The sequence below is a fragment of the Centrocercus urophasianus genome, unplaced genomic scaffold, assembly GCF_019232065.1.
Source record: "Centrocercus urophasianus isolate 14NV4802_14NV808 unplaced genomic scaffold, USGS_Curo_1.0 seq_12, whole genome shotgun sequence".
NCBI classification, from domain to species: domain Eukaryota; kingdom Metazoa; phylum Chordata; class Aves; order Galliformes; family Phasianidae; genus Centrocercus; species Centrocercus urophasianus.
Genome location: NW_024884364.1, coordinates 32,971,921 through 33,111,426, shown reverse-complemented (window position 1 = coordinate 33,111,426; position 139,506 = coordinate 32,971,921). Strand labels below are relative to the sequence as shown.

The 139,506-nt window shown below is 41.5% G+C and overlaps 6 protein-coding genes across 14 annotated transcripts in view; 3 read left to right on the top strand and 3 right to left on the bottom strand.

Annotated features, from left to right (window-relative positions):
• The window catches only part of LOC122155641 (high affinity cGMP-specific 3',5'-cyclic phosphodiesterase 9A-like), a 13,657-nt gene extending 7,800 nt beyond the window's left edge, over positions 1 to 5,857 (bottom strand). The window contains exon 1 of the mRNA XM_042809671.1: positions 5,763 to 5,857. Within this exon, the coding sequence (XP_042665605.1) occupies positions 5,763 to 5,831 (69 nt within the window). The 5' untranslated portion in view covers positions 5,832 to 5,857. The remainder of the gene's footprint in view (positions 1 to 5,762) is intronic.
• Positions 5,858 to 18,978: 13,121 nt separating this feature from the next.
• Positions 18,979 to 58,107, bottom strand: SLC37A1 (solute carrier family 37 member 1). 4 transcript variants are annotated; one of them, XM_042810347.1, is made up of 21 exons: positions 58,028 to 58,107; positions 53,752 to 54,005; positions 52,129 to 52,210; positions 51,163 to 51,289; positions 48,693 to 48,771; positions 47,772 to 47,907; positions 46,254 to 46,330; positions 44,514 to 44,680; positions 43,706 to 43,743; positions 38,495 to 38,533; positions 36,399 to 36,482; positions 33,284 to 33,415; positions 31,471 to 31,561; positions 30,031 to 30,093; positions 27,142 to 27,227; positions 26,381 to 26,429; positions 25,776 to 25,849; positions 25,029 to 25,107; positions 24,407 to 24,504; positions 22,292 to 22,344; positions 18,979 to 21,670 (listed from the first exon to the last, which is right to left on the bottom strand). In XM_042810347.1, exons 2-21 carry the CDS (start codon positions 53,805 to 53,807, stop codon positions 21,655 to 21,657), a joined length of 1,626 nt encoding a protein of 541 aa, XP_042666281.1. In that variant the 5' UTR covers positions 53,808 to 54,005; positions 58,028 to 58,107; the 3' UTR covers positions 18,979 to 21,654. The 4 variants fall into 4 exon arrangements, with proteins under 4 accessions (XP_042666281.1, XP_042666283.1, XP_042666282.1 ...); XM_042810349.1 differs by lacking the exon at positions 58,028 to 58,107 and adding an exon at positions 57,810 to 57,870; XM_042810348.1 differs by lacking the exon at positions 58,028 to 58,107 and adding an exon at positions 54,582 to 54,678.
• A 7,108-nt stretch (positions 58,108 to 65,215) lies between these two features.
• On the top strand, positions 65,216 to 72,909 carry RSPH1 (radial spoke head component 1). Its single transcript, XM_042810592.1, has 9 exons — positions 65,216 to 65,269; positions 65,654 to 65,767; positions 65,886 to 65,991; positions 68,069 to 68,159; positions 68,394 to 68,529; positions 69,314 to 69,385; positions 70,602 to 70,821; positions 71,234 to 71,377; positions 72,837 to 72,909. Exons 1-9 carry the CDS (start codon positions 65,216 to 65,218, stop codon positions 72,881 to 72,883), a joined length of 984 nt encoding a protein of 327 aa, XP_042666526.1. The 3' UTR covers positions 72,884 to 72,909.
• Positions 72,910 to 75,562: 2,653 nt separating this feature from the next.
• Positions 75,563 to 100,657, bottom strand: UBASH3A (ubiquitin associated and SH3 domain containing A). 6 transcript variants are annotated; one of them, XM_042810560.1, is made up of 16 exons: positions 100,507 to 100,657; positions 96,634 to 96,687; positions 95,877 to 96,063; positions 94,563 to 94,761; positions 92,881 to 93,050; positions 91,778 to 91,986; positions 90,761 to 90,887; positions 89,431 to 89,539; positions 88,553 to 88,675; positions 87,826 to 87,918; positions 86,470 to 86,614; positions 84,410 to 84,516; positions 83,865 to 83,971; positions 82,866 to 82,998; positions 80,982 to 81,031; positions 75,563 to 76,350 (listed from the first exon to the last, which is right to left on the bottom strand). In XM_042810560.1, exons 1-15 carry the CDS (start codon positions 100,617 to 100,619, stop codon positions 80,997 to 80,999), a joined length of 1,911 nt encoding a protein of 636 aa, XP_042666494.1. In that variant the 5' UTR covers positions 100,620 to 100,657; the 3' UTR covers positions 75,563 to 76,350; positions 80,982 to 80,996. The 6 variants fall into 6 exon arrangements, with proteins under 6 accessions (XP_042666494.1, XP_042666495.1, XP_042666496.1 ...); XM_042810561.1 differs by having other exon boundaries at positions 75,563 to 76,294; XM_042810562.1 differs by having other exon boundaries at positions 80,982 to 81,028.
• Positions 100,658 to 102,552: 1,895 nt separating this feature from the next.
• TMPRSS3 (transmembrane serine protease 3) lies at positions 102,553 to 115,240 on the top strand. Its single transcript, XM_042810502.1, has 13 exons — positions 102,553 to 102,570; positions 103,660 to 103,801; positions 105,217 to 105,327; positions 106,154 to 106,270; positions 106,957 to 107,080; positions 108,020 to 108,145; positions 108,697 to 108,740; positions 109,269 to 109,434; positions 109,979 to 110,148; positions 112,178 to 112,273; positions 113,377 to 113,519; positions 114,177 to 114,329; positions 115,130 to 115,240. Exons 1-13 carry the CDS (start codon positions 102,553 to 102,555, stop codon positions 115,238 to 115,240), a joined length of 1,521 nt encoding a protein of 506 aa, XP_042666436.1.
• A 21,979-nt stretch (positions 115,241 to 137,219) lies between these two features.
• Positions 137,220 to 139,506, top strand: part of LOC122156242 (trefoil factor 2-like) — a 4,224-nt gene continuing 1,937 nt past the window's right edge. Inside the window, exons 1-2 of the mRNA XM_042810865.1 lie at positions 137,220 to 137,303; positions 138,598 to 138,744. Of these exons, the coding sequence (XP_042666799.1) occupies positions 137,225 to 137,303; positions 138,598 to 138,744 (226 nt within the window). The 5' untranslated portion in view covers positions 137,220 to 137,224. The remainder of the gene's footprint in view (positions 137,304 to 138,597; positions 138,745 to 139,506) is intronic.

The window sequence follows — 139,506 nt, the reverse complement described above, 5'->3', positions numbered from 1 at the left end:
GGAAGGAAGGAAGGAAGGAAGGAAGGAAGGAAGGAAGGAAGGAAGGAGGGAAGGAAGGAAGGAGGGAAGGAAGGAAGGAAGAGCCCTTGGCCAAGAATCCAAACAAAAATAAAAACTCCCTCTGAACTCTTCAGACTCTGTATTAGGCAGTGAGGAATGTGGCAGACATCTTACTTTCACTGCCAAGAGCTCATCATAGAATCATAGAACTTTTATGTGTAGGAAAGGACCTTTAAAGGCCATCTAGTCCAACTTCCTTGCAATGAACACCTATATATGACACCTATAACTAGACCAGGTTGCTCGGAGCCCCATACAGCCTGAATGTCTCAAGGTAAGGCTGCTCCACAGCCCCACTGCTTTGTACCTAACTTTCAGCTGAGCAGTGTCTGGACTTCATTCATTTCACCACGGTACCTAAATGAAATGTACAATAGGATTCATCTAACATAACTGTCTACAGGCGAGGTGTCTCATCTATGTTGCCTGGCTAGACACTGAGTCTAAAGAATATTGTCAGTAGAGGAAGAGGACCACATAATTCCAATGGGAAAATCAGCCCACGTGTCTCCAAAATCCAGTTTAAGACTGGATGAATCATCCTCTGGAGATACCACCCTCCTCCCCAGTGCCTGTGGGGGAACTCACATGACTAACTTGGAGTAGTCACTACTGACTTTTAGATGACTATGGTTTAGGTTTAGGTAGGGTGATTCCTATCGATTTTCTGCTTATGTACATTGCTCTGAAATGTGAAATAGGACTCAGGCAGAACTGAGGCATGTGGGTATGTGGTAAGTCATGGTTCCCATCCTTTATAACATTCCTGAACAGAACACTATGGGAAAGGAGGTCTTTCTTTTTAGGAAAGAGATTTTTTTTCTTTTTAGGAAGGAGAAAATGTTCATGATGCAATGGCATGATGCAGTCTTGGAAGTTCGTTGAAAGGGACAGCATGGCAAAGGTGGGCTCTGTCACTACGAGGAAGGATCTCATTAATTTTTTGAGAGTACATAGAGAAAGGAAGTTACGTTAAGAACTTTTTGCAATCTATTGACTATACTGAGACATATTGTCAATATTCAGTCTTTCTGACATATTGTCAATATTCAGTCTTTCTGTACTAATGACAGAATGCAACCAGGAACTAGCAAGGCTGATTTTGAGAAGCTGAGCTGAAGTTTCTTAGCATTTATAGCAGACATAGAAATATTTCAACCTTTGACAAGTAACTGAAATGTTCATACTCTAGCTTCCATTAACACAGAAAGGGCACACAATTGCTTCTAATGGAGTACTAATCACAATTAACCTTGTAGCACTCTAATGCATTAGGCTCAAAATATTTTGTAAACTAGGTAATAAGGCTGCTTTGGCATCAAATGTCCTCACTAAATGTGAATGAAGCTAGGCTGCTTGTTTCAAAATTATTCACAAAAATAACAATATATTAATATATTAATATTAATATTAGTATTCCATCATGTTTAATAATATAAGGCTTTTAAACATGTGATATTAGTCATTACAGCAAGGAAAAGCAATGAGAGGTGAAAGGCCAGTTGGTAGCTGTTGAGTTTAATGGCAAAGGTGCTAGAAACAAAATGGTTTCTTCTTGTTTGTACTACCCTGAGCATGTGAGGAACATATGTTGGTATGGTTTGCTTGTCCAAAACCTTGGGTATCACTAGCAGTTAAACTTTTGCATGAGGATGGACTGCACTACCACTAGATGGGGAGGACAGAAAGGAGAGGAAAGAGAAAATGGCCTCTAGTATTACATTTTATGCCATTTTTAAAAAGCCTGTTTGAAGCCGTTTTTATTTTTTCAAATGTTTACGTACTCCTCACACTCTGTAACATGCTGGAGTCTGAGAGACACTGCTGTTCATTCTTGCTGCTTTACAAGAACATCCAGCAGCTGCCTTGGGCTCACCAGGGCCGGCTTCAGTTGCAGAGCCAGCATTGGTCAAGAGTGCTGGCCAGGCTCTGGATGCACTACCTCACAGCCTCCATTGCCCACAGAGACCTGCCAGTCATAGGAAAATGGCCTCGGTCCCACAAGTACATACTGAAGCCTCACTGAAGAGGCTACAAAGGGTTTTGGCATTGGAGGAACCCATGAATGACTTGCCAAGAGAATCACGGGGACTGTCTTGCAGCAATTAGGGATGCAAAGATATTTAATGGCCTTGAACTGATCATCAAGCCAGTATTTTTCTGCTGTGTTTTGTTTTTAATCTGAATTCAGTTTGGTGCGTTAAAAATAGTGCAGCAAGCTTTGGAAAAATCTGTTGGGTTTGCTGGAGTCTAGGCATTTATAACATAGTGGCTGTTGCTCTAATTAAAAAGCAAAGCTCAGATGACAGAAACTATTCCCATGCGCTGACATTTCAATGCAACTACCGCAACCCAAAACACAATCTTCGCTTTGTTCCCCTCTTTGTGTGTCTCAGGCCAAGAGGAGCAAGAGCTGTGGATATGTGCGTGTGCTGCTCAACGGGTTCGCATGGTAGACACAGGGAAAAGTACATTTTTCTGAGGAGGAGAGAGCTAATTACTCTGCTCGGCATCCAGAATGACTCAGTAAGCCAGTAAAATGGCTCCAAAATTCTTTACTTGCTTTGTGAAGGGGAAGAAATACCAGAGTGATTTCCTTAGCTCTGACAAAGTCGGCGGTCCTCATTTTTCCAGTTCATTCAGGCTCTGTACCCATTTGACTTTCCATCCTCGTTTCAAATATGATGTTGATTAAGGCACTGGAAACAGAAATCCTCTCAAGTCAAGCTCAATCCTCTCAATTTTCTCAGAGCAACTCCTCACAACCAGGCGAGTAAAGCCACCACCCTTTGACATTTGGAAATGAGAGCCATGAAGCCACCCACATGGGAATGTGGCCATTGGCTGGCTCTGCTCTCACCCCTGTAATCTCAATGCTCAAAACCAAGTACTCCCCAGTAGTTTCTGCGTGGAAAAGAAGAAATATATATATATGTGTGTATGGGTGTGATTTTCGTGCTAATAGACTTCTAATACAAAACAGTCAATAGGAATTTTTCTTTTAAAAGCAGCCAAAGGGTTAATGATGTGAAGGAAAATAAGACTGCAGAGCCACAGCTGGTGGCTTGCTCGAGTTTTTCAGGCTTCTCAGCTGGTAGACTGGGGGTTGGCTGCTCAACCCCATCCAGTGGCACTCTGGGATTGAGGAGAAATCTTTGCCACGGTGCTGTGAGATCTCCTTATCTTCCATGAAACATGGGCACCATTCCTCACTCTGCTGTCTTCCCTGGCTGGAGTATGCCTGGCTATCATGAGGGGGACATGGACGTGTTTCTTTGAGATGTGCATGCACAGCACAGAGGAATGTGAGTGACCAGGGAAGTGGCTTAGGAACTTTTGTAATATCTCTGGGAAAGAGTATCCTTTAGAAACAGATAAATCCTGTAGTGCTGATTCCCCCAGGTGTGCATCCACATTGCGTAGGCAATGGCGAGATACTGATGAATTACACTGCAATTCCATTTTTGATTCAGCCCTGAGAACAAATGGCCTCTTTGAAGCTGTCCTGTGCAGGGCACCTTCTCTGTAGCACTGCAAAGCCTTTGATCTCCCTCCTAAGCGGCCTGACAGGTCTCTTCCCTACGCACTGTTCTGCCTCCACCACAGGGCTCATCCCACATCCCTTGGCCAGGACACAGCCACCATCATCCTGAATCATAGAATCATAGAATGGCCTGGGTTGAAAAGAACCACAATGATCATCTAGTTTCAACCCCCCTGCTATGTGCAGGATTGCCAACCAGCAGACCGGGTTGCCCAGAGCCGCATCCAGAAGCCCTCTCCTGGTGGATGCAGAAGTCACCCCTTGTGTTGTAGGCTCTGACATTAAAAAATCCTGCCCTGTTTGTCCCATGGATTGCATCTATTCAGTGCTACCAAACTCTCCTCCAGCTCTGACCATTGCAGCAAAGCACTAAAACACATCCCTTTGCCCTCCCCGCTGTGCCTCTCTGGACCTGATGACACACAAACCTACTTAGCTCAGCTCAGCGCTTGCTGCAGAGCATTTCCCAGTGCTCATCTGCAAACTGTAGGCTCCCAGGGGTAGCGGCCACCCTCTGAGCCTGGGGCATCGCTTCCTTTCCTCCAGTGCAGAGGGCAAACAACGACCTCTGAAGTCAGCAGTGTGACCTGAGGACACACGATGTGGTGGAAACACGAAATTCACTCGTAATAATGGCTGCCACACTCCTGTAGCACGGGCAGCCCTTTTACAGGGTTCTGCCAGACCCAGCAAGCCAGCTGCGAGTTGGAGCTGAGCCCTTTCAAACTCAGCAAGCCCTGCTCTAATGAAGCTCATACCTCATTACCGGCTCAGCATTGATTTAATGAGTTCCCTTTAGAAGTCTCCAATACCGCATTCCTCAGAAGATTAAGGTCTGCTTTTTGTCCTAGCTGATGTTGTTACTGAGGAGGCATGAGGATCAGCGCTATGCCCTGCTTACCCCTGGGTGAACCCCATTTAAGCAGTATGTTTACAGCAGGAATCCTTCCAAACACTGCACAGATGGAATTTCACATCTGACAAAAGAAACAGACGATGTTTATCAGGCCAGAAAAAAAATAATGCTTAACACTGGCTGGGTTTGCATTTGCTTGCCCATGTGCTTTGGTCTCTCCTGTGTTTTCAGTGACAAAAGTACTCTCCAGAGAAAGGCTCTGAGAAACACTCTTGTTTATAAACTCACCCCAGTGGAAATGACAGCCAATGTGATTGACTGACACCTCTGGAAGGCACTCTCACAGCACCAGCCTCCCCAGGGCCCTCTTTCCGATGGTGGTTCCATGCAGTGAGGCTGAGGGGGTCCCCCAGGCAGTGAAAGGGGACTGCAGGGGCTGCTAGCTCTGCCATTGCCTGATACAGGAGAGAGAAGGGATGGGGAAGGGCATCTTTGCTGCTTTTTCTTTTTAAAGGAGCAACAAACAGCACAGACGTGTGAAAGGAACTCCAAGCAGGAGCACCAGGGATCAAGACTGGAATTCTGCAAGTCAGAGCTGAGTTGCTCGTGAGCCTCTTGGTAGCTTTTGCTTTGTTGCATGAAAGGCATTCGCTTTGTGGCCAAGGAACTGCCAACAGAAAGAAGAAGAAGAGGACGGACTTACAGGAATGCCAAAGCATTTTTTTGTCGAAAAGCTGTGGGCTCTCTGCTGAATGGCGTGAGCTCTCTCCTTCAGCCAGAACACACTTCCCCCACAACTTCCCCTGTGCCGTGACCTTTGGCTAAGCCAGGTGGGGAACGGGAGCTCAAGATCCTATTAACATCTACCGATATCGACGAACGGCTTCGCAAGTGCGGCGGGGGCTCCCACACCGCTACCGCACGGCATCACCCGGCACCTGCCTGCCCTGTAACTTCTCCCTAGGAAAACTCAACCCCCGGGTAGGCAGTCCCACACATCTCCGTGCCCTCCAGCATTTCTCTGCAGGCAAAACTTTGCAAACTGTCGGGAGGCTGCCCTCGGAGAGGGGTCCCGCACCTCTGCCAAGATCCTGCCAGCCGCACCGGGTGTTCACGGGCTGCCGGGTGCCCCTTCCCCTTTAAATAAAAATCAGAAGCCTCTCCAGACCCCCCTCCCTTTCAGCAGAGGCTGAATGCATCACGCGTCCGACTCTCCGTGCAGGAATAGGGCGAGCGGCGCACACACCGCCTGCACCACCGCTGCGTCCGTAGACGCCGCTCTGCGAAAAACAGCGAAAGTACCTTTTGAATTCTTCCATCAATATCCAAATAAATACACTTGGGCCGGTAAGTTGAGGAGGCAGATCCCATCCTGCTACTGTTGGGCTTTTACTGGGCTTCCCACCAGAGCAGAAAACAAGGCTTATCCCACCAGGCTGAGCCACCGCTGCCTGGCAGCTCGGTGTCCCCGCTCCGCTGTGTCCCACGGCACTCTCATTCTGGGAAGGTCCCTCCTCTAACGTGCACGCGTTGTTTGTGCCCGTCTCCCCGCCACCTCCTTCCCGTGCTGCTCCCCTCCGCATCCAGCTGCCGTGGGCAGGAGGGGGGACGCGGCTCCAGATGCGTCCATTCCCATGGCAACAGTCCTTTTTGGCATTCCCGTGACACATGCCAAGCCGAATGGCACTTACTGATGGGGGGGAGACCTCCTCCACCAGAATGCTGAGAGGTGTCATTCATTTGTGTGTTGAAACAGGACCATAATTGCTAATTAGTGCTGACACTTCCAGTGAGCTCCTTGCAGGCTGCAAGCAGGCTGGAGGTACCCTTAACCATCCGCTGGGGCTGCCTCCACCAAAACCATGCAGTTTGATTTCCACATCCCTCCTGTCATTGTTAGATGGAAAGAGAAAGATGGAAAGGGGAAGCTGTGGCCGTAGAGTTGTGAGTTCCAAAAGCACAAAGGAGACACAAAGCCCGTACTCTCTCATGAAGGAATGGGGGAGTGCAAAGCACCCTGGGAAGCACATCCAAGGTGTAGCCAAAAAGCCAGAGGGGAGCAAAGCACATGATGGCCAACCCTCTGAGAGGACACCAAGTGCTGTGTGTCCACACCATTCTGCTGTGCCCGTGCTCACTGGCAGCTGGAAGATCAGCAGTGATAATGCTGGGTCGCAGAGGGGAGAGGACTTGGAGACAGCCTCTCCTCTGCCTTTGCATGGCACAGGTTGTGAGCACAGTGTGGCTGAGTTGTTTTTTCTGGGGCCATCACCATTTTTTTCTGAAGCTTTCGAGAAAGAGCCCTGTAGGGCTGTTGAGAATCCCATCGGCTATCCCAATGGCTATCCCATCAGTTATCCCACTTGCTATCCCATTGGCTATCCTATTGGTCATTCTATCAGATATCCCATTAAAAATCCCACAAACTATGTCACTGATTATCCCATTGGCTGTTCCATTGGATGTTTTATCAGCCACTCTCTCCTTTCCTGTTTTTTTTCTGTTTTGCTTCTCTTGGGATATTTTTTTGCCACCATGAGTCAGGGCTGCTAATGACTGAACTGCTGGTTACAGCAGTACGAGCTCCTCCATTCCTCCATCATGTCTATGGCAGAAGCTTCTTCAGTTCAGCTTTAACTCTTTTCCGTATGCCTATGGAAAGTGTAGGACTTTCTGGGTATGGAAATTTTTACTCACTTCTTTTACTCGCACATTTCTTTCATATGCTGTCAGGTTTCTACAGGTCCAGGTCTGGAAATGATCGTATTTGATGCTAATTACAGATTGCTAACACTGAGACTGAGACTTTCATATAATCTTTCTATCTGGACCTCGAAATCCTGTATTTGAGCCCTCACCATGTAGCAGTTCAGTTCCTCACCTTGCTCTCGGCTCCAGCTGCATTTCTTGGTCATCTCAGCAGCCATGATCACACACATAGCCCACTTTTCACATCAAAGCCCAGAGACATGGGCTGACAGGCAACTGCAGCATTTTTTGACATGTCTGGTCTGGAGTCCAGGGTGTGAAATACACACTCTAATGGACAGCTTTTTTCACTTTAACACAACAATGCTGGCCACCACAGCGATAATGCGCTCTTTACTATGTTTACAATCATTGTTAAAATTCTGGTACCAATGGTTTTTGCTTTTACAATTATAGAATAAAATGATAGAATCACCTGGATTGGAATGGACTCTTCAGGATCATGTGGTCCATCTTGCCTGCAGTGACAGGGACACTTACAGCTACACCACGTTGCTCAGAGCCCCATCCAGCCTGACCCTGAGTGTCTCCAGGAATGGGGCATCCACCACCTCTCTGGGCAACCTGTGCCAGCACCTCATTGGCTTGAAACTTTCATATGCCACTTCAAATCATGGGAAAGATACACACTTGTCCACATGTGAAGTACTGGTCTGGGAAAGACAAGAGGCCATGGGCACGAACTAGAACATAGGAGGCTCTATCTAAACATTTAGAAACAATTACTCACTGTGCAGGTGATGGAGTCCTGGCTCAGACTGCCCAGAGGCTGTGGGGTCTCCTCCTCAGAGACCTTCAAAACCCAACTGGATGTGGGCCTGGGCAACCTGCTCTGGGTGTCCCTGCTGGAGCTGGGGTTGGCCCAGATGGACCCAGAGGCTCTTCCAACCCCAAGTTATCTGTGGTTGTATTAAGAGCAGTCCCAGGCCATGGGTGATTCTTTCACTTCATGAAAGCTCTCTGCTTTCCACTTCCCCCTCTTCATTTCCCAGTCTCATCTTCGTAATCCAGTCCTCTGTTCCAAGACCTTCATTTGAAGTATTTTCATACATTGAAGAGTCCCCAAGTGCCTTGCAATCTCGCTTTTGACCCAGCTGTATACTGTGTGAAGGATGAGATGCATACACGCAAGCACAAACCGTAGCCAAACACTAATGGCAGATTCATCCAGCATACTGGAGCCCTGATGCAGAGCTTCTGGGAAAGCCCAGCTATAAAATCTGTGTTTTTATAAGGTTGTGGAAGAAATCAGCAGATCCGACTGGAACCTTCAATAGCTGATGGGGAAAATGTAAATGAAATTAACTGTGTCTGGAGTCACTTGTTACATCATTTAGAGGGCTGAGAGCCAAGAAGTGGAAAAGTAAATTCCCTCTACTGGACAAGGTTGGCTCATGTTCTTGGCAAGAAAGTCTGAATGGGGGATCACAATTTGTGCTCCCAAACAGGAGGTAAGCAACCCATGGCTATACTGGATGAAAACTGCCTGGGGTTTTACACAGCATGGGAAAGTAAAGTATCCTCAGATGCATATTCTGGGTTACTGCCATCTGAAAGCTCAGTGCTACTCAGCACTCAGCACATATCAACACTCATATATCCTGAAGTTTTGTGACAACCCCAGGATTAACAAAAGGCTACTGACATTGGCACCAGTCTCATGCATGCATGGGATGGGGCCTGGGGAAAGAAGGTCTGCAGGCTTCTAGGTGAAAGAGGTGACATGGGCAGAGAGAGGACGAGCATCCACCTGTACAAGAAGGGATATGATGGCTGGGAAACGCTGCACTGCACGGGGAGGAGGGGGGGGGGGGGGGGCGGAGAGAGCTGCTCAGCAGGCTGGACGTGTTGGCAAACTGAGGGCACTGGGTGGGAGATGGTTCCTCAGCTGTGGCACACAAGCATCCCATGAAAAATGCCTGGATGCCTACCTGTGCTACCTATTGTAGGCTACCGGCTTTAGCAGAGGGATTGGACTCAGTGATCTCTTGAGGCCTCTTCCAACCCCCGCGATTCCATGATTCCATGAGAGGCACAGCCATGTAAACCTTTGGTGAGTCAGTTTTAAGGGACTTTGAACAACTCTTTGCAGTAAACACTCTATTTCAATGCAATTTTTAAAATATACATCTTCACAGGTAGCAAGATAATATCTCAGATACACACATAACACTTTCCCACATATTTTTTCATACTTTTTTCTTTTTGCATAGAGCTTTCAGTGCAGTTTCCTCTAATGGGCAGAAGTCCATTGTATTTTCTCCATACAAGAGATTAAATGTTGTATCTTTTAGTGTGGGAGGCCAGAACAGAGCCACAGATTCAGTGTGAAAAAAATAACAAAGACTTCGTGGGCCCAGGCAGCGCTGAAAATTTTCTGACCTGCTATAGCAGAAAGCTGAAAGCTGTATGAAATAAGGACATTTTAAACACTTTTGCAGTTTCTGAAACTAGATTGAGTTCAGTGACGCCGTTCCCTGGGAGCGTTACCTAGACAATCACCTATTATACATCCCTCCATTAGCATCGTCAACATTTCTGAAAGCTACAGGTCATGACCAAAGCAAGACAGAAGATTAGATAAGAAATCATTAGTATCTACTTTCAAATAACACATTTCTGATCTTTCTTTTCACTCGTCTCTGTTTTTTTGGATTTGCTTGTTCACCCGGGTCATGTACGTGAGCTTTCCTCTACAAGTTTGAAAGCCAGAGATGTTCACCAAGGAACAAAATTGAACTGGGATTTTCACGCCATAATAAGGCTTCGGTTCATGAGGAAAACAGTAAATAGCATACAATTGATGATATGGTCAGGAGAAAGGGCAGCACTGACGTATTATAGAAAATGAAGTGGAAGCATTTTATGGAGTGGGTGGCGGGCCTCACACAAAAACAGTTGTATTTTGGTCTGTGTATTTCACCATCCTTTCACCCTATTTCATTTGGTTCTATCCCATGCAGCTTCCTCCTCGGTTTGCACCACAGTGCTGTGTCTCATCCCACACTCCCTCCTCTTCCTGAGCCCCTGCTCGTACAGATGGTCCCAGGAAAGCCCCGAGACCAGCAACATTTGTGTTGAGATGTGAATGCTGAAGTTCAAGATATCACAAGAGGTAAGGGAAAACAGCTCAAGGCAGTGTTTCCCTTTCTACATTGTGCACAGACAAGGACTTAGTATGCGTGGTATCCAAGGAGCCCATCCAGCCTCCAGGCACAAGGGCAGGATATCCAAGGCCATTTGTCCAACAGCCAAGAACCATGGAGACTATATCCAGGTTTTAGGTTCAGGAACAGTTGCAGTGACACAGGGGATGAGGGACACCACCTTCCAAGCCCTCCTCCTGTCTCCTGGATTAATCCTAGGTTGATGACCACATGCAGGGTTTGAGTGTGCCTTCTGCACCCTCCTGAGGCAGGCAGTGGTCAGCCTCTCCATTGCCAGTCCTGCCTCTGGGAGTCATCAGGGCTCATTGCTGCTTTTCACCTCCAGGCCTGTGTGCTACCCACGCCCTTGTGTAACAGTAAATAGATGTCCTGAGGTCCTGACATGTGTGCCATAAAGATGGCTTCCTCAACTGTGTCAGAGTGACAAGGCTCCCTTAGCAGCACCATTCTTGTTGGAGGGGCAGCCCTGCTCAGACTGGGGCTCAGAGGCCAAGGCAACAGTCACTCTGTCTTTTCACAACTGTGTGGCCAGTGTCCCTAGAAACAGACCATGGGCACTGCAAATTGCACAACCCTGGACTGATCAGGAGCCACGTGAGGGAAATCAGGTTTTGCCAAGGGTTACCGCTGAACGACAAGAGCTACTTTCCCTTTTCTGCACAGGGGCACTGGTTATTGGTACGCTGCCAGGAGAGCAGCTCAGGGATCATCAGCAGTTTACTGCCGTCCCTAACAGCTCGGAGAGGCTGGCTTTTATTGGGAAACTTCTCCCAGAGAGGACTCATTAGTGGCTGGATCTTCTGCAACACAGATATGGTTCTGTCCTATTTTTTCACTCTTTCTCCTTTCCCTCCTCTCTTTATCCTTCTCTTTTGAGTTTTTTTCACTGAATTCACTTTGGATTGTTTAATCTTTGTTTTTAAATTCTTATCCTTTCAGCCACTTCCACACAATCTGGACATTGAATGGGAAGGTTTCTTCCTCTCTGATTCTCTCCCTCTGCCCAAGTGTTTGATGAAAATGCACTGTTAGCTATCGGTCACTGTCTCAAAAGAGAGGCATGAACCTCTCACAGGCAGCAAATAAGTTTTCTGACAAGAAACTGAGAAGAAACTTTCTGGGCATACAGAAAAAAACAGAAGCCCAGCAGCCCTCCATTAAAAAGTGAAAAAAGTTGTGGCTGGCTCTGCTTTTCAGCTCCACTCCTTCTACTTGCCCTTCTGTTTTTTGCACTTTCTCTTGCTGCTCATTCCCTCACTGTATTCCCTGATCAGTGCTCCCTGCTACATGCCCTGTACCTTCACCATGGCCAGGAGTGCTCCATGCTCTTTCCTCTGCCCCATTTCATCTCAGGGGCTCATTTTCCACGCTGTTTCCCATTTGCCTCTCCTGCCAGCAGTACAACCCTGCTCTCCTTCATCCCTCTGCCCAAGGAATGGTGTTAGTGAGCAGAAGAAAAGCTACGGAGACAGAATTACTTACATGATTTCTGCAGAGAAGCCAAGTCTTGCTTGCTTTGGAGCCTATGAGAATTTATCCTTCGCATTTGCTAGGGGAAAAGCCAAAGGCAACGTGTCACTTAATAAAGTGGTGCATTTGGTCTGCTTTTATTTATCTTCTATACATCCCCTCCCCTCATCCAACCCCAAACCATCATGTTCTTGGAGCAAGCAACCAAGATTGGAGCTGCATTTGGCAAAGCGTGCCTGTGTCTAAAGAGCTGCTTCTCAGAAGCCAGCTTGGTTTGCTTGAACACTGCTGTGTAGAGGTGCACCTGGGTGTCTCACATGGCTGGGTGAGATGTGGGCCGGTTACCATAAATTAACCATTGCTACAGTCATCCAGCACAAGTTGTCCCATTTTTCAAGAAGTGTAAGAAAGAAAACCCTGGATATTATAATAGGCCTGTCAGTCCCCCTTCAGTGCCTGGTAAAATTATGGAGAAGATTATTCAGGGAGTTATTGAAAAACACTTGAAAGACAATGCAGCCATTAGTCATAGCCAACACAGGTTCACAAGGGGAAAGTCCTGTTTAATGAACTTAATTTCCTTTTACGACAGGGTTACTCACCTACCTGAACAATGGAAATCAGTTGATGTAATCTTTTGGTATTTAAGCAGAGCTCTCGATATTGTTTCTCAAAGTATTCTTCTGGACAGAAACATAATGCGATGGGTGAGCTGATGGGTCAGGCTCAAAAGGTTACGTTCAATGGGGCTACACCAAGCTGGCAGTCAGACACTAGTGGGGTTCCACAGGACTCCATTTTAGGGCCAGTTCTCTTCAACACATTCATCAATGATCTGGATAAAGATCTTGAAGGTGTGCTAAGCAAATCTGCAGGAGGAGCTGTTGACTCCATTGAGGATGGAGAGACCTGAACAAACTGGAGGGCTGGGAAATCATCAGTCACACACAGCTCAACAAGAGTAAGTGCTGCACCTAGGACCAAGGGCAACCCTACACATATGTACTGACTGGGGGCTAGAGGCTGTAGAGCAGTCCCAGGGAAAGGAACCTGGGGGTTCTGGCTGATGGCAAGCTGTACCTGAGCCAACAGTGTGCCCTGGAGCCAAAGGGACAACTGCGCCTAGGGGGCACCAGGCCCAGCACTGCTGCCCTCTGGTGCTAGCAACGAGGCCCGAGGGAACGGCATGGAGCTGCGTCAGGGGAGGGCTGCTAGGGGTCAGGGAAAAGGTCTGCACCGCAGGGCTGTGGGCACGCTCCCTGCTGCTGGAGCTCAAGAAGCATCTGGACAGTGCTCTCAGAGCTAGGGTTTGATTTTGGGTGTTTGTGTGGAGCCAGGAGATCCTTATGAATCAAAGATCCTTATGGATCCCTTCCAACACAGGATATTCTGTGATTCAATAGCCTGCTGTAGTATCATACTGCAACATGCAGAACAGCCACCTATTTCTAGCTGTTCCAGCATTTTTGAGCATTATTCAGAGCAGTTTTCATTGAGATGTCCATGAGGACATCTGAACCTCTTACAGGGTTAGGAAATTTCACTACCACCTCAACAGAACTTCCCACTCTTCTCACAGCTCTGTGTGCATCTGCGCTGTGCTTCATTTGGCATCGTTACTCGAGAGTTGGCCAGCTTCAGCCACTGGCTCATTTCATGCTGTAACTGTTGTTGAATGTAAGCTCAGCTGAGCCCTCCAGAGACACAAAACCCATCACCATGGATCGCTATGTGAAAACTTTCTGCCTCTGGCATCCATGCCCAGCCACAGCTATCCAGCGCCTCCCCACAGAAGGCATCACCTGCTGGAGGAAGCTGAGATACCTGAAGGGCAGAGGCAGAAAAGGCTGCACACTCCAAACAGACCTAGAATTTGATTCTCAGAGAACTGAATGTTCATGAGAGAATTTTGGGGGCAAGCTTGCTTGAAAACAGCCTCATGTCACAGAATAAGAAAATTGCTAGAAAATCATGCAGAGCTGGAGTGCTTATTGGATCCTTTTTTTGGCAGAAAAAATAAGAGTAGTGATACAGTTGATCATAGAGTTGTTTATTGTTGTTGTTCTCAGCAGAACACATTTACATGGGCAATTTCAACTATGCCTGGAAAACAGAGACAGCAGAAACAACACAGAAGGGATGCGTAGGTGAACGTACTGGGGCTGCTAGTCATTCATTTTATCTGCTTTCATGGGTCTGGCTATTCTGAAAAAACAGTGTATAGGAATCAGCCTGTGCTGAGGAATAACATTTCCTTTCTAGTGACACAATGGGAATGAGATTTAGACCTTGATTCGACAGATGCATTATTCTATTAGCGGATTTCAAGCAGGCAAATGCAGGAGATCTCTTTTCCCTGCTACTGACCAGCTTACATCAACTGTCCTACTGAGAGGTCTTACTTCAAACGACAGTGCTGGGAAAATCATCCTGAGAATGAGACGTGTTAGCTTTGCTCCAAGTGGTCAAGGAGTTTAATGGATTCACCACTGTTAGGTGCTTTGCTAGAGAGGGATTTCATTCCCCTCAAGTAATTATTTACTGAAATTTGGAGCCTGGGTCAGAGTCCCCTGACAATGGAGCATATGAGAAGTCAGACTGTGAAACAGCTCTAGCACAGATATCAGTCAGTAAAGCACACATCCTTAGGCATCACGTTGATCACACAGCCCCATCTCACATTTCTGTGCTGGTGGCCCCACTTTTGAGACCTGCCAATGTAAATACCAGAGCAAGGAAAGCAGGTGGCTTCTCGCTGTATTTCGCTGCTTTATGCAACTACATCTTGCATGCAGACACGCTGACCAGCTGTGCTAATATGTTCTCCTCAGTGCAAAGCAAACAGGCAAACTTCCTTAACCCCGAAGAGAGAAAAGAGGATGCTGGCACCGAGATGTATGCACCCACGCTTCGATGGAGCAATCGCCACAGCACAGAGGACCCTGATTTCACTTTCTTCTATTGGGGACAGAGAACATGCACACGATAAGATTTTGAGAGCTCTTCTATTCTCTTGCTAGATGCTTTGTTCCTTTCAGATAACTTGAAAACTGCAGCCAGAGGAGAAGGGGAAGAAGCTTTACCAAGACTCCCAACAGCAACAGCTAAGCTGTACCCCTCCATTACACGGTTATTAGCCCCATGTACCAGTGGAAAACCAAATATGCAGATTCTGTCATGGAATGACACGATGTTCAGCTGTTTCCTACCAGATGATAGGAGTGATTTAATAATAGCTTCAGAACCTGCTGTACTTATTAAGCTGAAGTCTCACGTGGCCTGCAGCAAATTGAATGACTCAGACTCAAATATAATATGCCGTCCCCTGCAGCAGAAATAACAGCATTGTGTTTGGCAGAGGAGGCAGAAGAAACCCACTTCTTTAAGTTTAGCCTGGATGTTATTGGCTGCTCTGTGCAGTACGTGCCAACTACCCTTCCTATCACAGAAACGAAATCATGAAAATTCAGTAGTTATTGAACACTTCATCTTTTTTTTTTTTTTGAGCCAGAATCTCCATATCCCCTGAGAAGTGAAGTCCAGCTCTCTTTCTGCTTGATCCCTATTTATGCTGCAACTCATGTATATATGTACACAAACGTAGCTGTGACCCTCTTGATTTAGCATATGAACTCAGGCTGCTGCTTTGAGTTCTGACCTCAATGAGCTGCTGCTACTTTCTGAATAACCTGAGAAATTCAGGCCACCTGTTAAGGATTTGGGTATCAGATAAACTTAAATGGCGAGGACATAAATAAAATTATTGGATTCTTCAAATGTTTTCTCCTCAGTTCCACAAGTAAAAGGAGAATAACATCCTAGAAACAATGTCTGAAGGTTTTAGATATTCACTAGATATTCACTGCAGCCTGTGGGTACAATTGCTAAAGCACTAAGATAGAAAAGGTGGTCGACTTAACTGTACCTCAACTCTGCCATACTTCATCTGTCCAATATAACCTTTCTAAGGCTCTGCCTTCTGTGAATCTTTCTTAGAAACAAACAAAGAAAAATTGTCACAGATCTCAGACCACAAAACAAACAAATAAACAAACAACAACAACAAAAAAACCCAACACAATTTCCTAACAAATATGAAATCTGCACCCCACAACCTTGGGAGAAACCCTACGAACTCGGAGCCAGGCTTATGCAAGAAATTGATCTCTGGGGGTAAGGAAAAATGAGACATACGTTTTAATTCATTTTCTTTTAAAGACACACTAGGCACGTGATTAGAACTGGAGAAATCAGCTAGTGTGTTGATAAGTAAACAAATAACAGAGTACGAAGGATTCTTTGACATCTGTTTTTGAAGCAAGGCTCGCATAACCACGGCAACCTAAAGATGATGGAAGAAATTCAGGCTGGGCTCCATGGGGACATGCCCACACCTTATCCAAAACGGACTTCCAAGATTCTGTGTTTGCATTTTCTTTTTTTCTATCTGTAGGTAGCATTTCATAGCCAAAGGACATTGCTCTCTTTCAGATGACATCTGGACAAGCTCTTGGCTGCAGTCTTCTGTGGAGGCAGTGGAACACAATCTCCATGTCTCGCTTGTTCTCTCCTTGGCTTCTTTTATCCATGCACACAATCTGCAATTGCAGTGGGGACACAGTGATTCCTAGAGATGCAGAATGACCAACCACTCTATGGTTCCCTGCTCCCACAGCAACATTTCACCCACAACACGCTTTATCTGTGTGGTTTGGAGTTTTCTTACTATTAACAGAAGCACAGGAAACAACTATTTTTAGGCAATAGGTATTCAGTGTTTCTGATGCCAGCTTTCTGCTTTTCTCAATGATTTCTAGCAACTGTCATTTTTTCCTCATCCTTTGTCTCTATTTACACTAATGCATACTTGATTACCCCCTTTTTTCCCCCCTTAAATACTGTGACATGCAGATATATTTATTTCTTTACTATGAGAGTGGTGAGGTGCTGGCACAGGCTGCCCAGAGAGGTTGTGGATGCCCTGTCCCTGGAAATGTTCAGAGCCAGGTTGGATGGTGCCCTGGGCAGCCTGGTCTAGCATTAAATGTGGAAGTTGGTAGCCCTGCATGTGATGGGAGGGTTGGAGATTCATGATCTTTGAGTTCCCTTCCAACCCAGGCCATTCTGTGATAGCTCTCCAGGAAAATAAATAAATAGAGACTTATTTACATCTGGATAATTATCTAACAGCCACAAAGAAAGATATTCTGCAGATGTACATGTATGTACCCTTAAACATGGCACAGAATAGGTCCACTTACACTCAAAGAGTCCTTTACAACACGAAGTTGCAGTGGGAGTTCCACTTAAAAGAGATCTTAAACATTTTCCATTTCTCACTGGATTAAAAAATTCGCAGTGAATGCTGCACTCAAGCACAGAACCTTCTAGTTCAGTGCACCATCGAGGGCGACCTTCAACACTTATCCGTCCAGTACACTCCTGGGTAAGGATGGCAGTCACATTTTTAAGATTGCATGAGAGAGAATGTAGTTCAAGGTTACCAGTGCCCCACAGCACTGAGGTGCAAAGCTCTCAGGAAAAGAAATGGAGCCCTGTGCCTGCAGTCACCTTGCAGGCACAGAAGTCTGTGAGTGGAGGAACAGTCCATAACTACGGCACTGTTACTTTAGCAGAGAATATAAAAAAATCAAAATGGATTTGCTGGGAGCACAAAACAGCAGCAATAAGGACAGCCTATCAGAGAAACTTCAAGCCCAGGAGAAATCATTGCATGATCTAATCCAAACCCCCATATAATATGCAGGCTGTAAAATTTCAGTCCAACCAGAGATTACCACCATCACCAAATCAAGGCCTAATAATTTCATCAGACTGTGAACAATCTTTCTCAACTGAATTCTGTGTGAAGAACAGTCAGCCTCCAACTGCTCTAAATGTACTCTGATTTCTTTTATACCCCATTACGCCTACATAACCTAGAGCAGCACTTTTCATGCAAACAACTCCACACATCCATCACTGGAGAAACCCAGCAGCAGCAACTGAATGGATTCCCAAGCATAAACGCTGCCTAAGTCTGAGGTAGTGTAACAGTGGCATGAACACAGATGAAGGATTCTCATTGCTGTTCCAGGGATACTATTAAGGAACACATGCAGTAACTTCCAGAACTGGATGGCAAAATCCCTTTTGGAATTTTGTAACTGGCAGAATATATGGGAAGAAATGAATCATCTTAGCACATGGAGTAGGCTAGCAATTTAACTTAAAGGCAAAAAAAATCTTAAAGTACTCTGTGAATATACCACACCTTTCTCACCAGCTATTTATAAAGTCTCAAATTGATCTGTGAATGTCACTTTGTGACTAGCTATTTTATCAGTTTCCCACCCTAAAAACTCTTCCTATGCACAATGAGACAAACCTCCAATGCCACATCTCTACCAACAGCTGGCTCATGAGGGTGCAGCTACACTGGTGGAGGCTTCTGCTCCAGATCAGGCAGAAGAGAAACTTCCCCTGAGTCTCCCTTTTTATACAAAAAAGCCCAAGCTACTATTTGCCTATTCCTAAAAGCACTTTGGGCACATTCTGATGATAAATTTTGTCCAAGACCCAGACACTTTTTTCCAACTAGAATTGTTTTCCTTTCTAAGCAGTTTTATCCCAGTATACCTGTGGGTATGGATATTATATCACTGCACTAAATGGATTAAAGACCATAGATGTTCAAGATGATTAGAGATAAAAAGCTTTTCCATTTAAATTCCATATAAATTGAGGATAACAAAAAAGGCACCTTCAAGCTACGCTGTAGGAGCTGGGTTCGGTCTCTGACTCAGTTGAGTGCCCTCCTTCCCTATGAGACAAAAAGGAGAAGGCAGAATATCTAATGCAGCTGATTACAAATATGATGTTGTATAACCCACAATCCCATTATGAAAAAAAAGTAATTACCTGTTTGAGTTGAACAGGGTATTGTTTTCAAAACAAAAGGTTCTAGTTTGTTCTCTTAATGAATCCCTTCCATTGCCCACACAAGAGACAGAAGTGCTGTCTCAGCAGAGATACCTGTCCTCCAAAGCAATAAATGAAGTATTTCTTCATGGAGATGTAAAAGATGAAGTAATGACCATATCACATTTTAAAGCAGAACACGTTTTTATTTCACACGGAAGTTATATAGATAAAAATCGAGAATAACCAGCATTAAAAAAAAAACAACCCACAAAATCCAAACCTTGTAGTCTTACTCAAATTCAGTTCTACCTATCAGTCACTCATGTTTCTACATACAACATTTTGTCAGTTTTGTTCATTTCCAGATTAATGAATATTAACACCCCGTACTAACAAAACAGCTTGCTCACTTTTTGGGGACCCATGGGGTTGTTACAAAAGAGCAGGCATCTTCATCTTATCGTCCAACACGTTCACTGCTGGAGGGATCTGAAACACTGCTCGTTAAGCAAGGAAAGAGCCACCAGTGCAGCGAGTCCCAATTACCTCCTGTGATCAATGGAAGGAAGGACTCAGCCAGCACCTCCAATATTGTCATAATCCCATGTCCAAGTCACTTCGGTACAAAAGCTATTCAAATAAATAAATAAATAACAGCAGCAGCCCCATCAAGTAAAACAGAAAATCCACACTTTCACATCTTTACAGTGTACAACTGTTCATTACAACTGAAAGCATTTTAACTTAAGACTTCAGCCCATGGGGAACAACCCCTCAAAGTCTGAGTGCAGCAGAGTTTAAGAGTATAAATCATTTTGACAAAGTAGCAACACAGCTCTGCAGTCCTTCTGGGGGAAAGGATGGGCATCTTCAGCTAGAGAAGTCCTCCATCCCTCCCTTCTCACACAGGTCTTGGAAGTCGCGCCAGCGCAGCTCTTTTGGGGTTGCAATGTTATTTTTCCTCACAAATCATTCCTCAGATCTGTAGCAGAATTCCGCTACATTTAACTAGCAGCCTAGGGCCCAACTGCAGCATGTGTTTGTGAGGGCAGGCTGAGCGTTCCCGCTGGTCTCAACAGCTTTACACAAAAGGCGTGCAACTAACCATTCAGCTAGGGAACTACAGCTTCTGAGACTGTAGAGCATTCACCTGCAAGGATTCTGGCACCTGCTATGAGCCTCTGTGGGGCCAAAATCTTCTCTGTGCCTCTGTTCAGCAAAACAGTTTAAAATGAACACAACATTCAAGTTAAGCAGAGAACATATGCTGAACCAAACCAGGGAAGTAACTCATCAGAGACTCAAAAATTACAAAACTGCCCTGGAAATCAAGGATTGTGCCAACACATGGAACAGCATATCAGCAGCTGATGAGATATTTCTTTACACTTTGCAGAGCTATTTTAGAGTGCTGTTTTGTTAATCAAGTATAAAGATCACTGCATTGTTTCGCAAAACTTAGAGCACAGTTCAGAATGAGACACATCCCTACAGATTTAATAAATATAGTTATGAACAATACACAGCTTAAATTACCTAACCTTCACAATCTAAGTAGAAACACCCCATACAAAAACAAATTCCTTTATACTTTGTACATCTCTAAAAAAAAAGATCACAGAAACACCTGTTTTGCTAAGGAGATACCTGTATGAAGAAATGATATGTTTAGAAGACATTGAATTGTCTGTTTGCTGGGTAACACATGTTACTGAAATGTTCTCTTACAACCTACCACCTTTTCTTACAGACACATATTCTGGCTCTGAATCTGAAATTCAAAGCCACTTTAAATTAGCCATGTGAAAGAGATTTCTGGCTATTAAGGCCTTGAGCTGTCAAAGACTTCCAAATATAAATGACACCACTGAAATAAGCAAGCACCCAACAGAGATCACTGTGGCACTGAGCACTACAGCAGCTCATCTTTTCAATCCAGTAATTCAAAGGTATGGCAGCATACAGTTCTCTGCCACCTCAAAAGGAACAATCTCTCATTTCAACCCAGCCTAGAGGAGCAGCACAATAATGATGTGACATTTCCACAATCATTTTACTACAATGCCCTGAAAATTATTTGAGTCCTGCACCGGAAATTCTGACTCATAATCTACTTTTTGATGCTTAGGACTAATTTTTACACAATCCTAACTGTAGAATAGCACACACCCAAATAGTTTGTGAAAACTTCTAACTACGATACACTGCGACTATAAATTCTATTTCATCACTTACCACAAGGTTGGGTGTTATCCTTGGGATTAGAATTTGTGCTGTAGTTAAAAACTAATAATATGATGAGGTTATCATTGTCTGAGCAGCTTCAAAATACTAACAGCAGTGCATATTAATAACCAGATGGTATTATTCTCTACAAAGTGATGCCCTCAGTCACAGTGATGCACAAGATGACGTACAGGATACTTTGCTCACCAACAAGGGGACATTTCACTGCTAGGCTGTCTGTTATGATTTCAACCTCCTTCTGCTCCACTTTTGACTTGTTTTTAGAAAATACACAGTATAGCATTTTCATTAAAAACATCCTATCAAAAGAAATAAAAAAGGCACTTGGTATTTCTCTTTGGCTCAGTTGAGGCGGTCTGCTCAAAGCTTCCCAAAGTTCCTGTCCCTTCATCTGATGAATAGTTGCCATCCTGAGGTACTTATTCATGTGCAAAAATAAGAGCTTCAGGGATTTATCAGTTGCATTTCTCAAATTGCTTCCAGTAAACGTGCAAAATTCTTCACCGAACAGAACCTCTTATGTATAGCACATACGTATAGCACATTCCATTAAGGTTTCTTTCAGGGAAGAGCTCTGGTCACTTGCGCAGTCCTTGTTCCAAATCTGGTCTCTCAACTCAGTGTTCCTTAAACCTGGGAAAGAACAGCAACCAGGCAGGAAAAGTTTAGGTGTGAGATATAAACAGCCAAAATGCAGGGTCCATATTCCTTGCTATGTATTTTTTTTCCTCATTTATTTCACTGCTGCAAAACAGCCAATGGCTGAATTAAAATTTTGCTTAGACAAGTGTAACCCCATTAATTCACTGGATTTTCTTTCCCAATTCACAACACTCTGATTCCAGTCACTTTTTCCTTCAAGGAGACTTTTTAGAAAAAGCTACATTTGAAACTACCAACAACACAGACCAAGAAGCTACCTGACTGCTCATTCCCCACCTGCATACTCCATGATGAAAAGCAGAGAGATTACATATTTGGGGAAAAAAAAACAAAACAACAAACCATAACTAAGAAACTTTGCAAAAAGAAATCAGGTTTTCAGGCACTTTTCAAAACAAGATGTCCTAAAGAAGAAAGTTCATGATTAAAAACATTAAGACAAGATTATTCTTTTGAAGCAAAACTGAAAACAACAAATGGAAATGGACATACAGAAAACCTTTATATGTTTTGTCTACACTTAGGGGGCAATATCTTTGTAATCTGTTTTTAAATTGTTACTTAAGAGCAACAGCTGTATGTTACACTTACAGGGTATGATCTGCATTACACCTTAGTTCCTTCTGAATTAGATGGAGTAAGAACTGTAAAAAGAGACACAACATCTATGTTACTATCCATACAGATATGCCAACAAAGTTTCACAACAAGCTGCACGCTGTTATTCAGAGTTCTCTATTTGAAACATTACTCTGTAAATGCTGAAACCATTAAAAAAAATACAGATGCTTAATCAATGTTTGGAAAATGAGTTTTCACACTGAACATGAAACAAAAAATAATTTCTTTTTCACAGTTGTGAGATCAATTTCTGTGTAAAAAACAGAACAGCTTTCCAGTTACTTTACCAGCAGACATAAAAGAATCCAGCAGAGGGAACCCAAGACTCAAAAAGAAAATGCAAATGGCAATGTTGGAGCTTAAAATTATTTTAGCTGTTAATCTGAAAACAAGCTTGTGTGAAAAACTTTAATCACACAGTGATGAGCAACGTCAGCCACATTTACTTGCATACATAGCATCAGGCCTTCCAAATGCATTTTAAAAGGCTTACTAACTGAGGCAGCCTCCAGGAAAGTGATTCTACAAACAAAATTTGAGGATTCCCACATTTATTAAAGATAGGATGAGAAGTTCTAGGGTTCCTCACTCTTACAGATTTCCTTATCTTCAGTCTCACTGTTACAAAAGGAATTTTCTTCAATACTATAAGTAGTGGTGCTTTAAGATGCTAGATCTAATATTTCAGAGGTATGAGTGGCCGATCATGATGGAACTGAATATCATACATGAGATCAACCCCTCTCCAGGTATCTTTGAAGAAACAGAAGTTGAATGCAGGCATCTATACGCTGTACAGCAAATAACAGTGGATGCAGGAGTTACCAAAAAAAGTATTACAAGAGCAGAGGGAACATACTTAAACTATTAGTATATCTAATTTAATTAATTTCCAGACATTTGACATCTTACATGTAGAAAAAAAATAGTTCAACATTTTGGGCTTAACTTCAGTTTAGAAAGAAAGCTTCTATCCCAACTCCAAACAGTGCTACCTGCTTTTCTTGTCTGAGGAAAGAGTGATGCACTCAACTGGCCTTTCTGCAGAAGTACAGAGCTCAGTGAAATAACCAGGCAGACAAGGGGTTTTGTCTGGGCACAGCCAGTACAGAGGAAAGTGCAGTTCTGAAGTGTTTCACAGTCATTCCACCCTTTCATGAGCACTTCCATTCAGGACTTCAAAAGGACAGCAAAAGCAAGCGATACTTCAGGATATCTCAGTACACAGTGATGAGAACATGACTGGCAGCATTCTATGAGAACAGACCAAATTGGTACAAATGCCTGCTAGGGAAGTCTGTGGCAAACACAGAAACATAACCTATAGGTTAACCTATAGGTGGCTACAGCAAGGCTGACTTCAAAGCCTCTTCTCGCCTCATCTTCTCTCTTCTTTGGTCTTTAAAGCAAAGTAGTGCAAGTTAAGGAAAAAAGACACCTTATCAGATCTTCCTATCCAGCACACAGAATCTCAAACAAGAGAAGAGGAGAAAAACATAAAAAATAGAAAAGGATATACTCTGTTTCAAGTAACCATGCATGTCACGCTCCTTTTGCCTAACATCTACTCCTGATAACTGTCAAAACCAAGAAAGTCATTTTTTGTTTAACCCAGCACAGCAATTTTAGGGCCAACCTGGAGAATGTAACGTATTAACTTTCAACATCATGATCGTGGTGATTTTGGTGACACAGCAACATAGCCAAACAGCTGTTACTGCTCCAGTAAACCAGTTTTAAGGAAAATAGAAGTAATTCTTCTGTGAGTGGAATCTAGGGCATCTTCTAGCTTTAAATGTGAAGGTTCACTTACAATTTTGCCTGCTGTAATCTGCTCAGCCAGCAATTAACAGATGTGTAATTGTTCACAAATTGAAGTGCATCAAAACTAATTTGCACTTCTGATTACAATTAAATGAAAATTTCAAAACAAGCTACTTTGCTCTTTTATTGAAAATCTCCTATACAATGGGATGTTCCTTAGACAACAAAGCACTGCATTTGCAAAAGGAAAACATGCATTTTAAGACAAACAGTTTAGCATAAAGAAAATACACAGCAGGCAAGAAGTACTTTTAGACTTACCAGCAAAGCACACCCATCTGCTACCATGAGCATGTAAAACACATTGTTCCAACCAGATGGTGAAATGAGACCAGCCAAGAGAGGCCCCAAAGCTGCACCTAAAATATAGTACTGATAGTGTCACAATGATGCAATGCAGGTTTTATTATGCTGAAATATAGCTGTTCTGAGACAGATTATCAATTTCTCAACTTAGTTAACTCAGTATGAGCTGATGTTCCAAAACATCCCAGAAAGCTCAAAATGTAACTGATATACCTACAAGCCAATAGGGAACCTAACACAGGGGAAGCTGGAAGACTAGAAGTTAGAGAAATGTCATTCTTTGGCTAAAAATATGCCTATTCCACATCAAGACAAATCCCACTCAATTCTCCCTTCTACATACCAGTGCAGAAGTCACAAGTAATCACTGATCTCAGAAAGAGCCCTACCACATCTACTTTTTTTTTTTTTTTTCCACTTCACCCTCCCTCAAACATGGGAACACTAGTGCTGCTAAACACTAAGTTTGCTCTTGCTCTCAATTTCAAAACTGTACCTAGCCTTGACAAAACCTGGACAGAGCGCAGTTTCTCAAAAATCTTTTGTTTTTACCTACCACAGCCAAGCTCTCGCTTACCTACAGATCCTGTTCCATCGATGATTGCTGTTACTGTGGACAAGGCTCTTGCATTCCCTTTCAGGCTTTTATGGGTACCCTAAAGTGACAAATACTGCTTAGAATCCTGAGTCGAACTCAGAAAAAGTTTCTACAGTAGTATCTAGTCTACACCTCTCCATGTTAGATGTACATTGTGAAGCTGGACTCTCATTTGGTACCTTCAGAAACCAGTGCCTTTGAAAGCAACCTTCAAACTCTTAGCCAATGAAAGGTATTAGGGTACCTTTGGTCTCAGGTGGCATTCATGACCAACAGGCCTCATCCAACTGAAAGTTCAAATGGCAGCATGGACAAGTACCAGACATAGCTTTCTACACTGATGAGAATTAAGTCTCCAGCTTCTCTCTCACACAAATATAGCCCTTTCCTTCATTCAAAGATGCAAAGTATAAAGGAGGGTAGAGAGAAGTCTGTACAGAGTCTTGGCCTTGCATGTAACTTTTACGTCCACTTTGGACTGTCACCTACAAGACTTGGTTAATCTTGTTACTATGGAAGAATAATTTAGAAGTGTCTCACAGGCAGGAGACTATTCTTTACTAATGTATGAACAATCTCAGTGTCTGAGCTCAACACAGCTTAAGCATCTCCTTATCACCTTGCTTTAGGACAGTGCAGCCCCTTCTGATAATCCTTCAGAAGTCAAATGGCTCTCTCTGGAGGTCAAAGCTGCAAAGGTGGAAACAGAGGGGAAGCCAAACTCACCAAGTCAGCAGAGACAGCGGTGGTAATCAGTGCATAAGGGCCATTCACCAGGGCACCACTGATAAGCAGCATCACTGTTGCAAGTTGGACAAAAAACAGAAAACATGAGTTGCCCGAAAGACTTAACTGTAACAACAAATAGAAAGACATGAACATAATCAGCCTGTATGAGTGAAATTGCTTTCAAAAGCACTACAAGTAGACTTAAAACATTTCTGATATTTGCATAATACATATAATATACACATAATACAATATACAGGCATTATTTGTATAATAATGCCTATGCTGAAATAAAACCTCATAACAAAGACCAATGATGCTACCTAAGTCACTGTTAGCTCAACCAACAGTTAGTTACAATTAATTGACACGAACTAACGATTTGTTTACAGAATCCCCATAACTCATACCACCAATTATTTAGTTTGTATTCCTTCTCCTTATTGCACAAAAAGCAAGGCATAATCTAAGGAGTTTCATCCCATACTTCCTCCTCTCAAGGAAAAAAATAAAAAGGAAAATAAAGAGCTAAGCAGAGCAAAGGATTGTAAATGAAAAGTTCATGTGAAGTGAGAGGCATACAATAATTTAGAAATACTCACCTACAGTAGCCTCAAGGCCCATTTTACTGACTGTACTGAACATGTACAACTGCAAAAATGAAAAAACACACATGCTGTAATACCAACATCTGCAGTGATGCCCACTTCCCCCATGCTAACTAAAAATATCTGAGGCATCAGGTGAAAAATAGTTCTGGAATCTGAGGTTTAAAGTAACCCTTTTAGATCATAGCAGGATGGTTGCTTGATGGAACGGATGAGGGAGATGATAAGGGCTATGCTCCTATTTCCTCATGTGTCTTGTCAGAAGAAAGGGCTATGTGACGAGATCACTCAACTTTAAACTCTCAAATTGTCAGCTTCAGTGCAGCACAGAAGAATTCACAAAAGAATCAAAACATACATCAAAAAAGTGCTCTTGACATGTCCAGCTGCCAGTATTCAGTTAGAGCACAGTAATTTCAGTCTTCCAGCAACTAAAATTCTGGCTAAGAACTGCACATCAATTTTAAAAGAGTGATAAACTACGCAAGATTTTCAGTGTCCAACTTAGCTCTCTGCTTATTACTTCTGCTTTTCTTCACAAGATATAAGGCACAAGAAATAACAAGCAGTGGATTACACTGGTATGATTGCTTAAGTAAAGGTGGTCCAAATCTATACTTCCTCATATGCTCAACTTCTTTCACTTTTAGCCTGGTCTGAATTCCATGTCCAACTTAGAAGATGCTGTTGTACAACTTCCTAAGGAGTGCTGTAAAAGTCCCAGCCACAGCTGCAAAAGAAGGGCAAATTCTTACTGTGGGTGCTGCAAGCAATAACATCATTCCACAGGTCGATGCCCTCTTCTCTAGCCTGTCTGAAATCAGGCCTGCCAAAATTCCACCTGAAAGAAGAGACAGGTATGTAGCACTGTGTACATTTTACACAAAAGGCATCAGTTACACTTAATGAAACTCAACTAAAGTTAAAACAATATATGACTTTTAATGCAGTTACACACAGCAACACAGATTATAGAACTGATGAGATAACTGGCACTTGGTGATATCCTATAACTCAGCCAGGTTTGACTCGGAAGGTAACTGATTCATTGGTTATTCCAACTGAATTTTCAAGATGGCAGGAATGAGGGTGGAACAGAGACTGAAGAAAAACTTAGAAATTATAGTTCTGCTGCTTTTGAACAGAAAATGCCTTTGCAACAGTGTCTCGTGCTCTCACTCTGCTTGCACCCCAGCTAGTTACTGGTCTCTGAACTCCTCACATGCAATAGTACTCAGCTGTAGTGTGCCCTGTCCATGTCATGTTTGTAGAGGAAATGAGATAGTTTAGATCCTGGGACAAATGAAATACTTGTTTTTCACTTCATGCAGTCACTCCATGCTCTTTAGTTTTCTCTTTTTCTTGTATGTCCCAATGATCACACATAGAAGTACTAATTGGAGTATGTAGCAGATGCAAGTTTGAAGGCCCAAGGGAAAGAGCTGTCAAAATGATGTACAGAGAACTTGGTGCAGGGAGAAAGAAAGGAAGTTTTTCGGATTCTCCACATTCCTGCCTCTCCCCTCCCAGCTGCCCATCTTCCAAGTATCTACATCATACTTGAATTTAAATGTAAATGCCAGTTTGAAATAGCACAGGGCACCTTGTTAACCTTGCATTCACGGTGGAATGAGACAAAGCTGAAAGAAGTCGTTTGTATCCCCAGGGTACCACTAGCTCTTGCTTCAGCTGTCTAGGATGTAATAAGCAGAGGTAATATTTAGCACAAGCGTGAAACAGTAACTGCAACACACCTCAATACTCCTACAGTCAACTACCAAGGCCTACACAGCTCTTGACACAGTGAAACTTCCCCTACTACAAGTATTGTTTTCCAACAGACTGATACAAAGCTAATTTTCATAAGGGCGCTGCAGGGTGTGTAAGAGGGTACACATAAAACAGATGGAAATTGAGATAGTGCTTATTTATTTGGGAACTATACGGTCTGACTGCAGTAAATAATTAATCATTCAATGGTGTCCTCACAAGTGACAAAGGAATAATCTCACCCCTATGATCAGTATAATTTCCCAACTTCATTTTATATGAGACATCATGAAAAAAAATGTGGCCATTCACTGTTGCGTCCACAAAAAATACACAAGTGTACAGCAGGGATAGTTCAGCTACATTAAAACAAATAGATTTTGACAAGGAAAGTGACAAAGATTCACAGTCAAGAGCATTTGGTATTCTTTTTTTTAAAGTTTCTGAAATACATTTGAAAGAACAGTGGTGTCAGTGGCACTACTATGATCTCACCAACAAGGAGCACTGTGTAGAAGACACTAAGGAACCATAAAATCTTAGAAGCTATCATGCAGTATTCTAAACACTTGAACTGAGTTGGTAGACAGGATGCAGGATTTATGGGAGACCCTGCTCCTGCATGAAGCAGAAGAACAGAAAAAATATCACGTGAAATCTAGCTTAGCACTGTAAAATTATCTTATGGCACATTAGTTATTCCAGCAGCAGCACCATTTATCTTCTGAATTACTGGAACAATTTCAGAACTTGAACTATTTTAACAGTAGCAATGCAAACTACCAGCTATTAATATTAAAAATAATAATTTTTAAAAATTAATGGAAGATGTATCTTAAGTAGTGTCTTACGGGACGTCTCTTGCACAAATCCCCCAGCAAACCTGACCAGGGCTGTCTGAGGTAAAACACTGCTCATTTCTGACATATTGCTCTGAGCTTTTTTTTTTAAAGTAAGAGTGATGAAACACTGGCACAGGTTGCCCAGGTGGGTGGTGGATGCCTCATCTCTGGGAACATTCAAGATCATGCTCAAGGGGGCTCTGAGCCACCTGATGTAGCTGTCGGTGTCCCTACCCGTAGCACAGAGTTGAAACAGACAACTTCTAAAGGTTCCTTCCAATGATCCAATGATTCTATCATTCTACGAAGCTTATTTAAAATAGAGTGTTAAATGTGGCAGTGAAAGTGACTGAAAGCAGTAACTCAGTGATACCAACTCAGGATAATCACTCAGACTTGGAATTTTATCAACAAAATGGAATATCTGCATTGCTGAATAATTAATGAAAATATCAATTTGTGCTTAGCAGAGATACCATAGTTCAGCCTTGTCAGTTTGTCACAGAGTGTGATTTACACACTCTTGATCTTTGGGGAAGGACTGATGCATCATTCCTTCATTTTGTACTATATTTAAGAAATCAATCTGACAGAAGTAGTAACAAACACATGGAGATATCCAGGTCACATGGCCTACACCACAATCGCTGCATATCCTGAGAATCTGCTTTTTACAGTAGTTGAAGAGGTTATTAAAAAAAAAAAAAACAGAATCAGTCAAGGTTGCCAGTACTCCAGTGTCTGAAGCAGATCAGCCCATAGAAGCAGAACATCTATTATGCACAATGTAGCTAAAAAATTCCATAGTATTTGGCTCAGTCTGTGATGAACAAATCAGGGAGACTGTAGTGTTGTCCAAGTGAAAATGCTTAACAAGGATTTCAATGTCTGATCTATCTCTATTTAGTACCTTACTGCAACTCTACTTCAGGCAATATAAGGCAGAAGACTACTAATATACATTAGCTGTGTACACTACTGCTTCTGCTAAACTGGTCTGATTGAAGATGTAATACTGATGTTTAAACTCACCAAAGATTCCACCCACATCAAACAGTGTAGAAAGATCCCCAGCTCTTTTGGCATCAAGGTGCTCTGGTGACAATTACAAAACAAAAACAAAAATAATCAAAACCATTTTCTTCATTTCCGGACTACGAAAAGCAGATCTCAGTACAGTCATGTGATGGGTATCATAATCAGTCACTCAGCAATACAGTCCTTTGAATACAATTACACCCAAGGGAGGACATTTTAATGCTTCAGTTATAAAGTCTACTGAGTAGAGCTGTTGATTGTTAAAATTTGGCTTAACAATATTCCAATTTGTGAACAGCCACAGTCTTATGATCTAATGAGTGCTCCTAAGTGAGGCTCTTGGCTCTAAAATAATGATTAGCATACACTTGGATCACTTACAGAGCCTCATCCTGGGGGCTTCCATCACATGTCAAGTAATATTCATCATTAGATGGCTGGACACGTGCTCAGCACAGCACTTGCAGTGCAGTTTCTGTAGACTATGAAGAGACAAATGATTTCCTCAAGTCCACTCTCTGTTATTGACAGCAAGGACCAGTGTTGGCATATATTTACATTTAGACTAATGTAGTCACTCAAGTACTACCAAGTCAGATTTCCAGAAGCTTCTCAGGAAGCCTGGCAACTTAAGTTCCATTGTGTTAAATATGGCATTTCAAAAGCAGCTAAATTTCTAAACTCCTTTGGTATGTATTGTTTAAAAGCTTCTGCAATACACTTGAAAGAGCAGCAGAGGTGTCAATGGTGCTACCATAACCTCACCAACAATAAATCTGCTACAGCACAGATTGGAGGACTGTTGATAAATATCTTCTATTACCAGGCAGCTGCTTTCAAGGTAGCACTGGTTACTTGGGAGTCCACACAACAGCCGTTAGCTATAGTATTTCCAGCCGAGTGTGTTTTCATGGGTTGTTAAACTTGTCTCGCTCCACTGTCTGCTACTGCTAGACTCAGCCAACAATGCATTTTTGTTAGCTGGGGATTTAAAGGTCACATCATCACTCACAAGAACTCTCTGTATAGGGAGAACTCCTTCCTCTGCACTCTTCAGTGAAAAACAGCACTAGTGAACAGATAAAGAAGTTTGTCTGCATTTTAGTAGTTTTGCACTTTGGTAATTCAAAGCACCTTTAAAGAATGGGTTTGCAAGAGCCACAGCATTACAGGTTGGAATTGTTGAAGACGATCCACTTTCTTTCTTTCTTTTTTTTTTTTTTTTTTTTTTTTTTAAATTTAATTTTTTTTTAATGTCTTCTCATCATACTGAATTTAATGAGAAACATCTCAGTTGGTGCCTTACAGCCCTCCTGCTACTCTAGCAAAGACAGCCTATTTCAGAAGCAGTAACGTTTACTCTCTTATTTATTAAGCCCATATTTCTAGACACTTCATAGTCATAATTCTGTTTCCCCTTACTGTGATACTTACCTACATTTGTGATATAGAGGGGAAGCCAGAAGAGAAAAGTATAGCTCACAAGCTTTGCAAACAAAAGACATAGGGAAAACTCTATGACTCCCTAAGAAAACAAAGGAAATAGGAAGTCAGTATCTTGATAATGGTTATTATCTACTTTCAAAGACCATTATAGAAATATTTCTAAGAAGCATTTTACACATTTTCTCTCAAGAATTCCCAAAAGACATTTTTCCCTTGACAAAAGAAAGCTCACAATCAGAGCAGACTACAGTATTCTGCTTATATACATTCCCTTAATTACACTGAACTGAATAGAGAACACTAAAATAAACAGAAAGGATCGGATATTATTCGGACAGCTGCATGACTTATTTTCCTAATTTAGAGACTTTCTATGCAAGGTGCAATCATATTGCAGAGAAATGAATATACTTTTATGTTATTTACATTTATCTTTCTGATGGCTCTAAGACCTCTCCCTTATTGTCACACTCTTTAAAAAACAGCCAGTTAACCGGTATGACACAGCTCAAATTACTAAGCAGCAAGAACAAATCATAGATGTGGCAGATGCCTATTTCAAGTACTAATTTATTCAATCTCCTCTCTTGATGGATATATGGAAGGTATAGTTACTTGCTCTCTATAACTACCTGAAGGGAGGTTGTGAGCTGTAGTGAGGGGTCAGCCTCTTCTCTCCTTATCACCAGTGTAACTGGTGATAGGACTAGAGGGAATGGCTTCAAGCTGCCCCAGGGGAGATTCAGGCTGGACATTAGGAAGTATTACTTTTCAAAAAGGGTGGTCAGGCACTGGGATGGGCTGCCCAGGGGGGTGGTGGAGTCACCGACCCTGGGGGTGTTCAAGGAACGTTTGGATTTTATGTTGAGAGACATGGTTTAGTGAGAACTATTGGTGATGGGTGGATGGTTGGACTGGGTGATCTTTAAGTCTTTTCCGATCTTGGTGATTCTGCACAGACCTGTAACTAAAGTGCCACAGTGACTTACCTTCATTCCCCTTAAACTGATATTTTCTTGCTAAAGACAGACATTTTTAAATTCCTAGCATGGTATACTGCAAGGACCACATACGGCTGGCTCTACTTCACCAACAGTTGTATGGCAGGAAAAATACTGAGGAGGTGCAGAGAACTTTAGAAGCAATTTTTCTACATATTTTTTCCACTTTGCCACAGGAAAAACAATTGAGACAGAGAATCAGATTGATAGAGTGAGAGGATGCAGGAATACAGTGGTTGGGTCCTGGGACTTCCCCCTCTACCTTTACACCTGATCTAAATCAGTGCAGGTATAATTCTTATTACTTCTGCATTGCATTGATGCTGATAGACTTCAAGCTGACAGTACAATCAAGACCTACTGTTCCTGAAGTACAAGAAATTTCTTTTCCTTTCTTCTACCAGCTGTCTGGATGCTTTGACTATCTCAAACTTGTCAATACAAACTATATAAGAGATTTTAAAATGAAAACCTTAAAAAACAATGTTGAGAAGTGTAAAACATAATCCACGGAAGAAAGATCTGACTCTGAAAAATGCTTAAGCTATTCCATTCCTAATACACGTATCTCTAATTGACACCAGTGAACTTCCGTGTTACAGGCTGAAAAAGAACAACACTGGAGCCTAAATGTTTGTCTCGTGCATCAAAATCTGCTTCAGCCTATGTACACCAGAGTCACCAATCAAAGCTCGTGATGCAAAGTTAGTGATGTCTATCACTTCATCTAGAACTTCATGGAAACACGGAGGCAAAACCTGATTCCTACAGGAACAGGCAACAACAGCACACATACTCACAGGTATTCGCAAAGCCCCAAGGAAGCTGATAGCTGATGTCCCATGTCTGCCTTCCCCAGTGCCCATAGAACTGGAGTTCTGTGATGTCACGGAATTTTCGCTGTCAATAAGCAAATGCTGCATTTCTGAATCCTGCAATTCCCCCCAGTGGCACCATACACAAGAGAAGAGAACAATGTATCAAAACACATATCAAATCAGCAAATCATTCCAAAATAATTTCTTAAACAAACGTATCTATTTTATTACAGATAGTTACAACTTTTTAAATATCTTGATTTGGATATAGAGGATATAGAGAAACCAAACAGTGTATATGAAAAACAGAGTGAAATAAGTCTGATTGTTTATGCTGGCTTGTTTACTTATGGAATCAAGTTTTCACTCTGTAGTGGCTTATTTCAAGCTGCAAAAAACTTACATATCATAATATGGCCTAAAGGAAAAAAATAATTTCCAATTTCGCTACTTAAATGTGGTCTAATTACAACTGAAAATCTACATTTCTGTACAAAACCAATCATTATCTTTTCTATGTATTAATATCAAGCTTGTTTTCCAGATTCTGTAACATCTTGTTCACTGTTTAAATTATAGACCAGCCCATTTTTCCAAGTGAGGTACGGACAGTGAGTTCTTCATGTTAAGCACTGATTTTTCACCTCTGTCCCATTTGAGAACTGCAATCCACAAGTTTTGAAAAGCCTGACGTTAACCAGTATTGCCTAGGAACTAAATTCTGAGTTCTTTTTTACCACTAGGAAGTATTTTATTCTAATAATAGTTCCACTGGCTGCTAAAAATACTAGTGAGTGAATTATCACTCGACACGAATAAGCTGCCCCAGTCTAGCCATGAGCGCAGCTTATTTTTATCCATCAACCACAGTGAACTCACAATAGAATTGGAAATTTACATCTTACAGCTGAAAAAAAAGAAATGCAGTTATTAATAGTACTTCTTTGCCAAGTAAGAAAAAGAACAGGTTTTAGCTACCCTCACTTTTACTGCTCTTGGAGAAGCTTACCCAGCTCTATGCATCTACAAGTTATAAACGTATTCTACGTACTGTCTTCCTCCTTTCCATTCTTGTGCTTTTGAATAAAGCCTTACTGAAGAATTAAGCCTCATTTGAATTTGGCTGTATTTTAGTAAAGAAAATGAGATGTCATTACATATGCAGTACTTTTGACCTTTAAAGGCTCCTTCCATGTCAAACAATCCTATTATTCTAGGAAACTTACACAAATACAGAGGGTTAAATGTGGCAGTGAGAGTGACTGAAATCCAAATAACTTATTTAGTAACTCAGACTTGAAACTTTTACCAACAAAATGGAATGTCTGCATTGCACATAGCTGAATAATTAATAAAAACATCTATTTGTGCTTAGCAGAGATACTATGGTTCAGCCTTGTCAGTTTGTAACGGAGTGTGATTATACACTCTTCATCTCTGGAGAAAGATTCATTATCCCTTCGTTTTGTACTATTTTTAAGAGACCAATCTGTCATCAGCAGTAACAAAAACATGCAGATATCCAGGTCACATGGCCAATACCATGATTGTTGCATTTACTAAGTGTCTCCTTTTTACAGTAGTTGACAAGTTATTTAAAAAAAAAATAATCAGTCAAGGTTGCCACTCCAGTGTGCTCGGAGGAGGATTGGCTCATAGGAGCAGAACAACTGCTGCCTGCACAGGCAGAAAAGCTGACAGTGATCCTCATCTCAGTATCACCATAACACAACTGTTTTAAAAAGCAGAGGTGTTCATTCAGACAAGACTACCTTTTGGAATTAGCAGTGATAAAAAGGGGATTCCCCCCAACCCTCGTTTTTTCTTCTTCTAAAAAACAAACAAAAACCCAAAGCCAGATAAACAACAACAACAAAAACAGTTGCCCTGCCAGTACTCTATAATACAGATATAACTCAGCTAGTAGGGAAAAAAAAAAAAAAAAAAAAAGGGAATATTGAAAGGATTGCCATTAAGTGCCTTCCTGGTTTGTCGTGCAAGAGTGTCTCTTCTCTGCCTACTTGCTATGCAGACTCTCTGCATAGTTAGAGAAGAAATCCATGTGTACTAATTTGCTGACTATATTTTAGCTCTGTCTTCATGACTTGTCTACAGACACCTACTTAGATTCTTAAATCTTCTCCCTTTATCTTCCAGATGGTTGTCAAGTTATACTGCCAAATGGTTTCTGGGCTGGAGACTGCTCTTAGGTGACTCAAAATGAACATGAGTAAACTTGGTACACTAAGTAAGCTCAGTGGTACTCTGAACTGAGTTTACTGACATTTATTCCAAACCACTGAACAAAGATTACACTGCACTGATTGCAGGAGCTACAGAGAGTCAACCAAAATACTGGTGGAGCTTGTTCTTAAAGAGTACAAAACCTTTCCATCAATGCCAATTACTGTTGAAGAGACCAGGAAGTTTCTGTTTTCCTGTAAAAGTCCTAAGGAAGTGTTAACAAAAAATAAACAAAAGGCTATCCTCTCAGGATATCATGTGTGAAGTGTACTGAATACAAATACAGTATTTCAAATGGAATTTCTTCAGTTAATTTTCATCACAAGATAAAATTCCTTTTTGCCTATAAATTGGCACATCCAGAGTTCAGTTTCCAGTGATAATTACCAGCAATTACAGTTGCATGCTTTAACCATTATTCCTGTGAGTAACTGCTCATATTTAGAACTTTGTATCCATGCACGCACCTGTAAGTACGCACATTTATTACTTTACATAAGGAGACAAGTGAGACTGCAGGGAAGGGACAGATATATCCACTGAAATATTTAAAGGATTTCAAATGGGTTGTCTTGAAAATATCTGGCACTGCATTACATCTGCTGAACTGTACAAAGATCACAAATTAAGACCAAATAAGTTACCATGCTATCTTATTAATCTCTCCTGCAGTACCTATGCAAGATAATGATTAGATCCCTTATCTGATGTCACATTTGTGTATGGAAAGGAAACCAGATTTCAGCATTACAAAGAAAGACCAACCTTTGCCAACAGTATATCTACTGTAAATTTCCTGCGTGATGTTTAGAAAGTCTACTATACTGCTTTACAATAACACATCACATTTTACCTGAGACTTGCTAGTTTCCTTGGCATTTAAGGTTGTCATCTGGACTCTGAACCGAGATGCACCATTCAGGAATGCTTTAGAACTCTGAAAGAAAAATAACAACCCCTCATACTTCTGTTACCTGATTTGTAAAGGATTACATAGTGCTAACAATTTCTTCACAAATGAAGCCTATGCATATCATAGCATCAACATATAGCATAATCCCAAATGAAGAATCCTTAATTAAATGCATTTGTGTGTGTTTTGTGTTTAAGCTCTTACAGAGACCTATGGCAATATATGTAAAATGCAATTAAAAATGTCTTTGGAGGCTTAAGTCATACTGTTTTTTACAAAGCAGCCTTATACTGAATTTAGAGCACAGCCACCATTTTTCCACCATCTTACCAGCTTTTTTCTCTACTGAGCTTCCTTTGGCATTGCTGACATTTTTTTCTCCTATGGAAATTATCTCAGTGACAACTACAGATTTTTATTTAATTCTATTTTCCCAGAAAAACTTTGTTTCTTTATTTCTCCACCCATTTAAGCTAAAAGTGTCTTCCACTTGTTTAAGTTCACTCCATTCCAACTCAGAAGTGAACCAGAGACCATGCGCCTGGGGCTTCCGGAGGATTACTAAAAAGTCAGAGAGCCTCTGGGGTACACAGAAATCAAGGCAACGAGTTGTGTTTTAGGCCCTAGATGGACCTGAACTAATGCACTGCTTTTTACATCTATTTATTACCCTGTGCATTACTGCATCAGTTCACACCAAAATTACATTCCTTATAAAACTCCATCGTGAGATCCTCAGCCTAAAATGACATGCCAAGGAGACTATGATGTGCCTAGTGAAATAAATATACAGCCTCAATGCAGGCTTGTGGTCAGGGAAGGAGAACCTATTGCTAACACCGTAAGAGGCACTGCGCATTCCTCAGGGGTGAGATATCTGCTTCCCAAGTGCCAAATCACATTCTGAATGCCACATCAAAACAAATGAATGAGAAACCACCACAAACCAAAAAAAGAATGCCTGTCCTCACTGAACATTTTAATTCAAGATGAATCACGTGGTAACTCCTGCCCAACAAAAATACAAGGACATATAATGCAGTTTTCTTTACACAAACCGCCTTTCATCAATCAAATCCTCCTAAGAGGGCAAAAAACTTCTGAGAGGTGAGGATGAATACCAAAATTTGTGCTGCACAATGCAGAGCTGAGGCACAAGCAGTCTTGGCCATACATTCTGCAAAAAAATTGAATAACACCCATGGGCAGAAGAACAGGTTTTTGTCTTACAGAAAATTAAACTCTTGTCAGAAAGTGATTTATAACAATCTGTGGGGAAAAAAAAAATCCATTATCTGTAGAGAAAAACCAAAAACCCAAAAACAAAAAAAAAAAAACCAAACCAAAAAAACAAGACTTTCATTTGACTTGAAAAAATAAGATTTACTGTGGCAAAAAGGAAATGTCTTGGGATAAGGACTAAACATAGAGGCTGCACATTTAATGCTTAGAACATCTTTCTTCTTTTCATTAAGATAAAAACTGCAGGTTTCTTCTAAAAGCACAAGCACGTTGCCAAAGGAATTTAAGAGAGCTAGGTTTCCTGGAAATGCAAGTCAGGTTAAAGAAAGTTCTTAGACAATAAAGGCAAGTCTGTATGAACAGGCTGCAATGAATATGTGTACTTATGAGAAGGAAAAAAAAAATAAAAAGAAAGCACAGGGAGAAAAGACTAGAAGCAATAAATACAGTTTTAAATAATCATATTTTACAAATGCCATTAAACCTTTCCTTCAATTTTGATGATAAATAGTACATCAACATATAATAAAGCCCATGGACTTCTTGCTTGCATTTGTCATGGGTATATCCTTCTGGAATGCTGCAGATTAAGTTTCCAATTGCAGTACTCAAAAGCCCTTTATTATAATCAAATGTCTTGAAGCAAATCCCAGATTCATAAATCAGAGTCAAATGAGCAAACAAAGCACAACTGAAGGAACTGCTGAATAAGGAACGAGAACTGCACATCCGAGGCTCTGTGCTTGGCTCTCCATCTGTTCTTCTGGACAACTCAGTGAAATCAGATTACTCACCACTACAAACTCTGTAGAAATACTGGGCTCATGATCACGCTGCAAATAAACAGTAGACCAAATTCATCTAAGATAGTGATATCACAGAGAGACTAACCTAACCTTTAAATCTTAATATGAACATATCTTAAATTCTTCCCTATTTATTTCAATTGTCTTTGAACTTAACCAGCCTCATTCTTCCATTTAGAGGTTCAGCTTTTGGCACCAACTGGCACAGCTGTCTGCACCCAATCAAAATATTTGTCCTAAGTGACAAGCTACAGCCTTATGAGCAAAACAAATAGGCATGTTTCCTTGATTTCTTAAATAATATTTAATAATAATTTCTACCTATTTGCAAAAGCACAAGTTGTTCTGGTTGTCACCTGAGATGACTGAGCACAGAGTGACATTTTATGTACGCCAGCAAATTTTAACCCTTGGTTAACAAGTTTGGAAGTTTGTTCCCAGTGATAACAGTCTGTCTTATTACATGTATCTTCCTTCCTTTTTCTTTTTCTTTTTTTTCCTTCAATTCAGCAATCAGATACAATAACTACCACATCTGCATTTTTAGGAGATCTTCTCAGACTTCTATTCTTGTCGATTTCCTTAACTTTTAAAACCGCCCTCCCCATAGTGAGCAGAAACTGTGACCCAAGGTAATTCATAGACCACACAGGTCTGAAGTGAGATATATAAGCAATTAAAGTGGTATACAGCTTCCCAAGAGAGAATCTGAGAAACATTAGAGGCAGGCAGGGAAATACTTCACAAAACCCTTGAATATTTTCAGATGTGGATACGCAGAATAGGGAAGGAAGAAGTGATGCCTTCTGCTATGCAGAGTAAGGTTTCCAGGGAAACAGAATGCCAAATGCAATGCTATACAATGAGACTGCGCATGGTGCAGAGATCTTACTGATGCCCTGGAGATTAGGTCAAAGGACAGTCCCAGAAAGGGGAAATTGTGGTGAACAGAAGGGGAAAATAGGGGAAAATAAACCCCTAAAAATACTGGCTTCTAGTTAAAAACATCAGTACGATGTAGATATTGAATGCCTTTTTTTATTACTAGCTCCTTGAGGCATACGAACAGGCCATTGCATGCAATTTCTTAGTCATGCTTCCCAATAAAAGTGCATTAGAGACAAATAGTAAACATTTACTTTCACAAAGCTTAAGAGCCAATACTGACAATATTATGCTCAAGGTATTATAGAAGCAGCTGACATTTTTGCAGGAGAACTTGTGAACGACATAAAGCCCAAGGAAAAAATGCCTCCTGTTAGGAGTCTCTACAAGTCATGTAAACGATTCTCATATTTGACAGAAGTTACCTTTAATAAGTGAAAAAGCAATAAATGAAAAATACAGAGCTCATTGTAAGTACAAATTATCTCACAGCAACAAACTAAGAATAGGAGTTCCACAGACCATTAAAGGCAATCAGAAGCTTTATCAGGAAACTTCCATATGAGAAAAAAATCCATTAACTGGTAAAGAAAAAAAAATAACAGACAGCAGAAGAGTCACCATCAGTTACTATTCAAGAAAAGAGAGAATTTACAACATAAAAAGCCATCTATCTAAGATTTTTTTTTGGGGGGAAGGGGGGGGAGGAGGGGAAGGTGAACACAGTAAAAAGCAGAAATCATCCCTGAACAATCTGTCTGTGATACCTGAAACCAGTAGGTGCAGTTCACATATACGTGCAGACAGCTTTCACATATAGTAATTCTCTACTTTATGAAAAGACATATGGGATTCCTTCGGACCCTGCCTCTAACACACTCCTCAGCAGCCTTGACTTGCTGTCACACACAGGAAACCCTGAGACCTATATTTGCTCTCTTGTTCTTCCGAAGACCTAGTTGAAAATGTAGCAGACTTGACTGCCCACGGGTCCCTGGGAGTCAAAGGAGAAATAGCCTGGAGCAAAATACTGCTCTGCGTTTTAGTTACAGTAGAAACAAACACATACCAAAGTCTTACTGAACATGAAACAGAGATGAACCCACAAACATATTCTGGAACAACAGGAGGATAGTGATGACATTCTGTAACATAATTGGTCTCCCAAGTACTCTCCTTTTTGTTTTTTTTCCTTGTCTGTTATTTTTCTTTCTGCTTGAATTGCCTCCCTCCTCTTGCGTTACAGATACACAAATCAAGAAAGGAATCTACTTCTCATGAGAATGAATGTGTACAAGTCCATGGGGCAGGATGACACGCACCCCAGTGACTCAGAGTCCTAAGGGAGTTGGCTAAGGTGGCTGCTGAGCCACTTTCCACCATATTTGAAAAGTTGTGGCTGTCACGTGAAGTCCTTGAGGACTGGAAAAAAAGGAAACATCATTTCCACCTACAAGAAAGGGAGGAAAGAGGACCTCGGGAACTTCAGGATGGTGAGCCTCACTTCTGTACCTGGGAAGATCATTGTACAAGTCCTCCTGGAAGACATGTTAAGGCACATGAGGGACAAGCAGGTGATCTGAGACAGTCAGCATAGCTTAACAAAGGGAAAGTCGTGCCTGACCAATCTGGTCACCTTCTATGATGGAGTGACGGGATCAGTGGACAAAGGGAAGGCAGCTCATGTCATCTACCTGGACTTCTGCGAAGTCTTTTACATGGTCTCCCACTGCATCCTTATCACTAAGTTGGAGAGACGTGAATTTGAAGGATGGACTATTCACTGGATAAGGAATTGGTTGGAAGGCTGTAGCCAGAAGGTTGTGGCCAATGGCTCTATGTCCAGGTGGAGGCTGGTAATGGGCAGTGTCCCACAGGTGTCTGTCTTGGGACAGGTACTCTTTAACATATTCATCAATGACATTGATGATGGGATTAAGTGCATCCTCAGCAAGTTTGCTGATGACACTAAGCTGAGTGGCTTGATACAGCAGAAGGAAAAGATGCCATGCAAAGGGACCTTAAACTCAAAAAGTGGTCTCTTGTGAACCTAATGATGTTCAACAAAGTAAAGTGAGTGGTTTTGCACTTGGGTCGAGCTAATCTCAGATATGTATACAAACTGGAAGAAAAATTCCTTGAGAGTAACCCTGTTGAGAAGGATTTAGGGGTCCCGATATGAAAAAGTGAACATGAGCCAGCAGTGTGCTTGCAGCATGGAAGGCCAATGTTATCCTGGGTTCCATCAGAAGTGGAGTGGCCAGCAGGGGGAGAGAGGTGATTGTCCCCCTCTGCTCTGCTGTCATGAGGCCTTAGCTGGAGTACTGTATTCAAGTCTGGGGCCCCTAACACAGGAAAGATTTGGAACTTTTGGAGAGGATCCAGAGGAGGGTCATGAAGATGATCTAAGGGCTGGAGCAGCTCTCCTATGAAGACAGGTGGAACAACCTGGGCTTGAGAGAAGCCTTGAGAGAAGGCTGCAGGGAGACCTTATTGCAGCCTTCCAATATTTAAAGAGTTTATAAAAATGAGGGAAATGAACTTTTTACACAGGTAGATAGTGATAAAATAAAGTGGAATGGTTTTAAACTAAAGGAAGGATGATTTAGATTATATGTACAGAAGTTTTTTTTACTGAGACAGTGGTGAAGTGCTGGCACAGGTTGCCCAAAGAGGTTGTGGATGCCCCATCCCTGGAAGCCAGGATGGACGGGGCACTGGGCAATCTGATTTAGTATATTTGATCTAGTGAATGGCAACCCTGCATGTGGAAGGGATGTTGGAACTTGATGATTCTTGAGGTCCTTTCCAACCCAAGCCATTCTACGATTCTCACATAGCAGCTGAAGTTTTCAAAGGCGCATCTCTTTATCACTGACATAGATTTCTACATTACTTAATTCTGAGCGCACAAAAATTGAACTTCTGTGTTAAGGGTACTGGGCAAACATCTCAGTACCAGAGCTCACCTACTAACCAACTTACTTTAAACAGTGTTTGAACAACCCTGTACTAAATATTTGAACAAAAGGATTTTCTTTTAGAAGCAACTGAAAGCTAGAGTTTTGCTGCCACAACGGCACAAGGAAGAACGCATGTAATCTTCAGCAAGACAAAGAAAGCTTATGTATTCACATGTAGACTGTTTTGACAGCAGTAAACTGCATAACTGACACATTTTAAAACTCACCTAATATTTAAAGAGAAATAACATATCTCTGTTCTCGGAGATTTCAAAATTTAACTAGAGAGTCCTTAATCAGTCTAATCCAATGTAAAAGTCAGTCCTAATACAAGCAGAGGGTAGGATCAGATGACCTACTGAGGTCCTTTCCAAATTAAATCATTCTATGACTCCACAAAAAAAAAAAAAAAAACACAACACAAACACAACATAGCACTGTCAAGTGACCAATATCACTAAGTACAAGTTATTTTTCTCTCCACTTCACAGTTCTTCATTAATATCAATACAGTCCGTAGTAATTCCGATTAGCTTGGTTTAAATAAAGGCTGTACTGTATCACAACAAAATTCTCTGCCACAGACTGACTGCTTGCCCTAGTCTCTTAATCTTTTAGTTAAGAGGTGAGAGTCACCATCCCTGCAGGTGTTCAAGAACACTGTAGGCATGGCACATACAGCTTAATGAGCACAGTGGTGATGTCTAACAGTTGGATTAGATGATCTTAGTGGCTTTTTCTAACCTTAATGATTCTATGAACTGCAGCTTTACATACATTTTTTGCTCCTCTTTGCCCCAGTCATGTGTTCCTGCTGCCCTTCCCTCTATCCAAGGGATATCCCACCTTTCGTTCAAGCTCAGAGATACAAGGTTCATAGACCACATAATAGGTAAAGGGCTGCTTGCATTTTACTTTCTGCAGCACCCAGTACAGGGTTCTTAACAGTGAGATCCTTGATAGGCCATGGTTGACAGCTATCTCATATCCAAGCAAGTAGGGAAACTGAAGGACACCGGTCAAAACACTCTGAATACACTCAGGAAGATTGGAGGAAAATAACATGAAGAAAAACAAAGAGCTTTTACTGAGTTTGCTGTGCTAAGTTCATCCGCTGCAAAACCTTAGCTCAAACCAAGTCATTCACCTCCTCATTTGTACTGCTTTGGTAGACAGTAAGCTTCTGCTTTACCACTGAAGCACAGAGGACCAATCATTCTTTCAAATCTAGGTAAGTTATAACAACATGGCACAAAAGGACCATGAAGATGATTTGAATACTAGAGCTACCATAAACATGTATATTATATTAAAAGGAAAAAAAATCACAGCAGAAAAAACATTCACTTACACTGGATGGAGTGCAGGAGCAACTTATATCTTTAGGATCTGAAATACAATAACGCACGTAGTTAATAATGAAAGAAAGCATAAATAATCTCTCTTAAAACACTTATCAGTAGTATAATTTACTACCAATAAGCCAACAGTACAGAGGACACAAAAGTAGTTCTCATATGAACATCTGGTTATACATTTAGAGAAACAGAAAAGGATGCTTCACGGTACCCTTTGCATTCTAAGACAACAGTTCTATCTGGCAGCCCAGTTCATTGCATCATTCTAGTTGTGTCAACAAAGCTTTTTACGTCCTCAGACAGGACAGATGCAGAAAAATAAGCATTCATATTGCTATCTTTAAGTCTACAAAGACACAAATGAAAGGACTTCTTTCTCATTTCTAATTTAAGGTCACAGAACTTGCTCTTATCAGGCAATCTCTTTATTTTGTAGAACAGAATACGGATGTCATACATTGAATGGTAGCACAGAATACACATTACAGCCAGGTGGGATATTCTAATATTTAGATGTGTCTGACACCTGAACAGTTTTTTTTTTTAAAGACAGGGGATTAAAGATAGGACAGTGCACTGAATTCTGAAGTGTTACTCTCAGATATGATAATCTGGGTGTATGAACTTATCAGACACACACAGATTTTTCTTAATCTAGTTCTAGGACAAAGTTGTTGCAGTATTAAGTGTATCTTGAAGAATAATTGCTAGTTATTACTATGCCCCAGGTCATTTAGCTTAAACAACAACGATTTGCCAGTAATGAGCCCTTTCATGGTTCTATCACACTAAAGCACTTACGTTCAATAAGAAAGAGGAAACAAACAATCCCCATCACAGCAATGATAACACCAGGCATCACAAAGGAGAGACCCCAGCACGTAGATACCCAATAAGCAGCAATTAAGGATCCCAAGATGTTTCCCACTGATGTGTGTGAATTCCAGATTCCCATGATCAAACCTCGCCTGCATTAAAAAGAAACAAACAAGTCCCACAGACATTTCTTATTATTCCAACAATAAGCAATCTTGAAAAAAGCATATAAAAAAAGACTGCTTGCCTGTGGTGACAGTGAAATATCTGAAAACTCATTGCTCTGTAACTGACCACTTCTTTATGCTAGCCTTTCAACTGTCAGTTTCAAAGCATCTAAATACTTAGAGAAGTGTTCCAAGAACTTCTCTGTGCATGACAGAACTCATCCTGCATGTAACAGCACCATGGGGGGTTGCATACATCCAGATAAGAGTTTCTTTGGTAGAAACATGTATATAGATGTTGCATAGCATATGCATACATACATGCTAAGTCCAATGCTTCTGTGAGTGGAAGTCCTGCAAATACACTGCACAGACATGACTCACAGATGCACTGAACTTGTCAGCCTGGAAATCCTACATTAGAGCTGCTATAGAATAGCTCCAGCAGAACCACTGTAAATCACAACAATTCTGCTGAAGTGTTGGCAGTTAGCAGGCTTTTTTCCTTTTAAGTCTTGGGAAAACTGCCTTGCCTTCAGCAGGAGGTTACCTGGAGCAACCTAATTTTAAATAAAATAAATCTTTTTCTTTGACTGAAGACAAGATCCAAGAAGTCTGCTCACGTTTCAAGGAATTTGTAGCAAAATGAAACTCAGTGACATTGGACCAGAGCTCTATCCAACAGCCCATTATGTAGCCTCCTAAAACTAAAGACTGTTGCTTTTGCTTAAAAAAGAAAATCTGAATGAATGCATCTGCTATGCACAGACCTGTTAATTCTTTTCAGTAGTTTGATACTGTATTTTTTCAACTGTCTCACAATTTTACATAGAAAATTTATACTGAATTTTCATATGTACTCCCCTGGAACTGATTGACAGTAATGTTCCTTTGATGATATCTACAATGGACAGCACTAAATAGCATTACTATATGCTACAGCCATCAACCATCATCAGAGGCAATAAATTTAATATGCAGCTCTCACAAAATTCATGGAAGATTTCTGCATGCTACGATAAAACAAGCATTAAGAGTGATCTCTATGCAGGATTTAAAAAAAATAAAGGAAGAAAAAGGATTATTTAAAGAAAGTGACAAAAAGAAAGGTTAAGTCAGCTATGATATCTCTCTTCTTTTTTAAATTAAATTTCAAGTTTTTCTAAGTGTGTTAGAAGGAATGTATCAGACAAAAAGATATCTTTAGAGCTGTACTCTGACAACTGCTTTGAAACACAGATGAAAACACATTAAAAAGGCATGATAACAGCCTTTATCAAAAGTGGTTTTAGACTGGTAATATTTGCAAGAATTTCAAAACAACTCATCTGAAAAATTAAACATCAAACAAAGGAGTTACCAGATAACACTAATTTGACATGAAAGAGAACATTTCAGATTGAAATGTAAGCTAACCAGAAAACTTCTGTCAAGGATCCACCTACCTTTTCTTTTATCCCAAAGCATCACTGAAGCGATAGGTAGATACTGACTACAATCTTATAGCCCTGAATGCACTGATTTGTACTTCCAAAACTTTGCATTATGTATTACTTACCTTCCTTTTCCAAACCAGTTGCCAATACATGTAACGACACTTGGCCAGCCAGTAGTCTGCACCAACCCATTAGCTATCTGAAAGCATATAGAAACAATAATAAATAAGCATAGCCTATGACAAGTTAAGTTCCTACATAATCCCTGTTGAGTGCTGTGTCAGGAAGATTGAACAAGTGCTTTGATTTCAGAAGTTTACTGAGGGTTTCAAAAGCATTATTTTTCAAGAATAAACAAGCTGAAATATTTATGGACAGGGAAGAACCCCTGTGAAACATTTCCAATAATGCAAACCACAAAAAAGTAAAATTCAATCACGTGCTTACCAAAAATCTCATTTCATGCACAACACAGAACAGGCAAACCAATTCCCCAAACTCTAAGGGCTACACAATACTTCACTCAGTTTGAACATATGGCAAAGTAATATTTGGGATATAAGTGAAAAAATAAAAAAGCTTTCACGAAGACTGGACAATTTTGAACACTGGATTTAAAGTGATTAAAAGACATATGCAAATAAGCTTAGAGGAGAAACGTAATACACTGTATTCAGACTGAGGTAAGAGATATTTTGGCCTGCAAGTTGCACAGATGTAAGGGAATCCTAACTCAATTCCTAAAACCTGTCAGGCAATCGTTCATTAACCCAAAGATCACAGCATATGAGCAACTGAACATGAAGTGAAGCAATCTCACACCTTCTTGTTACAGGACTCACTGTCCACATCACTGGTAAGCACACAGCCTATGCCTAAGGCAGCTGGCTCCAGTCTTGGGAACCACACAGGCTAACAGCCCTGGGGCACTGACACATTTTACAGGTGACTTGGTGAAATAAAAGCTTGCAGTGCTCAAGTCTGTATTGCTGCAAGTCATGTTACACATGCCACGCAAACATGCCAGCTGTGAAAATGCAACCAAGATAATGCAAAGAAAGCAACAGCGCACGATGCAGACCTGTCCAAAATGACTCAGAAGTGCTAATCATACACTGGTCATGATCAAAATTCCATTTTGGGTCAATGGTAAATATTCTTGTGATGTGCGATTAGATCTACAAGCACTCTGAAAAATCCCACACAACAAAGTTTATTAAAAAGGCTGACAGTTTCTCAGCCACACCAACGTGGGAGACTCCAACATTAGGCACATAAAATGTAATTTTCCTGAAGAGAAAGCCAAGATGAATCATTCAGGTCTTGGCAGAATGACAAAAGTAAATACATTTGTTTTAAAACTCATCCACATCTAAGCTTGCAAAGATTTGATCATCGATGAATTTGCCACAGACTAAAACACTAATTTGTTTTCAAATATTTCTTTTCTTTTTTTTTTTTTTTTAAACCTGGGGCTACCTACTCTATCATTTCTGTATGTTATTGTTGATGACAGATGTCAGCCTTCATATCCTCCCATCTAACCACTAATCATAGCTAGTAACTCAAAAGAAACAATAACAACACAACATTAAAAAGCACCATGGAAACTCAGACTATCTAAAGAAAATCATGCCTACCTGGGCCATTATGTAAAACCACAGATTATGTATATTACAGAAATAACCCAATCCAAACATTGCAGTGAAGAGCCCGCTAGCAAGCATTCCGACTGTCAGATAGTACCGGATGGGCAGCCGTTCTCCTATTATTCCACTTGAAATGTGGAAGGAAAGAAAAAGAAAAGCTGTAATTAAAAGTTGGACCATAAGGCTTTCAGGAATAAATAATACTTGGTGTTGCTTAATTCTTGTTGAAGGGAAACTTTACTAGTAAAGTACTTGACAGAAAAAAAACAATAAATGTTTCATGATCAATAAGTGCCTAGAACTAACATCTGCACAACAATCTTTCAGGGACATACTCACCTGAAGCCCATTGGAAGTGACTTACAGAATCATTCTCCAAATAGCCCACAGCACTGGGAACATCTCCAGTCATTTAAAATGAGATTTATCTCTCTCACTAATGACTCTAGTTATGAAGGTTCCAATTTTGGTAAAGAAAAAGAGGCAACTCCAAATGGCAGTTAACAACCCATGGATCAATTTGATAGTGTCTGCTACTGCCCTTTCACTACAGGACACACCACCTCAGTCTACACAAGTGTATTGGACACGGATAAAATGTGGGGATGTGCATCCCAACCCCAGTGCACCCCCAAAGAAATACAGGTTAGACTGCAAGTTGAAAAGCACTCATGCACAAGGCAGTGGGGAGAGTTAAAATAATCTTTCTGCACACCAAGAGGTATAATACCACTGGCAACTAAGGAAGATGCACCGTTTTCTATAGCAATTAGTGCAGATATAGGAGAAAGCATCAACATTTGAGTTCTCATTCTCTTCAAGAGAAACTTTACAGTAGGATAGGACAATATATTGGGAATAGTATGGTCTCCTATAGTAAGTGATGAAGGTTTCCAAGAGAATCAGATTTACCTTAAATACATTCCAATTGCGTATGCGCACAGAAATGAGTAATCCAGTGCTCCCAGTAACTGCTTGTAGTTATTCTTATCTAAGAACGTATTTTCAAAATAAATCACCAGTTTATACGTGCCAATAATTTTTATATATGATGAGAAAAATGACATGCATAGGACACAGGGGATGTACATTGGATATTTATTTGGACTTAAGCACATATTATGTAAAACACATTTGGTAACAGCAACAAAAAAAACGGCTACAATTTATGCTTTCTCTTGTAGCGCATTAGGAAAATATTTCTAGGCCCACTTTTAATTCTGCTTTACTCAAAACATCACTTAGGAAGTTATTCACAAGGTACCACTTCCTATAGCTACTTAAACAAACAAACAAAAAATAGAGCCCAACCAAGGAAAAAAAAGCCACCAAACAACTAAACCATAAAGGCTATTCTCAAAAGCGCAGTGGAAGGATGAGTTTCCTATATATGTGGTGCTAAAAGCAAAAATACCTTTTAAAAAATAGATTTAAAAGATTTTTTAAAAATAGATTTAAAAAAATCCATCATTGTACAGGCTTTTTAAGGAATTGTATTTTTTAAGGAATCATCTTAATACAGCTTTTTGAATGGTTAAATTCTTCTGCACTTCATTCTCTAACTTCTCATAAGCCACAGTGACAGAAGTCTAGTTTAAAAAAAGAAAAATAAGGTTCAGCTCTCTACAAGAAATGACCATAATCACAACAAAATGGAACTTGCAGGATGGAAGAGTGCAGCAGGAGGAACTCCATCCAGATGGAAAAAAGATGTCTAGCCTCAAGAGACCTGAACTCATACCAAGAATGACAACTATGTTTGCACGGAGCCACAATTCAAAGAATCATAAAATCACTTGAGTTGGAATGAACCTTTAACACTCATCTAGTCCAACTCCCCTGCAGTGAACAGGGACATCTACAGCTAGATCACATTGTTCAGAGCCCTGTTCAGCCTGACCTTGCATGTCTTCAGGGATGAGGCATCCAGCAACTCTCTGGGCAACCTGTTCCAATGCTTCACTACCCTTAGCATAAAAACTTTTTCCTTGTAACATAACAGCCTAGATCTCTCTTTCAGCTTGATACCATTTCCCCTTGTCCTATCACAACAGATCCCATTAAAAAAGACGTCTGTCCCCTTCCTTCTCACAGCCCTGCTTTAGATACTGACAGGCCACCTGGAGCCACCTCTTCTCCAGGCTGAAAAGCCCCAGCTTTCTCAGCCTGACCTGGTAGGGAAGGTGTTCCATCCCTTGGTTCATTTTTGAGGCCCACCTCCAGACATACTCCAGCAGGTCCATGTCCTCCCACTGACTCTGAGAATAAAGTTGCTGTTATTAAAACGCCCTTTTTTTTCCAGTGACATTCCAGCTTGCTGGCTCTGACATCTCAAAAACAGAGCTGAAAGAGCATCTTTAAAAAGCCATCTCAAAGAGACAGCTTTGCAACAGCATGTGTGTTCATGGAAAGAAGTAGGACACTAGAGCTCAGAAGTTTTCAGTATTAATAAATCCAACTAGTATCAGACAAGTAAGCTCAGTCTCCCCTTGGTCAAGGGACAAAAAAAACCCACAATCAATCAATTTTACTGCACACGACAACATTTGAAAACATGAGACTACATTATTTCAGTTGACTGACTACCTTGCAGCAGGCAGTTAGTACACAGAATTCTGTCAGAAAGCCTAGAGCTCTCTGCTCTTATTCTCTCTTATTCTCTTTGATGAGTGGATTTTTTAAAAATTGCTAATCAAAGAGTGACTAGAATAGCTTACTGATGGCTAGAGAGACTGGAGTTGACTATTCTATTCAACTGATTTTCTTGGCAATGATTAAAGTGACAGGGAATGATTTAAAATCTCCATTAAATTCCAGTACAATTACATTTGAAGTGTCTTTCTAAGTAGGCAAATATTCTTTCTTTTTGAGTAAAAAGACAGGTTGATAAGCTAGCCAGTACGTTGTCAACTCCATTCTTCAATTAAGTCCCAAGATTTTGATCTCCAACAGAATGATGAAAAATACTTTCTCCCAATAAAGACTCTGAAAAGTTCCAGTTTGGATAAACACCAAGTAATTTAATTTCAGTGTCTGTTAGGCCTTGAACTTGAGTAGCAGAAAATCATAACCATTTATTCTATCCTGTCCCTTAAACATTTTAAAGACGTATCTAAATTTCAGGCCCATTTTCTGACTGCAAATAGTTCTACTGAAACCACCTTATAGCTCTAACAGGTAAAATAACATCAGTTGTTTAAGTGATTTTAAGGAGGCAAGACATTGCAAGCTAAGTCTTTACTTCCTTTGAAAAAAACATCCCTCCCATATAAAACCCCTGAATCTCCCCATGTATGAAGAATAGCAAGAGGCAGAAAAACTAACTACTAATATAAGCACTTTATTATGGGGGGAAAAAAAAAGGGAGAAAAATATGCCTTACCAAACGGCTCCCATCCACACTGAGATGCATTAGACAGCTTTTTGACAGACTGAATCTGGGCAGCATATTCTCTGTAGGAGCTGAGTTCAACTTCGTGTGAAGCAGCACAATGCTTATGTAGTTCTCCCTGATACAGAAAGAAAATTTGAAAATGGAAAATTCACTTCCAACAGAGCCCTTGTTAAGCTTCATACAGCAAGAAACTTAATTCTGTGTGAACCTGTGTCAAACACAATGAAATCAGTAAAATTTTAAGCCATTATTAACTGCTGTTGTTCAGTGAAGCCACCTTTACACCAAAGAGTAACCATGTGGCCAGTAACGATGTGCTATAGAGAAGTGGTGTTTGTAAGTGCAGAATTTCAAAATTCTTCACTAATCCTGAACTACCATATCCACTGTTACTCACCAGTTATATACAAGAACCCTGGCAGATTTGATTTGTGCTTGGCAAGTTACAGGTACATGACATTAGAATGAGAAAAACATAGGAATAGAGAATATCTTGTCACTGGCTTCACTGGGAACAGAAGTGAAAGCACGGAGTCCCAAGCATACAGACAACTATGATGTTCAGCAGCACTTGGAACAGTCATGTAAATGTCAATCGAATTTCAGCACATTTGAGTCATCAGTTGCAAGAAGATTTTCTCAAATATAAGAATGCAGACGTGTTCTCTGTTACATATCTACATATTGGATTAATTCACATGAACTGCCTCAAGTGCAGGCACTACTGTTCTGAGTCTTAAGCCCAAAGAATAGAAGTATACACAACATTCTAGGAATGGTCTCAATCAAACTTATTACGTAAATATCCCTGTGTGCCAGTGTCATCAGGTTTCCATCTTTAAAACCATTCCAAGTTAAACATGGCCTTTACAAAAGAAAACACTGAAAAAGATGACTACTTCCTTGTTTTTTAACAATAGAAGGATGTTTAAATAACAACACAACCTTGCTTACCTTAACTATACTGATAGGTTTCCTTGATAAATGGAAGCTGGCATATAAGAAGAAAGTGAGAGTAAAAATGAAGGCTCTATACCTGTAATACAAAAAAAAACATGGATGTAACTTACTTTTAGTGCTTTTACAGAAAACATTACACAATGATAATCTGGGAATAGATGAAGACAACTTTTTTTTTCACATTCTCTAACAGCCAGAAGAATCGCCCTAGCAGTAGTACCCGCTGTCATCTAGCTTTGGAAGGGAGCATAGTGATACACAGGTGATATGCAGGACACACGTGAGTCTGCAGAGCTGATTTGCATGTTCACAACCTTCCTTCAGGGGCTATTAAAAGACAGTTAAACATTAAACACACAGATAGTCATATCTCACGCTTTATGGTTTCAGCCAGCTTTCTGTTACAATTAAGATGTAAAAGATGGCTGAGCTGTCATTTTAACTACTGTGAATTATTACCTTTTTCTTTCCTCATACTGCTTTTAGGATTTTTGCTTTATTTTTGCCTTCCACTGCAACAACAGCAATTGGGCATTTCTAGGGACTGCAGCACGGACACTGCTTGCATGTGCTGTCAGTTAGAGCGTATGAACATAATTCTCCAGCTTTGGGTTTGGATAGGCTTTTCCCTCATACTTTACTGGGCATCCTGGGGTCTTTCTCTGTAGTTCCTATGAACTATAAGGTCACTCCACCACTGCAAGCATAAAACAAATGCAGCAATCCAATCTATTCTATTCCCTACCTACAGAACGTATGTTTCAGCTGCTTAAGAAGCTGAGTGTTCTGTGGATTTCTACTTTTAACAGCACAGAGAGATCAGAGTATACCTGCTGGCTTTTTCTAACCTTGATCTTAATGTAAAAATCTGCAAATAAAACTGCATGTGCACATAAGAAGATCTGATAGCACACAGCTTAATACAGTCCCTAATTTTTAATCAATCTTCAATCAACTCCTATCTTATAAACTTCTGTATAGCAAGGGTATTGTTTATAGTTCTGACATACAAAGACATTAACAAAAAAAAAAAAAAAAAAGGGTGAGTTTTACTGTGAGTTATTCACCCTTATTACTGAAGGCATTGCCATGAGTTATGAAAGTATAATGACACTGTCCTTGCTTCTGTACTGTGATAAATTGTTTCAACAGAAGTGCTTGGTCTTCCATTTGTTATTTTTGTTATTCACACACAATTAATTCAGTATTCTTTCTCAGAAAGCACACAAAACAATGCCATCCACTTATCAGGATTGTTTGTTTTTTCAAATATTACAGTACTAAGAATTAAAACCTAATTCTAAAGGTCTGTACCACACATCAGTTCATGGAGAAGAATACACACTTCTGGTTAAAACACATAATCTATGTCAAGAAGGGTGCTCAAGAGTTTGAATATAAAAATGTGAAAGTTATCCTTTCAAGTGCATATCTTGCACAGGAAAATCCTCTAGGATACTTGACTAATACTTTTAAAATGAGCAATATTTGTTATACAACTTACAACATTTTTTGCTTTGCATACCAAGTGATAAAAAAGCAAAAACAGAGCAAGAGAACAAAATAATCTATCCCAGACTCAAACTCACATTGTCAGCACCATACTTCAAGACTTACCACTGATCTCGTGAAAATGAAGTGATGAAGCGAATCCCGGGAGGCAGCTGAGCCATCTACAGCTGGTATCAAATTTTAGGCGACAGTTACGTGCTTGTGAAAACCTTAGCTGCTGTTCAGAATGTGTATTGAAGATCTTCCATAAGCCATGCAATTGTAGGCTGCAAACTTGGAAGACTTCCCTTTAGATCTTGGTCTTATACCTTCAGCCACCACGTGGCAAGTGCTTCTCTCTGTTTTTGTTAATTGCTGACCTATGAAAAAGAAAATCTGGTAAGTAAACATCTTCACCAAGGTACTTAGTATTTTCTAACCATAATATTTCAGCTGTGATGATCTATTCAAGACAGAAGTCATTACCATAACTAGCCTTCTAGACATCAAAAATGTAAAGACAACTTCAAGCCAATATAAATTGCAACCTTTCCTACATTTTATCATTTACAATCTATTTTGAGAAGTCAGCTTAGCATAGAGCAGTGGAAGCAGAAGGAAAAGATGCACTTTAAACATGATCCAAAGCCTGCTGGCATCAAACCACTGCTTTTGTCTCAGAAAGAATACAAATAGGCAATTAGCCACCTTAGAAAGATCTATTTTAACATATAAACATTCATGAGGTTGAAATTTGCTCAAAAACAACTGCAGTGTTTTCAGCCCAGGAACAGAGAATTCTTCAACTTGCAATCGGCTGCAGTTGAACAATGCTATCAGCAACACTTGACCAGAACTCCCTGTTCTAGCCTGATTCCCCCGTCCAAGTATCAGTGACACACAAGGCACCAAACTGTCAGTGAAGCTGGAAAAACAAAGAAAGAAAATGTCCCCACCTGAGCTCCTTACAGCAGCTCACCCAGCAGTCAGGCTCATGCACATATGTGAATGACATCCCCTGGCATGCAGGGAAATGGTGAGATTATGGCAGCATTGATTCAGATCGATTTACAATGTAGGAGAATTCTAGCTGAAGCACCTCAACAGAAACAGCTGATCCTTTATTACAGGTGTTGCAACAGGAACTAGCTGCAATTACTTTGCAGCAAGCATGAGCCAGCTGTTGAGTAAGATGACAAAAGGTTCTGTGGGCATAAGGTGTGACTGCAAACCAAGTAGGCAAGCTGAGCCTTCCTGTGTGCTAACAGCAGGGCCATCCCAGCAGGATGACAAATGGTGTGCCAGGACTATGACCAGGATCTGCAACGTACCCCCAGCCCTGTCACCAGCCAAGCTCGTAAACTCAGCACCAGGCACATTTTCCTGAGCCTGGAAGTTGGTAGGATACAGAAACAGGTCTCCTGCAAAACAATGGGAAGTGAGATAAAGCAAGATCTCTTCTGAAGAAAGCACACCTGGCAAAACCAAAGGACTGGATTAACGTGGAAATTTTAGAAACTGCCACCCCGCAGGCTGAGGTATGAGCCTCTCTCCTCTCAGCTTTATCCTTCACATTATTACAGAAATCAAAGTTGATGGTCCTCAGCCAGCTGAATAACAACAATGAACTCAGTCCTCTTGTGCCAAAGCTGACCAGATCAAGGGTCTGGTTCATTATTCTAATGCATATTTTTGTCACGCCTTTTGTTTTTCACAGTGTCATATAATCATAGAATTGTCTGAGTTGAAAAAAATCTTTAAAGGTCATCTAGTCCAACTCCTCTGCAATGAACAGGGACAATCACAGCTACATCAGGTTGCTCAGAGCCCTGTCTAGTCTGACCTTGAGCATTTCCAGGGATGGGCTTACACCACCTCTCTGGACAATGTTTGGCTTTCTGGGTTGCAAGGCACATTGTGTCCTTGCTATCTCCCTTCTCTGAAAGTGAATGGACTTGCTAATCTTGTTTGGTGTGCTCCACCTCCTTCCCCGCACTCTCCATCAGATTGTGCAATCAATCAGCAAACCTTATAATCATTCCCAGCTTTCCTGCCAGGAGTCTCCTACCCTGCTTTCCTCCCTGCTCCCACTCCCAGCTGTGGGTTCCTGCCTCCTTATGTACTGGTCTTTGTAGCCACACATCGATGGTTCTGATGGCTGATCTATCACAAAATCTGCCCTGAAAACCAGATGATCCAACAGAAAATACTAACTCCCTCTGTGGCCATCAAATTGCTAAGTAGGATAAATCTGAAGCAGCAGGAGTATAAAGACAGGGACTGAAGGTGGCACTGCCCCCTTACAGCAAAAGCTAGTTGTTATGGCAGCTGAATTCCAGACCAACACATGGCCATCAGTGATCTCACATTTGGTTGGAAATGAGCTACAGATAGCTCCTGTGAAAGAGAAGCAAGAGGAAAAGGAGGTGGGCAAAGGAGCAGAATGAACTTTTCTTCCAGCAGTAGCCGATCTGTTTCAACATCCCGACTCTATCTCCCCTTCTCTCAATTAAACAACAGTTTTGGTATTTGAGTTAAGCGATCTCACTGTGAGGTGGCAGAAACATCTACTGAGGAAAAAAAGTGGGAGGCTTGCAAAGAACAAAGATCCAAAGTCTTAAGCCTATTCATGTGGTTCCTTTAAAATATCGTGGGATAAGGCAATGGCCACCACAGAAAAGTAATTGTTCAACAGGTTACTGTTTACAGTTTCAGCGCAAGCAGTTGCAAAAAGACTTCAAACATCTTACAAAAGGTTTCAGTGCTCTGTGTTCACAGAAGGCTGCAAATCCCTACACCTGCTGCACGGATCACACTCACACCTCCAAAGTGCTTATTAGAAAGACAGTAAATAACAAGCCAACAACCAAAGCTAAAACCACAAGCTCCTAAATCCCTATTGTAAACGCAGAGCCCTGTAGCCCCACAAGGAGGACTGGACATTGGAATTACACTTGGAGTCTATTTGGCAGGGGCTGATTTCATTTTATCTAGTGCAGGAGGGGGCCCAGACCACGGCTGTGCAAAGTCTGCAACATGTTTCATGCCTCAAGTTCTTACTGCCTTGTCAACACCTTATCTCTGTATATCCAGAAGTTTCTCTGGCTTCCAGGTCATGCCTCTCCTAGCAAATAAAACTTCTCACACAAAAGCCAAGAAACTTGTGACAATAAAAGTCGTGAGCAGGTTATAAAGATCATATCCTCCTGTAGATGAGATTGGTTTCTTAAAACAAGCTATTATTCAGAAAGGGCACTAACAGACAACAACAAATAACTGGTAATTTACCAACACATTTGTTACACTTTCATTTCACAAATGAAGCACAAAGACAAACTTCAATCACTTGAACTGGTCTTTTCTACTTCCATTTTCAGCAACATTTTTACCTAAGGGTGAGCAAATACTTGTAGTTCCTCTTGGCTGTACTGCAATGCATGAAGCAACACTCAGAAGCAGTAGTACTTAGCATCGTGTATGCATGTATTTAACCTTCGAAATTTTATGCTATTTCTCCAGGCTTCCACTGCATCATCTGAAACACAGCTCTCTCCCTCTTTCAGGAAAACATGGTCATTCGTAACTGGCCTTTCTCACCAGAAATACTGCAAACCATGGTTCGACTGTGCTGGAGGAACAGTGTGGAGTTTCGCCTGGTGCCTGCCTCTCTGCGCACTGCTGTGTTTGAGGACAGGCACACACTGCCCGCTGCTTCTCATACACCAAATCCAAGTCCTCAGGGTGTGGGTTCAAGAAGCCTTCAGACATACACATAGCGGAGGCATATTGTAATACTCAGCAGCAAAGCCTCGCCCAGAAATGGTCAGATCCATTGGCTTTAGAGCTTGTATGGCAACCTAAATGTCCATATCTGTTTAGAACCATAGAATACGGAGCTGGAAGAAACTCACAAATATCAAGTCCAGTTCCTGGCTCCATACAGGAACACCCCAAATCAAAACCTATGTCTGAAAGCATCCTCCAGACGCTCTTTGAACTCCATCACTGGTGGCCGTGCCCACAGCCCCGTGCAGCCCGTTCCATGCCCACCGCCCTGTGGTGCAGACCCTTTCCCTAATCCCCAGCTGCCCCTCCCCTGACACAGTTTCATGCCGGTTAACGTTAATGCAGCAAGCGGGAAACAGGTTAAAAAACACAGGCCGAAGGTTCCTGCAAGTCCGTACCTGGGGCCCGTAACACCGCATTACAAACCACCCCGGGGCCGAGGGAGCACAGGCCGGCCCAGCACCCGAACGCCGGGCGCGGGCCGAGGTCAAAGTGCCTTAGGGCTGGCCACTGCACTCCCACCGGGCTCCCGGGCACACCGCGCCGTAGCTGCTCCCTCCCGGCCCTCCCCGGGACCGCGGCAGGTGCACGGCCACCCCTCGCCCTCCTCGCCTACCCGCTGCCGCCGCTTTCCCAGCCGGTGCCGGCGGCTTCCTGCTTCCTGCCTGGCCTGAGCCGCGCCGAGCAAAGCCGGGCGCGGCCGCGTATCGCCACCCCGGCCGCGGGAGCTGCGCGGCGGGACCGGTCCGCCCGAGCCCCTCCCCGCCGCGCCGTTAGGAGTTGCGCCATGGACCGGGCTGCCGCGGCGGCGCGGAGGCCCCGGCCCGCCTCTAACGGCCGGCGGAGGAAAGCTGCCGCCCCCAGCACGCTCCTAACGGGAAAACTGTGTACTAATAATAATAATAATAATAATAATAATAATAATAATAATAATAATAACAACCATTTAAGCATTTGGCCCATTCCTGGAGGTGCTCAAGGCCGGGTTGGATGGGGCCCTAGGCAGCCTGAGCTGGTGGGGGGCAGCCCTGCCCGCGGCAGGGGTTTTGGCGGCATGGGCTGTGAGGTCCGTCCAACCCAAACTATTCTGCCGTTCTGAGCTTTTGTTTGCTTTCTGGTTTCTTGATCCTGACGCCGGCAACCTCATGGCACGCACCAAAATGCTGCGGTTTCTTTCATTCCTCCTTTCTCCCTTCGCACTGTCTGTGCCAGCAGTGCCAATAGAAAACGCTCAGATCCCTGCTGTGACTTTACCCCGCGTTTTGAACGCTTAGATCCTGAGCTTTGCTATGCAGTCACAACGAACCCTTCTCCCTTAAAACAGTCAGGGTCTCAGCGTGACCACCGTGCTGCACAGCTTACTGCTTCGCATCTTGTCACCAGCAGATGGGGGCTGCCGCTCGGGCTCACCTTTTCCTAGTTGCCCTCCGCCTTCACAATCCCCACTATGATGGTACATGAACTGAACAAGGAAACGCTTCAATCCTCTTTGTTCTGTGCAGGCTTGTCATGGAAATGCCATTGCCTGCGGTGGAAAAGCACACACCAACGTTGGGTGTAGATGGGGTAATTACAGTGGGACATTACATCTGCGCATGCCGATGTTTGTCAGTTCTGCGGTAACAGCCATTGAGCAGAGAGAAAAATAGAAAGGGAGTACACCCCAGGAAGTGAATTGCATGAGTTGGGTGGCTGCACCACCACGGGAAAGCACCCGAGCAGTGGTTATTTCAATCAGCATACATGCAAAATGAAGATGTGCAAGGAAGGTGAGCCCCATCATGATACATTTTGTATCCATGGTGAGCCGCTCCGAATTAGCACAGCAACCACCATCATCATGAAGGATGCTCATATATTTTAAATGTATTTTAGCTTGCCCTTTTTAGTTCCTTAAAGAATTTAGCCTTGCTTTAGGATCTTTCTATCTTCTTCTACAAACCACATGCTAAAAGCACAAACCAAGCAGCCACAAAAGAAAATATATATATATATATTTTTCTCCTACTTTCTCCATTAAAATGCAGGCACCTTCCTATTCCATTCCTCTAGCATCACTGACACCTGCTGGCTGTTACACTTCCCAGGACTGATAAATGCGTGGCTTTTTAGTTTCCTTTGTTAGTTCTGCGTGCTTTGTTTTCCCAGCAGAGCAGCTGGGTTATTGTATAAGCAATTCACATCAATATTGGGAGCTGTCCAAATATAACATGCCATCAGGCTTTGGCAAGTAAATATATATACATACATACACGCAAAAGAGCCAAAAAAAAAAAAAAAAAGAGGCTGTGGAGAATGTATCTGTACACATGCGAGCCGAGAGGTAGAGCTCTGCTGCAGCCATCCTCAGGGATGGTTGGAGGTGAGCCAGCTCTGATCTGGAAAGCTGTGTTATCACAGCATGCCCTGCCTGCTGGTGAGAATTTTTAGCTCTGGCACAGGGCCACAATAGTATGATTACACAGTTTCCAGACTGGTAATTTTTACCACATCTATCTTGGATCAAAGGTAGTGAGAAACACCAGAAAAAGGGATCAGCAGATGACACCAGTGTCAGCAAAGCCTTTTTCTTAATTGGATCAGGTCAGTGCCCAAGTGCTAAGGTCTACTTACAAAGAAAATCTATAACACGTGGAACATGGAAGAGGCAGTAAAACTGTCTCTTGAGTCCCCTATGTAAAGACAGGTGTTGCTGTGATTACAGGAGACATTTAAGAATGTGGCATTTGTTTGAACCCTGGGAGTTGCCTATCGGTTCAAAATTAGATCAAGTCATTCTTGCTGGTAGGACACTACTCTGACACTTGTGAGGGCTTTCCAGAGGGATGAGGAGTGAAACTCTGACATCACCTCATGTTCTCTGAGGAAAGACCTGTGAAAAAAAAAAAAAACAAGCATAGCAACAAGGGTGTCTATTGCGGTAGAACCTACTGGATGCAGTCCCAGGCAAAGCTACTGCTTGTAAGGATCACTGACCCTCTAATTAGGATGGAGAATCCCTGGTGAGGGATCCAGACAAGCTATATTATACTTTAGCCACTTACTCACGGAAGAATGATCAAGAATGCAGACAATACAGAATTTAAAAATATGTATCAAGTAGTATTATTAAAAATGGAATCTATAACGCAAGATATAGCCAACCTAACAAGACAAAAGAAGAATATTTATTATGAGGATCTTATCTTGAAGAATTTATTCTACTTCCACAAGGAGAAAACATAGTTTATTTTATTACTTTAATTTTATTTGTACTCTTCTTTAGTTGATCAGGAGGTTGGGTAGAAGTGCAAGACATGGCTACAGAAACAATTTCAGAGGAGCAGGCAGATTAAACCAGGTAGATAGGCTACCGAGGGGTTTCATTTCTCCATGCTACAGGTTGCCGAAAAGCAATCATATGAGGAGGGAGTGCTGTGGCTTTTTTAAATAGAAACGAAATACCAGAACAGTTACAAATAGAAAGCATGCCAGAACAGGGAGCCTACACTAAAGCAACTGCCTTGCTAGTCATGAGTAAGGACGTGAGGTATGAAGTTATGTGAGCTGATGGGAATGAGAAGACAGCAAAGTAGTCCCATCTACCTCAATCATTTCATTCTTCTCTGTTGAATTCATTCTGAGTTGCCAGATTAGAACTTCAGATGTTATGGGAAAAAAAAGAAAAAAAGAAAAGGATTGTGCTGCTTTATCTTTATGTCATTATAAACTGCACATAAAGAGAGAAGCTAAGGTTTGGAAGTATTATTTGTTTGCTTGGTTGGTTTGGTTTGTTTGTTTATGTCCTTAAATAAACAAAATCCACTTGCAGGAAAACAAAACAAAACAAAACAATAATATTGACACTGCTTTGTTAACACTGGCCCTAAGATATTTTTTACTTTATGAATGCTAACTGCTTTCTTTGTAACAATGGTAGTGCTGACTGTCATAAAAGCCTTGGGGAAAGACATTAGCAGTGATTCCTACATGGAATAGCAGTGACATATATATGTTCCAATTGCACTTTAGTAGAAATAAAAACCCGAAAAAAAGGCTTTGAAATTTTCCCATTGTGCTCTGTGCTTCAAAATTAGAAGTAAGGTCAGAGGAATGGAAGGCAAAGTATAAATACAATACAACATTCTTCCTCGGCCACTTTGCAGGAGAAAACTGAAGGGTTAATTTTAGCCAAGACTAAAAGAAGCTCAGCCAGTATTTCCAGAACAGCTTTCCTACAACCGTTTCTTTCCTAATCATCTGGCTTTCAGAGCATCCTGATATTAATCGCAGTTGAAGGTGGAAGTTGTGGTGGCCTAGCAGGGTGGCTAGGAAAGTCATTCATTTGTTTTTCTGGCTTCCTTATGAGCTCAAAAAGAGGTTGTCTTTACTTGGCATGCAAACAGACTAAGCAGCTTTTATTTTACCTGTAAAGTGCTTAAAACAGATGTGCAGAGAGGAGTTGCCATTCTGCGAAAGATTTTGACATTTCAAAATCTGGCTTCATTCTGAATTGGAGGGGAAACAAACCCCACAGTAAATTCCATTTCATTCATCCTTTGCTTCCAGAACCTAAGAAAACATTCTGCTAAGACTATTTTGAATCCTTTAAGTGTCTGATAGCATTTACAGCAGAATAATAAAAAGACCTGAATGGTATATTCCAAAACAAGAACTTCCTGTTAAATATTATTTTAATTCTTTAATCCCATAATTTTACTCTGAAGACAACCTGCTTTATATTTCAGTTTCAGGAGGAAGATAACTGATCTTTCTGACAGCTCCAGTTAAATTTTGCTAGTATGTGGTCCTGACCATGCAGCATATCAGCCTGTCTTTTGCTTGCATAAAGAAAAAGATACTAATAAATTTTTTTTCTAATGAAATAATGAAATATTTCCCCATAGTTTAATTTCTGTTCTTTACATACCTCTCAAAAGACATGATCTTATCCTCACAGGACATCTTCTAGCTATAGAAAATTTAAAAGCATGCACCACACATTTAACTGAGGTCAAACTTAGAGATTCTGACTTACAGATACTCACGATACCTGCCATTTTGAAGTTCAAAGTAAATTTAAATATTATAAAGGAAGTTCTTGGCTGCTCTCCAAGCAAAGTGAGCTGTTCCTCCCTCAGACCCTTTCCTCCTTCAGGACTTTGAAACAAGCTACCCAGCAAGAAGTTAGCAATAATGAAGGGGATATATGTGATAGCTTGTGATTTGTTTCTGTGTCTGTTCCAGCTGTCCCCTTGGCCACGTGAACTTTGAAGCTAAAACATCCGGTTATTTTTGTCATTGAGCTGAACTGGGATCACCTCTGTATACATGCCCAAAATACTCTCCCTTACTGCTCTGAGCCATGGTGTCTGCTTACAATTAATGTGCCACTCATAGTCTTAGTAAGTGTTTTTATAGTTAGAGACATCACCCTATTGTAGATAAAGGCATCTAGCCTACCTTAGTTGAAAGAAGAGAGGTAAGCATCATCAAGAGTGATAAAAGAGGAAATGCTGATGCTTTGAAGAAGTGTACTCAGATCAAATTCTGCAGGAAGCAAGCAGTTGTAGCAGTAGTTTGCATACTCTGCAGCTACTTATTAACAGGGCAGCCATTATGCAAATCAGACTTCCCTTGTCAAATGCTGGCGCTCTGCATGAAAGAGAAATAACCACATAGTTTTGAGTTAATAAATGTGTAGCTGTGTAATGCTCTGCCAGCTAACAAAATGTGACTTCAGCATTCTTAAATATTGCAGACAGAGAGCGCTCTCAAAGTAGTGACTGAGTGCTAACTGAGGAGCCCGAGGGGTTCCTATTAGCTAAGAACAGGATGTATTTAACAATAGGTCTCTTCCTTTTTCATCTTTACAAAAATGACAAACAAAGAGATGCATGCTAAAATGTGACACAACTCGGAACTGGCTCTTTCAATTTCTACTTATAAGAACAACAAAATGACCAGTACACGTGGCTTATCTTTGTACAGAGATCCTGTTTTCCTCCTGGTTTGGGTGGAACTTTGACCTAGATGACAAGGTGACCTCCGCCACACTTTCCAACCAGTTATCCCTCTTTTTGCTGCCTGCTCCAGTCACCTCACCACCACTTCCCAGCACTTAGTTTGCTGCTTTTCACCCCACATAACCTCACATGACTCCTCTTGTGAAAACTCAGCCATTAAGTTATGACACAATGTGACAGCAAGGCAGTATGCTGCCCCACACCATCACATGGTGACTGTGGTGAGAAGGGAGCTCTGGAGATCCTTTGGTCCACTCCCTGCTCAAGCAGGACTGGCAGCCCCCTAGTCTTTGCCTGTAAGCACTATGAAGCAGGCATAAGTGCTGCCACAGAGAAGCAAAGTACTCCTTGCTTTTAGCAAGGCAACCTGCCCACAACATCTGCAAGCAGGCATGAGCTATGGCAAAGTGACCAGTAACTCCCTTAGTGACCAGTAACTCCTTTAATGACTAGTAACTTCCTTAGCCAGGGAAGGTTTCTAGAGTGTTTACCTAAAGAATAACAAAGGATTGCTTTGCACTGAGGTAAATAAAATAAATTTATGAGAATGATTCATCTAGCATACCGCAGCTCACATACGAAACATAGTGAAAAGTCCAAGTGGAGTTGGTAATGAGTAGTGTCACCAAGGTGTACCAGTAGTGTCCTGGGACCAGAATTCTTTATCAGTGATGTAGACAGAGGGATTTAGTGTACTTTCAGCAAGTTTGTGGACAACACCACGCTGAATGGTGCATTTGATACAATAGAAGGAAGGGGTGGCATTCAAAAGGACCTTGATACACTCAAAAGGTGGGCCCATGTGAACCTAATGAAGTCCAGCAAGGCCAAGTGCAAGATGTTGCAGCTGGGTCTGGGCAATGCAAGATGTGTGTACACACTGGGACAATAATTCCTTGAGATCAACCCTGCTGAAAGAGACTTAGGGGTGCTGGTGGATGAAAAACGTAACATGAGCCAGAAGCATGTTCTTGCAGCCTGGACATCCAGTGGTACACTGGGCTGCATCACAAGAGGAGTGGCCAGCAGGGAGAAAGAGGGGATTGTCTTCCTCTGCTCTGCCCTCATTAGGCCCCATATGGATACTGTGTCCAGGCCTGGGACCCCAGAACAAGAAGAATGTGGAGCTGTTGGAGAGAGTCCAGAGGAGAGCACAAATCTGACCAGAGGGTTGGAGCACCCCTCCTGTGGAGACAGGCTGAGCGAACTGCGCTTGAGCAGCCTGGAGAAGAGAGAGCTCCAGGGAGACTTCATTGCAGTGTTCCAGTACTTGGAGGGAACATTTAAGCAGAAGAGGGAGTGACTTTTTACACTAGTAGACAGTGATGGGTCAAGGGAGAGTGTCTTTAAACTTAGATGGGACGATTCAGATTAGATGCCGGGGGAAATCTTTCCCCAGAGGGTGGTGAGGCGCTGGCACAGCTGCCCAGAGAAGCTGTGGTGCCCCATCCCTGGAGGCGCTCAAGGCCAGGTTGGATGGGGCCCTGGGCAGCCTGAGCTGGTGGGGGGCAGCCCTGCTCACGACAGGGGTTGGGGTGGGTAGGCTTTGAGGTCCCCTCCGACCCAAACCGTTCTGTGATTCTGTTATTCTCTGATCTTCCTGTTCTCTGATTTTCTGATGTTATGAAAATGGGACGTGTAAAATGCTGAATAAGTCTCTTCCATGCAGCTAGTATTGCTGCAGGGCGGGGCCGTGCCCTCAGCACCCGGGACAGCAGGCGCGCCCCCGCCGGCCATAACGGTAACACAAGGCGCGTGCCCGGTTGCCATCGCGACGGCTGCGACGCGGTGGCAGCAGCATGTCGGACCTGAGCGACGAGGAGGCCGAGGAGGAGGCCGAGGCTTACCTGGGGGTTCGGCGGGGAGCGGGGCCTCGGGGCAGGGAGGGGAAGGGAAGAGAGACGTTACTGCTTATGGGGGCTTTGATACTGTAGGCCCCATGGGGAGATCACAGAGTGCTATATCAGTGGGTATGGTAGATGCAGAGCGGGGCGCTGAGCTGTTTTGGCTGGAACCTATTTTCTTCGCAAGTCATCCACTCTTCCCACCACTGAGTCAAGAAGGGAGGAAGGGCTCAGTGTGCTGGGATCTGAGGGGAGAGCTTCTGCAGAGCCCTCCTGCGTGCTCTGTTTGGAGCAAATCTGGAGCACCTCTAAGCAAACATGGCTTCCTCTAATTAGGTTGGATTCAAGCAGGTCTATCGCTCTTAAATGATTTTTCTAATTGCATTCGATTAGGAGTATGAAGGTGAGCGCAATTCTGAAGGTGAACGGCATGGACGTGGGAAAGCAGTGCTGCCCAATGGTGATACGTACGAGGGTGAATATGAGCACAGTCTCAGAAACGGGCAGGTGAGACAGTGACCAGACAGTGGCTGTGTGCTTGTGTTTCTGCGGTTCTGTGAGTCTCAGCACTGTACTGAAATAGTGAGAACTGACAAGTCTTTTATCTATACCAAATATCTTTCAGGGGACCTACAGATTTAAAACCGGTGCTTACTACATTGGAGAATATCTTCAAAATAAAAAGCATGGCCATGGTACTTTTTATTATCCAGATGGATCAAAATATGAAGGTAAATACTGAACACAGTTGCAAAGATTTCTGTAATTAAAAAGACATGTTTCTCCAACTCCTAGAATGCAAGAAGATAGCAAAGTGAAGATTATTTTAAAAAGATAAATTTGCTATAAAACATTTTCCTGTTATTCCTTTTTTACCAGGAGCTCTGAGAGCAGCTTTATTTATTTAGTTAGTTAGGGGATTTACTTGGAATATTGTGAGAAGTGTGGTATTTATTAGCAATTTGTTCTAGACGTGTCCTTATTTCAAGTGAGGTATTACAGGTGCTGAGAAATGCCAAGCATTGTGTCTAATCTGGTACAATCTTGATAGAAGAGAGTATAATTGCTTATATCTAATCATCTTCATGATGATTAGAATTGCTTTGTTCAGTATAGAATCATATAATTATTTGAGATGGAAGGGTCCCCTAAAGGTCATTTAGTCCCCTGCAATAAAAAGGGATACCTACAGCTACATCAGGTTGCTCAGAGCCCTGTCCAGCCTAACACTGAATGTGTCCAGGGATGAGGCATCCAGCACCTCTCTAGGCAGACTGTTCCAGTGCCTCATTGTAAAAAATGTCTTCCTTATATGCAGTTTAAATCTATTTTGTAGTTTGAAACAATTTACCCTCATCCTGTCACAACAGACCCTATTGAAGTGTCTGTCTCTCATTCTATTTCCCTTCTTCCAGAAGAATACCTAAAACTCTTCAAATATCAGTTAGTCTTCAAGGAACAGTTTTTGTCCTTTAAAGAAGGCAAGAAGGAGCCTTCACACTGTAAGAGCTAGAAGCACAGAGCAAAAAGAGCAGCTCAGTTATTGCTTTTTGGATAATATTCATCTGTAATGTATTTTTATTATTTTAAGTTTGAATAGAGTAGTAATTAAGGCACAAAATCTAGCATTCTTTTGCATTTATAAGCATGCTGGCTGAAAGGACAGTTTCAGCGAATTAGCTAAACTAAACAAGAACTCATTTTGATTTTAAGTGGAGGTGTCACACGCAGGTAGCTGAAAAAATATGTGAGGAGAGGGACAGACAGAGGGAAAAAAAAAAAAAAAAAGAGCAAGGGCTTACAATAAAGAAGGGTTTGATCAAGAAAACAGTCAGAGAGGCCCAGAATGAGGTGGCAGGGAACTAGGGAGAAAGATTATGTCCACCTTTGAGTATAGTTACCCATATGACTGTCTTTTTCAAAGTGATCTCAAAATTGTTCTAGAGAGAGAAATGAGGAACTCCTGTTTGTGATAGCATGTCAGCTGAAACCTACAGATGGGAATTAAAAGGAAACAGTATATAACAGGATATGTCTCAAGCCAGAACTAGTATAGTTGACATGACAAATACTATGGTCCTCTGTTTTCATACTGTCTTCTTTGTATTGATTTTATAACTGTTGCTTAAGAAGTAACAAATGAGGGAAAAAAAAAAAAGGCAGTGGAGGTGATTAAGTAGGAAACTTGCAAACACAGATAACAGAACTTGGAAATTCTGTGTATGGGGAAGCCTTTCCTTGGTAACAAAGAGCAAAGAAGATAGTATCTGAACAGAGGAAGAAAACCATCTCAAGTGAGAACATTAGCACTTTCTTTGCCTCTAACGTAGAATTCGTTCATACAATTATACTCAGATCAGAAAGTGGAAAGTTATTGGATAGCCTTGCATATGGAACTGCTATCCGCCCTGTTGCATCTAATGATGGCTGTCAGAGTTCTCATCCATTTGTCAGATGTATAATAAATCATCCTTTTCTTTGCCAGAGTACTTCAGTACTTCTTTGGTATAATCTGTGTTGATAATAACAGTGACACACTTAAACCCTGATAGGCAAATCAGATATGCTTAGAGTTTAATTGACAAATGTTTCCCATTCACTTGAGATTTCTTGTGTTCAGTAGGAGAGAGCAGAATTTGTTTGCTTTCGAAGTCAGTCATAATGGTGTTGTAGTTTTCTTTTCCTTCTCTAATGACGTGTATTCTCCACTCAGCTACATTAATGAATGATGATTTTACAAACTGACCATTATATCACACAATTAAATATACTACATCCCACTAAGTTGTTGGTATGTTCTCATTAAAGGAAGCTGGGTAGATGATCGGAGACATGGCTATGGAGAATATACGTACGCAAATGGAGACACCTATGCTGGAGAATGGTTTAACGACAATAGGTTTGTTTCATTCTTATGATGATGGTTGAAGTCATCCTCTGCAGCATCACAATATGATGGCTATTTCAAAGTGTGGCTGACTGCAGCTAATCAAGTGCTACTGGATGGCATTTACAAGTTAGCCCAAATTCAGCCACTTCAGCCACTTAAAAAATACAGTTGTAATACCTTAAGTATAACAACATCCTATGTTCTTCATATTCCATAAAATAAAACAATTTTTCTTCTCCCTAGGCATGGACAAGGTACATACATCTATAAAGAGACTGGATCTATGTATGTTGGTGGTTGGGTAAATGGAATACAGGAAGGAGAAGCAGAGCTTATCCACCTAAATCACAGATATAGGGGCAAGTTTTTGGATGGAATTGTAAGTGTGCTAGAAAATGCTCAATTAATTTGAACAATTAGCATAAAACTTTCTTAATATGATTTATTTGCACTTAAAATGACAAGCTAGATCCTGTTCTTGTGTAGTATTTCTTGTACCATCAATGTAGCAGGTGAAACTGAATTGATCTGCAAGGCAGAAAGCCAAGTGTCTGTAACTTTGCTTTCAAACAGTATTACAGAATCACAGAATGGTTGGAAGAGATCCGTAGAGATCTTCTACTCCAACCCCCTCATCAAACTGGGACACCCAGAGTAGGTTGCCCAGAACTGTGTCCAGGCACATTTTGAAGATCTCCAACAAGGGAGATTTTACAGCCTTTCTGGCAACCTCTGTCAATGCTCTATTACCTTCACAGCACAGAAGTGCTTCCTGGTGTTCCAATGGAACCTGTTGTGTTCAATTTTGTACACATTGACTCTTGTTCTGGCACTGTGCACCACTGAAAAGAACATTACTCCATCCTCTTTGCATCCTCCCTTCAGATAGTTATGGACACTGATGGGATTCCCCCTGAGCTTCCTCTTCCTCAGGCTGAACAGTCCCTCAGCTCTCTCAGCCACTTCTCACAGGCAAAGTGCTTCCATCCCTTGTTCATCTTTGTGGCCCTCTGTTGGACTTACACCTTCATGTCCGTGTCTCTGTAGTACAGTATTGTTATTGACTAATGTATGAATTTTGTAGTAAAGCCCATTTTATATTCACACGTGTAGAATTTCTTAATTTTATAGTTCTACTGATTTCTTTGCATCTCTTTGTGCAGCCTGTCGGTCGTGGCAAATATATCTTTGACATTGGATGTGAACAGCATGGTGAATACATACAGTCAGAGGAGGTAAAAAAAAATATGTAATGGTGTACTGCATATCAAATAATTCAGTAACTACTGTTGATTATCATATAAAATACTTTAACATCAGTACATATAGGGTATCCTAGATCTATCCAGTCAAAAAAGGGTGCAAACTTGTGGTTTCTTCAATACTAAATAAGGTTTCATTCTGCTTCTTAAATTTATCTTCTCCACTGTGTAAGCTTAGACAACTATATGATATGATTTTTGCCCTGCTTGCAGACAGCAATCTGTCTGCTTTCTTCTTAAACTTCAGAAGAATCAGGACTTGCCCAAAATATTTTAGGTTTATGTGATTTTAAACTACACGAACATAGATATTTGTCTGTAAATTGGTGTTCCACTTTGTTCTGAACACCAGAAAACAAAGAAAATATTTATTATTGTATTTCTGAATTGCTTGATGCTACATCTGCAAAAGGTGATTTGCAAAAGGTTCTTGTTTTGGAAACATGTCCATCGTTTTCCTGGTCCTGTAAGAAGCTTAATTTTCATAGCAACTAATTGTAGAAGCAGCTGGGATGAGGGTTCGTTCTTAATTCTCCTTCACTCATGAACTTTTCTAAGTCTTTCTGATTAATATGATACAAAATAGATATCACAATAAGAAATGTATCTTCATATTCTGTTTCCAAGAAAATATTACACATTATACCTGAGCTTTATACCTCTGATGTCCAGCATATTAATTCCCATTACATGCTCTTTAAAAATTCTCTGCTACAATATTTGTTTCATGATATGATTTCACTAACTTTCAACTTTCTTCTACTACATACATTTTACCTTTTCCAAAATTTTCTTTTTTATTTTTCTGGCTCTCTACAATGGATCTGTAATTTTTTATCAGTGGTATTTGGCTATTATCTTAAAAAACAGAACAATATTCCTTTGAGAGAAACCATGCTTGAATAGGTCCCTCTCAGCTATTCTGTTCGAGGGAGAGACAAAATTTTATCTTTAAGAAAGAAAACTGGCAAGCATAGATCATCAGTATTGGTCAGCCAGCTTCAACAAGGTTCAAAGCATAGTTTTCTTGCAAGATTTGCTGTTGAATTTCCTCCTTTTGTCAGTGCTTTAAAAGACTGTCATGTTGCCATTTGAGCCCAGGTAAAGAGCTTTTAATGTACAAAATCATCTTAACTACTCCTTTAATACTTGTAAGAAGAGACCTTGGATGTTGAGGATTGTCTTTTAGGATAAAGGGGAGGAAGAAGAACAGGAGGAGCCCTCTTTACTTGCTGCACCTAAGTGGAAAGCAACAGAAATCACTAAATTAATATACTGGATGCCCAACGTGGAAAAAGCACCTTCTCCCAGTGAAGGCCCCCCAGTAGCAGCAGGAGAGACAGCAGCAGCAGATGAAGCAGTGGAAGAAACATCAGCAGACGAAAAAGACAAAATGCAAACAAACCCAGGTTTGTTCTGTTGGACATCTAGAAACCCTGTGTTTTGACTATCCTGTGAAACCCTGTTTTTCAAATTTAATTACTGTGAGAGGGATTTTTTTTTCTCTCACATTTTTTACTCTACACTTAATACTGGGGATTTCTAGGCCTATCTGTAAATGTGACAGTATATATATGCATCTTTTCTATCTCACATAGGTGAGGTACAACTATCTTGGGAAGTCTGTGAATCGTTTTAGTCTATGTCATCACCTCTTACACAAACTTGATTATAAATTGTTGCAAAAATATGTATTGGTTTTCTCATGTGAGTAAAGTCTGAAGAGTTCAGTCAGTTATTAATTGTGGCATGAAAACAATGATTGAGTGCAAATTTGTAAAAATAAATTTTCCTCAAAATTTCTAATTTCTCATATTTCAGTCATTGATGAATCTGCTGAACACAGGGATGATATGCCTTCTCTTCATAAAGTATCCAGTGAAGTTTTCAGCCCAGCAAAGGATGCAGAAGTAGAAGATGAGGAAATAAGGGAAGAAGAAAATGAAGAAGGAGAAGAGTACCAAGGTGAGGAATGATGGAGATGTGCTTCTTCTTCCTTGCTCAATCAGGTTTGGAAACGATGCATGTCAATTGGCTGCTGCTGGGAGGCCCATTCTCAGGCTAAAGAAAACATGGGAACTCTACCTTTTGTCACAGGATAGAGCTCCTCTAAAGCTGTAAACTGGTTTTGAGTAGTCAAATTCATATATTTAACAGTGATATAAATGTACAGTGATAAAAGAGTACAAATCAGTGATACTGCATTGCAGCACTACCTGTGCAATACAGAGCTGACAGTACTTGAAGAGCTGAGTCTAAAAGTGATCACATTTGCAAGCTTCCTTTTGTAAAAAACATGAGAGTAGACTGGGGAATTCAGGTATTTTTGAGAACATGATTTTTCTATCATGAGTAGAACTGTATGTTCTTGTCCTCCCAAGTTAAATAAGAAATAAGTCTTAGGTATTGTTACACATTATGATTTGGAGACACAAAGGCTAGTATCTCATTGATTGTTCTTAAAAGGCAAAGAGCTTTGAAATTTGGATGCTCAGGTTTTCCTCCAGGCAGTTTGGAATCCTGTTTTTATAAAAAATTACAAAAAGGCAACATGAAAGGAAGCATCTGTGTTTACCCATACATAACTTATAAGCCTCCATTCAACTGTGTTTTTTTCATTTGTTAAATGTTAACATTTACAAACTTCTGATGTAGAAAAACATTAGATAAATTTCTCCATCTGTAGTCAACACATTTTATAATAAATCAGAGCAAAGCACTATCTATAGTGATCAGAAAGACTGTAAAAGAACCTTGAAAATTGCATAGAGGTACAACATAAACATTAAGGACAGGTCTTGGAATTCTGTTAATTTATTTGATCTCATTTTTCACTCATCACCTCTGAATGTAATCTCTTGCTTCAGTACAGACTAGCCAACAAGATGATCAGGTGTATAGGACTGACATCTTATAGGATCCCTCAGCTGATCCAGCAGAAATCAAAGCAGGGTTCCTGTGTAGCTCTGCTTTGGATCTGGCAAGAGTTCATTGAGCTTGATTTGTCTCAAAGTCTGCTGGACTCAAATGATTTTTTATTGAACTTGATTCTAACAGATCTTCTGGCCTACTACAGTAAAGTAGATCTGATATCCTCATTGTTTTTTTATTAGTAGTAGTAGTATTTTTTCAAGGGCAGCTTTCTATGAAAATCCTCTAAATAGGAGATGTTCTTGAGCTATTCTGAGTTACATATGGACTGGCTGGCAGTCAGTGTGTGTGTACAGAATCTGTCTGACAGCTAAGAAACAATTTATGTCAGTTAATTTCAAAAATTGGCAGCAAAGGCCAGTAGGAAGGAGGACTGGGGTAGACAGAGTGATTCTGGAATTATGTTTTAAGCTACTAGAATTGCTTTCCAGTATTTTATTATAAAACACATTTCAGTTTTCTGTTTATTTTTTTTTAAACTTTGCCTGTACAGGAACTGCTGGTTTAGAAGATGAGGAGGAATCAGAGGAAGCAGAGTAATTGGATACAACTAAAGACAAATATAGGCAGAAAAGGAAATTGCAGAGTAAATCATTGGTTAAGGTAAACCTACAACAATATTTTTATTTGTATCTTTGTTATTTTTTGAATAAACATTTCTGTTACTGTTCTACCTGGAATATACCTCTCCAAAACTTTTACAATCCCAGAGTGTGCCATCTCAGGACCACTTCATTCCATAGTGGCAGGCAGTTGTTGAATTCAATATGGGAGGATTCTGGATCTATAAAGTTGAGTCCTCACACATTCATGGAATCAAAGTTTTGAAACACTTGGCATGATAGTTCTAAGGCAGAACATATATGCATCCAATAACTGACTGAACCACTCGTCCCTGTAGTAATTAGGTTGCTTTTGGAGACCTATTTCATCTCTTCACAGGAAGACAGATGATTTTCAAACCTGATGAATACATCAGTATTGCCCAAAACTTCAGAACATCATATCCATCCAGAACATCCATATCCAGGGAGTTAGTTAACATGCTCAAATATGGTCTTAGAATCTTTTATGTTGGAAGTGAACTCAAGAACTCCAGCTCTGTCTGTATCTACTATCACTGGACAACCAAGTATAGAGCCACATTACTTACTTACTGTAAGCTGTTATCACTGTTCTCCGAGATACCAAGCTCAAATCTCTCCTTACCTGATTTGCAAATCTGTTGGCAGAGATACTGTTATTCCACTTTGTTAAATGGCTTCTGTACTTCCTTTTTCCTCCAAGACTGACCCACAATGATGGAAGTTGAAGCACTACCTTTAGCAGCGGCCACATTATCAGCGGTTAATACCCAGGATTGATCTTCTCCTACTTGACCTCTTCCAATTGAGGATGAAGGAGATATCCTGTGGGTTCCTACGTCCTTTGCCAGAATCCTGTAGTTACTCTTATTTTGCTCCAGGTCTCCCTCAGTAGCATAATTGATATTCACACCAATGAGCAAACAAGGAGGTAATGGTCATTGGACAGGATGAGTTTCGGCCATGCTTCTACAATACCCACAGTCTGGTCACTTGTCAAGCAGCAAACCTCCCACGACAGCATATCTGGTACACAGACAGGTGTCTCTGTCCCCTACAGGAGAGGACCTCCAGCTTCTAACACTTACTGTTTCTCTTTAGCGTTGATGCTTCATATGGGGCCAGTTAGCTTGGAAGCCTCCCTTTACATCCTCTGTTCCCCTCCCATGGCTATTGGGCCTCAATACCAACTCTCTACATCCAGGTCTGAGCAGCAATGGTGGAACATTTCTCCTGCTGCCAGAAGTTATGAACTTTAACAAGCTCAGGGGAGAATTCTTCCAACACTCCACCCAGTCCAGCCCCTAGACATCACCTCAATCTCACAAGTCAGGCTTTTGCTTCTAGAGAGACCCTGCTGATACCTCATTTGCCCTCCTTACTGACATACAGTCTCCACACCTCCTACAAGTCTTTTATGCAATAATGCAACATCTAAATCACTACACAGAGCCTCACCAAGAGACACCAACTCAGATTGTGGATACAACATCGCCCTGCCCAACCCAGGTCTAGACTGACACTACTATGCCAAGGATATGTACTTTCTCTTTCGGTGGCAGAGGTCAGGCCCAGCAGCTCATGATTGTTGGTGAGCACAGTCTCACACTGACTGGATGAAAGTTTCTGCCTTCACTCAGCACCCAAACAGCACCTCCTCCTCAGCCCCCAAAAAACAAATCAAACAACTAAAAAAACAAAAAACAAACAAACAAACAAAACCAAACACCAAAAAATCCACCACCACACACAAAAATAACGAAAACCAAAACAACAAAAAACTCCAACCATCAATCCCTAATGAGCAGGAACCTGTCACTCAGAAGAGAGCTACCAGGAGATTTCAGCTGAAGAAGGCCTCCAGAAGCCACCATAATTGAATCAAATGACATCCTATAAACAATAAGTTAAAAGTAAAGAGCAAGGTAGAGCTGCACAAAATATTGTGAAAGCAGTATTTGTTACAGACATATATTTTACACTTCTTCAGGTGGAAAAAAAAAAAAAAGCTGCTCTGAAACATTGTTTTCCTGATAATATATAAATGAAACCTTCTGTTTCATCTGTTTAATTGACTTTCTTACACTTCTGAGAATACTGGTATGAATGTTGATGGACTTGGAGTTTGAGGCAGAATGTTGCTGCCCTGCAGCAGTTTGCTTTCGAAGTACGGTAACTGGTTTGGGCCTGATTAGGGTAAGAGATGTTGAGCTGACATTGCTGAAACAGGACTTGAATTTTTTTATTCATAAATTTTCCTTTGGGGGAAAATAAAGGAAAACTTTTAACAAGTTCCTTTTCTCTACAACTCAACAACTCCAGCAAAGATATGCCAAGAAGTTTAAGCTAGTGATAAATATGGATTAAGATAAAATGGGGGTAGTGAGGTGAGTCACACGAAATAGAGTTTATTACTTCTTCCCGAAATGTTTCTCCTATCAGAAATGTCACAGTGAGAAATTTCCCATGCAAACTTTTCCCCAGTGCCTTACATGTGTTTTTTTTATTTTTTTGGCAGTTTCTTCTCACATAATTGTGACTTCAGCAAGCATTTTTAGAGGTGATTGCCTTTTCCTCTTTTGGCTTTCTTTGGTGAGGAGAAGTGCAGTGTTATTACAATAGTTTGATCAAAACATACTTGGCTTAGTAATTTTTTATTTGTAATAAAAACTTACACATCATTAGTTTACCAGCTGTTTACTCACTATTTTTTACTGTAAATTTGAGAAACATCAACATAATGTATTTCCCAGTTCAATTCCATTTAAAGGTAATCTTCAGCTCAAGAAGAGTTAATTCTTGAAGGATTTAGGAAATTACCTTTTCCCCTTCAACACCCAGTGCTGTAACCTTTATTAGTACATTAGTGACCTCCAGTGGCAAAGCTGCGAAAAGTGCAAACTGTCTAGAATACAGCTAAAAACATCTGGAAGCCTCTATGGGTCAGACAGGGCTCCAAAAGAAAGATGGTTTTGTAGAAGAAGGCATTTCATTTCACTGTAACTTTCAAAAATACCGTAAGGATAATTTGTAAAGTCAGTAATTCCTTCATCCCTATTTTGGAGAGAAACACCTGACCAAAAGTTGTTGCACTGAGGTGTGCTAGTCCCTCTCATCCTTCTGCCTCTTCACTTTTCAGCAATGAAGAAAGACAACAGTAGTCATGTTTGAGACCTGAATAATATGCTGAGTATAAGAATCAGAAAACACAGTCATATTTCACTTGCAGAGCTGTCTCTTCCCCAGAGATAGGATTCTTTCCACAGTGAAGAAGGAAGCTCACCAACAGAGCTCATTGCAGCTAAAGAAGGCACCTGGAGTTCTCAAGTCCATCTCATACCAAGAAAGTCTGGAGCACACGTACTTCCTGAAAGTGCAAATATTTTAAATTCCTTCAGAGAGATGCCTATTTTACATTCACAGCTGGGGAAACAAAACAAAACAAAAAATGGTTTAATTGGAAGAGACCTTATGGACCATCTAGTTCCAACCTCCTGCCATGGGCAGGGACATCTTCCACCAGATCAGACTGCCAAGAACTTGTTCAACCTGACCTTGAGCAATGCCAGTGATGGGACATCCACAGTTTCTCTGGGCAGCCTGTGCCTGCACCTCGTAAGGAATTTCTTCCTTATGTCTAATCTTAATCTACTCCCTTTTGTTTTTAAACCATTATCCCTTGTTCTATTACTACATGCCTTTGAAAAAGATTTCTTGCTCTTTTTCTTATGATCTCCCCTTCAATTATTAAATATTAAAAGACTGCAACAATTTACCCACATATATGCCCCAAAAGGTGATGTCCTCTTGAAACGGTCCTTGGTAGCCTTCCCTATTCAGCCTGTAGGCTCAGCAAAGAGATTTCCTAAGAGACTTAACAGGACATGTCTATAGAAAGTGCACACATTGCTGTGTAAACTCTTACACTCACCAAGAACACTAGAGTGCTTTGCAGGTAGCAGCTAAAGGTCCATAAGTTGTAGTCACATTAGTACCAAGCTGTTCCTGAGCTAACTGATGCTATTATTAACTAGAGTGAAAAAATGTCTGCATTGTTCTGAGAGTGTTTGTCCATGTGTGGCACGGACACAAAGATCTCTGTGCAAATCACTACTAAGCCATATGGGCAGGTGAAGAGTGAAACTACAGCAAAGAAGGTGGTATTTTGCCTTTCAGCCCTGCAAAAGAACAGATAACTAGAGAATCTGCAATTTTATTTGTAAGTACATTCATTATTCTTCCAACCAGAATACATGGTATGGCTCCATTCATGAAGGAGAGCAATTGTTTATGATGCATTTGCCAACCTACAAAATCACAAATTCACTGGCAGAGGCATTTACACAAATGACTCTTCAGAGGCTTTTAAAATAGCACAGTTACTTTCAAGTACTGTACAATTTCTGAGCCTCCCTCAAGTACAGTGACACAGTACATGATATTAAATTGAACACCGCAGTGTAAATTAACAACTTTTGACACAAGTTCTGTGTGATCATAAAGCCCCATTTCTTAAATACATCTGGCGTGCTATTTTTTTTCAAAAAGACCAATGCTTCAGAAAGCTTCTTTTGAGTAAGCTGGTACTTTTAATAAGTTGGTACTGCTAATAGGTTATACTTCGTGTTTTATATTGCATTGTATTATTTATTCAGTGTTCAAGCCCACAGGTAACAAGAGAAACCTAGCAGACACCTGAGAAGCAATGTTTTAGCAACTTAAAAAGTTAGGGTAAAATGAGCTCCAAAAGACAGAAATAAAGTCATTATATTTTAAACGTATTCTGTCAAAATTGTATTGGTGAATTTACATAAACAAAGCCGCAACATAAAATCCTGCAGTGGATTAGAAAATACTAGTATGTTACCAGCATCTCTATTTGCTTTTCCCCTCCAGCAAAATATGAGCACCAGTGTGCTTCAGATTTAAGCTCTTGTTCTCCAGATATTTAATTACACAAGTAGTTCCGTTAGGAGGCACCTTCGGGTTAGTCAGGTAGAATGTTCTTTATCATCATGCTCCTATTTTTATTTTTTGTGAGAGGTAGGAGATGCTGCATCCTGAGTTTCCTTACCAAGAGTAAAGGAAGCTCAGGAAGATGCCAGCTAGAGGTTTCTCACAGGTTTTCTCCATGGGAGTATGCAGAGGCCATGTCTACACGGGTATTCAGCACTGACTTTGTGCTATAAGACATTCCTAAGAACTACACCAGCTTTGGGGAAATGTTGGCACCGGGGTACCAGGCTTGTTTTCCAAACCCATCAGCCTCAGGACAGTAAAATTCTCTGTTCTTCTGTTAGAAGTCCATAATATCTTTCCCCTCCAACTGAAAAGAGCATGGAGAAATAGCCACTAAGTTATTTATTTAACTTGAGATTTTCTCATGGCAGTACAAAATGGTGTAGCATGGACCCATAAGTCATCCATAGGGCCCGACCTCTAAGATAAACACCCATGAACCTACCAGTTATCTTTGCTCCCAGGCCACTATGGAGAGAGTGCTCCTATGTTGCCCCCTCACAAAAGAGAATGGGAGTTTCGGGTCTTTACCACAGCTTTTAAATGCTTTCTCAGCTTGAACTGGCCCGTTGCTTAACTGGGGTCACAGATTTGAAGGTTTGTGTTAAATAGCAAACCTATCAAATGAACGCAGACAACAATATTGATGGTTGATTCCCTTTTGGGAAGTACAGAAGCTTAAGTAAGAAGAGTGTGAATATCAAAAGCAGATTGGCAGGGTCTGAAAGAGATCTGAGAACATCTATTTCAGCAGACACGGCCTTGCAGATGGATTAGTGGGTTTACTAGCCTATGCTGTTCCAATCTTAAAGGCCCCTCCTAAGCCAAACCATTCTGTGATTCTATGATTCTGTGGACTGCAGAAATGGAAGAGAACAGTTGAATGGACATTTGCTGCTGCCAGAAGATGCTGAAGCTACTTTTGAACATAGCAGATTACTGGGAATTTGCTTCCCAAGCAAAGTCCGGTGCTCGGGGAAAGAGTGAGGCTGCAAGACCCACTGGGAGTTTCCTCCACAAGACATGCAGGAAACAATAAGAACTGCAAATCCAAGACTAGTTATCAGCTCCTCAAGCTTCACACAATAACTGCTTTGATGTTACTATTAAAAGCCAGAATATTGCTGAAGGATACAGGTACTGAACACAGTCCTAAACCAGATGTTAGAGTCAGTTGGCCTCTACAGACCCTCTGTGAAAGGTATAAGATCTCCACAAAAAGATGGACTGTAAAATTTGATGATTCACTAACTCCTTCATATGCACCAGAGAACAATATTCTGTTTGTTCAAAACTTTTATGTTGTTCCCAAATCCAAAGAGGCACGAACATTTTAATTTTTAATCATCCATTAAAAAAAAAAAAAGATCAAGGGCAGATCCACCAAAAACTGCTTCATACAATCTTTCCAAAAATTATCCTTATGCTCCAGAGTATTTCAGTAATAAATCCTCCAAGACAGTCAAAAATTCTACCTGACAGCTTTAATCAATGCTTGATGACTTAAAATGGTGCAAAGGGAACAGAAATAACTACTGTTCTGAGTCAACAGATTTTCACATTTGCTTTGAACAAATATCAGTGCTGGCAAAGGGCTTCAGAAAAATCAGGACAGACACCACAGATTTGCTCTTCTGTTTTTCAGAAGAACTGGACTCAAGTGTCTCTTCAAGTTGTGTGCTTAAAATCGTGATTAATGATGAATTTCTTTGTTACTGTCTTTTCAAAGAGTGACTAATCTAGTGTTCCTCACCCTTGTTAAAAAACAACAGGTGTCGCTTTGCTCCCCCCCCTCCCCCCATCCTTCAATCACACCTAAAGAGCCTATGTAGGCAGTAAGGCTGAGGTTTTCTTTTCCCACAAGGTGTCACCAGAGATTAACTTCACTGTACGTCTTTAACAAAATTTACATATTCAGTTTTTAAGACAAGCAAAGCATTCAGATCTTCTATGTGCTACTAGAATTATCTGTTAAAGTACACAACTTTGTAATGAAATAGATCCAACTAAAGAAAATTACAATAGGGTAATATTTAATTTTGAAGCTGCATGAAAAAAATCAAGAAACTGTAAAGGGATTTTCCATTTCTTTTGCTTACTACAAAAAAATGAAATGAAATGAAATGAAATGAAATGAAATGAAATAAAATAAAATAAAATAAAATAAAATAAAATAAAATAAAATAAAATAAAAGCTTTACCTGTATTCAGCAATTTATTTCGTATGATGAACACATCCCATCAGGAATTCTGTCTCTCTTCTAAGCACCAGTTTTTACAACTACAAATCCTTGTAGATTCTTAGATTGTAGGTTGTAGAAGAAAGATATAATTGCAGCTCTGATCCTACAAAATGTTTTTTGGAGCTGAGTCTATGCTCATATAGGTTGTAGGAAAGCCCAAAAAGGGGAACTTGTGAGTAGAAGAGCTTATCCTTGCCCTTTCATTGAGCTTCGGATACAATTGCCACTTCTGCTGCCTGTTCAGTTAATTTGGATGACTGAAATAAAATCTGTATAAGCTAAAACAAAACTTTGCAACAAAACTTTTCTCCTCTTCTGCTCAGCGGTGCAGTGTGAGGTTTAGAAAACACCACAAGAAAAATATACAAGTCCCCAAATCCTCTTTCCTACATGCTCTGAGGTTTAATTCGCTGCATTCACCAAATTCAAAATTATTGGAGTGCATACGTAGTGAAAAACAATACACTGTCTTTTTCTGTGTGCAAATGTCTTAATGACTCCTACCAAGCATATTTGGTTTGCAGATGGGTTTCTTGGTGCTCTGTGGGCTCTCTGCATGATAGAACTGAATAAATTTGTTGAATTCTTTCCCTATGCCCCCACCTGTAAGGAAAGCCCTGCCAAGCAGTGCTTACCAACTTAGTGACATGATCAGGAGTAGAGAGCAATAAACTGGCTGTAAGAAGCATTCTGCAGGTGGAGAGGCATGAAAAGCAAAGTATTTCATTACTATGTTGTGTGCAGTGGTAAAAGCACAAGGGAACTGTTCAAAGAAAAAGGAAGACACTGTACCTGCAGATCACCCTCCTAGTGGAGCCACACAGAAAATGGATCTGATGCTGCTGGATGAAGAGAGAGGAGGTGTTTTGTGTTTTATTGTTTTAAAGGAAGATACAGGTGCCATTTCAGCAGTGAGCTTTTTCCCTCGTCGCATGAACTGAGAGCAGCTCCATCGCTCCTGCCCATCCTTATCCTCACCTGGGCTTTTATTTAGCTCCAAGCAGTGCAGATGGAAGTGTCACCAAACACAAGACCTCTCCCCTTATGCCATGCACAAGCTTGTCATGCTGGAGGAGGGAGGCCCAGCTTGCCATTTGCCTGCATTTCTTCGCACACAGGGAGGAGGGATTGCAGATGGGCTGAGGCTTGAGACATAGACTGCAAAGCTGTCTTTGAGCTCAAAAGGGAACTTGTCAGAGGTGAGGGACAATAGCAGTGTGAAATAGCAGCAAAGTACAGCTGCTCCCATGCATTAAGACAGGGCCATTTCTCCATCTGGAGGCTGCATTCCTAGAAAAAAGCTCAATACAGAAGCCCACACAACGCCATCACGCACACCCAGCCAGAGCCCCCGACACCACCCTCTTACATTTGGGCTTCAGTCTGCAGTGGCAGCTCTGGCCTCACATATTCTCCAGCGGCACCTGTGCAATCACTTGGTGAAATCAGAATAAATCTCACCAAAAGCAACAACATTCACAGATAGGAAGATCCCATGGGAGGGCAATGAAGTGGGAGCTGGTACTTCAGCTGAAATGAAGCTGGAAGCACCATGGAATAACATGCCCAGGGCCAGGTCCTCATCCCATGCTACTCCTGACCCTTCAGTGTCCAAAGCGGTTTAAAAGAACAGGAGCCCAAGCATCCCTGATGGATCTGGGAAACCAAAATGAATGATTTCAGGTGCAAGACTGAGACAGGAGATCTCCATGCCATTGTTAAGGGAGGTTGGTGGGTGTCTGTGTGGTGTGCTGGATGGCCCCCCCTTGCGTGCCCTCAGGCTATAGGCACAAGTGCAAAGCTCAACACTGCCCTTTAAGGGCACAATCCTGTTTGTGCATAAAATGTTGGCACTACATTTTAATCAGACAAATAATCAAGCAAAGAGCTATGGAGACCAGTCAAACAACCCATCTGACAGTGTGTCACAATTCATATGATTTGGCACAGAGCAGCACGCAGCATGGTTGTTATCCTGCCAGTGTCATCTCAGGAAGTGTTCAGCAGATAGAGTTGCTCAAATCAAGGTTTTGTCACCAGTACAAGTAACACAGGGCATCTTTGTTTGCCCCAGTAACACTAAAGCAATCAGTTCAATCTTCTCTGAAGGAAAGCCTTTTTTTTTTTTTTTTTTTTGCAAGACTGATCACTCTGGAAACAGTGGGAGAATTGCTGTGGTAGAAAATGAACCTATTTTGTAGCAGAGGTAAACATACTGTCTGTATGGTATTTCCCCTCCTCCTGTGCTCTTGCAGAACTGGAGGAGTCAACAGGAAACCAACTGGCCTTGGGTAGAGCTGATATCTCCGGGTAGGAGACTGCTTTTTTCAGTCTCTATTTCTCTGCCTGACTGAATATATAGAAGTGCATGAAACAAGTAATTTTTACTGCATTGAACTGGTTATATTTTGGTCTTGGAAGATGTAATAATGTCTACTAGAGTGCCTTTAGCAGTAGAATTTGCTCTCTTGTATGCCAGGTCCTATGTTCTTTTTCCTCAATTACTGAGAAGAAAGCAAAGTTGAGGCACCAAACTGCTTTCTGTGCTTTGACTACTCAGAGAGGACAACTCTCATCCACTCTTAACTTTTCTAGATGTATTGCTGGACTGTGCCGTACCACAAGCTATCTTCACCTTGTTTTTGGCAGATGCAAGGACAAAGCTGGCCTTCTAACCTTCCATGATACTATTTCTCCAGTTAAATGCTGCATTTGCTCCATGAGTTAATGTCTTCACTGGAGGGTTAACCATCAGCCATTTCTTCTCCTCTTTGAGCTCTTCACAGAAACACATGCCCAGAGAAGGGATCTAGGAAGGAAGGATACAAGCAGCAGTTACCAGCAGGGTCATTGATTTGGTTTTGCAGCAGAACAGAAGAGCAGATCTGAGACCATTCTGAAGATAGAGCCTGGAACATTTTGCCACTTTCAAAACAAACTGAAAACAGGCTGGATGCCTATAGTGAAACAGCTGAGTTTGTGCCATCACCTTGAGCTCACACTTGGATTTGAAAATCAAGATGTATTCACTCCTTATGCATCAACTGTAGGAAGTAAAATCACGTCTAAAGACTGAATCCTCCTCTTAGTAATACCGAGACAGATGATAAGGAAAACTGAAGTGAAAAAATCTGCCACTGGTGATAATACACAAGTAAAACAAGCAAAAAAACTCTTCAGCAAAGTCTCAAGGGCAAGCCTCGCTTGTGAAGCTGGCAAGAAAAGCCTTCTCTGCTTTGCCCTGTAGCTGAGCAATTAAGCCGTGAACTTGCAGTGACCTGAAAATGTACAATTTAAAGAGTCACTGAATATAGCTGCAGTTTATGCTTGTAACTCTATGAGGAGAGGGAAGGCTCTTAGTCCTGCTTCTATAGTTAGGAGGCTCATGCCAGAGGGAGAGGTTTCCACACGTACCTCACATGTAGCTGCTGCCTGATACTGATTATGCATGGGTGTTGAATGAAAATCTCCTAATATGTTATTTAACAGGACAAAATTCTTCTCTTGACCACTAGTTCTATGCTAAAACTACACAAGATAGATCTTTTTGTACTGAGAGAGCTAATGTCAGTGGTATTGACGTGTCGTTACAAATCTCACTGCCTGGGAAAACTCGATACTGAAAGTGCAGAAACACATACAGAAAGCTGCCTACTGAATAAAAAGTCTTCTTACCTTTCGGACTACATGGGCAAAGTCGCTGCTGTCTCTGGCAGGGAGTCCTATCAGAGGTCGGGTGAAAGATGCCAAGGAAGAGCCATGCCCCACAATAAGGATGACACCTGAAACACCATAGTAAGAAAAGAAAGGTAGTTAGGGTGTTGTCTGACTTTGCAGACATCTTTGTTAATGTGGCAGAGTGTACTGTGCTGGTCGGAAAAAGTCTGATGTGTTGCAGACATGGCAGCTAGTGAGAAAAAGTATTTGCTCAGTGAACAGCTTTCCAGAAATGCAATTTTCTGATGCTGATCTTCATCCCAAGGCATAAGTAGAATGATCAAAATTACTCTTGTGATTTTTTACTGCCTTCTGTTTGATTTTTCTTTTCTGTTCTGTAAATTGTATTTATTTTGACTTAGTACAGGCCAACAGCTACAAGCCTACCTTGAACTCTGTGCAAAACAAATAATCAATGATAAATGTGCCTCTGTTGACAAACCCATGCCTATTCCTGATACTGAAAGTATCTTGCAGAATATACAAAGATTTGAAACCTTTACCTTTGCTGGGGCAGGCAGTGACAATCTCTTTTATAACTGCAGAGCTTCTGCTCACATATTCCTCATAACTTTCTGACGGGACCAGAGAAGAGAGTGGGATGATTCCCCTGACAATATAATCAGAAATACGTTTTCATCTAGATGAATGAGCACACATGAGAGGAAGCACTTGGTTAAAAGGATGTGGGTTTATCCACTGACCTGACTGACATACCGATACCTCAGCAATTCACATTAAAACTTAAGCCCACATCTTGTAGTTCATAAAACACCAGAAGAAGAGAAAACCATACTTTAATAAAACCCCTAGTTTACAGTGGAAGTTGTTTAAACTAAGACCCATCCCAAAGTTTCTCAGGAGCTTCCTTGACCTGTCTGTGTCCATACTTGGAAAAAGATGGCAGAGTCTACCATGTCTTGGTGCACAGTGGCTGGTGGTGCCAAGGATAGGCAGCTGAGAAGGCCAAATTCCGAGTGATGAGAGCCCTACCAGCCTCTCCAGTGCTGGGGGACTAGCAAAATAGTCAACAGGACAACAGTGATTTGCTGCCTCTCAACAATCTCCTTGCTTTTCTTGGTTGATGCTTTTATTAGGTCTTCTTGGCAATAGAATTCAGCCTCCTCAAACTCATTTCCTATTTTTCATATCATCCTTTGAATCTGAGAGCTAGAGAAATTCACAGCCATGGCTGGCAAGTATGATTATATGATTAGCCACATGCTGTGACACAATCCAGAATGTTTATTTCTTTCTACAAAAAAACTGCCCTGCTGTTTTGCTAGCCTCCTTTTTCAGTGAATAGACAGAAGAGAGTTTAGATTCATATATTGTAGTAAGATTTGATATCAAAGTGTACTTTTACCAGTGAGTCCTTGATACATTTCAGGTAAACTACAGCAGCACAAACTATAGAAGTAGAAAGTAAGTGGTAAAACCGTGTGGCAGGCCCATGCTAAATTGTTAATCATAGCTAATACTAATTCTGGCTAGGTTAAGTCTGCTGATGGAACAGTCCGGGACTTGACCCAGGTGAAAGCTGCTCCTTGAAGTGAGTGAATATGGTAAAACTACCTCTGCAACCAGAGGATTTTGAACCCTGTACACGACAGCAAGAAAGTGGCATCAAATGTGCAGGGTTACAGCTTATCCTCTCTGCTTTTGCCTGGACCTGAGTGAGCTGTAAGGCTGCAGTTGGCACTGTTGCAAAGGTTTCCTCTCCAGTTCCCACTGCTCTATACCTGCACTCAGTCCCGTGTGGAAATTTGAGGAAAATGATCTCATATTGAAAAAACTGTTGAAAAAGTTTAGAATGACCTATGTCCCATGAATAGGAAAGATTTTATTCTTTCACGAAGTTTAAAATGAAGATGATCACTTGGCTGTAAGAAATACATTATGAGCTGAGAAGTTCCTTTCCCTCTTTCTTACACAAGTGGGACACCTCAGACACGCTCACTTTTATTAGCTGAGCAATTTCCTGGAGCTGGCTGTGCACTGCACATGCGGAGCAGCCCCAGAGAGCACAGTAAGCAGCTAGGTAAATTGGAGCTCATTCATTTCCTGCTCCTCTGTGGTTTTCAAGTACTCAGAAATAGCATCAGTCCCCTTTTTCAGCTCTGGGGGCCCCAAAAAAATCCTTGCTGCAACTCAAAACATAACAACGCCCTCCTCGACTGAGTTTGGCATGAACTGTTCTGCTGCCCCCCAAACCCACCCTCCAGATCACAAGGAAAGCTGGCTCGTGTTGGGGACACCTCTCTCAACCCAATGGACATGAAAGCAGCACCAGAGCAAGGCTAATGCAGTATGCAAGCTCCAGGTGTGTGCCCATGTGCCCATTTCTAATAAGGCCCATATTGTCTCCATGTTAGAGCAACAAGGCTGACTCTTGCCATGAGACAGAAGACTGCATATCTTTGGGAATAGACCATGCAGTCTTGAATTTGATTAGCATCATCCATTGTTTGCAATGTTCCTAAAGGTTTATGACACATGAAGAGGGAGGAGGTACCTCAGGAGAAGAAGAACTGGCTTTAACAGCTAGAGAGGAAGAAATTACCTGTAACTTGTATCTATGTTGTAAGAAGCCTCTGTCAGTTCTGTGAGAGTCATAAAGTTTGGAATTACTCTGCTTGCTTCCCACTTGGTCCATTCAAACAGTCCTGGTTCCACTCTGATTTTGACTTTTTGGTCTAATTTAAGCCCTGCAAAGACAAGCTGTATTTCTTAAAAAGAAGAAGGTAGACTCAAACTGTCACATTTGGGCAGTACATTCTGTTTTGTTTGCTGTAATATTTTCATTAACCAAATAAGCTGCTTATTGTTGGAAAAAAAAAAAAAAAGGATTGTGTTTAAATGAAGGCAACATATTCTTGTCTGACTAATGCTAGGACACACAAAAAATGAGACATTTTTGTTATGTTATAGCTATATTGTTATTATTATTGTTATTATTTCTGGAGTTCTCTTGTGATACTTTCAAAGTACAGAAGTGAGCAAAAGACCTCAGCAATGCTTCAATCTGAATAAACTTTATAAAGGAAATGTCTTTTTTTACCCATTTGTATATAACATTTTGTAGAGTGACCACTCTGTGGGGCAATAAATCATTCTACAGCAGAATTTTAATGTAATTGTTGTAAAAAGATACATTCTTTTGTTTATTATTCTCAAGAGAGGTTACAGGGTTGCACCATTTCCCATAAGAAATGCACATGTCCTACTGAAGATGTAAGGATGATGATGAACTGTGAGCCCTTCACAGATCTATTAGAGGGGAGAGGTGAGGAACAGTGAGGAGAAGAGAGAATGGAAGAGGAGGAAGGAAAGAGATTTGAAGCATGAAAGAACTAAAATCCTTTGGCTTGCAATAAATAACCACAGAATTGTACACAGAATCATTAAAGTCCGAAAGGCGGCAAAGATCATCTAGTCCCTGGGCAGCCTATTCCAGCACTTGACCACTCTTTCTGAGAAGAAATGGTATCTAATATCCAACCTGTACCTCCCCTGGCTCACTTGAGGTCACTATCACCATAACTTCTCTTACTATTACTGTTTACCTGGGAGAAGAAGCCAGCTCCCATCTCTCCACAACCTCCTTTCAGGTGGTTGTAGAGAGCAACAAGGTCTGCCCTGCGCCTCCTCTTCTCCAGACTGAACAACCCCAGTTCCCTCAGCTGCTCCCCATCAGACCTGTGCTCCAGATCCTTCACAGCTCCACTGCCCTTCTCTGGACATGCCCTATGGCCTTGATGTCTTTCTTGTAGCGTGGAGCCCAAATCTGAACACAGAATTTGAGATGTGGCCACACCAGTACTAAATACAGAGGGATGATCACCTCCCTGCTCCTGCTGGCTACCCCCAGAAACTTGATGGCAGTTTGACAAAGACATTTTCATTTTTTATGCCTTACCTTGTAGTACATGTTGGGCTGTCTGTATGCAGCGTAGGGCAGGCGATGAGTACATGTAGCTGACTGTCACCTCTTGGTCCAGCAGAGCTTCCCCTAGTGGGAACAGCAACGTGAGGTGCTGTTTCACTCATCACCGTAAGTGAGAAACTACTGCAAAAGTGTTTCAGTAAAAAAAGCTAGGACCAAGCGTTGGAAAGGTAATTACAGAAGACTGTCTCAAAATCTGCCAACAGCAGCTAAGCATTTGCACCAGACTTCTATTGTCAACATCAGACGTGCGTGCTCAGGGTGCAGAAATAACTTTGTTTGGTGAGTGAACTGAGTCAGACTAACCCATATCACCCAGCCAGCAGTTTTATCTGTGATAAGCTGACCACAGTCTGCTGACCACGAAGCTGTGTCCTCCAGCCAGCCCTCTCCCTCGGTGACAATTGAATGAGACATCACTCTCTTGCAGATGTGCAGCAGGGCACAGGTAGTGTTGCAGTTTCCTTCTTTTAACTATCTTGGCCAGGAACTGGCAGACTGGGTCTCTAGGATGGACAACCAGCCTCTCTCTCTATTTTACTGTTTAACAAGTTCTTGCAGCAGTTGTCCATCCAGAATGGTTACCACAAACAATGCTGCTAGCAAGTTTCTCTACTACTAGGCCAGTGTGAGCTCTGCCAGATGCTGAAAGATCGCTTCCCAAACCCATATAGTTGCAGTAGGATATTATCCATCTTACCTATAAGTCTTGATTGGAAAACACCGCAGGAAGATAAAGGAGGATCATGCTCAAAATGCTTTACACTGTCTTTCCGTTTTGGTAGGGTGGAAGGAAAGTTGAGGTCTGCCCTGTAGTATTTTCCTAAAACAAGGTGGAACATTTTGCTGTGATGAGAGGGAGGCAGCAACAAAATTCACTGTCTGCCTTTCGTTGTAATGGCTCCATTCATTTTGAATTCTCAGACCAGAATTATATTTCTGCTGGCAAATAAAAACAGGCTGGAGCCCTGTTAAAAAATCCCAGTGACTACTAATTACCTCAAAGAGATCACATTTTAAGTTCACAACACTGACTTGGGAAATCACCTGTCCTAACAAAATAACACCTCTTCTGCAAGCTCCAAAGGAGCAAAAGAAGGGAGTGGAGGAGAAAGAACACAGAAAGTGGAGGTGTCTGATAAGCCTCAACCAGGTCATCTGAATAACTAATAGTAGAGATCTTATGTTTTGTGCTTCTGTCAGCGACAATCGTACCAGAGAAATGTTTGTTCTGTGGTGTTTATCCAAAACAAACATAAAAGACAGTGGGACATAAGGTCCAGGTCGGACCAGGCTCCGAGCAACATGTTCTAGCTGTAGATGTCCCTGTTCATTGCACGGAAGTTGGACCAGATGGGCTTTAAAGGTCTTTTTCAATTCTAAGGATTCTATGATTCTATGACATGATGATGGTAAGGTGCAGGTCAAAGAAGTGTTGTGTCTGACTGCGCATCATTATTCACTCTTCTGTGTCAGCATTTACATCTACAGGTAGAAGCCTGTATCCCTTATACTCTGATACTGGGGTAAAGAAGTTCTGCGTCAGGTTTGCTCAGAAACTCCCATTATCTTACTCACCATCTGCAGTTAAGCACTGTTGAAGCCAAGATTTCCCAAAGACCTGATCAACTCTTTCTCCATGGCGCATCACCAACACACCTCTTCGCAGATTGGTGTTCTGAGACAGCTATATAAAAATTACTTTCCATTACAATATTATATACAACCTGCATGGAAAGTCTAAATTGCTGGATGCTGTCTAACATAGCAAGGACCAGCAGGGCTGTCCCAAGAGATAGATAACAACCACAGAGGGGGAGAGTATTAAATTGATAAAATGGATTAGAATATTTAGGACAAAAATAAGCCTGACTAGCTCTCTGTTGAAAGCAAATGAAGAATATCTCTGATCTTCATGGGCTACAGGTTAGATTTAAATTCAGTGTTTATTCTAGTGAAAGGTAGTACTGATAAATCTTTTAATTCCACTGTGGGAAGGAGTTACATCAGTATGTATTGTGTAGTTGGTACAAACAAAAAGGAAAAGCAGCTAGCTGATTTAAGTAATAATATTCTTTCCTAACATCAATCTCATCTTTTTTTCCAAATGAAAACAGAGATTTTACATTTTTCCAACAGTGTATGGCTAAGTGATTAGTGAGCCCAGGTCTCATCTGAGGCCTTGTTTTCCCTTAGTCTGCATGAGGCTACAAACATGTTCTAAGTAGGTAGGAGTTAGTTTACAATGAATACAGAGAGGAAAAGATAAGGAAGAATACCTCAAAAGCTTTAAAACTTTTTAAAAAGCAATTCATCACAGCATTATTGTTGCAACATCAAGGTTAGTGACGTGTATCTTCAAGAACAGAGAAGGGAATTCTTAAGAAGTGGTGTGAGATACATATTTATGTATATTTATATATATATATATTGCTAATACTCTGCATTTCTGCCGTAAGGCACCAATCAACTGCTATGAGATCAGAGTTTAAGGTTTTGTGGTCTAGACATTCTTCCTGGGAGAAGCTCATAGGCTGGGGAAATGCTTAGATTAAAGACGTGCACATCTACAAAAAGTGTTCTTCAGGGCAAGCAGTGGCTCTGCCATGGATCCAAGCAAGAGGGTTAAAGAGCATACATGAATTGGTGGAAAGACATATAGCTCCTGCAAAAGAGAGTTTTGTAAAAGATGGCAAGGCTAATACCACATTACATATACTACAAAATATTTATGGGATATGGTACTGTAAATGTATGTGCAGTGTATGCATACGCTACATATATTCATTATAACATGAAAAATGTTAAGGAGAACCAGGAAGATAGTATTAAATTTAATATATGCTTTTTCTTAATAGCATATCATGCACAACTACATGGTGAAGACAAGAAATAAAATCCCAACTACCTGAAGTGAAAGAACATCAGTTACACTCCTTGACATAACAGGATTATGGACTTCTCCATTCAGCTTAACATTAGGATCATTCGTGGATTGGGTGAAAAATTTTGAAGCTGGCACAAAAGCATATTCCCTGTAGAAAAAGCAAAAACAGTGCACACACATCATATGAGCACACACAAAAACAGAAGGGATTTTTAAGTCCAGATTTTGTCCATAGGCATATGACAACCAAGATTCCATATCCTCTTCAATATATTTCACACACATGCAATCCATTTTATCACTTTGTTCAGGTCGTAATCTGTCCAGTAAAAATAAGAGTAAATTATATGAACTGATGACATGCATTGGATGTAACTATTCTGAATTCTGAGCTTCAAGCAGGAAATTATACCTGATTGTCACCACTCTGCCTCTAAGGGCTCAGCACACATAAAATCTATACCTCTTGCTTAGAAAAATTAGATCTAATCTGGAAGAATCATTTGCTACACAGGAAGCCAGTGAAATGCCTGCTGATAAAGGTTGAATTGACAAGGCAAGGATGAGCACAAGGTGTTGGAGTAACCTTTCCATGGTTTAATTCATTTAATTTCAAGTTGGTTTTGCTACCTCCTGAAATGAGACAAAAGAAGAAATGGAAGTGCTAAGGGCCAGGTTGGATGGGGCCCTGGGCAGCCTGATCTGATGGGTGGCAGCCCTGCCCATGGCAGAGGGTTGGGGCTGGGTGGCTTTAGGGTCCTTTCCAATCCAAATCATTCTGTGATTCTGTGCTTCACATTATTCAAGAGCACAGGCAGGCTATCCTTTGATCAGCTGGACTTCAGGCTTCCGTGTGCATGTGTCCTATCACTTCTTGTTAAGAAATTTCATTTTCCCACCCAGATACCAAGGTACCCTCTGCTCACCTCACCTCTAGCTTTCTCCCAGCAGCAAGGAGGAACAGCAGCTGCACAAAACCCCTGCGCCATGAAAGCCCAGAAACTCCCTCCAGCACCTGTGAAGTGGATCACAACCAACCTGTGCTTAACCCACGTGTCTGACTCGTTGGCTCTCTCTGTGTAGTTTTCAGGAAGAAAACCCCTGCACCCACTCTGGTGCGAGGTCCCGATGACCCAGCCTTCGCTGACTTCAGACTGCTGTGTTGGGTTGACGTAGATGAAGTCCCCAGCATTGATCATGAGCTCGTCAATATTCTGGGGCTTGTACTGGAAGAGAGCCCGCAGTGTCTGGTGGAAGGACAGAGCTGGGTCAGGCCAGGAGCTGGCTGCAGGGGCAGAAGCATGCAGGGGACATGTGCTAAACTTGTGGCAGCCACTGCCATCAGCACCATTTCCCAACTGCAGCTTGCTCTGACTCGCCACTTCAGCAGACAGATAACTACGAATATGCATGAGTGTAAAAATAGGCACTTGGTATTCATAATATCACTTTTTTTTTTTTTTTTTTTCCTGTAATTAGTGTGACATATTTGAAAGAAGGCACAGCAAAAGGATTGTCAGCTATTTCGGTGATTACTTGTAGCTCTCTCAAGTCAAAATATGAGATTCAAAACAAAACAATGTACTGGTCCGGATTTAAAAAATAGCAGTTATTCATCATTCTGTAGTTTAAATTTGGAAATGAAAACAGGAAAAATATTGACTGTTTTAAACTAAGAATTTGGTAAACTGAAGTTGACCAGGGAGAACTGTGCTGTGTTCACTGAAGTTTAACCTGTGCCTTTTTCATCATTGTTGAACAATAAAAAAAAAAAAAAAAACTTATTCTGTTGAATGGAATTTTACTGCAGAGCAGTGATTTGACAAGGAAATGTTCAAAGGTCATCATTTCCTGTCTCTTTTATTTTCTCATAGCTCATTGTAAGATGAGTTCTTCTGCTGCAGTTTGGGATTGGATCTTGCTGACATGCAGGTCAAGCAGGTAACCATAAACATATCTCCTATAGACTCAAGAATACAGTTTTTTCAGCCCAAAGAGATACTTGAAGCAGCCAAACGTTCTGAACACTGCACTGTGCATGCACTGATTTTCCCCATAGAAAACAAAACAAAACACATAAGATGACTGCAGGAAATATTCCAACTACAGACCCAGAAATGTAATAAACCCAATGACAGTACCTGGTAATGCACAAAACGCATGTCCCTTGAGTAGAGAGCAGCTACCCAGTGGCAGGTCTCCTCTGGGTTAATGCATTTGGCGAGTTGCTCCAAAGTCTTCTGGTGGTGAGGACAGAACTTGTGAGCCAAGGTAAGGTGGAGCTGCTTTAGGCAGGGCTTCACGTGACAGTCTAGGAATAAAGCAACCAACTTATATCATGACTTACAAGGGAAGGCCGTTTAAAGTTCTTTGTGTTTTATCCTGCATGCTTTGCATGATTCATGAAATATCTTTGTAATTAGCAGAAGAATAGACCATAGTTTTATTAAATAATTGTTTTACCAGATGTCATGGCTTTATTTATGCCAAAATAATTCAGAAATCTGGACTGAATTGGAGCCTTGGCTTAAGCTGAGAGGAAAAACAAACTGTTGGAATTCCTTTCCCAGTCTGACGTATAGAATTTGTCTTTCCCAGACCATGCTATCCAAGGGCAGCAGCGTTTCAGTCTAAGGTTTCCCAGTGTCATGGGAAATGTTTATATGGTGTTTGTTGCACCACTGTCTGAAGTATGTGTCTGCTCCTAGGAAGTTATAGAGGTCTCCCTTCCTTAGCTCCGTAAGCTTGGTTTAAAATATACTTCTTCATTTCCTTATTGTATTTATTACCTGACAACTGTGAATGTAAAAAGCACTTCACCCATTGGTGGTGTGAGGTAAAAAATGCTTGTCCTTGCTATGATGAAGAATGCTGCGGGTCTGGGAGATCCCCAGCTGGCACACAACCACTGAAAGGAGATGTGTGACTCAGATTCAGGAGGAGACAGACTTATGTGAGCACAAGGGAAAACCCAGGCCCAATGGGCTGCATTTCTTTGCTTTTTCATTTCCGCCTTCCTCCTCAGTCTGGCCACGGAGAATTGAATATCCCCAAGGTGGAAAGGTCTGTCTTCCCAAGGCTACATGTGAGACAGAGAACTGGGTATAGTTAAGATTTGGTTTATTTCCTCCAAACATGTATTTTCTCTTTTGTTTCTGTCCTCACACAATCATGGCACTGGTCCCTGATGAAGAAAAGACAGAGTAGAGGTTGGGTACAGAGGTCTAGGGGTATTTAGGAGTAGATCTCTTTCTATCTTACATATCCTAATCCTGATGGGCTCTCAAGTTATACTGACAAACATTTCAGCTTGTGGACCAATATAACAAAAGTAAAGCAAAAAAAAAAAAAAAAAAAACAAAAAACCAGAAAACAACAAACCCAATAAAGTTCATCCCACAGAAATTACTCCATAACAGCTCAAAATGGAATAACCTCTGGCCATTTCAAAACCCATTATGAGCAGCACAGTGTAAGTGCCCAGAAAACAAAGATCTCATATTGTTTTAAGGGATTGCTGTTTGAAAGATGTTGCCAGGCAAAACCTTTGCCTGGATTTACTAAATAGAATAAATTTATGAAGACTTCTAGTATTTTTCTTTTTTCTTGTTCATAGAGTTCAACAAACACCTCCTAGACAAAAGCAGCATATCTTCAGAGTCTAAATCAAGCTCCTCTAGCCACATTGGTTTTGAATCTGTAGGAGGAAAATGTGCTTGCCAGCAGTAAAACATCTGCTACACTGCTGTGGAGACACGGGAGATAGTTTCATTATCGTGTCTGCACAACAGCCCACTCATTTTCCCTCTCATGTTGATCCCACCTGCTAGGGCTGAAGCCTCTGAAGAGAAGGCCACAGCAAATTCTTTGAGGATATTTGCGTGGCTGTCACCAACAAAGAAACCAAGGTAGCTGGTGGATGAGTGTAATGATAGGGAAATAGTTGGTGGAAATCTCTGTGCAAAGCTGTTGCAGATTCTCTTTAAGATGTCATACAGTAATTCCACTTTCTGGTCTTCACACTGAAAGAAAACAGAGGAAGGACATCCTTTACCCTCTAAGATCAACAGCCTGTTGTTGAGGCAGCCTGTCTTGTAAAGTTACACCCGAAAACAGGATGGGCATTACTTCCTTAGAAAGATAACACATCTATAAACATGCCTGAAATTCCTGATATTAAATGTATTAATATTTGCCAGCTTGATCAGCAGTGTCTTGATACTGTATGAGGAGATGAGGTCTTTTACCATTAAGTGAAGGAAGATAAAGCAAGGTATTTTACCACCTGAAGTAATCTGAAATGAGTTAGAGATCATGACTTCTCTCTTCAATTCTAAGTAAGAATTTTTATTATTGTTATTCTACAGTTCTTTGCTCTGGTAAAAAATTTAAGAACTGAGCAACGTACATAGGAAAGTTAATTCAGAATCTTTGTAATCTTTTGTCCCCTAGTTACAGCAAATTAAAGGATTGTACAAAGCCATGCTTCCACAAAAAGTGTCAATTAAACAATTTAAGAAGTAAATAGAAAAAGATGGAATTTGTGCCATCCAGGCAAAGTTACAGACATTAATGATGTTCCAGTTCCACACTGTTTTGTTTTTTTTTTCCTTAGCAGAGCTATTTGCTCCTTTCAGGTGCAGGAGATGCACGGTGTCAGGAAATAGAAGAGGTTGGGCTGGGAGGTAGGAGCAGGGCAGGGAGTCTTATATCCTATATGCGACGTACCCAGGTCATCTGTCACTGACAGCTGAGGAACATAGAATAGCACTGGTGTACATTCATCCCTAGAAATATACTATCTGAAACAGAGCTGAGGTGTGTGAGGTGAGACTTACAATTCAGGCATCTTTTCCAGGGTCAGGCCTTTAAACTCGACACTTCTCAAGAACACAGCATTAGTTATTAATGTTTTTTGGTTTGCATAATTGTGACAAATGGCTGCAGGGCACCACACTATTCTATATTTTGCAACAAAATGCTTGTATTTTCATTATGCTCAGCATTTCACATCATAGTATGATTTACACAATTATTTTGTGCAGCTGCTCTATAGCAGTGGTACCATAGCAATAGCCTCTTGGCATGGACTTGCCAAGTTGTCCAGTTCCACCAGCAGTTACTTTTTGTGCCTTACCGTGAAGAAGTCACAGAGTGTGATGTGAGGGAAAATCTCATGGGCTCTGTTCTTCCCGCACTGCCGCTTGCTCTCCTTCCAAAACTCTTGCAGGCAGTTAAACAAGTGGCCAGTGGGGCACAAATAAAGAGCATATTCCTGGGGGATGGGGTCATCCAAAGAGGGATCGTTGCAGTGAGAGTGCAACCTGAAATCAAAACATGTCACACACAGAAAGCATGTGAGCCACCTACTCTTCTTTTCTCGGCTTCCTTGGGTGTGCACCATAAGGTCCCACGAAACACAAGCACTGTGCTGAGGCAGGGAGTATGTTTACTGTGATATAGCTCTGAATGCCTGTCTGGCTATGCCCCATGCATGCACACAATTGCGGCTCAGATACTATAGCCCCATTGCAGTGAGTAGCCCACAGTTAAGAAGAAGACTTAAAATTGAGGATAAATGTCTGCCCAGAGCAGCCAGTCCCCCAATCCCGTGAGATATTACTGTGGTAAAAGTAGTTTCTTCTGCCCAGGAGTCTATTCCCCAGCTCTTGATTTACCCCAGACCTTCTACAAATAATCTTGCTTCCCAGAATCACTGTAAATACAATTACCTATTTCTGTGATGATTTAAAATGAAAAACAAACAAACAAAACTCACATGCAAGGTCTTTAGAAGCAGTTAACTTCAAATTGAGTAACAGAATCAGTATGTGAACAAGTGTTTTTAGTCAGTTTTAACGTGAAAGCACTCCTTAGAAATCACAGGTGCTTACCATTTTGCAGCATCTTCTATTGACTTTTGGCCGGTAGCAACCAAGGCTTTTTGCCTAGAAAAAAAAACACACAAACCAAATGAAAATCAAGTGGATTCATCAGAATAACAGAAAACATTAAAATTGTTTTCTTTAATTTTAATAAAATAAAGAAGAATGGACTCGTGACAAACAATTCTATTTTTCAGCATAATACATACCTATAATAACCTAACCTATAATGACAAGGTTATTCCTGGCACATATTAATGTTCTTGAAGCCCTCCAGGCAGTTGGATCTGTTGCATGTCTTTAATTCCTTGTAGACTGGTAATCTGCCCTTTCCACAGAACATCCACAGAATGTGTTTTGAAGAAATTTGCTTAGCACCCCTACTGATTAAATGGGCATCCTTTGGGTTGGTTTAGTTGTTCCTCCACACATTGTAAGAACAGGGTTTGCTCTGTTGATAATTAATGAGAAGCCCAGATTCAAGTGCCAGATTCAAGTCCACACATATAACCTAAGCAAAACATACTTATTTGGAGTTTGAAACTCTGAACTGAAGATTTCCCATAGCCCAGAAAGAGCCAGACCTAAGCCACAGGTTAATTCCAAGATAACATACAATATCTCAATTTTTCCCCCTTTTATTCAACTGACAATCTTTGGGATCAAATTTGGTTCATATTTCCTTTTCATAGAATCATAGAATCTCCTGAGTTGGAAGAGACATACAACAATCATGGAGTCCAACTCCTGACTCCACAAAGGACCAGCCAAAAATCAAGCCCTATGTCTGAGAGCATTGTGCAGATATTTCTTGAGCTCCGGCTTCTTGGGGCTGTGACCACTGCTCAGGACAGCCCATTCCATGCCCACCAACTTCTGGTGAAGAACCTTTTCCTAACCTCCAACCTGGCCTTCCCCTGTTTCAGTTCCCACAGGTTTTATTGCTGGTCACCAGAGAGAGGAGAATAGCTAGAGCTTTCAAAATGCCATTGACATTCTTTATGTGACAGAGTCTTTGTGAGTAAATGCTGAGTTTTTGGAGGGTGAAGGATTCCCTGTGTTTAAGTAGCACCTGCACCCATGAACCTCATTTCCAGCCCTGCAACCTTGTCAACCTTCCACCTGTAACCTTCTCAGAAGTGACATGAAGGGGAATGAGAAACAGCAGAAATGAAAGAAAAAGTACCAAGTTACTCCACATCTGCTTATCCTTCCTTCTTTCTTGAGGTTATCTTTTCTGACCGCTGTGTGCTGAGGGCATCCATCTGTTTAACCTAATCCTCACATTTTTATCTCCCTCTATCCACATGGCATCTGTGCATGTACTAGAGTGCTATGAGTGCATTAAGGAGCAAGTCTTAATCTTGTTGTGGTTGCTTCTTCCCAGACTTTTCTTTCTAATGCAAAAATACATATGGGTTTGTTAAAAAACAATGAAATGTGCATTTGTGCATGTGCAACCATACTTGGTTCTTAGTGGAGGATCAGCACAGCTGAAGACTAGCTCGATCTTTTCACTCAAGCTCTACCTTCTACCTTTCTCCTCTCTAAAATTAGAATTGACGATTATGGCCATATCAATCCCAAAACCATGAGCTAGTTGGTCAAAAATGACCCTGTTTCCTCTGTGGTCCTCCCTGTGACCTGCATCCTTTTTTTTCTGCCTCTCTGCTGATTCTCCCTTCTCTGTCACGTCAAACATGAACAACTTATATTTTTATTGTGCTCCCCATGCAGCTTTTCCTGTCATACCCTGCTGGAATGTAAATGCTTACTGCTGCTTGGCCAGAACTGCCAGCCTTTGTCACCTACTGCTACACTTCAATGTGAGTGTTTTATCATTTTATGCCATGCTGCTCCTCCCATTTGGTAACAAGCTCTTTGTAAACAGCCCCAAAGGCAAGCAGAGCTTGACAGCAGTTTTCCTTTACATTGACTCTGTGCAATCATAAAAGTAATAAGACCATTGGAGACCTGAGGCCATGGCCTGTCATGATGCTCAGCATCATCTCCTTGCTCCCCCATGCTCCTCTGTCTGTTTCCATCTTTCATCCCATCACATAGGTTGGTAGTAGAATACTTTCCAGCAGGGTTTCTCAGCCCCCAGTGTTAGCAAAATGTTAGGCTGTAATTAGACTTCCTGTGCTTCCAAGGAGGTTGAAAGATAATGTATACGATAAATTCTATACATGCCTAATACTTTCAGATAAACAGTAGGAATGAATCATTTAAAATTTGAATTAAAAGTAATGTATTTATAGGGGAGAATAAGCTGGTTCTTCCCTAAAGCAGAAAACAGCTATCACATTTCTGTTCTATCGAAGCATGAGGTATTCATTACGCTCACTTGCTCAAGTATTTGTGTTTTGTTCTTTCTAAAAATGTTGCTTTTGCATGCTGGTCCTATATTATGAAAGATTTTATAATATTTCCAACGAGCCTTATTTTTTATAGGCCAGGATGTCACAGACAAGCAATTTTTCAGAACCTTCATCAATGTTTGAAGCCAGGACTTACAGAAACAACTAAGAAGTTTCATAAACTACAGTCCAAATTTTCAATGTGTTAAAGTCTGTAAGGAAAAACAAACAAAAAAATAAAGTGCTTTTGGATTTTTTTTGCCATTTTATGTTGACTGCTTTGCACTTTGTCCACCATCTGTTGATTTTGACCTAGAAAGCACAAAGCCTCGTCAATCATTGGGGAGAATGTTTTGAAAGCAATTTGGAGAACATAAAACACAGAATAAAAATTAGACCTCAGTTTGGAGTGACCATACTAATATTATCTACTAGAGAAATGACAAGACAGATTTTAAGCTCCACAGCTAAAATTCCACTGGACATAATCAGGAATAATGAACCCACAGCTTCCCTGTAAACTGTGCGCATCACATCTAAAGATGCTTCACCAAGCACCAGGTGTTCCTGAAAAATGGAGCCTGATCAACTTGCTTAATTTTCAATCTAGAATCAAAATGGAGGTTACAGAGATACTGATGTCCTTTTCCAAACACTTATGTGAGTACTCCCCTGACATTCTAATGAAAGGACTTATTTTCTTCAGTCATAAGTCCATGGCACAACTGCCTGCCACCACAGAGTCCAGATTTTCCCTTCAGAAATTTGTTGATGCTCTGTAGAACCTCCAATCGTCTTTTTCTGACCAGAGCCATATCTGGGGAAGGAGTCACCACCAAGTAACTGAGTTTTTATTAACAAGTTTTTATTAACAAGTTTTTATTAACTCAAGTAATTGAGTTTTTATTAACTCAATTGGAAGTGCTGCCACCAGTTCATCCTCCCTCAGATGGAGCTGCCAAGGACAGGGCCTGACATTTTCCAGGAAGGATGCGCTTTTGAAACAAGATTCATATTCAGGACAGAAAGAAAAAGGGACAGACTCATGTGGCATCTTGTTAATGAAAGCTTACCCTTTTAAAACAGTCTCCTGTGACAAAACCCAGCAAGCACTTTTTTTTTTGCCAGGCCTGAAAAAATCTTTGTACAGATGCTACATCCACATTTACTTCCATTGTAATAGCAGTGGTAAGTAGAAAAAAATGAAAGGATTCATCCCGAGAGTGAACTATACATATCAACTTAACTCATTGTGAAGTCTCTCAAACTCCAGGTACAGAAAAGCGTGTCTTCAAATATACAGAATAGTTTTAGAAATGGATACAGAACAAGTTTTTTTAGCAATAAGATCAATACACAGTGCTCTACAAGGTATCCAAAGTGAGACAGACCTGCTCCTCCTATGGAGACATCATCCCCAAGAAGCATCTCGTTCTCTTGATGGAAAATGCACACTGTCTGCATTTAAGTAGATACAAGAAATACCTATCACTGTACAAAAGTAGCTGAAAACATTACTCACGCAATGTGAGCTGGGAATCCTTTGGCCAGGAGAGACTCCAGGAGTGCAGAGGGGCTTTTGCTCCTGTGTTTGTTGGACACCTTTGCATACAGCTGCGTCTCAGCCACCGCCATCCTCTTCTCTCCCTCAAGCTGTGCTCGGTGCTGACAGAAATTAGGAGGGGGAGGAGGGAGGGAGCAAGAAAATGAGAGAGAAAGAAAGAGAAAGAGGCAGCTAGAATAAAAAAACCCTCAAACTTCTTGTGATCTTCTCTGACAAAAGCTGACATCCTGTTTTCATAACCTGCGCGTCTTTGAGTTTTTGTTTTAAAGCAGTTAAAAAAGCAAATCTGCAGGCTGTTCCCATCTGCCCTAGTAGAACAAGACGCACTGTCCAAGGGAAAATGTAAGAGTCAGGGTGGACTTGCTGAACAGTCTGAGACTGGATCTTCATTTTAAATTATCTTCTGGAAGCCAAGAAATCCATCTGAGCTTCTATTGGAGAGGGAGGGGACCTCCTGCATCATATAAGAAGTTATTTTGTAGGCTGAACTCATTCCTCTTGGGCTCAACATTCATATTCTCCAGTTTCAGCTGTACTTGGACCCCTTTATGGCCACAGCCATAGTCCACCAGCTGACCAACTGTTCAAAGACAAACCAGGCACCCCATCTAGACACAATGCCCTGGGTCTGTGCTTGGAGCAGTTCAGAGAGGCAGCTCATTGAGGCCTGTGCTTCCAGACAGTGCTGTTCTACTAATGGAGACTTCAAAAATTGGATCTGGCCCATCCGCAGGACATCCAGGGTGGTCAGAGCAGGCAAAATGGCAGAGGCAGCTTTCCCCAGCCTGGGCTATCTTTGCTGATGGTACCATTGTTATCCAGGAAGTATGGGAATGAAAGGGTCTCTAGAGCTGCTGGTCTCAAGAAAAAAGCCATCACTATCTCCTTCTTGGCTGAAGTTCACCTTGGGGCAACTCAGCACTCTGGGCTGCCTCTCCCAGTCTTTACCTCTGAAGCCTGGTGAGGAGAGCACTCAAGCAACCCAAAAGGCACAACCTAGATGCGAGCAGTAAACAAGAAGGTGATGTTGTGCTCTGTCCTTTGTAAGTGCCAGCTTGCATCCTGCACAGTGAAGGGACTGAGTTTCCCTCACTGCAGGAAGATCCAGAGAAGTGTTTTCATGGAAAGCCTTCTTTTCTTCCATGGTCTCTAAGGACTCTTGTTTCACTTACACTACCACTAGCTTTTACTTTAGCTCTCTTTCTCCTTCTTCCCTCCACCCTCCCTTTGGCAACATCTCTCTATTTACTGAAAAACCGCAAGCTGAATTAGGACTACTTTTGAGTGTTTTGCAAAGCTGAACATACATTTTCATTTTCTAAAACCAGACTACAAATAAGCTGATACAACACTCTCAGTACAGGCACACTGTTTTCAGGAATGAGTTACCACTTGCAAAGCATTTCCAAAAGATTGTGCGATGTCTGATAATGGAAGTTATCCACAATTAACATATGTGTGTGTGTTTTTTTTTTCCCCAGAACCCCGGTTTAAATGTGCTGTCTGCTATGAGCACACAGCAAAGGGTAAGGAAGTGAAGAAGGAGCAGCATCATCCAAGGGCTCTGTGTGACAACATGAAGAAACACCTGGGCCTCTCCCTGCTGCCACTCAGGGCTGCAGGCAGACTCCTCCACTACACAGTTTTTGATGAAAGATGAGCAAGCACGAGCCTGCATGGTTTAACTTCAGCAGTATTTCTTCCCATGGAAGGTTACAGAAAGGTTTGCAAATACTGCAATATTACTTTACGCTCTTAGGATGATTAAAACACGTGCTGAATTTTTATCTCCCCCCTTTCCGTAGCCATGCCATCCGAAGCTACCTGATATCCATCCCCAGGTTGGATTTCACAGCCATCTCCACAAAGCTGCCTGTGACCAGTGGCTGAACGGGTGGCCCAGGGGGCTTGGGAAACCTCTCAGAGTGGGCTGGCTTAGCAACCTCAGGACTTCCTTTTGGCTTCTTTTGATGATGAAGAGAGAAAACAGTTTTGCTTTTAACTATGACTTCTCAGGAAGAGGTGAGTGAAGCTTTGGGAGGGCGCGTGTCCTCTAAAGAAGACGTGTCTATGTTTATCTCTCATGTCGTTTATACTTCTCAATGCTGTTTTACTTACAGATGAACAACTTATGCACCAGTTAGGAGGATTTTAAGGGTAGAAGAGTATTAAAAATACTTAAAAATCATATACAGCACACCATCCTTTTATCTGCCTTAAAATCAGTGGGCTACATATGAAATTTAATTTATGGTCATTGAAATGGAAATTGGACTTTATCAAAACCTCGTTGTAACTCTGCTGAAAAGTGAAGAGATATTCCTGGTGGTTAGAGATTAGTGCCACCAACAAAACACATACACTTTGCCTAAAATGTGTCACTATAAATATTTTCTGGGACTGCTTTGAAAAGCACTTGTGCTGCTTTTACACCTTACAAACTCCACTGTCTTTAGCAATCCTGGACCTATTTCACACCATCATGAGGTCAAAAACCTGATACCTTTTGTCACTGATAGTGCTTGGAACTAAAGCTAGAAAACAGAATTTTGAAGCGGCTTACCTTGAGTTCTGGTGTGGCCCGTTTTAATAATTCTCCACTGTATGAGAAGAGATTAAGGGTTTTCTGGGCTAAAATTCATTCTGCCCAAGCATGAGGTTGCTGCCAGGTACTGTACAGATGTAATGTGCTTCTCCGTCTCTCTTGTTTCTGATTGCAATTAAAGAGAGCACCTCACAGAGGTTAGGTTGAAAATGAAGGGAAAAAAAAAAGTCAATTATTTGTCGCAGTCGTCAACTACAGTTATTGCGCGTGCTTAGACAAACCTGAAAATCATTTAACTTCTGTAGTTGCTGGTTAGTTAATTGCAAGAGCTTCTCTCATGAAGTATGGTTTCTTTTATCATGAAGAAATGGTTTATTTTGGGCAAACGTAGTATTCTTGCAGGTGTGTCTGCAGATTCATTTTTTATCTGCATTGCATGGAAGAAGAATTATCAATGGAAGTAGGAAGAAAATATCCTTTCATATCAGAAGAAGAGTGTCAGATTTTTTGAGGTAATAGAAATAATTTGCTTAAATATTGTCTCATTATTTCTTCTGTTGAGCCAGGCTCAAGGGGCAAATTCCACTACTGGAAGTCTTGAAATCATCTCTATTACAGAAGATGGACCGCCAGTACCAGAAATTCAGTTCTCCTTCAAAAGATTTTTCAGCATACAAGTGAGAGTTGATCCCAGTGCAGATGGATCTGGTAGGGATGCTGCATAGCGTTTTGACCTTTGTAATCTGAACAGCTAATTAGCTTGCCCACACATTCAGAGAAAGCAATTACTCGGAGGAACAAGAAACACAACTTCACTCCCCCAGCCGTGAGATTTGCCACCATATCAGCAGGCGATGACATCTTCTGTCTTGTGCTTGCATGCACAAGCATTTTTTATAGACAGATTATCCACACACTTCTGTCACATAGCAGATATTTGCCCATGCTTTTCTGACATTGTTTTCATTGGCTTATTTGAAATTTTTCCAAACTGGAAATTCAGCCCATTAAAAAAAAAACCTGAATGCACAATATAACAATCTATAGGAGGAATAGCAAACATGTTGGTTACTTCCCTTAGGTTTCATGGCAAATATACTAACTGCAGCTGTGTAAAATTTTGGATATCAGACACCAACTCCATTGTCAAAATCAGTTGCTCAGTAGCTTTAGGGAGGGTTTGGGAGGGTTGGGATTTACCTGTGATTCTATGAGCACTGGGATACACTCAGCATCCTTGACTGGTTCTAAGTTCCTGCTAATCTTAGATTCAAATCTTGAAGAAGGGGGTTAAGAGCTGCATGGATTAAAATTGACAACAAGGTTCTACCAGCTCTTGTGTATATACATGAGAAAGCTGTGTAGGCTATTTTCCCATACTTTGCATTCTGTATGTCAGAATATGTTTGTCACAAGTGAATCATTCATTATTTTCAATGGGATCCATTGTTTTTTTTTTCTCTGAATCACAATGCTACCAAGTTGAGGTCAGCTACAGAGGTGAACAGGATCATTCCTGCTCACGAAATGCATTCAGCAGTTCCTGCTGGTGTCTATTTTAACTTCAGACGCCTCTTTTTCCTTGAAAACTGAATCTCAGCACAGAGCTATTACTTGGTTCTTTCCTTGCCTTTATAGTAAAATTTCCTCCAGATCACATTTTTTGACACTTTTTCAAGCTATCGTCTAATTTGGAGGTCCCATGGTTTTTTGCTTTCTACTGTTTTCAATTAACTCTTCTTCAAAGTCCAAAACTTTCTTCCTTCTTGCCTTGAATGCTATTTGTTAACAGATGTTGTCTTTCCAATATTCCTGCTCACGTTCAAAGCTTTAGCACCTCTTCCTCCCTGACAGGAGTGTTCCCACAGCACTGTAAGAGTGGAGCTGCTGCATGGGGTTGTACACTGCGCTCAGAGCACCATGCAGCTGGGGTTGCTGCTGGAGGGAGCACTGGGACCACAGATATGGTACAGGCAAGGGTCAGGAGATGTCATGGACAGGAATGACTGTGAATTGCATGCAGCAGTTGCTGCTTCATCTAGCTTAATGTTAGAAAAATCTTTTCACTGCAAACTCCAGCTGTTTAAACTTCATAGAAGCTGTTATCTCTGTTTGGTTCCTAGGGGATATTGAACCACCTTCGATGTGCCAAGTATTAACCTCCCCCAAATACCTTCCATACGTCTGTGCTTTATTCTTTGTAGTAATCCTAGCAGTTGCCACTGGCCTGGGTGGTGAGTACAATTAGTTATTCATTAAGTTATTCATTAGTTATTCATTCTCAATTAACCATTCTAATTCTTAATTTTTCATGAGGTTTTTACTTAGAATGGAATTAACCTGCTACTGCCACTTGCTAACTGAAGTATAACGTCTTGCTGGAACGATGGATTTACATTTTATTTACGTGTACAAATAAAATAGATCTGGCACTCATTACAAGACTGACGTAATAATTAGGACACAGGGGAGCCTGTAGGACTTAGAAAACTCTCCAGTCTGATTCCTTTAATTTCACTGATTCCTCTTGAGTCGTGCTCTAAGAATTGAGAAGCCAAGGGGAACTTAAGGTAACGTGCATAGTTTTGTCTTGTAAATCAGTACTTTCAGTTTGGTTTCAGAAAACTTTCCCCTGTAACAAATCTATATGAAGGAAAAGAAAGCATAGGATAAGTTCAATTGTGACTGGAAGGTGTGTCCTACCCAGTGGTAGGTGACAAATATGTTGGTGGTAAAGTGGTTCATATCCACAGCTGGAATGAGTAAGGATCTCCTTGCTTTGTTGGTAAGGGTTCACAGCAACTGGAAACTTATCCTGGTGTGGAACATAAACTAGGTTAAGGTAGCTGTGAAAGAGGCAGCACAGGCAGCAAAGCTATTTCATCCTACAATTCATTACTAATGGATGAGTTTAACAGCACCATGTAGCAACGTCTGGGTTGTATTTCAGAAGTTCCTAGAGTACAGGAGTTGCCTTTACCTCAGCAAGGTAGAAATACAGCCAGATAATGAAAGCAAGAATGTGTGTTTCATCACCTTGTTTTCTTCCATTCTTGCCAGTCCAATACAACTGCATTGGGAAGTTTCGCTGCCGATCATCCTTCAAGTGTATCCAGAAATCAGCCAGGTGCAATGGTGTCTTCAACTGTAAAGAAGGGGAAGATGAGTATGGATGTGGTAATTCAGATGCGATTATAAACCCCTGCTATCTTCTCCTGCAATGCCTGGCACATTGTTAAGAGAGATGTGTTGTAAAGAATTTCAGTGAGACAGAGGAATATGGACTAATCTCTGCTCTGTGTGACAGCGACAAGCCCGAGGGAACGGCATGGAGCTGCGTCAGGGGAGGGCAGCTGGGGGTCAGGGAAAGGGGCTGCACCACAGGGCGGTGGGCGGGGAACGGGATGCACGGGGCTGTGGGCACGGCCACCAGTGCCAGAGTTCAAGGAGTGTCTGGACAGTGCTCTCAGACACATGGTCTGATTTTTGGGTGGTCCTATGTGCAGCCCAGAGCTGGACTCAGTGATCCTTGAAAGTCCCTTCCAACTTGGGATATTTTATGATTTGTGATTAGCACAGACTTTTTTGTCCTGACTGCTATCATAAGTGTGCCTCAATACATTACCAAGAGGGACACTTGCAAGGAAAAACTCCTCTACTAATTCCTTCCTTAAAGTTAAGAAAACAAAAATGCACAGAAAAGTTCTGCTAAAGAATCGAAGCGATCAAAAAGACACGTAGTGAAAACTTCAAGAGCCAGGAAATGTGGATGCCACAGTGGTGCATTACACAGCTGTGCTCATGTTATTGTCCCAATGGTTCTTTGCATCTCACTCAGGCTTTTCTTCCTTTGAATCTCAAAGTCAGGCTGAGTGGCAAGAGAGCTGTGCTGCAGGTGTTCACCTCTGGATCGTGGCGAACAGTCTGTTCTGATGACTGGAAGGCAGAGTATGGAAATACTACCTGTAAACACCTGGGTTTCTCAAGGTATGAATGTAAAACAGAAGGAATTCATTTGACATTCTTAACAAATTCTGACATTTCCAATTTTCTTAATGAAACCCTGCATGAGGCCGTGCTTTAAAATAAAAAAGGACTTAATCCTTACTTGTGAATAATATAATTGAGGATAATGTGGGAAACTGTCATGAATATTTGCACACTGAAAATGCCAGCTATTGCTCCTGTAAATCCTGGATGATGGCAGGATTTGCAGCAGTGCAGCAGCAGTGGTTTTGTTAAGTCTTCCCTATGGGTTGCGGGTATCTGAATCCTACCTGTCTCCCCAGTAACTGCAACCTGTTTGAGAAGCACTGTGCAACATATGACCATTTTCCATTTATTTTCCATATCAGCAGAAAAATCATATGTGAGGTCTGTTCAGAAAGTAATGCCTCTCCTATTTTATGATGTTGGCCCACAACATCAGAGATGGATGTTGGTGGTATGGCGGCAGAGGTTGAACGTTCCCACCAATATCCCATTATATGCTGTTGCCATGTGACAAATGGCAGAAGAGGGGCAGTCTGACAAAATAGCGTCTGACACATGGAAGTGTGTATGAAGCAAAGGCGTGTCACTGAATTCCTCCATGTGGAAAACATGGCACCCACTGACATCCGTTGACACTTGCTGAAGATACTTGCCATCCAGTCACAATGAAGTTCTAGCACAACATTAGAATTAAAATTGACTTTCTCTGCCAGTTAAATACCTCTTGGTATGTGTGACTTCTGACATGGTACCGGAAGAAGTATGCATGCATTATAAGAAGCACTTCTTGGAAGGAGTGGGATGAGTTCACCAAGTGCCATAATCTGATAATTGTGGCTGCTGCACTTGGTTTCCACTAATAGAGGCACCAAATTATTCAGGCGGATTACTGGAAGTCTGTCTGATGAAGCTGTATTTATGCTTTGTTTGCAGTTATGTGAGTTCAGGTTACCTGCCCGTGGCTGCTGTTGAAAAACAGTTTCAAAGACATTTTGTATCCCTCAGCCATTGGTTACCCATGGATCAAGTGACATCCCTGCACAATGCAACAAACTTGAGGTACACTTTAACTTGTTGGTTGAATGACAGAAAACCAGGTTGTTCATATTGACGGAAAGAATTTAATGAGCTATTTGACAAAGTTGTCTGTCCCACAGTCCCTTTACAGAAAATGGATAGACACCAGGCACTTATCTTTCTCTAACATAAAGCAGTTCCTTTGAGTTTAGAGACCCATAGCTGTTTCCCAGTGGGAATATAACCCCTCCATTATGTGCTTCTTTATCTTGACAACAGCTTGCTTTTTTTAGTTGCTTTTCACTGAGAAGCAAGCTATGGATCCAAGGAGACACAGATCACGTGCTAAAAGTAACCTCCCATCACAGAAGAGTGAAACACTCTTCAGCAGGACAGCAAGTGGTCTGCAGAATCCTGATGGTGTCTAAGCTCCTTCCTTACATGCTTCAGTTAAATGCCTTAAGTAGATTGGATGAGTGCTTGTCTTCTTGTCTCTCTTAATATAGGAATTCTATATTTATGTAAACATACGTACTAGGGAAAAAATGGTATTCCTAAATTGTATCTAATACTTTACTGTCTCTTTATCTTAGGGAAGAATGCACTTCTGGCAATGTAGTCATCTTAAAGTGTTTGGGTAAGCATTAGCAAAAGTGAGAATAAGATGAAAACCTGTCCTTCATCCACTTCAGAGCAAGAGCGGGGAGGAATTGGATACCCAGGGGAATACTGTCAGTTTTTCACACGCAATGAAAAATTGTACTTCTTATATAAAATTTCAGAGAACTTCAGGAGTCCAGAGTAGACTTGGAGGGCAGATTTGGAGTATCACATAGCAAGAATGATTCAGTGAAAATCATAGCAGGAAGTAGACATGTAAGGATTGTGCATTGGATAAATGATCTGGTGCTACAATTCAAAGTCTTTGCCACCTTGGCATGGAAAGGGAAATTCTGTCTTAATTCCTGAACTTCAATACATACCTGTCCATGCCAGCTTGTTTTCCAATTGGGACATGAAAAGTCAGTGGGCGTTGGAGATGGGCTTGCAGATGATCCTGCCGCAGAGACCACCTGGCCTTGGCAGGATTAGGAGTAGAATTCCTAAGGTCACAGAAACTGTTCCCATGTTTCCCCCATGGACTGTAAACTTTGCTTTCTGACAGCATGCGGGATGCGGGCCAGCTACAGGCCGCGGATTGTGGGAGGCAATGCATCCTTGCCCCAGCAGTGGCCTTGGCAGGTCAGCCTGCAGTTCCATGGGCACCACCTCTGCGGAGGGTCTGTCATCACCCCACGCTGGATCATCACAGCTGCACACTGTGTCTACGAGTAAGTCTCTAACTTGTCTTACTCAGGTGTCCCACTGACTCTACTTGCAGCACATCTTGGGAGACACTGCAGAAGAAGGCTCAAGCATTGAGCTTTGTCCTTCAAAAACCTGCAGAAGAGATTGCCTTCTGGTCCTGATTTCACAGACTTTATCCATAGCATTTAAACTGTCTCTCCTTCTTTCTGTACCGGTGCAAATCCTTACGAAAAAGGATCCTCCACAGAAGTGTTCAAATCACAGAGCTCAATTTTCAGAAATTCTGGAAACTCTCAGCTGCCTGGGAAATCAACTTAAACAACTGATAAATGTTAAATCATTTATTTAGAATTCAGATCACTGATTTCTCTACATTGCATGTGATTTAATGGCTCAGGAGGAATTTTTTACTTGGCTGGTGAGTACTAAAGTACTCAGAAGCTCCTAAGTAAATGACAAGACGCTTTTCAATTTAATAGGATCAATCAGTTTGTAAGCTTTGGAGACAAATGACAACCTAAGAGTTTTCTTAAAGGTTTCTCACTTTCCCCTACCTCTTCATTTCAGCTTGTACTTACCAAGCTCATGGAGTGTGCAAGTTGGCTTTGTGACTCAGCAAGATACCCAGGTTCACACATATTCGGTGGAAAAGATTATATACCATCGAAATTATAAACCCAAGACCATGGGAAATGATATAGCACTGATGAAACTGGCAGCACCGCTTGCTTTCAATGGTAATTCATTGTGTGAGCTGTCACTTGATTTTCTCACTTCTCTAGCTAAGAGCACGGACTGGGAAGTTCTTTTGGTCTGACACAGGCCATCTGGGTGCATTCTCACTGCCTCTAAAAACATTGAGAGAAGAGCAGCATAAATGTAGTGAGCCTGCTGCTGTGATGGCAAGGGGTCCCTACCCAAATGGCACTGGCTTATTTCCCCTTGCTCACCAGCAGTCATAGCATGAGCCTTAGCTACTGTTCCAAGTACTGTCTCCACATGGCAGCAGAAAGCCTTTCCAGCCCCAACACCAGAAACACTTGTACTCCGTATTCAGGTACAGAGGTACAGTGTGATCACAGGCACTGCAGGTTTCCAATTCATTCTGGTGTTGGCTTGCTGAAGGCATTTAATAATAGGCAAATATTAACTTCATTCTTTCTAAATAATTTTTCCTTTCTAAAATATACATCCCACCTGATTTTTCTTGGACATCACAGAGATTTTTACTATATCCTTATTTCTGTGAGTATAGAGAGGTCCAGCAGTGCCCAAAGCTGAAAATCAATTTTAAATTTCAAAGAGAAGCCAACACAATACAAACAGTGCTTTTGAATTGAAACCAGTCTTATTTTCTTAGTAGGATGCTGTCTATGGCTGACACTAATCAGTGAGTTGAAATAATTTGTAATAATACTGCATGAATATAAATTATCACCTACCAGTATTTCCTATTCAATGTGAGCTCTTTCTGCCATGGTGGACTGGCTCCCCGGTGCATCTAGATTGTCCATTCCTAAATCAATACTCCTGAAATTGCCCACAGCAGGAAGAGTGTAACTAGATGGCCTTTAAGATCCCTTCCAACTGAAGCCATACAGTGATTCTATGATTCTATTCTATTAAATCTTTCCAACTTCCAGTTTAGACGAAAATTCACCTTGAATTTGTTCTCTTTGAAATTTCTGCCACTGCTGTTTTCTTTTGCTCAGGATCAAGATTGTGAGCCTGCCAAGAACAGGAAAAGCTCTGCATCTGAAGTGAGGACAAGGGGCAGCCTGGGGAGCCTTGTAGGCTCGATGCTTTTAGCTGGAATCATTGCATAGTGGAGAAGGGTAGTGCTAGGAATTACCCACTATAACATCATATGTTCCCTCCCTTTGTGCAGTGCTAGGCCACCTCGATAGCTTGTAGTTCATCCCGATGGACATCAAACACTAACTGTTTGTTAGTACCACAGTACCAGTACCACATTCAGTACCACAGAGCACAGAGGTACTCTAGGTCTATGAGTACATGGACAGGAAGAAAAGAGTACCCCAGACATCGTGCTGCCCTTTCAGAAGACTTCAGTAATGCATGCTTACAGCTCTTTTCACATGCCACTGCACAAAACACATCACAAGGTACTATACCAGTCATGTTACAGCTAACCATGGCCCTTTTCTCTGGCAGAGCAGCGTGCCATGGGGTCTCAATTCTCTGTATCCATCAGCTGAGTACAAGATGTATTTCTTATTTACTCATTCTTCACTTTATTGACAATCCAACACCTCTTTTATTACTTCCTTCTTGATGAAAACTAAGCAAGCTGTAGGTATTTGGCCATAAGACAAAACTTATAGAAGATAGGGTATTAGGAAAAAATTATTCTCTGAAAGAGTGGTGAGGCAGTGGCAAGGGCTGCCCAGGGAGAAGACAGAGTCACTGTCCCCAGAAGTGTTCAAGAACCATGTGAATGTGGCACTAAGGGCCATGGTTAGTGGACATGGTGGAGATGGGCTGGTGGTTGGACTAGGTGGTCTCAGAGGTCTTTTCCAACCATAATGGTTCTAAGATTCTGTGATTTTATGATTCTATGAACTACTGAGTTTCTTTATTTGGTGAGTGGATAGTTTTCTTAGAAATTTCATTGCAAGCCATATCCTGAAAGATTTACTCAAGCTTTGACTTTGTGTCAAATTTTGAAAATGATTCTCCTTTCTCTCTCTTGTTCTCTCTCTCTCTACTTTTTTTTTTTTTTTTTTTTTTGTCTTTTTTAACTAGGTCACATAGAGCCAATTTGTCTGCCTAATTTTGGTGAACAGTTCCCAGAAGGAAAAATGTGTTGGGTATCAGGATGGGGAGCAACTGTTGAAGGAGGTATTTTAAATGTCTGCTGTCAGTTACAGTACATGAAAGTATCTCACACAGAGTATAGGATTTGGCTGGAGCAATTGATCATCATTAAATTGTCTGGGATATCTGAGGGGAAGAAGATGACATATCTCTACATTTTATGGTCACCCTGGAAAGGGAATTCAGTCTTTTGCAATATGGGGGGAATATGAGACAAAAGTGCTGAACTAACTCTTAACATGAGGAATGAATGGATACACTCTATGAAAAGGATGAAAACCACATGTAGGTGCAGTACCATCTAGGCAGAGCACCCTCCAACCTCTCATGTTTTTTTATAACTTCAAGCACACAAAGCAGAGCAGAAATGCAAGAATCAAGCATTCATTTTTTCAAGAGAGAGCATGTCTATTTTCAGGCGAGTTGGATGATACAGAAATTAGATTTGTGAATTATGTTACAAACAAAAGGGAATATTTTATTTTTAGCATGACTCGTGGGTTACGTTAGTCAATAATATGTACTGACTCACTTTGGAGTGCTTGAATGTTCATGTCATTGTTCTTTATTCATTCTTCATTTGTCTCATTTAAAATGTTCCCGTTATTCAGGGAACAAAATAATAGATAATAGCAAAAGGCGGGAAAAAAGAAAAAGCAATGTTTACCACATAAAAAGATGAGATCTAAATTGGAAGGATAGTGTGCAAGTGCTCCTGTTTGTGGATACGATTCACTGAGACTCTGATGAACACTTGTAAAATAAAACAGATGTTTGCAGGTGATTTGTTGATGAATAGAACAGAGACTAAATTCAAAACAAATCTGTGCACTAGAATTAGAAGACAGCACCCAAATAGCTTTTAAGTTCACAATTGAAGTAGAAACATACAGCTCACCAATTTTTATTACACACTATGATAATGCCCAGCTCTATGCAGTCACTAGTTACCAGATTATGTACGTGATGAGACTTACATTACATTTTCATTATAACTACATTTCTCTCACTCTTGCTTGCCAGTTCGTATTGTAAAGCATCTTCTGTGTTTCAGTAGAGATTACTTTCAACGATAGAGATTACTTTCAACGTTTGTTAGTTTTTGGTTTTGTTCTGTTTTTGAACAGGTGATACATCTGAAACCATGAATTACGCAGGTGTTCCCTTGATTTCTAATAGAATTTGCAATCACAGAGATGTCTATGGTGGGATCATAACCTCTTCAATGCTTTGTGCGGGTTTCCTAAAGGGAGGGGTGGACACCTGCCAGGTATGGAAGTTTCCAAACTGCAAGTGTGCTCATTAACAGCAGTGATGGAAAAACATGAGTGATAAGCTATCAGAAGGCACTCCCAGGCTTTTCTTGGACAAATATTTGTTTTCTTGTACCATTTACTCTGTTCACCATGAATACAAGCCACTGACTGTGCACACATTCATGCACTACAATTCTCTCTTTACCTTTCTTCTGCGGGCCATATCTGCTACTTTTGAAGCCAAATTTACTTAAGACGTTTTTAAATTTCTTGTATGTGCTACAGTGTGGTACCATCCTTTCCTTGCCCTGACGATGGCCTCTGCACTGCACTGAATTGCACTGTGAGCAGTTCTGGAGACCTGCAAGGTGCAGAAACCCCATAGTGAAAAGCAGCCAAAGCATACATGAGAAGATAAGAAGTGTGGAACTTTGGAAAATGTAGAGGCAGAGGGATGGAAAAAAGGATTTGAGTATCAGTGGATTGCCAATAATTCAGCCCCACACACAGTAACGCAGGCTCACCTAGCTAGTCATGAATGAGGGGCAAAGTTACCAGAGTTACCCAGACACAATCACACAAGGGACAAGATGAAACCACGGCGTGAAGTGCACAAGTTTTCATTTAAGTGTCTGAGGCACTGACATTTGTCTTAATTCTTTGTTCTCCAGGGAGACAGTGGGGGCCCTTTAGCATGTGAAGATATGAGTATCTGGAAGTTGGTGGGAACCACCAGCTTTGGAGTGGGCTGTGCAGAAGCAAACAAGCCTGGTGTCTACAGCCGAACTACCTCCTTCCTGGGCTGGATACATGAGCAGATGGAGGTGTGGTTTTGCCCTGTCTCCATCTCCAGCTGTAGCTTTGCTTCACCTGTTCCACATAGGATTCATCCTATATTTGTCACAGATGACTTTTGCTGTATGGCAGTGTGTGACACAAGAGTGAGTTTGTCCTGTAGAAGCTGAGTGGGGAGAGAAGGTGTTGGGAGTGGGGAGAGAAGGTGTTGGCTGAGAGGAAAGCAGAGGCAAAGAAGTGTGGGGATGCTGCAGCCACCTTCACCTACCTGGGTGAGTCACAGCTCACAGGTAAGCTGGCTCTTACGTGTCATTCTCCTACCAAGATAAAACTACTCCAAGCACCAAAGCAGCACAGAGAGGACAGAGGCACCAGTGCTGCTATTCCAGCACCCAATTTACTGAAATGAATGAATGAGCAAATGAATGAATGAATGAGTGAATAGCAGTGGTGATGTGCCAGCAGCAGCAGCATGACTTCCAGTCCTAACACCTGCCTGTACTGCCACAGTGCCGTGTGATGGAATCACTCCTGCCTCATCTTGCTTATGAAATAGGCTAGACTTGCTCTATAATCTGAAGTACTAATGTCAAGCACTCTCAAATGAGAAAATTCAACAAGATTACGTGTGCAAAAAACGAGATTATGTGTGCAGTCTTAGATCAACTCAGTCTGTATACTGCATGACATGCTGTTTTCACAGTCTGTATTACATGCAAAAGTTAACACTATCACACTGCCCATCTGCCACTTGACAAAGCTAGAGAAGACAGGATAACATGCCCAAAGCTTTCAGACCTCTGGTATTCTTCCCCTCCTTTCCCTTCAGTATCTTTGGCATTGTGTTTCCCCTACATCTAACCATAGGTTCCAGAAATGGCTGGCATTTTGCATATTCAAGATAAGTGAAGACATTTCAGATGAATGTCATATATGGTGAAGTAATCAAGAGGGAAAAAAATGCACTTTAATATTTGTTTGGCTAGATGCTAACAAGTCATAATTTTTCACAGGGACATCCTTCAGATTAGACATTTATTCATCCTCCTCAAAAAGATTGTCAGTTGCAGCACAGAAACACAGACACTTTGTAGTACAATCTGAAAGAAACCAAAAGAAAGTAAAGATAATGTAATGTGAACTTTGAAAACAAGACCACAGTTCTGATCTGCTCTTAGCTGCTATTGCACACCATGGATTGGGGTTCATTTGGTATTTTCAGAAGTTCCTTTATGTTCTTCACACTAACTTAACTATTGTAGTTAAGGCTTACCAAAGAGGATGGGAGAGGGATCCATTTTGATCTAAGAGATGTAAAATAGCAAGATAAGGAGCTTGGTCATCAGCTTGCCTTTTAAATGCTTTCTTTCTGGAAATTGACACTGCGACAGTTCAACTCTCAGGACTGCTCATGTAATGCCAGGCATAATCAAAGAGAAGGTATTTGCATTTTCTGATCTTCCATTTCCTAGTCTAAACCCCGAGGTAAGCGCTTCTGCCTTGCAGATTTTTGGGAGCATGCAAATATTTTGTTGATGACTTTCTCTTGTGAGGGCAATGGAAAGTTTTCTACTGATTTCCTCTAGGAGTGAAAGTTAGGTGATGTTGCTTATCAAAGTGTTCATCCAACATTGTGAGCGTAGTTTCTCTTGCTTCCATTTTGAAGTGCTAGGGGAGGAAGCAAAGTTTGTAGTGCAGAATGGGAGTACCATTGGTCTACATACATTACCATCTGAGATCTACTATGCTTTAGCTTTTTAGGCATGAAAGATTCCCACCCCAGGAGAAAGAAAAATGGAAAAAAAAAAAGAGAAAGAAAGCAGCAATGGAACAACTAAGAAGAAACAAAACAAACCCCTTCAAATCTTACTTAGCTCCTTGTATGCACTATCCCACGCACAGTGTCTGCTGCTGTTGCTAATATATTCCACCATCCCCCATAACCATAATTCTTTTCGAATCTTCTGTTCCTGTCTCAGCCTACACAAAGTTAGCAATCAGTGAACTCAAGTGGTGAGAGAAGCCGATGGCATTTCCTCAGTTTCACAGTACGTGTGATGGGAGTTGCACCCCATCAGGAGGAGACGGTGTATTTTTGTGAAGAACAAGCACAACCATTCAGATGGCAGAATTGGCTCCAGCAGACCCGTGGTGCCATTGGTTCAAACGGAAGCAAGCAGAATACATACATTATTGGTTTTGCTTTCTAGAGAGAAGAGTTGCAGACCTGAAGGGCATGTTGACTTGCTGGGCTTTGGGACATCCATGCTCCCCCACAGAAGGACCTACCACACTCTTCTGGACACCTGCTCTGAGCTCTGTATCTTCATGGGCTACTTTTAATCATTTTTTTTTTTTGTACTGGTAACTGTACTTAAGGAAAACTGATGCACATTTAGCCTCTTTTAGATGGATGAGGCAGTTTCATTCAGGGTGATAGGTGTGTGCATTCACTGTCAGCTAGTAATTTCACATATCAAAAAAGTGCTAAAACTGATAATCCAGAAAGCTGCAATAACATTTTGCAGGCACCGTGTGTACAAGACTACAGGAACTTCAGATCAGGTTGCTTCCTACTATTTTGATACTTCTCTTCCAAGGATCAAGCAACAAAAATACTTTTTTTCCTGAAAATATCCACATGTAAAGCTCAAGCTGCTTTGCAGGTACCAGCAGCTTTCATTATAGCCGTAAAGCAAGTAGGAAGCAAGCAGTTGGCAGTTTTGGCACACATTTGGCAAGTATGTTCAACTCTTGTTAGAAAAAAAATCATAGGATTCAAGTCTTACATCATGTGGATGTGAGCAAAGTCCCTAAAGTGGAATTCTTAAGTATTTTGTTGCTGTAAATAGCTTGGAAATGAGCAATGTACAGACTGTAACTACTGAAAAACTCTGAGATCGCTGAACAGCCTTAAAGAAAAGAGGAGCTGAAGTGCTGCTGTGGTTTCCTGTTTTACAAGCCATGTTAATACAACAACGTCTTGTTATGTTGAAAAATGCCTCATCATTTTGTACTTGTTCTTTGTTAAAATCCTGGGATGCAAGTTATTAGAATTGAGTTCTAGGGGCTAGGTAGGCTGAATAACACATAATGTTGTCAGAAATTTTCAGTACCAGCCAAAACTGATCTTATCAGGTGATCACATGCTGCTGATCTGCTTGATATGTGGTTTTGGAGGCAGTTTTGTTTGCCTGTAAATCAGTATCTGTATCACAAATGCCACCCCACACAGCTGCAAGAAAGCACTGGTGAAATGAGAACTGCTTTCTCACTGCAACACATTGGCTGTAAATTGAGAGCGAACAGTAAACCAGCATGAACTGGCAACCTCCCCACTGCTCTGAGAACACTGAGTTTATACCCAGAGGTCACTGCACCAGTACCCTTCTGTGTGGCTAAAAGACCTGCAGTGCTGTAGGAATAACAGTTCCAGGGACATCATGTTGGAAGCAAGAGGGAAGTGCCATTGCAAATCTGACACAAAACTTGGAATAAAATGGGAAATTTCAACTTGAAAGAACTTTGACAGGCTTAAAATGAAATATGCTGAATCCTTGTGTAACTAATAGGTTTTCAGAAGTGTTTTATTGCTCAGTGCTTGTTTTCATAACACTTTCACTGCCACAGTATGGCGCATATATGATATTGTCAGCAGTCTGGAGATGAGGGGATTGCTCTCAGTTCATGGATTAGTTATTTCATTATTTCTGAAAATACCCCTGAAAAATCCTTTTGAATTATTCTATTTCCATAAAAAGACTACATCCACTGTGCTCTGCTTTATATTTTAGAGAAGTCCACTGTAAACCATGGAGAAGTCTTCCAGACAAGAAGGCACATTATCCCCTAAATCAATGATCATCAATGATGGATGCCCAAGATCTCAGAGCTGCAGATCTTTACTTGTCATGGCCCTTCCCATGGTGTCTCAGGTAGAGGAAGAATGTAATCACAAAAGAGTCACTCCAAAAAGCTGGATTTTCCTACCCCAACCTACGCCATTAATAAGAATGCCAGAGGTTTAAAAATAACTTTAATCACAGTACTAACATATTTCTTTGTGCTAAGCCAGGTGGAGATACACAGAGGTTTAGAACATTTACTGTGGGAAGAGTTTTGTTACAGAGATGGCCATTTCCATCTCTCTTTCATTTAAAGAGAGGTAGGATCAATGAGGTGGTCTCTAGGGAATGAACTAGTAGACAATAAAGTACCTTTTCAAAGAGATGATACAACCACGTGCCTGTTCTTTTCCTTGAATTTTCTTCTTCCTGACCAATGAAAATAATTAGTTACATCACATGTTTATGTACAGAGGTCTGCCAAAGCAGTTGGAGATGAAGGCAGCTCTCATTAACTAATTTTGATTAGGAGTTTCATGGCAAACACCTTGGAAATATTTAAGATCTCTATTCTAGAGGAGTGTATATCTACTGCATTATTAAAGAGGCTGATGAAACAGCTTCTATCTTGTGAACTCACATCACCAGTTAAAACAGCTGCTAAGGAAGGATTACATTACAGTCATAGTATCCCTTAGAAATACAACCTATTTTGCACCACCCATTTAGCAAACTTGCACCAACAGCAAGCATCTCAGAAAATTCATCCACTATAAAACTTCCAATAAATATCTAGCATATGAAAAACAATATTTTACCATCTATCACCTGTTCTTGTCATCGTGATATTTGTCCTAAAACTCAGACAAAGTTAATAAGCTTGGATGAACTTTTCTTCAATATGCGCTTTTCCCAGATGCTCCAATAACATCATTTTTCACTTATGATGCATAAATAGAAAGACAGTTTCTGCCATGATACAGAGATTAGCATAAGAACAATTGTGTGAGCAAGCTTGTGTTTCTTATGTTCAAGAAAGCAGAAGTATTTCCTGAGGCTTTACATGCTTTCATATGGTTACACACCCTGCACCAAGAAGCAATCACTGCACAAGGAGGGGAGTATGAAACAGAGCTGGGCTCATAAAGCCTTTCTCACTGTCGAGATTCATGTAAGGCTCTAAATACAAATATAATAACAGCTATAGAAAAAGAACAGATCTAGAAAAAGAACAGATTTGGCTCATCTAACTTTTGACAGTCTTCAACACCCAGCTTCTATCCTAACTGCTGCACTGTAAATCCAGCTATTGTGATGACAAACCTGGGTCGATCATTGGAAGGGGTATGTTCTCCAGTATCTTTGTGAGTGTACTACTGTTTCAAGATATGTGGATCAAGTTTCTTTTCTTCAACAAAAAGCCCTGTGAAAAGCAGTATCACACCTGTGAGCTGCAGAAACCTGCGATTACATAGAGCACAGTAAAAAATGAGCTTACTTCAGATGTTTAACTTTAGGGAAGGTACAAGGAAGTGTTTCTTATCTAAACTGAAAGAGCACACTTGATCACTGCCTTTCATCTCTGTTTTTATGTGTTTTACAAGATGAAGGTTTCCAAGTTTGTTTTCTTGCCTTTGCCACATGATTTTCTCACTGGTGGAGCTCCACAGCAATGTTGCATCCCCAGCATTGGCACTGGTTAGCCTGGCAGGATTTTGAACTCTTGGCTTCAAAATTTGGCATGCAAGAAATAAAAAAGTTGTTATGGGGATGGCAGAAAACAGAGTAATTTTTGCTAAAGAATAGTGACTCTGTACCTGATTCATTTTTCAAAGAGTTCTTTGATAGCTGCCAGCCTGAGCAGTATGAATATGGAAAGCAATATGAATGTTCCAACAGACGAGAGGAAAAAAATTAATAATCTCCCAACTATTACTGCTGAAGTGTATTTACACAAGGGTACTGCAGGTTCAGGACTTGAAGCTGAGCTGTGAGCCTGGAATCACTATGGGCACCTATGCTGTGTCCATATTGCCAGGGTTGGACACAGCTGTACAGCTGAAAACAAGGTTCACAGAATGAAGCAAAAAATACATATTTTAATCTATTAGCAGAGACTTACATAAATGTAAATTAGCTGCAGCAAGAAGGATCCTATCCTCTGCACCCATCTTTTAAGGTCCCCTGCCAAGCCTGGTGCAGGGCTAGCTGGTGGTACTACGGGAGTTTGGGGCTCTCCTGAGAAAGGATGTCCTTGCATGGGTTTTGCTTGATTAAACTCAAATGACTGCAGAGGGCAATAATGGGGACAAGGCCTTCTTTTCTGAGATATAGTTTTAAAATAGATGTGGTCACCCCAAAGTTTTCAAGTGAGAAAGGAAAAGTAGTCAGAGAGTGAAAAATGAGGAGAGAGGTGTAACTTAAGGCTGTCTTGAAGCTCAGCAGGATAAATTACTTGGGAAAGGAAATCATCTGCACTTAAAATCACCAGTAAACTGTAATTCCTTCCTAGGGGTTTCTCCTGCAGATCTCTCATTTGTTTGAGCATCCCTATCCTCTGCAGCATTGCCTCCATCAGCACCAAATATGAAAGGCTCTGGATAATATTCATCCCACAGCAGATGGCAGCATACATCACAATTTCGCCTACATCCTCCGCTCAGCAGAATAAATAAACGAATAAACGTTTATTTAAACTTTCAGCGACCTTCCCTTTTACTGACATCAGACTAGGACAGTATCACAACCTGCAGGCCTCAGGTGAAAAACGTCTGCTACAGAATATATTTTGGTACGGAGGCCCAGTGCTAAGCACTTACAGCTGTGTGTAGACATCCATCAGACAAGTTAATTTTAATAAACCCTTAAAGTTAGTGGGAAAATGGAAATGTAGGCTGGGTGCAGGGAAAGCAGGGGGTCTGTTTACAATTTTTTTTCCTTTATCTCAGCCTCCTTGCTCTCCCAGTGGAAGGCTGAAGACAGGATCTCCATCCCTGCCTTTTGTAGTGCTGTGTCCCCATGTCCACCATACACATACATCATCTCTGTTTTTTATAGTTCCTCCCTGCAGTGCCCCTGGATCCTGTCTACCTCTCAAGACCTCTTTCTCATCTCACAAGCCCTCTGCATTCTCCACCCACCCATGGTATCCCTGTATAAAACACCTTCCCTCCCCTAAATGCCTCTGATTGTCCTTCATGTCCCCTTCCTATGGCAACCTCATGATTTCCCTGCTCCTTTCTTCCCACATGGCAGATCCCAGTCCCCTGTTCCAGGGCGCGGGGCCACGTGCAGAACCTGCAGAGACCATGACATCCAGAAACCAAGCACCTCTCTTTCTTACAGCCCCCACAACCCCTCTGGCCAACCAGATAAAAAGACTTGGACCAACAGGTTGAAGAACTTTATATTGTTATTCATTTCCAACCCCCCTTCAGGACACTGCTGCTTCCCCCTGTTTCACCACCAGTCTCCAACTGTCTATATTGTTGATAAAGATGTTAAAGAGCACCAGACCTACAGCTCAGGGACCCCTCAGGGACACTGGCCTCCACTTGGACATAGATCTGTTGACCACAGCCCTCTGGGTACCACCATCCAACAAATTCTTTATCCACCTGACAGTCCAGCCTTCAAACCCATATCTCTCCAATAAGGATATGGTGTGGGACCACATCAAAGGCCTTTTACAAGTCTAAGTAGATGACATCACTTGCCCTTCCTTTGTGCACCTATGCTGTCACTCCATCACAGAATGTCACCAGATTGGTGAGGCATGATCTGCCCTTGGTGAAGCTGCACTGATGATCTCAGATTGCTTTCTCATCTCACATGTGCCTTAAAATATCTTCCAGAAGGATCTGCTCCATGATCTTCCCAGGCACAGAAGTGAGGCTCACCGGCCTGCAGTCTTCCTTTCTCCCTTTTCTAAAAATGAGCATACAGACACACACTCTGCCCAAAGACTGAAGGTGGAGAAGAGCAATGCAGGCTGTGATCAGATTCATCTGAAGTCTGTGGATGTGTGGGATGGCACTGCACAGGTATGGTGCTGGGACAAAGCTGGACAGAAGGGTATTGATGACATTTCTCTGAGGCTGGTGTGACGCAGTGCAGAGACAGCTTCTTATGTAGCAGTGAATGGCAGTGAACAAGTGTGTTTTGGTAAGGTCAACCTGCACACTTCCCAGTGGGTGAATTGATTACAGAAATGAGTAACCAAAAACTTAATTTTTTCTGAATCTGATTGGGAATTACTGCAGATTTTTGTCTTTCTTGGGGTGGTAGCAAGCAGATTTAATTTAACTACTCAGCAGCTCAAAAGGAGCAGCATCACTCCGCAGGCAGAGTGTGAAACAATGAAGCTATTTAGCTGCTTTGAATTGTGTGTGCGTTCTTCTCTGTCAGGTATATGGCTTCAGGAAAAGTAGTGTTGGGAACATCTCTAGGGTACTGCATTACAAAAGACCTAACAAATTTTCATTCTCCAAGTTAAATGAACTCAAAAAATAAGCCAATATTCAGAAGTAAAGGAGATTTTCTAAGAGTGTCATTAATCTACTACTAATATGTTTGATTTATTTCAGTAAGTTTCTATGGTATCATTCTATATTATCCTTGTTATACATTGTTGAGAAATATTCTTAAACCAAGTGCTTGCAGCTTATCCGGCAGAGGAAAGGGGTCACTCAGAGAGTCTTTCACATATCACAGTGCAGTGTGCATGGGCAGTATGATGTGCACAGGCAGTATGATGCAAAGTAAGAAAGAAAGGATTTCCACTGTGTTTTGGCACCCAGGCAGGGTGCAACAATGGATTCTGCACAGGAAAGTGAACATTTCTGCCTGGCAAGACTGAAGGAAGATTCCTCACTCAGCAAGCCCACCTTCATAGAGGAGCTGGGATTTTTTGCATGATCCCCATTCCCCTTTCACACAGAACTACTCTGTCACATTCTTCTCAGTTTCAGTGGCCCTGTCTCATGTTTTATTTAACAGTCAAGCCCTGCTTCATGCTTACACCTAGGCAACTTTCAGTACCTGTTGCTCTCAGCTTGCCGCAACTCTCAGCAGTGTATTTGCATGGCAGTGCAGAAATAGCCCCTCACAGGTTAATCCAGGTGACACTGTAAGGCAATGGTATGGCTGTAAGTACGGATAGGCACTAGGGATAATGCAAAGAGAGTCAGTTTAAACTGTAAGGATTAGCATATTGCACTTCTGAAGGTCCGCCAAGACCACAGCCTTCTTCACTAAGTAGCTCTTTGCTTAAGGCATTGACCTGCACTATTCCTATTTATAGTGCAAAGTGAATGTAAGTCTGAGTTCATGGCTGTGTCTGATATGTGACCAGCAGCTTTGTGACCCTGGAGCACCTGCACTGATTAGTTAGTTAAAAAAAATATATATACTTATGTATATATACATATATGTATGCGTATATTTGTGACATACATAAATGTATATTGTTTACACTATTTTTGGCTTTGCTTTGTTCTGCTTCTGGAAGGCAGCTAAAGCACGAGGGGGCTGCGGAGAAACCCATGTAGACACTGTGCAGCATTAAACACACAGCAACATTATGAACATTTCTCAACAGTGTATAACTAGAACATGACTTCACTGTATGATGCAGCACCATGAGAAAAACGTACCTGAAATGTCAGATCACACAACAGCACCAGAACTATGTGAAGGATGGGCTGTGAGGCTACCAGTGCCACCAGCCATCTTGTAAGAGCAGGTTTTGCTGCCTGGTGCTGCACAGCAATGCAGTTTTCCATCCAAGCTATGACCTGCCTGGTGGGCTGGGTTGAGCTGCTGTGTCTCCTGTCCATAGCTGGGCGGATCAAAGAACAATAAAATATGCCATGTTGGAAGGGACTTTCAAGGATTGTCAAGTCCAGCTCTGGGCTGCACATAGGACCACCCAAAAATCACACCATGTGTTTGAGAGCACTGTCCAGACACTCCTTGAACTCCAGCACTGGTGGCCGTGCCCACAGCCCCGTGCATCCCGTTCCATGCCCACCACCCTCTGGTGCAGACCCTTTCCCTGACCCCCAGCTGCCCTCCCCTGACGCAGCTCCATGCCGTTCCCTCAGGTTCTGTCACTGGCTATCAGAGAGAGCACACCAGCACCCGCCCCTCACTGGCTTGGCTCTGTGCAGGCAACAAAGTGTACTCCAAGGAAGATCTTTGTTCAACTTGAGCAATTTTGGCAGCAACAGGATTGTTCAAATTTTAAAATGTTCTATCAGACAGGAAAAAATATAATAAACAATGAGTAGAGTGTTTAAGAGCTCACCTTCTTTTAATGACTGAACAAGCAGAAATGATCAGCAAGACTCATGAATTCCCAGAGTAAATCATTATCAGAGTAAAGGAAGCAATATAGAGATGACCTGCAGAAGGAAGGGCTCATTTACAAGCATTTATTCAACCAGTTCTGCTTTTCTGCTTCAAACAGAATAAATTTTATGTCAAAATGACCCTTGAAATAGTTTGGCTTTTTTGTTTGTTTGTTTGTTTGTCTGTATTTCTTAATGTCAAGCTTCTGTTTGGTATAGTATACATCTTCTGCTTCAAAAACTACTTTCGCAATTTTTCAGTTGGTGTAAGACCTAAAGGGCTTGCAGGGAACATGTGCCCTGGAGCAGCAGCTGAAAGTGGCCTCAGTCATGCACAATGGCACTGGAGAGGCAGGCATAGGCAACTGCATCGTATCTCAAACCTCACTGTACATAATAAACATTTGGACCCTCAGCACATGTGGACATCTGTAAGTAGGGGCCTTATTAGCTATAAATATGGATACCTTATAGCTGCCTAACATGTGCACTACATACATATTTGTATCATGTACTTCTGGATGAAAGTGCCAGTACAATTGATTTGGGCTGAATCTTACCAGAGCTGCTACATACATCTGAGAACATTGTCTAGAACTGCCTGTCCAGCAGGACAGTGGTCTTCTGTAGGTCCTACCAGCTCCGTGTAGGTATTTGGGATCTTCCAGGTGAGTGTGGGCAGCACCAGCACCATTTGGCAGGAAGACAAATCTGGTCCCATGTGCCAACAGTGGAGAACTTCTCCATGCTCTCATGAGAAAGCTGGGGAGCTGAAGGGCCCAAATGTGAAAGCAAGCACCACCAGGGCCATTTCCCCAGCACAAGGTTTTTGCTTTAGTAGACCCTCCCATGGAGGTCTGCACCTCCCAAAGTTCAAACAGGAGGCTCCTGGCACAGACGGATCAAGCAGTTTCTCTTTTAAAAAGGAACCAGAGTCCTTTTGGGTGGGCAGGGATGGCTGGAGACAGCTGGGCTGGAAGCAGCAGATCACAGAAGGGCTGAGGGCAGGTAGGGCCCAGCTGCCAGCACCTTTGGGCAGGGTACCATCACCACTGTTCTTCACCCTCCACAGCACCCAGCCCACATGCCAGAAGAGGGAGTGCGAAGTCTACTCACAAACCTGAGCACAAATCGCTGGAAGATCTCAGTGCTCCCTGGGTTCCAACGTGCTTAATTTACAGAGAAAAAAAAAGAAGACCTCCAGTAATTATTCCCTTCATATTTCTTGTCCCAGCACTGGTAAAGAAGAAAAAGCAGAAGGTAAACACCTGGTTTGCACTTACCAGCCCTGCTCATGCAGCGTGGGGACTGGTGGGTAAGGGTGGCTCTGGGCCAACAGGATGCTCATTCATTGTGCACCAGATTAAAAGCCAAGGAGGAATGAGCATACAGTGTTGGCATAATCCCTTTTGTTGGGCTTTTTTTTCCCAGTGGAAAGGTGTTGGCACATTAAGCCCTCCAAAGCTTGATATGCAGGTCCCACAAGGAGCTTGGGTGACACCCCATCAGAGGGGTAGCTTGCAGTGCAGCTGGAAACTTGAAAACAAGTACTACCGTGGCATGTAGACTTTACATTTTAAAACATCTAAAAAAGAAAAGTGATACTAAGAGAAAACTATCTTTAAAAACATTCTCCTTCTTCCAGTTACCAGCTGTATCAAGGGAGAATATAAAGAGTTCAAAACAGTGTTAGTTGAGCAAAGCGTGGGATCTAAAGTGCTTCTGCTTCATGGAAGTCCATGTATGTTCATGGAAGTTCATGTATGTCCAGAACCTCCTAGATTTAACTAGCTAGGAAAAGAAGGAAAGAAAACAAAGGGAAGATGAAGAAATATACAGTATTTAAGGGTTTATTTTCTTCCTGTCAGGCCTACAGATAAATGATTCACATTTTTATACCACAAAGAAACATAGCAGATGATGGGTGGAGCATATGAATCTTTTTGTCCTCTTCCACCCATTTTGCTCTGACCAGAGCAGAGGAGTTTGTCCCTTCAAGAACATGTGTAAACCTGTTTTATTTCTTTCTGTTAAAAAAGGAAGTGATTGAGATCAAACCAACAGCACGAAGTCCTGTTGGAGTAGTGTGACCCACCTAACACAAATGGGAACCAAATGTTCATGCAGAGCTGAAGCTCTGGCCATTGGGGCACTACAGTACTCACTGTCATAAAAGGATTAGCGGAAGCATAGCAACATATACGGGATGTGGGTGTGCTGTGACCCTGTGAACCATAGCTGCCATGTCTGTAGAAGAAAATATTTCATTCTTCTGGCATATGAAGGCAGAAATTTCATTTAAATTGGCTAAAATGACTTTCCAAGGATAAACTATCAAACATTTTTCAACCTGTTAATTTTACTACTTCCTTCTCAAGTTTCCAGCCACCATTTCAACTGATGAAAAAATTCTGTCTACATTTTTTTTCCCAGTGACACTCTTCATGATGGAAATGAAGCAAGAATTTTATTATAGAAAACAGAATGCACATGTACTAACAAATAAAGGTAAAAGTATACTACAAAGATCAACTGAAGTACTTGTTATTGTTAGTCATTTGATAGAGGCGGCTTATCATTGCACCAGACAGCACAGGATGCTTTCAGACAGGCAGGTAAGCATCATCTTTACAGGGAAAGATTATGGATGATATATATCTATACGGTCCAGTAGAATATGGGCAAAAGCAAACTAAGCAGCTGAAAGGAGAACCCATAAAATACAGCCAAAAAAGTGTAAGACATCAGAAGGATTGTAACGTGGCCAAGTACCTTGTTTAGCCAACGTTATTCAGGCAGCTGCCTTACTTGCTTCTATCAGAGAGGAGAGCGCTGTGGCACTCTGGGCACTGAGAACAGAAACGCCCACAGTTCCCACATTCCGATTTGGTGATGCTGGGACATCGCCTCACAGCAGCCATGAGAAGGTGAAGTTCTACCTCTTGGAGGCTGGCCACAAAGCTCATTTAAAGCTGGAGAGGCTCACCTTCACAGAATCACAGAATCACAGCATCACAGAATCACAGCATCACAGAATGGTTTGGATAGGAAGGGAGCTCAAAGCCCACCCACCCCAATCCCAGCCATGAGCAGGGCTGCCCCCCACCAGCTCAGCTGCCCAGGGCCCCATCCAACCTGGCCTTGAGCGCCTCCAGGGATGGGGCACCACAGCTTCTCTGGGCAGCTGTGCCAGTGCCTCACCGCCCTCTAGGGAAAGAATTTCCACCTAACAGCCCACCTAAATCACCCCTCATATCTCCTGATGGCACTTCCCATTCAAGTTCTCATTGGAGGTTGTCTTTTAGGGAGCTTTTTTGTTGAGAAAACCATTTCTTCGCACCATTTCCAGGCCTGTTTTTCCCAAGAGCCAACAGTGGAAGGTCTCTGATACTAACATATACCTGAGAATTTCCCAATTTTGTCTTTAAAGGTAGCGATCATTTTGTTACAGTTAAAATGGCCACATACAGTTGCAGAACTAAAGAAAACCTCTGAAAATTTCAGACCAGCATGTTGGCTCCTCTAACATGGGCAGGGAACTATCTAATCTACAATTGTATAAAGGAACACTTAGGAATGGCAAACAAAGCATTTACTAAATAACAGTTATTCAGAAAAGATCTCAACGCAATCATCAAAGATTATAGAGACAAGAAATAATTTGAGTTAAACTATTGGCAGAACTTTTTCTGAATACTAATGTAATTTCACTAAAGATAAGTGTTTCAGAAGGGTAAAGGGGCTGAGCCAGGAATTAGAGTACAATCCAGGCTGGACTTTGCAGAGAACAAGGGGAAACCCCAAGGCAGAAATGCTCGTGTTGGGGCACCTGGCCAGTACTCCTAGTTTCTGAGGCCTCCCTCTGACTCATGCAGTTCCTCTCTGTTTCCCCTTTTGCAGGTGGCCTCCTTAGCGCAAATAAATCTGTGTTACGTGAATGTGGCCAGTTTTGCTGCTTAATGAGTACCTTTGGCAGAAAGGTAGGGGCAGCTGGTTTGTTGTTCCGAAACCATTACAGAGGCCTCAGGTTTCCCACATTTCTAAAGTTCTCTTTTGTTATTAAGGAGATGAATAAAGTTGTTATAAGCCTCTCCAAACAAAATCCAGCCAGCCCAAGACTATGATGTAGGAACAGCCTTTGTGGAATGAGGCAATGATGGGTTCTAGCAATACTGAACTTGTCATTCATACATAATTAAATCTTGCTATCCCTCCCATCAGCAGTGAATGCTGCCATCACAATGCCCTTGGCTGCAAAGTGCTGGGGCTGTGGGGCTGGGAGCACAACCAAGCCAGGGTGCAACACAGCAGGGCTCTGGGATGTGCAAGATATCACATAGCAAAGCTCCAAGAAAGCAATAGACCCTGATCTCCCCAAAAGCCTCCTATGGTTCTGTAGCTGATCTGGCTTGCTGTGTGTGCTGTGCAGAAATGGCTGCCTGTTGGGTTACTGCTGAAGTGGCCAAATATCACCAGAGACAGCAGAGTGTCCTGGATGGTCTGATGCTATTCCCCTTCATCCTTCTGGAGGGATCCATGGGGGAAGTGCTGCCTGGTGCGGTGGCTTGCTTTGGGTGTGGGTTTTGGAGGTTTGCAGAGGGTAGACAGCCGCCTCTTCTACCAGGTGTACATGCACAAGTCTTTTCTCACCTGAGTGAAAAGCCTCTCTGACCTCTCAGCACTGGCTGACAATCCCAGTGCACTCATTAGTGGCTATTTTTTACTGTTTTGCAGCCAGTATCCATGTAAAACTGCATGTAAGAGTCTATTTTGCTAGCACAGATGCATCCCCTTCCTTGAGAAGGGTAAAAGCCCTCAGGACATCTTTGATTCTCTCACTGAAGCTATCCCAGAGCAGCATTCATTTGCACTGACACCAGCCCTTTCCGTTCCCTGCCCTTCCCACACACCAGCACCCAGCTGGCTGAAACTGAGCCCAGCAAACTGCGTGTTTCCTTTTTATATCTATTCTTAATTGTAGCCCCTTCATCATCAGTTCCCACAGGACCATCAATAGCATATTTGTCTGACACAGGCAGCTTCACTGCTATAAATTCTCCACAGCCCATTGAATAGAGACTTTTTAATTAGGTTTCAGAAATTTTCCATTAGCAGAAAGACACTGAGAATTCAGGTCTTACTTCTGAAAAGCAAAGTATGTGAGAGATGGCAGTGGCTTGATTTATAGAAATATTAATATTTTCAACACTCTATTTATGGGCAAGAATTAAGAGATGTTTTGCTAGTGGATGTCAGTTGTGTTACAAATGAGAGCATATGAAGTATTCTTTCAAGAATTCACTGCATTCTAGCAGGATGCTGAAGCCCAGTTCTAGGGAAATTACCACTAACAAAAGACCCTTCCTCTCCACCAGCTTCTGTCATCATCTGCCTTATACGTAGTGAAAAGCTGTTTGCAGCATAACGCTTATGTCAGAGCCTCATTTGCAGGGCTCCTCGAAGGCATCACCCTCAGCAGCCCCACATGCTGACTGTACTGGCCCAACATCAGACAGGCTTTCTGATTTCCCAGCTCAGCTTTGGACCAAACTTTGGCTTGGTCCCCAAAGAGAAGTCTGCATGAGGTGATGGAGAGCTATAGGCTGGTCTTTCCCTACAAAGGATTTTCCTTTGCCAAGACACTGGCTTACAGTGCTCTCTGGATCAGTTCATATAATTTTTTGCCACTTAATTAATTAATTAATACTGATTAATACTGATCATATTTGTAAACAGAGCCTGGAACCTAAATATCTCCCGAACTTTAATTTTTTGCCATGATGCCTTTTGATTGCCCCTCTGTATGGAAAGATACCCATTCCTGAGCTAGTTTATGCTATAAATATGTCCTGAAATGGGTAAATTACATTATAATATGTTTCTGATTTTGCCCGTGTGGAAAGAATAAAAACATCTTGGAGAGGGAACAAGAATTGAAAGGGAAATGCTTTACTTCCCCTGCTAAAATGTTAGGAGATTTTGGCTTTGAAGGGAGGAAAATATTCTTTCCCTTTCTGTCTCTTTCCAAATCTTTACAGTTCACTCCACATGCTCAATCTCTTTAAAATCCTTAGAAAGAAAATTTCAAATAAATTTTATAGCTAGCCTTCTTCTTTCTTTTAAAATTAAAACAAAAAAATCTACTTATTTCCATCATTATTTTGCTAATACCTTTGAAGAATTTTACCACGTGGTTTTTCCCTGAAAGTTCTTCCACCTATTTTTTGTATTCTCTATATAGCATTAAAGTTCAGAATTTCTCCTATTTTTTGTCTATGTTTAATTGATACCATCACAGGAGAACCATCCCCTCCTTCATCAATGGAGTCTTTCTTCCAGTGATTACAACTGATATGCAGGACTGGGTTTGCTTTGAGATTAGATGAGTCTGAGAAGCATCTCCATTCATCATGGCATTTTCCATTCTGCAAAGTGGGACATTTTAAACAGATTTAGAATTTAAACTAAGCTGTATTATCTTGATTCTGAGCTTTGCACTTTCAGCATGTGATTAAATGCCAAAATTTAGGAGAGTTTGAAAAGATTTTCTTAAAACTATAACAAAAAGCAAAAGAAGTAATCATAAAATCATAGGATTGGCCAGACTAAGCCAGGCTAGATCCATCTTTATTCCTGATCTGATGCCAGGCATGGCCAGTTACAGGTGCTTACAGGAAAGCTTTAGGGAGTACAGACTAATCTTTCCAGTAGGTCATCCCAGACAAACAAGAAGTTTAGAGCCTTCTGAAGACAGAACTTATACCTTAAAACATCATAAATAGCACTACCAGTGGCCCTCTGTGCTGGGTAGTACCATCTGTCTTACAGTCCTTGCACATCCCTGGCCTTCTGCTTCTGGAGAAATGAATTCCAGACCAGTCATACATTATATTCTTCTCACGTGCAGCTGCAGCCTCACTGTTTCAGTGACTGACTTTCTGATTTTTGTATTCTGAGGAGCAGTGAGCAACACGAGCTGAAGGCCAGCCAGCATCCTGTCTTAAATAGCAGGAGTTGATGCCAAGGAAAGAGTTAAAGAGCAAGCAGATGGGCAGCGACACTTCCCCGAATTCTTCCAACATCCAATGATTTTCAGCTTAGGCTTTTCTTGAGATAGACTTACAGCCCAGAACAAATTTTCTTCTACAGATTTTGATCACTCCCCAGTGTGAAGCTTTAGCAAACGCAGGATCCTGCAGGAGGGAATTCCACAGCTTACCTACTTCCTGCCCACATGCCCATCTTCCTTTCTCCACTTAGAATGTGCTTCTTAGATGGTCAGACTTTTATATTAGGTGAGACAATGAGCTAGTGGTATATTCCTCAGCCTTTTGTGACTTGGTAGACGTTGCAGCCTGAATAGACCCAACCTACATGGTAATTCCTGGTGTGGATGCTGTTCTACCCTACCAGCTTTCCTTCATCCTCATGACTGGACTTGTTAGAAGTTGGAGACTGAAAAAAGGGCATGAGAAAAGCAGATGTACCGTGAGTTTATAAGATGGCACAACAGAGTTTTCCATTCAATGTGCTGTCTCTTTCCGAACCACTGCTGCCATTTGATTTCCTCAGTAGCAAAGCACTGAGCTCTGTTTTCACAAAGCTCTCTCTTCTACTCCATATGCCAACATCACACACTGCACTCACTCACAACCAGGTGATAAGAACCAGCTCAGGGCCATCATTTTGTCTGAAGAGTTAGGGTTGCTCCTTTCCCAAATGAGCAGTGCTTCATGTTTATGGGCAGTATCAACTGCAATCTTACCCTGCAGTCATTCAGTTCTGCAAAATTCTCATATCATCAGTTCTGCATCTGTCTCATATCTTCACCACCATGGTGTTGCAAACAAATTTTACCCTCTCCCACCGTTATGAGACAGTTTACAAGTTTGTTATGATGCAAAGGTCCCAGCATGGCTCCTTCTGGCCTTTCCCTTCAACGAAAATCATTCACTTACTCTCACATTTTTACCTTCTTTCTTATCTAGGCAAACACTTCTCCTTCTGGCCTGTGACAACTTAGTTTCTAAGTTTCTACACTCTTCTAAATCTGGGTCCATAGCTGATTGCTTTCCAAGCCTGGGACTTCTCTCAGCATCTCTTCAAATTGCATTTTCTCCTTTTAATGTGGGGCATCCTCACGAAGGGATCAAGGCACAGGCTCAGTGGGAACTGCAGTGGTGTCAGAATTACTTTTGCTACTTTGCGCTCAGTCCCTTTTCTAATAACAACTAAAACTCAATTTGCCTTCTTGACACTTTGAATATTCAATTGGTGTAACCAAAGCAAAGCAGAGCTCTGTCTGAGTGACAAGAGCTAATTTACAACCCATCTTTGTGTTTACATATAATTAAGTTATTTTTCCTCCATGCACTTTGCTTTGCAATTACTTACTCTGCCTTTCACTTGACATTTATCACTCTTGTAAGATATTTCTACAACTCCTCAGTTACCTGCACTTTTGGAAAAATATGACAAATAATTCTGAATCATCTGCATATTCATCACTTCATTATTCACCAACATTTTCTTATCATTTCTGAGTTTGTTGAACAACAAAAATCCTCTTTTACTCTTTGTGATAACTAACCTTTGTCTCCTATCTCAAAAGAAGTTATTTGTTTATTTCTTTCTGATTTTACCTCCACGCACTCATTCTTTTTTTCTGTTTTCTTTATTTGGCTTTGAAAGAAAAGGCTTTTTTCTTATAGTAGCTTCCTTTATATTTTGTTTAACTCTTCTGGATCTATGTGCATGCATGAGGACATCCTTTTTTTTTTTTTTTTTGTGGTAAATGTTTATTCTCAGTCCCTCATATTGTGCCTGTAAATACCACTGTGCTGTTTGCAAGCATTTCACCCATTTTACTGACCCTTTAAGTTCCATTTAGTTATAAGATCATACAATATCCTGAGTTGGAAGGGATCCACAAGGATCATCGAGTCCAATTTTGGGATCCACAGAGGACCACCCAAAATTCAAACCCTATGTCTGAGTGTTTTAGATGTTGAAATTCAGGCCTGACATTATGTATCTGATTAACTTCATTGCTTTTTTCATTTTACCATTTAGGCATGAATGCTGACCACAAAAATGTGTAGAAAGTTCATATTCTTTTTAAAACGTCCTCTGAAAGAGTTTGTGCACACCAAGTTAAACCCACGCTAATATATATCTGGTATAGGTATATTTATCTAAGAGATAGGGCTGAATGGCTCTCAACGCTTACTTTGAACCATTCGTTCCCAGAGTTAAGATGTAAGGTTTCCTCTGTTTATTTTTTGAACCCACAGTGTTATTCGGTAGATAGGCAAATAACAACCTGAACTGAGAGCTTTTGTGTGCTCATTCAGCTTGTGGGAGGCTGACGGTGCCATTGGCACGAGTAATGCAAGGGTTTTCTCACAGCGTATGCCTCAAAACAACTCAGAGAACTGTCAGAGACCCTGTTGTATCTCTTATCGTTACTGCATGCTTTTTTGTGTTTCCTCTTCTACAGGAGAAGGCTTCTACCTCTTTCTGTAGTTCTTCCCCGTACCTATGCAGCTCTGGCTCTGGTCCCATGAGGATGATGCCTTGGCAATGTGGGGAAATGTGAAGTGTGGTGGGACTCAGCCTTCAGAAGGAACATTCATCCAGACTGAGGTGAACACAAGGGTTACAGAGTTCCTCTGTTTCCAATTGCTCCTGACTCAGTGTCTGGCCACACTTTTCTTAGTGACAAGTATCTACCTCTGCAACAGAGGCAGATTTCTCTGTGGTGTGTCTTGCAAAGTAAGCTGTGCAAATGGAGAGCTGCAAAGCCTTTGGATGTACTCCAGGAGTTTACATTTATAAACATGTATTTAAATTTTTCCTAAGTCTCACCTGTTCTATTTTTCAGTCTGTATTTAACAGCATGCACACTTCCAAGTGTTATGGTCTCATGTGCTGTCATACTCCACAGTTTGGTTTAGATGTTTTTTTTCCAGAAGTATTTCTTAGTTTGTCTATGAGGCCTAGTTTTGCTGTTTGGTTCCAAAAGCAGGGCCCTCCCTAAAAGGGAAAGGGAAAACCCAGCTCCAGCTCATGCCCTGCAAGGATGACCCAAGCGCAGGAATCTCTGATCTGCAGCACCCTTGTAGAATAAAGAAAACAGTCTGACAATAAAGGAGGAGAGCGTTGCTCATTCCTGCAGTTCTCATAAACATTCTCTTAAAACTCAGCATGGCAGTGAACGGCATGAGATGAGCTTTGCCTAGATGGTGCAGATGTACTGTTTCCTCTCACGGGTCCTCCTCCTTACTGGGCATCCCTTGCAGAGCTTGAAGGAGCAGAATTGATGAAGACTCCCACAAAATCCAGAAATACAAACTGGAGACGTTCATTGTTTCTCTGTGCCTGAGCCCTTAGCTCCATTGCAACCCCCAGGATACCAGAGAGTGGTGGTGAGAGAGGCCAGGAGACTGGAAGGAGGCGAAGAGCCCTTCCAGTCCCTTTGGTGCTCAATGCAGAGTGACACAAAGGTCTGGGTGGATACTGGCCTCTGGGAAAGAAACACATTTGTGGAGAAACCCCTGATAGTGTCCAAGGCTTTGCTATATAAACATATCAGAGATCTTAAAGTGATCCGCTGGCAGAAAGCGAGGGGCTCATTTCTTTGGAAATGTTTGCTTTAAGATGCCAATCATGTGCTCTTTCCGTAGCAAGAACTCAGCGATATATTTGTCATTGTGCATGTGGTAGGATTGGGCCCAAGAGCTGACAGCTGGCAGATAAGGGCTTAACTAATGTTCTGTAAGAGGCAGGGACAGATGTTATCATGGTTGCCTGATTCATGGGCAGGGCCAATAATCAGCTGCAAGCTGCTGCTGTAGCATGGAGGCTGCACAGCTCCCGTGCGAGGCACAACGTTTCAGCCAGGCTTCTGAAGGAAGCTGGTGGAAAACTGATCTGGGCTTCCCCAGGACAGGCATCACCTCTGACCTTTGGGAGTGCTGTCAGCATTCCATATAAGGAGAAAAATGGATTTTTGAATTTTAGGTCTGGTGTTTTCCCTCACTGGTGAAAGTAAAAGGTGAGGGCTGGCATGCAGTCCTCCTCCACCTCCAGCTTGGTATCTTGTGCAGTGAAGGATGCACACAGTGTCTGATATCTGAATCATGGCTTTCAATGAGAGAACATAAAAAAAGTCTTTAAGAAGTTCTACAGCAGGATTTGAGACTCTCACTATAAGAAAGAAATTGAGGCCTGGAGAATGTCCAGAGAATGGCAAAGAAGCTGTGAGGGATCTGAAGCACAAGTCATATGGGGAGCAGCTGAGGGAACTAGGATTGTTCAGTCTGGAGAAGAGGAGGCTCAAGGGTGACCTTATCACCCTCCACAACCACCTGAAAGGATGTTGTGATGAGATGGGGTCGACCTGTTCTCCCAGGCAACAGCAATGGGATGAGAGGAAATGGCCTCAAGTTGCACCAGAGGAGGTTCAGGTTGGATATTAGTGAATATTTCTTAGAAAGGGTGGTGAGGCAGTGACACAGGCTGCCCAGCGAGGTGGTGGAGTCACTGTTCCTGGAGGTGTTCAAGAACCTTGTGGATGAGGGACGTGGTTTGGAGTGGTCACAGGCATGGGTTGATGACTGGACTGTATGATCATGGTGGTCTTTCCAACGTTAATGATACTATGATTCTATGAAAATTAATTCTTGTGTTTTGTTTTTTCTTCTTTGTAGACCAAGATCTTTCCTATAGGGTTCAAAATACATCTAAACAATAAATTACCTTCAAAACTGTCTTAGAAGTTCAAAGTTTATCAAGGAAAGAGGAAGAAAATAAACTCATCTATAATAATTAAAGACATAAAGACATAATTTTGTCAAGGAAAAAATAAAACAACTTTGAATTTCACTTCTGATTATGAGCAAGAGGAGTTCCCTGGTGGCTGGGAAGTCATAAGCCCTTGAAATTGATAGCATGCGTATATTCTATGTAGGTTCACTTAGCTGGAACTAGTAAAGAAAAATACAATTAAAATATTCATGCATTAAATTCAGTTATTTAAAGAAGCCAGATTTCCATGGGGCAGACACCCTTGCATAGGATGACTACTCCGCAGTATCAGCTGGGAGGTAGGGGACCAGCCCCTGGACAAGCACCATCCCCAATGGGTCAGGCTGACATCACACAAAAACTCTCCTTTTCTTATCCAAATGTCCCATGGCTTGAAGGTGTCACAGCTCCAGCTGCCTTGCCACATAAACTGAAGAGTAAATGTAACTCAGACTGAACTTAAGGACAAGGAATATTTGTTTTTGGCAGAAAGAATGCACTTGGAAAGGAAATATATGTATATGTTTTTCAGTAGAAGCAACCATTTGAAGCTGCTTAGTGCTCTGAAACATTCACGTGGCTATGATGTCAGCTAGGAATGCCAGAGGCATGCAGTAATGTCCAATTAATAGATTAGGGGATCACGTAATAGATATGTGATCTAGGGGTATATAATAAACACGCAATGAAAAGTTCACACAAGCTTAGAAATTTATCTCAGGGATATCAAACTATACATGGTAACATTTCCTAATTAAACAACAACAAAAAAAGCAGCCTCTGGGTGAAGCTTTGCAGAGAACAATGTTATCAGATCTCTCCAGGTAAACACGAGGACCATATAAAACAGGCTGCTTGAAGCAAAGCAGCACCTCTTCTCTACCTCCCTTTCCAGCCATTGGCCTGAGGGCTCCCAGAGCAATGGATGTAAAGGGGATCTGCTTGCTCTTTGTCATCCTCGCTGTAGCCCTCATCAGCTCAACAGAAGGAAAACCACCATGTAAGTACATTTACTTCCTGTTGCTTTTGCAGGTATGTACATCAGCCTGATTACAGTGATTCTAATAACAGCAAGAGCATGCCTCCAGATCACATACCAGACTGTGACTGTATTGCTCTGGCGCTATTCCCAAATCTGGAGTCTAATTTTTGTTTTCAGAGAAAGCTACAGCAAAACAACAACAAAAATTGCAGGTCAACTACTGGTGAAATAACCAGAAACCTGCCCCAAAGATGGAAGAACAAAATGCCCAGGAGTTCACTAGAACAGGATTGGGACTGGAGTAGTAGTTAGGTTTGTCTAAAGAGTCTCCTGACATCCATTTCACATTACTTTTCTGCAGGAATGTGTTTTCAGATAAGTCTGTCTGCCTCATCAGTAGAAGACAAGTCATTTAAGTAACTCAGGAAGTGGAAAGCAAGTAGCTCAATGGCACATGAAAAGGGACATCTCCAGAATTTCTTGGTTGTAGTTGACTATGTAATAGATATTAGTAACAAAATATTAAAAGTCACCACTCAGAGGGTGGTGACACACTGGAACAGGTTGCCCAAGGAGGTTGTGGATGCCCCATCTCTGGAGGCATTCAAGGCCAGGGCCGGATGTGGCTCTGGGCAGCCTGGTCTGGTGGTTGACAACCCTGCCCAAGGTGGGGGGGGGAGGGGTGAAACTAGGTGATTGTTAGGGTCCTTTTCAACCCAGGCCATTCCATCTATGGTTCTATGAAAAGTGCAGCTACAATTATTTGTATGCAACTATGTTCTTATAGTGACCTAAAAGATAACACTAAGGTTTTTTATCTTTATACTTACTGAAGATCCACAGGATCCTTAACTCATTATTTCCTCAAATGAGATGAGCAAATTAACAAATATTTACCAATCAGCCAAATCAACCAATATTTACCAGCAAATATTAGCTCAATACCTGAAGTTATGATTTTTGGCGTTTGATGGGATCTGTTTGAATTTCACTGTCCCACTGTGCTGTGCTGGGCTGGATGCATGTGGGACCACGCCACGCTGGATGAAGTACAGTTCTTACTGAAGTTGATAGGGGAGTTTCACCTCAGCCATTAGGGAGGGGCCCAGCATTTCACTTGCCTTCTATTTGCCATGAACAGATCTTAAAACAAACATTTTAAGTTTTGACCTTAACAAGCAAAAGAAAACATACATTTACAAGATGGACAGAGTCCAGGGAAAGCTTATCGTTTCAAGAGAACACTTGATAAATGCACCTCTGCTAAAAAGCAAACTAACACCCAGTAACTTTGGATTTCTGTGCTCAACAGCAAAATGCCAGTGCAAAATGGCTGCCAGAGAGCGGAAGAACTGCGGTCCCCCAGGAATCTCAGCAGCAGCCTGCAGGAAAGCTGGGTGCTGCTTCAATGCGTCAGTGCCTGGCGTCCCCTGGTGCTTCACTGCTAAACCAAAGAAAGGTAACACATCCACCAGAAACACTAACTTACCTAGTGTTTGCTTATACAGAAACATGTACAGTCAGGGAGCAGCTCGTTCTTACTTTTGAGCCAAAGAAGTGTGTGCAAACCTCTCTCAGAAGACCTTTGGTGGAAAAATGCGAAGTTAAATATTGATTGCCTTGGAATAGGCTTGGAACGCATCCTCTTTGCACAAGATATTTCTTTTTCCTTCAGGCTCCTAGTTATCAGATAGCCCAAGCTGGCTGTTTAAAAACATTTCACTGCCAATTGTGGTCTTGTCTGTCAGTGGAGCATATGATGCTTGGCACTTACCTAAAATTCTATGTGACTGACAAGAACATTAACGCTGCTTTAGCAACATGTGTTAAAGAGATCAGAAAGTCCTCAGCAGATGAATCCATCTGCATTCATTTAAAAACATGGACATGTTGTAACTTACAGGTTTTTCTTCTTTTCTTTTTTTAAGATTATTTTCATGCTTACCACTTTCTTCATTTTCTGCGTGATTCCCAGTATAATTCCAATGTGTAGTTCTTTTTTTCTTTCCTGCTTTTTCTTTCAGTGTTCATTTAATGAAATCTCCAAATTATGTCACGGCAGATCATTTTCTCCATTAAATTCTTCCTTCTGCAGACCCATTGGAAAATCTGAACTCCTTCCATCTTTTACCCTTATGCTGCCATATAGGGTCAGAGGTACTCACCCAAATCCTTCAGTAGCTGAATGCATTTCATGTTACTGTTGAATGTGCTGTGCCAA

Coding starts and splice junctions, on each gene's coding strand:
- SLC37A1 (XM_042810347.1), bottom strand. CDS start 53,807: ATGGCTCAGCTGCCTCCCGGGATTCGCTTCATCACTTCATTTTCACGA. Junction 52,211..53,751: donor TCATTTTCACGAGATCAGTG/GTAAGTCTTGAA, acceptor TTTGTATTACAG/GTATAGAGCCTTCATTTTTA. Junction 22,345..24,406: donor CAGATGGGTGTGCTTTGCTG/GTAAGTCTAAAA, acceptor CTCTTTTTACAG/TTCTTACTCCATCTAATTCA.
- RSPH1 (XM_042810592.1), top strand. CDS start 65,216: ATGTCGGACCTGAGCGACGAGGAGGCCGAGGAGGAGGCCGAGGCTTAC. Junction 65,270..65,653: donor AGGCCGAGGCTTACCTGGGG/GTTCGGCGGGGA, acceptor GCATTCGATTAG/GAGTATGAAGGTGAGCGCAA. Junction 71,378..72,836: donor AGAAGGAGAAGAGTACCAAG/GTGAGGAATGAT, acceptor TTGCCTGTACAG/GAACTGCTGGTTTAGAAGAT.
- UBASH3A (XM_042810560.1), bottom strand. CDS start 100,619: ATGGCGGTGGCTGAGACGCAGCTGTATGCAAAGGTGTCCAACAAACAC. Junction 93,051..94,562: donor AGAGGCTTCAGCCCTAGCAG/GTGGGATCAACA, acceptor CTTTATTCCTAG/ACTGTCACGTGAAGCCCTGC. Junction 91,987..92,880: donor TGCGTTTTGTGCATTACCAG/GTACTGTCATTG, acceptor TCCTTCCACCAG/ACACTGCGGGCTCTCTTCCA.
- TMPRSS3 (XM_042810502.1), top strand. Junction 105,328..106,153: donor AGTTGCCACTGGCCTGGGTG/GTGAGTACAATT, acceptor CATTCTTGCCAG/TCCAATACAACTGCATTGGG. Junction 109,435..109,978: donor GCTGCACACTGTGTCTACGA/GTAAGTCTCTAA, acceptor TCTTCATTTCAG/CTTGTACTTACCAAGCTCAT.